Here is a 136,979-nt window from a genome sequence, read left to right as displayed (position 1 = left end):
GAAATCTTTGTTGGATGGTGACTAGCCTGATCTTCTAGAAATTGGGAGTCTACCAATTGTGTAAAATCTTCATTGTTGTGTTTATACACCCCGGCTTCCCTTCTCTCCCCGTGGAAGGTTGGGCCTTTAACCGCTTTACTAACCCATTATTGGCAGGTCAAGTTCATTCCTACAAATGACCAAATTGACTTAGCCATTGTCCTTTTTTTTATTTTTAATTTTTTTACTTTAAAGCTGGACTTTGGAGAAAAACTCCCTAATGCTTAAAAGTTGGGTTCTGGAAGAAATCAATCTCATGCTCAATAAAAATCAATAGAAAATAGTGAACTTTAGAATCAACAGAGTTTGCTCAATAATAGAAAATAGTGAACTTTAGAATCAACAGAGTTTGTGAAGATCTTATGCTTGTTAGAACGAAAAATAGTTTTCAATCATGGCAATAATTATCTCATAGGTCCATAAATCTTGCATCCTAACATGTGAACTTAACTCCTACTGCTGCTATCTCTTTAGGTGAACAAATATTTCTAGTATTGATTTACTCCAATATCTTTGTTCTATCATTTGAAGTTTCACCATCATAGTTATCTCTTCCTTGATGAGAAAAGAAACAGAGAGAACTAATATAATGTAGAAATTTAGGGCTACTGAGAATTAAAACAGATATTACGCCAATAACACATGATACTTTCAAGTAAGAATTTGTTCATAACAAATTCATTTCTTTAACAACTACCTACTAATATTTCACAAGCATAGCATTTTTAGGCAAAATTTCACATGGATCTTATGAAGTTAATGTAGTCATAATAAAATATCAAGCGATTGGATTGGTGCCTTCATGGCTTCATGGATTAGCACACCACCAAAACTTATGTATATCAATTTACGATTCTAACCCATCAAAAAATTAAAATATTTGATCGAATCCATCCAATTTTGAAACCTTGTAAAGGAAGACTGGCAAAATTAGACAAGAATTTTTGCTTATCTACTCAGATGGTCTAAAATTTTCTATGAGATATTCCTAAGCAAAGTTTAAAGAATAACTACTGAAATTTGTGAACTATCAATGTCGATTGGAATGGTAGCAGCATTTAGTATGGTATTAAATATATTTATCTCATATCATTATTGTATTGCATATCAAATGGTACATATATATCATACCATTGTCATATCATATTTATTTGATATAAAATAATTTTGATACTGGGTATAGTATGGTTCATTTATGTCATCTTGTCCATATCATATCCCAAAGGAAATAGGTATGGCATACCAACACTATACCATATTGTTTGGTGAGATATGATTTAGCATAAATGACATGATTTGGTGAATTTATTCCCTTAGTGATATCAATGTGCGGTTCTAACAAATTCTTGTTATAGCATCTGTTATGCTGTTGAAGACCATAAATAAATCTACCATGAAAGAAAGATTTGATTAGAACAGATACGGATGGAGGAAGAAAGATGCTTTGTGAAATCGTGCCTTTCTTTTTGCATTACCATTTGGTCCTTTCTGGTCCCATTATTGAGAGATATGATACATAACTATTGGGATCCAGAGGTTTGGTAGAAATGATTAATCTTGTATATTACATTTTTTGGCGTTTTATGTGGGCTTTGGGTTGTGGTGGGGGATCAAAGCCCTGCGTGGCATTATAATGTTTGGAAAAACAGAGGATCAGTTCAAACTAGTTACCAATGTTGTCTATTAGGTAGCACTTTAGGCCTTACCAAACAGGTCCATTTTTGTTTACCAAAAAAAAAACGGTCCATTTTGTTCCCTCCTTGTTTTGAGGGATGGGTCTTCTAATACAATTCTTAAAGAAATAATGCGATCATCATGTTTAGAAACAAGGATCATATTCTTTGTTTATCATATTGATCTGTGTTATATCAAATAATCCTTAAGACATTTGGTAAGATTATCCGCGGTGATTTGTTTGAATAACTTTTAAAGGTTACTCTGGACAATCGTAATTAATGCAACCCTAACTAACCAAGTTATGTGCGTCCTGGTTGTGGGATTTGTAACCAATGCGGAGGGCTGGTTGCATGGGCGGTTGGAGATTTGTGGCGATGGAGAGTCATAGATACATTTCTCCACTTTCATTTTCTTTCACTTTGAGTTTTATACAGCCAAGTGGTTTAAATTTGGCAGGCCATTAATTTCAATTATTCATACATATAGGGTTTCGGAGATTTACTTCATTGAAGTGATTTATGAATTTGATTCTTAATTATGTCAACTACAATTATCTAATATGGATGCATGGTGTCATCTTGACAATATCACGCCCCGTTCCAAGAGTACAATGAAATGAACTATATAAGTCTTCTTGCTCAAAGTCGAACTCCCTTTTTTTATAAATTGTCATCATGAGAGATCTAATTTGTGGCCTAAAAATGTTAGTAATTCCATTTGTATCACATAAGATGTGATATTACATGAATCCAACTTTGGAGGAATAAAAAAAAAAAAAGACAGAAAGTAACAACATCAAATTGTGTTCAGAAAATTAAGAGCAAATTGCACTTAAAATGGCCTTTCATGACATTTTGTTTAAAAAGCCCCACCCCAAAGTTGAATTTTCATTGGATATATTTGTTCAATTTATCATTGAAATCTTTCAGACACAGTTTATTATGGAGATATTTTTGAAAATAAACAGTAATTTAACTGTTTTCGGTGATAAATTTGACAAATGTATCAAATGAAAATCTAATTTTGGGGTCTCTGTGCTTTTTAAACATAACAAGTGGACTTGTTTGGTTACTTGATTGTTTTATTTCAACTTGTTTTTTTGCTAATCTTTGAAATGAAATCTATAAATTCATCCTAAAAAAAAAATCTTTGGAATCATTGTTCAAATATTTAACGCTTTTATAGTAAGAGTGAAATCTCTAGATTTTACCTCATATACCCATAAATCTACAGATTCACGTTTTTAGTGTAAAAAGGTGAATCTCTAGATTTCATGAATCCAAGGATTCACACAATCAAACAGGTATAAATCTCCCATTTGTGAATCCAGAGATTTCAAATCTCTAGATTCATGTAACCAAACAGGCCTAAGACTTTCATTTTGAAGTGCCAGTGTAATTTGTTCTAAAATTAATAATCTAAAAGGGCTTATCATAAATATATACTATATAAGTTTCTTGTCAGCCAAGCAGGAGTCGCTTTACCGGTAAGACCCACACCTCTTATTAAAGAGGTTGCGGGTTTAACTTTTGCCGAAGCATTTCCCTTAAAAATGTAGCAAGTTGGCTCGGATGAACCTCAACTCTCTAAAAAAAAAAAAAAAAATTCTTCTCAAAGGTACTCATTATACAAGGCTTAGCGTTTCTAGGTTTTGAGGAAAATTATATGTACACAACCTTATCATTGATTTATTTCAATTAAAAAAAAACAAAAAACAAAGTATAATGCTAATAATGCATGACAATTTCGAGTTTGAATTTGTAGAACAAATGGACTAATATTTTACATGCAACTTATCAAGGTAATAATATATGGCTAAAATGTAGCTGAACGGATATAGATATTCATCGTTAGATTTGTTAAATTAAATCTTAATTGTCCAATAAAATTCATATTTTACCTCCTTTTATTTATGGGTTAGTTAAGTCTAAGTTAATATCACCGGTTGTCAATTCTAGTTGGCGGTAACATCTCTTTCTTCTTCCTTTGTTCCTTCTTTGTTGACTTCACTAAAAACCCTTTCACCTGCGTTCATCAAACTAGGGGTTCGTTACTGAAAGCACGCCCTTTTCTCTCGTCTCACTCTCAAACCCTCTTGATGTTTCTCACAACAATGATCGCTGCTCTCCTTCTGGATTCTTAACTATTTTTGCTAAATTATCTTTCCATTGTTGCGCATCCATTTTTTCTCAAGAGAATTCCGTATGTATTTTTCTGTTTTTATTATTATTATTATTATTATTATTATTATTATTATTATTCCTTCTTATTATTATTATTATTATTATTATTTTTATGTTTTCCATAATGAGGGAATGTGTGGTTTTCTGGTTTTCTATTGAAAGAGTTTCAGTGAAATCGATAGAGAAGAAATAAAGGAAGAATTAGAAGAAGGAACAGAGGAAGAAGAATCGAGCATTGTTTTATTCTTTTCTTTTTGAAAATTTAACCGGTGATAGAAGGTTAACTTAACTAACCCATAAATAATGGGAGAAAAAAATAGAAATTTCATTGAATGATTCAGATTATTCATAAAATTTCTAGTGGTTTTACCCTCATCATCACCACAAAGGTTTCAGCTAACATATTCATAAATGGTGGATTTCTAATTGGTAGCATGGATTAAAATAAATCATCTTGACCAAAAAGGTTAAATATCATATACTAAAGGATGGCTGATGGATGAGTCGTATTTCTAATTGTAGCATGGATTAAAATAAATATTTTGAATAAAATATATATAAATATATATCTAAAGCAACTAAGACCGTCTCTTTCACCATTAAGTTTTTTTTTAAATTTTAAAAAAATAAAGGGACAAAAATGCCGTTTAGGTTGTTTAATGACCAAAATAGTCTTCTTACATATCATATTTTCATTCTTATGCCAACGAGGAGGGTTAAAGTTTGCATTACCTGGAAGAAAAATGATGATGAAGATGCAGAAGAGGAACTTTACTCACTCTTGATTGCTGCAGAAATTCCACTTGAAGGTCTAAATGGATTGGGTATAAAGGTTATTGATGAAGGGGGAATGAGTCAATGTTAGGAAGGATAGTGAATTGATAGAATTTCAATGAGACCGATTCAAGAAATTTTGTTTTCTTTAAGACTAAAATAAGATCTTTCCAGTTCAAAGCAACATTATTTATATTCATCCATTGTATTGACTGCTACATTTATGACTTAGGTATTAAGACTTTTGGCATAAGAATCCAAATAGGTTAAGGGGTATTTTTGGTCTCTCTAGGTTTGAAATTAATTTGGAAAATCTTAAGAGTGAAAGATGGTATTAGTTGCTTTGAGACCTTAACATAATTTATTCCACTATAGGGACCCAACATTAGCTTATGCATGCGTGAAAAAACTCTCAAAGAGATGAGCTTTTGAAAGGCACACAAGCTGAATAAATAACTACTCTAAAACTATAATTGAAGTGTTATTATCAAACATAGAGCACCTCAAGGCTAGATCCTCAAGGCTAGATGATGATTCTGACGGTAAATCATGTTGTTACTAATAAATTGATGAGAAAAACATAGATACTCTATACTATTCAAAATATAATTTCTCAATCATTCACTCTAAAGCCTTTAAGAACGCTAATGAAAACAAACAATATGTCAGTAACATAGTAAACAAACAACCTGATAAAATCTTTTCCAGTCCTACCCTCCAATGCATAATTTTTTATACAAACAACATACAACGAACGCAACCTTGAGGGGTGGTTTAGTTGGCAAAAGACCAATGCTTCCATATCGGAGGTCGGAATTCGAATCCCCTCGGGACCAGGGGCGAAGTCCCGCTTATATCATACTACTATATAAAAAAAAAACCTCAATTCTGTCATGGTATGTGTTGGTGCAACCTAGGGGTGTAAATTGATAATTTAAATGAAATAATTTTTAATAAGACAAACAATCACAACACAGAAATTTATAATAGTTGGACTTATTGAGTCTATCTTTTTTGTTTTCTATTTTCATTATTGTGTAGTGGTCTTCCTCTCACTATATTTTTATGTGTCATTGGTATTGATTGCAAACTCATTCTTTCATTTTACTTTTCTGGAACGGATTTGGGGTTCCTACTTCAAATCTCCTTTCATTATAAACTTAATGAATAATTCATATGCTGGTGAATGGATTAGTTCTGGATTGGATTGGATTGTCTTATAATTTCGTGCTTCTTTGTATCGTCGACTTAACTATTTTTCACCTGATTTTCGCTATTATCTTGTTAAATCAGTTTTTTTTTTTAACCTTTGAGCCTAAGTGTAGATTCATAGGAATTTGTTTCTTTTTGTCAGTTTTAGTCGAACACCTTAAGCAACAACAGACTCGAACCCCTAAAGCAACTCTAGGATGGTGGTGGATTTGTTTGAGGTTTTTCGGTGCATGAATGAGTTCTGAATGCTAATGAGGTCACGTCTCGCTTGTGTTTTGATTCCAGATGTAGATACCAAGATCCAGAATGGCATTCAGTCGCTTCAATTGGACTCTGCAGGTACTGACTTAATTGTGATTTTGGTATACTTCTCTGTGGCGTCAATGAATAAAAAATAAATGCTGCACTTCATGAAAATAATTAGCTTGAATAATGTTTGTTTTCCTGGGTTTGTTGGGTAGAACATGCTAAACCATTGAGAAGCACGATTTTAACTTCTAGGATGTCGCAAGGATTAGTTTTTAGAGATTTTCATAAAAATGAAGCTACAAAGGAAATAGGGAAATGTGGGCCTTTGAAAAATCAATTGAATTACTTATGGTGATGAGGTTCAGTGTGTCAACCCCTCTTCGTTACACTGCTTCTATGCAAGTCAACCACTAAGTTTTCATGCTTGATGCCTGCTGCAATGAAAGAGTTGGCACTATGATGACCAAAGTTCATTTTTGGGTTAATCATGGTTAATATCTTTCTCAATGAAGTACTGCTTTATGGGATGAAAGAAGCAAGGCAATTGTTTTAGAGCCGTTTTACACTTCCACAGTTAATGGTTGTAAAGAAGTTGAAATTCAGAGCTGGTTGAATGGGTTTTGTGGTATCATAGTTAAAGTAGTACCAGGCAGTAGAGTACCTGTTGAGTTGGAATCTATCTTCAATTTGAATGGATACAGTGATCCATCGGTGCTTCTTGTAGCCACAGAACGATTCTGTCCTACCTGTTTGTGGGTAATCTTATTTTGTTTTGTAAGTAGCAATTTCTCAGACTTGGAAGCAAGAGCATGCATCTCTGAATTTGGCCTGATGGTCCTTGTGACTGTGCTATCACCTCATACATTTTTCTTCTGGATCCACTTACAGATCATCCCATTGATGTGAGGGAGCTGAGATCTAAAGGTGTACTTCAAATATTATTTTGCACCCTCGAACAAGTGGTTGATCTTTTCAATCTGCATGGAAAGTAATTTGCTATGATCATTGTCCATTTGAAAGTGCAACAGATGGGGCAGGTGTGTGTGCAGGGTGGGGTTAGGAGTGCAGTAGGAGTTGGGGGTGATGCAGTATCACCTGATTAGTTGGACCAACATGCTAGACTTTGGAAGCCCAAACCCAACAAGAACCAGTCAAATGGTTTCTGGTCCAACAAGATGAAGTTAAAGCAAGAAGGTAGGTGCCAATAGTTACACAAGAGTAGGGAATGTTGGAATTTGTTTACCTATGGAGGAACTACTTACTAGATTTTGAAGCTCTGGTGTGACCATGGTTGATCTTATCAACTATTTCTGGCTTTTTTTAACTGATTTTGACAAAAAAATTTAACTAATTGACTATCTCTTTAAATTCTTCAATCTTGCTTCAAATCAATTAATCTTATATTGAAAGATCACAAAAATACGTGTATTTGTATGTATATTTTTACTAGTTAATTATATAAAAAGCACATTGAGAATTTAGTCGTGGTGCGCACAAACTGGCCCGGATGAACATCAAATCCAAAAAAAACATTACAACGAACACCAACTGAATTTCCACGAGTTAAAAAAAATAAAAAAAATGAAATCTACATTTGATGGTGACTCAAACCTGCCAATTGAGGGTACGCCATGGTTCATTGTTATGCTTACACACGACTGACTACCCTTCTCCGAAAGCTTTGCGGGTACATCTAGCACCAATGAATGTCGAATGTTTTAGTCAATTGTTATATTAGTTATATACATACTATGAACTATTAGAAGGAAAATGTGAGAATCTTAGGATAAGTGTCATCCTCAATTTGTATAGAATAATGGAAATCAAGTTCATCTCTACAAAAGACCAAATCGGAAACAAAATGACTAATGACTAAGCCATTATCCTGCAGTTGAGTTTTGAATTTTGAAAATTCAAAGGATTCATCTTCAATTTGAATTCTTTCCAAATCATTTGTTGCAACGATTTTTCAAATTTAAAAAAACAAACCTTCTCTACTCAGATAAGGCCCGTATAATTTGTTAAGATTAGTATTATTTATCTAATTGGGATTATAAATAGAACAAAGTTATAAATACTATATCCTTATATCCAAGAAATTCAATTGGAGAATTTTCTTAAAACAGAGTTCTATTTTGACACTTTAAAGCTGGACTTTGGAGGAAAACTCTCTAATGCTTAAAAATTGGGTTCTGGGAGAAAACTTTCTTATACTTAATTAAGATCATAACAAAGCAAATAAAATAGAAAATTGTGAGCTTTAGAATCAAAAGAGTTATTTGATAAAGAAAAGCACAAGAATCATATGACTAGTCTTGAATGATCAAACTATCTTACCTGAAGCGTAATCCACGTGATCTTTCGAACAAAAATTACACATGTGAGATTTGAGAGATGAGGATTTTTTAAAAATTAACCTAAACAATCCAATCTAATTCAAATATTACAATTGAAAAGTCCTAAATACAATTATATCTAAGAAATAAAAGATAACAACCTAAACTAATTATGGAATTGCTACTAACCTACAAAACAAAAGAATAATAGATTAGTTAAATAAACAAAGAAAAATTAAAAACACTAAAATTATTCTAAAATCTATGCTTATTAAAACAAAAAATATCTTTCAATCATGGCAACAATTATCTCATAGGTTCATAACTTAACTTGTATTGCTGCTATCTTTTTTGGTGAATTAATTTTTCTAGTATTGATTTACTCCAATATCTTTGTCTTATCATTTGAAGTTTCACCATCGTAGTTATTTCTTCCATGATGAAAAAGAAACAGAGAGAACTAATGTCATGTAGAAATTTAGGGCCACTAAAAATTAAAACGGGTATACACCAATAACGCATGACACTTTCTAAGTAAGAATTTCTTCATAACAAATGCATTTCTTTAATAACTACCTACAAATATTTTACAATCATTTTTAGGTAAAATGTAGCATGCATCTTATGAAGTTAATGAAATTATAATAAAATACTGAGTGATTGGATTGGTGCCCTCATGGATTACTTACACCATTAAAAAATTAAAATATTTGATCCAATCGGCTTTTGAAACCTTGTATAGAAAGATGGGTATAATTAGCCAAGAATTTTTTCTTATTTGCTCAAATGGTATCTAATTTTCTATGAGATATTTCTAAGTAAAGTTTAAAGAATGACTATTGAAATTTGTGAACTGTGAATGTTGACTGGGATGGAAGCAGCATTTAGTATGGTATTAAATATATATATCAAATGATACATATAAATCATACCATTGTCATATCATATTTATTTGGTACAAAAAAGTTTTGGTACTCCGTATAGTATGGTTCATTTATGTCATATTGTCCATATCATATACCAGAAGATATAGGTATGGCACTCCCAAGGTTCGACATGTTAACGACTTTTGGCAAGATGTCAATAAAAATTTGACCCCTAGTTTTGGGGGTATTTAAGATTGTTTTGGTTAGAATTTTGGTGTGTAGCCTAATTTGAGGCCAATAAACACACTAAGAGCATTATATTGGCCTAAAACATCATTTAATCTAAAGTTCTTGATTAGCACATGCTCGACTATACGCTGGTAAAACTAGAAGTCTGTAAAACTCATATAAACTAATATAAACATGCAAAGATAACACAACTACACAACTAGTGAAGAGAAGTACTAAAGTCTATAGTTCCTTATATAATTAAGTTGAATATGGTTCATGCTTCACATTCTGTTGCCGACAGTCGACGGACATGGGGGTTCAGGGAGGCCGCCCCAGTAGGGGTGTGAAGCAGCGCCCCTCGGAGACTATAGAGGTCCTACGTCATTTTGGCAAAACTCGAATGAAAAATCGGTGAAAAATCAAACGAATTTTGTTAAATATTGTGGATTTGGCAATATATCATCGAAAAATCAACTTTTCACGATATATGGCTAATTTGTTTGCGATACATGGACGACTTTTGGAAAAATCAATGTTGCTCATCGTTTCATGTTGCCTACCTTCGACACAATGATATATTGCTGACACCTTGTAGCGTGGACATACCAACACTATACCATATTGTTTGGTATGATATGATATGATTTAACATAAATGGCATGATTAGGTGAAATGATTCCCTTAATGATATCAATGCAGTTCCTAACAAATTCTTGTTATAGCATTATGATTATGCTATATGAACATAAAATAAAATTTAAATATCAAAGAAAGATTTGATAATAGAACAAAGATAAACGGATTGAGAGAAGAAAGATGCATGAGTGAAATCAAGAAGAAAGATGCATGAGTGAAATCAAGATGATTTGAACCTTTCTGCATCACCAAATTTGAATACCATGATTGAGAAAAGATGACACATAACTATTGGGATACCAAAGAGGTTTAGGAGTGAAAGAAAAATGATTAATCTTGTGAAAATATTAGCATTGAAATAAAATAAAATTTGGTAGTTCTAATGTGAGCTTTGGAGTTGATGTGAAAGGTAGAAATCAATTCCCTACAGAATGAAGACATTAATAATGTTTGGAAAAACAGAGGGATCAGTTCGAATCAGTTACAAATGTTGTCTATTAGGCAACACGTTAGTCCTTTCCAAGTAGTTCCACTTTGTTCTCTCCAAAGGTAGTCAGTTTGGAGGGATGAGCCTTCTAATACAATTCTTAAAGAAAATAATACAGGAACCATCATAGTTCAAGAAACAAATTGCAATTGTTTATCGAATTGATCTGTAAGTTATAATCAAATATTCCTCAAGACATTCTTTGAAGATTATACAAAGCTGTGAATAATTAGTTAGAAAATACCAAAAATTAATGCAACAAACTTTAAAAACTAAAACCAACGGCGGAGAGCTGCGGAGTAATTTGACAATGGAGCAAAGTTGGAGAGTTGTGGCGATTAGGGAGTCATAGATATCTTTCCCCACTTTTGTTTTTCTTCACTTTGAGTTTCATACAGCAAAGCGGTTTTAAATCTAGCAAACCATCAGTTCCAATTATTCATACATATATTGTTTCATAAGAGGTTTACGTCATTGAAGTGATTTACGAATTCGATGCTTATGTCAATTACAATTATCTAATAGGGATGCATGGTGTCATTTTGACAATATCAAGCACAAGAAGTATCTATGTTTATGCAGTAGAGGATTTGGATCCACCATGTGACTTCACATGGTCTCTCTAGCTCTTTGAAGAATATCAACTCTTGATGATTTAGCTAAGGCAAGCTTGGTAATATGCTAATTTATCTAGAAATTCTATCATTTTTATCTTGTTAACTTCTTTTTCCTCTTCTTTTTATGCAACAGCCTGAAATGCCTTGTGACACAAACACCACTTTGCTGAAGATGAAACTGCATTGAATGGTTGTAGAAAATAAATTATCTAAAAGTTAGTTACATATATACACTTCACAATTGATTTACTCCAATGCCTTAATCTTATTTTTTATCATTCTCATTATCATAATTGTTACTTGCTCCTATGAAGGAGGGGAAAATAAAAGAGAAAATGGATTCCAAATATCTAAGGTCAATGAGTAATAAAACAAAATATCATGCTCATAATGTATGATGATTCATATTTCAAAAGAATTTGTTCATATTAATCGTGTGTCTTTTAGTAACAACTTTTTAATATTTCACATTTATTTTACATGCATCTTGTCAATGTTGTATCTCTTTAAACACTTAACAAAGAAAAAAGACCATCTTTGCATACCTCTTGATGGCATGGTAGGGTCTAAAGTAAGTTGCTACATTCGGGTCTGATCCAATCATTTGAGATTGCCCATCATTGATCATATGATATCATGACAATTAGAATTGATTTGGATGGTTAAAATTGTAATTGTTTCTCATTTTAGCTTAACAACTTCTCAACTATAAAAGATAGGGTTGGTTTGGTCTATGGAAGATGCAATTATTTCTGATTTATTTTCCTCTATGAAGATATTCCAAGTACTCTGGGAGAGTTGAACTCAAGTATGATAGGCCAACGACATCCTCCAACTATGATGCAAGACATTTCATGAATGTTATCTATGCTAGCTTCATTAATGGCTTTCAACACTAATTTTCATGTTCTCAAAGATCCATTTGAAGACAACAAGGATGATTCAATGAGTTCTAATTCGATTCAATTGCAACATGTGGATCCACAAGTTGGTTGGGTAATTAAATAGTTGTCATGATTCTATGGCTCGATCTTGAACTCTATAATATTTCGATTGCCTCCATTGAATTTTTGTTTTTTTATGAAAAAAATCACTGCATAAAAGAAATGTCTTATGTTGTAATCAAAAAACTAAACGTCATATCTTGATTTAGTGGTGGTGAATTTGACTCTTAAAAGAGATATAGTTCTCCTCTGAGCAACCCTTATATTGGAGTGCACCAATTAAGAGTGTCACAATGGTAATCCAAAGGAGAAGAAAGAGAGGCCATTACATATTTTCATGGAGAAAGATAAAGATCCAATCATTAATCCCTAGTGAGAGTCATTTTTCAGACTAGAAAGGATATTAATTAACGAGATAGAAAATGTTTGAACTTTCTTTCATTGATGGAAATGTTTGAATTAGACATGGCATTTCAGGTCCACATTATTGGATGATTCATCGGGACTCTTGGTTCTTAGGTGTTAATACCTTTCATGATTTCAATATTTTCAAAGAAGAAAAAAAGGAAGAATAACTTTAATTATATTGTCCATGCTAAAATACAAAACTTCACTAAGAAATAAGCTTCTTAGAACAATCATGTAATTTCATACATATGTGTTCATCAACAGCTTGGTGAGGGGGCAGATTCAACCTTTGGCCTTCTCAAATTATGATCTTCGCTTATTCTCTTGTTTTATGCAAACAATTAGTCTCTACAGCCGTCTTTATTTCGTACATGCCTAACGACTGATGGCCATCTTTAGATCTGTAGAGAGCATGGGCACATTAGTTGCTGCACACATGATAACCCAATATACCAAAAAGGAAAAAAAAAAAAAAAAAAAACTATGAAAAGGAGTAGAGCAGGGGGCTCACCATCCATGATTTTCCAAAGGAACAAAGAAGCATCAAAGTCCATCTCCCTGCCATCTCCCTGCCATGGACAAGAACACCCCCCCCCCTCCTTGTACAAACAACTTGAAAAGAGATTTGTCTTTTGGCTCTAGGGCAGGCTTAACATTCACTCTCTTCAAGATGCTTCTAGTGATGTTGGGCCACTCAACAATGGCACACTCCTGAGGTGGGAGACAAACAATGTACCTGTCTCTCCACCTGTTATTGCTGATGGGTATGGTTTCATCTTTTAGGACATGAAACTTAGTACTAGAGGTCCCTCGCGTACTGAAGCTGAACCGCCCCTCTATTTCTATGGTTATTAGTGCAAAAATGCACTTAAAGACATTCAGATTACAATCGACGTCCATGCTGTGGCAAGAACCCGCCCCCCCTTTGGCCCCCCCCCGGGGGGGGGGCCCGAACACATTTATGTGTGAAATCTTAAGGCATAAAGCATGCATTTTATACACTTAGAATGTATTTTATACACAAATATTTAGAGTTTTGGGCTTGAATCTGCTATTTTACTCGTCAAGAGTCCATTCAAATTCTCAAATGCGAAAATGGGCCTATCTGGGCTGATGGGCTGGATGTGTATTACGGCCACTCCAAATATTGAGAGTAGGGCATTTGATCTCGGCTGAGTTTTAATCAAATCTCGAGATATTATTGAGGTCCAGTGGAGTCTTGCATACCTCATATCTTATTTTCTATTTAGGATTATTAAAGAAGAAAGAGGAAAAAGAATTATATTCAGATAAGGATGAGCAAAAATCCCGTTTTTGAATGCCTCAGTCCAGTTTCGATCAAACCCTTCATCGAACGGTCATCCGATGTCCGATCGTGCTGATTTTTGGAGGAGAGCTTCACGACTACTTAAACCTCAAATCCACGGTGGGATTATGCATCTGATCTCTCTAGTCGGCGCGATTAGTACGTCAAAACCCTAATTGGATGAGTCAATAGAACCCCGAGTTTTATTCAAATTCAGCCGTGCTTCATATCTCATGTAAACTCTATAAAAGGAGAGCCTACTCCATCAAAGGAGGCGTGTCTTAGAGCTTAGTAGAGCATTCTTTCTTCTCTCTTCAGTTTATTTATGTTTTCTCTAGTTTTCTTTGCTTGCATTAGTGAGATTTAAATTTCTAGATTCAATGTTTAGGTTTAATCTTTTTATGTAATGCAATTCAAGTTCAAGCTTCAAGTTCAAGATTCAATTTTTTAGATTCGTTTTTCTCTGGTCTAGCAATTGCAGATTTAGATCATTCTAGATCTAGATCTGGTTGTTGGGTTGGTTGAGATTCGAATCGTTTGTTCAATTCGCGTAGTAACCTTCTTTATTAATCTTCTCTCCTCCCTCCATTCCCCTTCTATCTACCCCTCTATATTCTTAATTTAGGATTTACTTTCAGCATTATCATTATTTATTGTTCTGCCTATTCATTCATAATCTCGGACCACATACCAGCAGCCTCGGTCGTGCCTCTGCTTCGGTGCGGTGGTGTTGCATCTGCATTTTAGTTATTTCCTTTTCCTTTTATTGCTTTGTTTATTGCTTTGTTATTTATTTTCTGTTATTTACTTTCTGCCTATTCATTCATAATCTCGACCACTACCGGAGCGCCTACGGTCGTGCCTCTCCTTCCGGTGCTGGTGTTGCATCTGCATTTTCCTTCTTTTATTTATGCATTGATTGTGTTTAATTTATTGTTCGTTTCAATTCGTTGCATTAGACGTATAGATTAGGATCGTTTAGTTTAGTTAATTAGTTAACAAACATTGAATCATTCCACTCTCGCATTACTATTAAGAGTTGAATTATAGTGGCATATCTCCCCGAGATCGCCCGTTGCTCCGATCCGTGCGCTTGCGTTACTTTTAAAATTCACAAACAAGTTTTTGGCGCCTTGTCGAGGTATTAGTCCACTTTGTTTTTCTAATTCTTAGGTAAATCAAGTGATTTAAAAATAAAAAAATAAAATTCAAAGATATTACTCTTAACTTGAGTAGAAACAAAACGTATAGTAGTCCCCACTCTCCGCGTAATCCCCGGATTCGATTGTAGGTGGCTCCGAAGACTATACGGATTCCCTTGTTGTCGAACCTATAGCGCTCAGCTATACGGCAACCTTACAGCTTTGGAATCATTGTTTCAATCTTTCGGTGGGAAATTCACTATTTTCCTTTTTGTTTTTGTTATTTTCTTTCTTTTATTCTTTAGTTAATTTATTTTTATAAAAATTAAAAAAAAAAAATCCTTTCTTAGGGAGCCATTAATTGCATTAGTGAGTTAGTACATGTGTGTCTGGACTCGTGATTCTACAAATAGAATTGTCCAGTGTCTAACTTGACCATGGAAGGTCTACCTCCACCACCTCCACCTAAGAGTCTTAGGGATAGATTTTATCCAACCCGATCTACACAACCTTCTTGTATACGTTTACCCAAGTGAGGGGTAATAATTTTGAGCTAAATCTCATTATCTATCTATGTTACCCCAATTTCATGGGCTACCCGATCAAGATGCATATTTGTTCCTTGGGAGTTTGAGGAGGTTTGTGTCCTTATGAAGGTACAACAACTCACCGATGATCCGTAAGACTACGGTTCATTACATTTCGTTAGATCAGCTAAAGTGCTTTATAGCTTACCTAGGGATAGCATTTTCACATGGGAACAATTTCTTCCTCTTCTTAAAAATTCTTTCCTTTCTCTAAGACAACAAATAGAAATGATATTCTTCAATTTCTCAACCCATGAGTCTTTTGCTAAGGTATGGATAGGTTTCAAGCCTTCTCCAAGAATGCCCTCACCATGGTATAGAATTATGGCATTTTGCCATATTTTGGGTATCATTACCAAACAGCAACTTTTGGAATCAATGTCCCCACGATTTACATCATTCACCTGATTCTCGCTTAATTTTCTTTTAGACCTAGCCATAGAACTAGAGAATGGGAGTCAACCAGAGTCCAAGGACTAGTAGGGATATTTTTGTAGCCGTTCATGGGTACAATATAACATTTTAAGTTAGAACTTTGTAGTTAAACTCACCACCAGTCAGCACATTTTATTACAAATCTATTGCTTGTTCTGTGTCATCTCTTACACATTATTGAGGATGCCCTAGCTATTCTGGCCACATGATGTCTCTGTTTCCAAACCCGTACAAGCCTACAATCTTGGAGAATCATCCTAACTTTTCATGGTCTCAAGGCAACCTGGTTAACATTATTCCACACATCATTTGTGCCCCTCAAGCTGCCCAATTTTCTCATTATCCAATGTCCATTCCCTCAGCCCCAAATTTCCTGCCATTTGCTGACCTATCATCCACCTATTGTGCCTTATTGCCTCCTTGCACAAATCATCTCACCATTTCCGGTAACAATCCAGTTTTCTCGTCTCTCTTCCTTAGAAGATATGAGTACTTTCCAACCTTCTGACTTCTATGCATATATGGAAAAACAAATTTCCACTCTTGCAAGTACTTTTCCCGGTTGCCTAGCCAACCCAGTTAATCCTAATTCGTTCTCGCCACCAAATCGTCACCGTTAATCCTCCCATTCTTCTTTAGCTTCTTTTCTTCTTGTGAGATTTTCTGGTCCTTTAATATTTTCCCCTTGGAATTTCTATCTCTTTGGTTTTCCAAACCCATGGTTGAAGATAGCCTTCTTTACATCCTGTTTGGTGAAACACTATCAAACTTTACTTCTTTCTTATTTCCTGGCTCCTTATCCTGTCTCTGTTGCCCACTTATTTTTATGTCTTCTGTGATATCCCTCTTTTGATGTCATTCTCTCCCCCTTGCGTGTTAGATTTTGCACTCTGATCCTGCATTCCAGGCATTCTTCATGTAACATTGTTCCATATTACTCACCTTTGCACCAGTTTCCGCCCCACCTCTTTTCTGGCTCCCTTGACTGCTTTCTTTCTTGGTCGTGTTCTGTTCCTTACCATGTTTATAGCAACTGGTTAGATTAGCAACTAACTACTCTTCTTCTAGTCTTATTCCTGGGATGTTAAGTTTTCTTTGGTTTTTTTTCCTTGTTTCTTTCTATACTCCTTTTTCATCGTAATCCCTATTTTGAGCCTTTTCTCTGTTGCTTTCTTTCTGGCCTCTTCGTTATCTTTTGGATCACTTAGTTTATATTTCTAACCCACTGTCTTCTTGGGTCTTTTTTTTCCTATGATTTTACCCTTTTTTTTTTTCTTTTCTTTTTGTTTGTTTGCTTTCTTTTCCGTTTTAATTTTCCACACCTTTGGAGCCTATTAATCCTCTATCCATCTCCATCTCCTTCCCGCCCTCTTTCCCCCGCTGTTTTCCTTCTTTTTTCTTTCGCTATCTCTTCCTTTTTTTCTCTTTCTCGCGTTGTCCCTTTGTGATTGCTTTTGGTTTTCCTCTTCGGTCTGCTCTTCCTTCTTCTTTCTCTTTGTGCAACCTTCTACCTCACTTTTTTTTTTAACTTTTTTTTTCTTATCTTTGTGTTTTTCTTCCTTTTTCTTTTTGGTCCTTCCCCATCTACATTGATATTAGTGACTAAGCTTCCCATGTAGCACATCTTACTGGGTTCCCTCTTTTCTTCTTTTTTTCTCTTGCTTCTTCTTTGTGGTTCTTCTTTGATTTTCTTTGACTTTTTTGTTCCTTTCTTTCTTCTTGTGTGTTTGATTTTTCCCATTTCCTCCCTTAGTCTTTTTTTTTACTTTCCTTTCCCTTACTTCTTCCTCTTTTTGTCCTTTTTCTTTCTTTTCTTTTTTATCTCTTTTGATTCCTTCTAGCCCTCCACTCACGTGCTCCCTTGGTTTTTTCTCCTCCTCTTTCTTCCCTCTCTTTTTCTTCCTCCCCTTCTTCCCCTTTTGTTTCCTCTCTCTTCTCTCCTTTTTTTTGTCTCTTCCCTTTCCTTTCCCTTACTTTTGTGTTTTCTTGGTTCTTTTGTTCCTTTGTTCTTCTCTCTGTTTTCTTGGGTCTTTCTTTTTCTCTTTTCTTTATTCTCCTTTTTTTTTCTTTTTTTTTCTTTTTTTTGTCTTCCCACTCCCCCTCTCCTCTGTCCTTGGTTTCCTTCCTCTTTCCTTTCCTCTTTGTTTTTTTTTCCTTTTCTTCCTTTTTTTTTCTTTTTTTCTTGACGCTTTCTTTGGATCTCCTTTTTTTCTTCTCTCTTTTTCCTTTTTCCTTTTTTTTTTTTCTTTTCTTTTCTTTCTTTGGTTTTGCTTGATCTCTTTTTACTCTCTCCTCTTCTCTCTGCCTCCTTCTGTGTTTTCCCCTCCTTTTCTTTTCCCTTTTTTCTCCTTTTTCCTCTCTCCTCTTCTTTTTTCTTTTTTTTAAAAGAGGAAAAAGAATTATATTCAGATAAGGATGAAGCAAAAATCCCGTTTTTGAATGCCTCAGTCCAGTTTCGATCAAACCCTTCATCGAACGGTCATCCGATGTCCGATCGTGCTGATTTTGGAGGAGAGCTTCACGACTACTTAAACCTCAAATCCAACGGTGGGATTATGCATCTGATCTCTCTAAGTCGGCGCGATTAGTACGTCAAAACCCTAATTGGATGAGTCAATAGAAACCCTGAGTTTTATTCAAATTCAGCCGTGCTTCATATCTCATGTAAACTCTATAAAAGGAGAGCCTACTCCATCAAAGGAGGACGTGTCTTAGAGCTTAGTAGAAGCATTCTTTCTTCTCTCTTCAGTTTATTTATGTTTTCTCTAGTTTTCTTTGCTTGCATTAGTGAGATTTAAATTTCTAGATTCAATGTTTAGGTTTAATCTTTTTATGTAATGCAATTCAAGTTCAAGCTTCAAGTTCAAGATTCAATTTTTTAGATTCGTTTTTCTCTGGGTCTAGCAATTGCAGATTTAGATCATTCTAGATCTAGATCTGGTTGTTAGGGTTGGTTGAGATTCGAATCGTTTGTTCAATTCGCAAGTAAGTAACCTTCTTTATTAATCTTCTCTCCTCCCTCCATTCCCGCTTCTATCTACCCCTCTATATTCTTAATTTAGGATTTACTTTCAGCATTATCATTATTTATTGTTCTGCCTATTCATTCATAATCTCGGACCACATAACCGGAGCAAGCCTACAGTCGTGCCTCGCTCGGTGCGGGTGGTGTTGCATCGCATTTTAGTTATTTCCTTTTCCTTTTATTGCTTTGTTTATTGCTTTGTTATTTATTTTCGTTATTTACTTTCCGCCTATTCATTCATAATCTCGGACCACATAACCGGAGCAAGCCTCATCGTGCCTCGCCTCGTGACGGGTGGTGTTGCATCCGCATTTTCTGTCTTTTATTTATGCATTGATTGTGTTTAATTTATTGTTCGTTTCAATTCGATTGCATTAGACGTATAGATTAGGATCGTTTAGTTTAGTTAATTAGTTAACAAACATTGAATCATTCCACTCTCGCATTACTATTAAGGTTGAATTATAAGTGGCATCCCCCCCGCCCCCGGCGGGGCCCCCCCGCCGCCGCGCCCGCGGGCGCGGGTTGGTTTGCCACACCCCCCCCCCCCCCCCCCCCCCCAACCGGGCGGGGGGGCCCCCCCCCCCCCCCCCCGGCGGCCCCCCCCCGCGCGGGGGGGCGGGGGGGGGGGGGGGGGGGGGGGGGGGGGGGGGGGGCCCCCCCCGGGGGGGGTGGGGGGGGGGGGGGGGGGGGGGGGGGGGAAGGGGGGGGGGTTTTGAAGAGAAGGAAGAATGCCTATTGTTTAAAGGTATTTCGAAATCTGCATCAGGGGCTACTTCCCCTTCAGTAGAATTCCCAAGAGTAGTGCCTTCACGCAAGGAAGACTTATGTCCACTACTGGAACCAAAAGCCATGGTAGGAGAAGGAGAAGGGGAAGGAGAAGGGAACCTATCTTCAAAAGGGTCTCCACTGATTCCTACATCCTTCCAAGGTTCTGGAGGAACTCCAAGGCTTGGTTTTCCATAGAAATCGTATTTCTTCACTAAGTTCCTACCCATGGTGACAGCTACTGAAGAAAACTTACAATGATCGGAATAGGAGAAAAGTAATGTAAGACACTTGGGTTGAACGAAGAGTTGCAGAGTTCACAATTGCAATAAGTAGAGAAAAGGAAGAAAGTACAAAGTTGTTCAATTTAGAGCCATTACAAATTTGAAATCAACGGCTAAAATTTCATCAAATCTACGGTCCATAAACTTCAACGTTTCCATTCCCATCATGGTACGTTGTTTAAGAAATGTGGCAGCATTGTGGGCTCTTTGAGCATCGTGGGCTCTTCGAGCATCGTGCATATCATTGTAGGGACATGATTAACTGATGCAACCATCAATTAATACTTTAAAATGCATGTTGATCAAAACTCCCTCACTTCTCGGAGGACTTTTCCACTTCTTAGCCAAACTTTTGAACTTCCTCAGAGTTAACTCTCACCAAGTTAGTCTTCATACCAAGATCTGCCATGAAAACTAGGGGGCTAATGTAATGAGTGTTATGGTTAGAACCATTGAACCGGAATAAATCGCAAAAATCAGAACATCCGGCTTAACCCAGTACAATAAGGTTTGTATGGCACTTCTCTATGGAGTACTTGCTGAGAAGAGCACCTTATATTGACGGCCAACTGTCGCAATGGACTTCTCAGATGACCCTTCATTAAGTGCCCAACAAGTGAGTTCCCGGCTAAAGTAACGTTGCGAGGAGATTCTGCGTATCTTCGGCCAAATGTCAATCTACGCATTAATTTCTACATTGAATGCACTAAGATCCATTAAATGCTATCCTCCTACAAGGAAGTTTTTCATTTGCTTTAGCCTCCCTCAAGTGCTACGCCCTCACGTTTTGTCCGCCAAAACTGGGGATTGTTGTCACATCAATGTCAACATGAGGTTGATCACTTGATCCGATGAGATCGTGTATAGATGTCTTGCATATTAGGCACTTGGATTGCTGATCAAGCTACCCTCCAAAGGTAATCTCCACCCTCCATTTTTGGAAGGAAAATTAGAAGGTTGTGGTATGTTCCTCCACCTCAGAGGTATGAACGTGATATATATACTAACACTCTTCACCAAAAGAAGTAAGTTTAGAACATTATCTCCAACCATTACTCTCCTTCAACTACCCCAAGAAGACATTCTTTTCTTCACATTCTTGGGCATTTACTTCTCTTTACGAGGATCGGTTTTCTTCTGATTTCTTACTTAATCATTGGAGGTGGCTTCCCGTCCTTGGAGGCGGCCCACTCTCACATTTCTTTGTTCTCAGGAACCAGGTCTGGTCTAGCCACGAACCAGTCGGCTCCGATTCAGATTTTGGAGCAACAATGTTGTTTTTGGATTTTTTTCTATCTACTGATTTTCTTCTCTGAAAGTTCTATTTGCCTCTTTTCAGGTACGTTATCAAGATGATATTTCTTTGTTTACTTAGCTTGAATTTCATCTTTTGTTTTTTTCTTTGCAGTTGATTTCACATATCACACTCCCTGTGTTATTCTTTTCATGTTTTTCCGTTTAATCCTACTTCCATTAATGGAAATATTTACTCCTATATCTTTGCTTACAATTTCCTCTTCTCTTTTTTTTTTTTTTTCAATTTAATTTTCAGTTTGTAATAATACATCTGCCTTGAAAGTCATTACATGGTTTCTTGTTCATGAGTTTGGTTGGCTGATTTGTAGTCCTGATGTCTCGTTTGATGCTTTCACTGAACGATTACTTGATTTAAACTTACAGGTCAACATGGGAACTAAATGGAAAATCTTCTCGGTTCCTCTATTGCTATCATTTGCTCCCTTTGGTCTTCTTTACTCCTTGTTCACGAGTTCCTTTTTCCTTTTCCTTGTATTCCTTTCAATTATGTTTTTGTTTTGTTTTGATTTGATTTTTCCCCCTTAGAAACAATAATATAATTCAACTGTTTTTACTCTTTGCATCACTCTTTGATTTCTGTTGTCTCTTTGCTTCATATTCTTTTATTCTGGTGTTTGGTTGTTTTTCTTAGGCAATGTGTTCATGGTAAGCTTTTTTTTTTTTTTTGGTTGCCAACCCCGGTTTCCAAGGCTTTGTCTTAACTAATCCGGTGTTTGACCCGGGTTGCACACCTGGCTGTGGTGGGTGAGCATGGTAAGCCTTTTACTTACATAAATTGCAAAGCAAACCTTATTGGTATAAGCCTTGGTTGGGGGTTGTGTATTTGGCTTTTGATCCCCAAGTGTTTTCTTTGTAATTAACCATTTTAGAGCCTAAAATATGGGTATAATGCAGGAGAACGGGATTGAGATTGAGTTCATTAGTTTAATAAGAGTCATGGATACTTTCTCTTTTCTTTTTTTCCTTTTTTCCTTTGGGGGGGGGGGTGTTTTTCTGGCTTACTGAAAGTCAAGTGCTGGTTTAATCTCTCTCCGACTGATCTTGCTGAGTTTAACTAATATTCTGATTGATCCAAAACAGTGTTTTTTTTTTGTAAGAAAAACAGTGTTGTTCACTATCTTTTTATTGAAACATATACCATGAAAAGGAAAAGTTTAGACAATAATCAACAGAGAATGCAAACTAAAACAAAAGAAAACATAGTAATCTATAGGATACAAAGTAAATAAATAAAAGGCAAAGTTTCGCTCACCGATCAGAAGATCAATTTCATAAAGCAGACAATGGAGGAAGCGAAGCAAGAGAACAGAACGAGAGATCCAAATAGAGTTGAGCGCTCATAAGAATTTTGCAAGAATAAGAGTCTCTGAAGGAGAAGGCAAGGCGAAGGGCTTCTACATTCGACTTATTTGCAGGAACGAACACACAGAGTGTTTCAAAGGGTTCTTCATTCATCCTACAGAAATATTGAAGATGAAATGGTTCGGCCGTCGAGTTAGCATTGGATTGGGTTCGAATCATTGAACTAAACGGTTTAACGGTTTGGATTTACTTAAGCAATCTAAAATGGCACATGCTGAATTGAACGGTCAGGATCTCAATTGGGGATGTAACCAGACCATACGCAGCTCAGTCCTACACATTTATTTCACAGCTCAGTACTACACATTTATTACATAGCACTGAGGCAAAACGCTCCGGAAAGAGTCCACCACAGTGTTCATCTATTGTATCATACAACATGCAGTATGTATCAACAGCTGCTTTCCTTCTCACCGTTTACTCAGACTACTTGCATAACTCAAATCAGAAGCTAAACTGTCAGAAAGGAGAAGTGGAGGCCCAAAAAATCATGGGCCTTGCAAAAGCCCAGATAGATTACATATTGGGCTCCAACCCATCAGGAATAAGCTACCTGGTGGGTTATGGATCTAAGTATCCAGAGAGAGTCCACCACAGGGGTTCGTCTATTGTATCATATAGAGAGTACAAAGGGTTCATAGGATGCACCCAAGGTTATGATAATTGGTATAGTCACTTAGAACCTAACCCTAATGTCCTAGTAGGTGCTTTAGTTGGTGGGCCCGACTGCCAAGATAATTTTTAAGGACCAAAGAGGCAATTATGTGCAAACTGAGGCTTGCACTTACAATACAGCTCCATTGGTTGGAGCATCAATTAGACACCCAAGGGATTTTCTGTTTTTCTACCCAATCTTCAGTTTCTTCTTCTTGTATAAAGTCGAACTCCCTTTTCTTATAAATTGTCATCATGAGATTGATCTAATTTGTGGCTAAAAATGTTGGTAATTCCATTTGTATCACTTAAGATGTGATCTTACGTGAATCCAACTTTGTAGGAGAAAAAAAAAAACATAGAAAGTAACAACATCAAATTGCGTTCATAAAATTAATAATATGAAACGACTTTTCATAAATATATATTATATAAGTTTCATTCAATCAACAGTTGCTCTAACAATAAGACCGACACCTCTTTATGAAGAGCTTACAAGTTCGACTCTCACCTAGAAACTTTACTCACTCTTGACCGTTACAGAAATTCCACTAGAAGGGCTGAAGGGATTGGGTATAAGTGCGGCTAACGACGAAGGGGAATGAATCAAATATTAGGACCGTTGCAGAAATTCCACTTGAAGGGCTGAAGGGATTGGGTATAAAGGTTAATGACGAAGGGGAATGAGTCAATATTAAGAAGGATAGGGAATTGATAGAATTTCAATGATCCAAGAATTTTTGTTTGTTTTAAAACTGAAATCAGATCTTTCTTGTTCAAAACAACATTATTTATAGGGATAATTATTGTTGTCCCCCTGTAGTTTGATTTTATTACTAATAAAATCATGTTCTTTGCGAAATTATTGTTGCCCCCTTCCTAATAACGGTTTAAGTAGTCGTTATGTTTGAATATGTAATGTCTAATTTGCCCTTCATTAAAATTAAGAAATCAAAAGACGATGTTACCCCATTTATAAAAACTAAATTAAATATCAATTTTACCTTAAACTTCATTTATTTTGAATTAATGAAATGGGCAAAATTCAAATTTGATTTGGTTTCCCACATTCACTAAACTTCATTTATTTTGAATTAAAGAAATGGACAAAATCCAAATCCGATTTGGTTTCCTGACTTCACTAATCATTTATTTTGAATTAAAAAAATGGGCAAAATCCAAATCCGATTTGGTTTTCCACCTTCACTAAGATTCATTTATTTTGAATTAAAGAAATGAGCAAAATCCAAATCCAATTTGGTTTCCCACCTTCAATAAACTTCATTTATTTTAAAAATATTTTAGGTGATATTCATTTTCCAATTTGAGTTATTCGGTTTTCCTTCCTCTTCAGTTTCTATTTGAGTTTTATTCAATCATTGTGTGTTTATTTGGTGGTTTTTTTTTTTTAAGAATAAAACGGATTATAGTTATTTTTTTGGCCACAGTTAATTAAGGGTACTACTATAACTTGACAAAAGGGTATATAAATAAAGAGATAAGTATAAGGGTGTTTTGGGGTTTTTGAAAAATATAAAGATGCCACATCATCAGTAAACTAATGGAACTTAGCGGCGGGGGGCAATAGTAATTGTAGACAAAGTTGAAGGTTGGATTAGCAATTTTGAAAAGTACAAGGGACATAGTAGTAATAAAATCAAAGTACAGGGGGCCAATAGTAATTATCCCATTTTGATATTCACCTTTTGTATTGACTGCAACATTTACGGCTTAGGCTGAATGGTATTTTGGTCTCTTTAAGTTTGAAATTTGGAAAACCTTAAACCGTGAAAGATGGTGTTAGTTGCTTTGAGACCCTAACATAATTTATTGCACTAAAGGGATCAACATTAGCTTATGCTCATCTAAAAAAGCCAAGGCTAGGTGATGATTGTGATTGTAAATCACAGTTGATTAAAATGGTGTTACTAATAAATTGATGAGGAAAACATTGATACTCTTTATTATTCAAAATATAGTTTCTCAATCATTCACTCAAAAGCCTTTAGGAAGGGTAATGAAACACAAGTAATACGTCAGTAACATAGTAAACAGCCTGATAAAATCTTTTCCAATCCTACCGGCTACTGTCCTTTCTCAATGCTCAGGCACGATCCCATAATTTTCGATACAAACAACAAACAATGAACACCAACTGGATCTCCATGAATAAAAGAAAATAAAAACAATTGCATCTATTTTGGATGGTGACTTGCAAGATCATCTAGAAATTGGGAATCTGCCTATTGAGGGTTCGGCCCATTGTTGTGTTTACACACCCGGCTACCCTTCTTCAAAAGTTTTGTGGGTACACCTAGCATCAATGAATGTCCGATGTTTTAATCAATTCTTATATACATACTTTGAACTATTAGAAGGAAAATGTGAGTATATTTATGTTGAGGATAAGAATCATCCTCAATTTGTAAGGAAGATTGGAGGTCAAGTTCATCTCTACAAAGGGCATTCATTTTGAATTATTATTCAAACGACTCATCTTCAATTTGAATTTTAAATTCTTTCAACTTTCAAATTTAAAAAACAAACCTTATCTACTCATATAAGGCACATATAATTTGTTAAGATTAACATTATTTATTTGATTGGAATTATAAGTGGAACAGAATTATAAATACTATATCCTTCTACCCCAGAAATTCAATTGAAGAAGTTTCTTAAATCAGAGTTTGTTTGGACACTTTAAAGTTGGACTTTGGAAGAAAATTCTCTAATGTTTAAAAGTTGGGTTCTGAAAGAAAACTCTCTTATGCTCAATTAAGATCATAGTAATGGAGCAAATAAAATAGAAAATCGTGAATTTTAGAATCAAGAGAGTTATTTGATTAGGAAAACACAAGAATTATAAGACTAGTCTTGAATGTTCAAACCATCTTACCTTCGACAGATCCTATGCTTGTTTGAACGAAAAATTGCTTTCAATCTTGGCAACAATTATCTCATAGGTCCATAAATCTTGCATCTTGACGTGTGAACTTAACTCCTATTGCTGCTATCTCTTTAGCTGAATTAATCTTTCTAGTATTGATTTATTCCGAATCAAGAGAGTTATTTGATTAGGAAAACACAAAAATTATAAGACTAGTCTTGAATGTTCAAACCATCTTACCTTCTACAGCATGATCCTATGCTTGTTTGAACGAAAAATAGCTTTCAATCATGGCAACAATTATCTCATAGGTCCATAAATCTTGCATCCTGACGTGTGAACTTAATTCCTATTGCTGCTATCTCTTTAGTTGAATTAATCTTTCTAGTATTGATTTACTCCAATATCTTTGTCCTATCATTTGAAGTTTTACTATCGTAGTTTTCTTCCTTGATGAGAAAAGAAACAAAGAGAACTAATGGCAAGTAGAAATTTAGGGCCACTAAGAATTAAAACAAGTATCACGCCAAAAATGCATGATACTTTCAAAGTAAGAATTTGTGCATAACAAATACATTTCCTTAATAACTACCTACAAATATTTCACTGGCATTTTTAAGTAAAATTTTGCATGCATCTTATGAAGTTAATGAAATCATAATAACATATTAAGTGATTGGATTGGTGCCTTCATGGATTAGCACACCATCAAAACCTTTGTACAAGAATGTACCACTCGAACTCATCAAAAAATTAAAATATTCAATCCAATCCAATCCTTTGAAACCTTGTATAGAAAGAAGGGTATAACTAGTCAAGAATTTTTGCTTATTTGCTCAGGTGGTCTCTAATTTGCTATGAGATATTCCTAAGCAAAGTTTAAAGAATGACTACTGAGATTTGCGAACTATCAATGTCGATTGGTATGGTAGCAGCATTTGGTATGGTACTAAATATATTTATCTCATATCATTATTGTATTACATATCAAATGATACATATAAACCATACCATCGTCATATCACATTTATTTGGTATAAAATAGTTTTGATACCAGGTATAGTATGGTTCATTTATGTCATCTTGTCCATATCATATCCCAGAGGAAATAGGTATGGCATACCAACACTATACCCTATTGTTTGGTAATAATATGGTATGGCATAATATTGTTTGGTATACCAACACATTTATTTAGCATAAATGGCATGATTTGGTGAATTGATTCCATTAGTGATATCAATGTGCAGTTTCTAACAAATTTTTGTTGTAGCATCATGATTATGCTATTTGAAGAACTATAAAATAAAATTTAAACATCGAAGAAAGATTTGATAATGGAACAAACTTAAACGGATAGAGAGAAGAAAGATGCTTTAGTGAAATCAAGATGACTTAAACCTTTCTGCATCACCAAATTTGGATACCCTTTCTAGTCCCATGATTCAGAACAAATGACACATAACTATTGGGATACCAAAGAGGTTTAGGAGTGAAAGAAAAATGATTAATCTTGTGAAAATATTAACATTGAAATAAAATTTGGCAGTTCTAATGTGGGCTTTGAAGTTGATCTGAAAGGCAAAATCAAGGCCCTGCAGAATGAGACATTAATAATGTTTGGAAAAATAGATGGATCAATTCGAACCAGTTACCAATGTTGTCTATTAGGTAACACGTTAGTTCTTACCAAGTAGTTCCATTTTGTTCCCTCTAAAGGTAGTCAATTTTAAGGGATGGTCTTCTAATACAATTCTTTAAAAAAAAAATAATACATGAACCATCATAGTTCAAGAAACAAATGAATTAGAATTGCAAAATTTCTTATCGTATCGAATAATTAGTTAGAAAATACTAAAAATTAATGCAACAAAATTAAAAAAATTAAAACCAAAGCTATGTAACATCCTCGAGTTGTAGGAAGGGGAAGAAAAACTTGTAAGCAATGACGAAAAGCTGCAAAGTAATTTGACATTGGAGCAAAATTGGAGAGTTGTGGCAATGGGGAGTCATCAATGCCTTTCCCCACTTCCGATTTCCTTTGAGTTTTATACAGCCAAGCGGTTTTAAATCTAGCAAACCATCAGTTCTAATTATTCATACATATATGGTTTCATATGAGGTTTACTTCAATATTGAAGTGATTCATGAATTTGATGCTTACGTCAACTACAATTATCTAATATGAATACATGGTGTCATCTTGACAACATCAAGCACAAGAAACACCATTGTTAATGTAGTAGAGGATTTGGATCCATCATGTGACTTCATATGGTTTCTCTAGCTCTTTGAAGAATATTAACTCTTGATGATTTAGCTAACGCAAGCTATGGTTATATGCTAACATTTCTAGACATTCTACCATTTTTATCGTTACCTTCTTCTTTTTCCTCTTCCTTTTATGCAACAGCCTAAAATGCCTTGAAACATAACCCCAACTCATTGTTGAAGATGAAAATGCATAGAACATTTGTAGTAACAAATTATCTAAAATCTTATTGCATATATACACTACCAATATAAATTCCTGCAATTGATTTACTCCAATGCCTTGATCTTATTATTTTATCATTACCATTATCACAATTTTTACTTGCACCTATGAAAAAAAGAAAATAAAAGAGAAAATGGATTGAAACTATTAAAGGTCAATGAGTAATAAAACAATATATCATGCTAATAATGTATGAAGATTCTTATTTTAAATTAATTTGTTCATATTAATTGTGTCTGTTTTAGTAACAACTTCCTTATGTTTCACATTTATTTTACTTTACATGCATCTCATGAGTGTACCTTCTATGTAAACACTTTACAGAGAAAAAAGAACATCTTTGCAAACCTCCTAATGGCATGGTGGGGTCTAAAGTAAGTTGCTACATACGGGTCTGATCCAATCATTTAACATTGGCCATCATTGACCATATGATATCATGACAACTAGAATTGGTTTGGATGGTTAAAGATGTAATTAATTCTCATTTTAGCTTAACAACTTCCTATGAAAGGTAGGGTTGCTTTGGACTATGAATGATGCAATTATTTCTCATTTATTTTGCTCTATGAAGATATTGCAAGTACTCTGGGAGAGTTGAACTCAAGTATGATAGGCCAACGACATCCTCCAACTATGATGCGAGACATTTCCTGAATGTTATCTATGTTAGCTTTAATAATGGCTTTCGACACTAATTTTCATGTTCTCAAAGATCCACTTGAAGAAAACAAATATGATTCTTTGAGTTCTAATTCGATCCAATCGCAACACGTGGATCCATGAAGTGTTTGGGTAATTAAATAGTTGACATGATTCTATAATAAGCTCAATTGTGAACTCTATATTATTGCTTCCATTGAAATTTTATATTTTTATGAAAAAAAAAATCACTGCATAAAATAAATGTCTTATGCTGTAATCACAAAACTAAACATCATATCTTGATTTGGTGGTGGCAATTTTGACTCCTCAAAGAGATAAACTTCTTCTCTGAGCAATCCTTATATTGTAGTGTACCAATGAAGAGTGTCACAAAGGTATTCCAAAGGAGAAGATTGAGAGGCCATTACATATTTTCATAGAGAAAGATAGAGATCCAATCCTTCATCCCCAGTAAGAGTCATTTTTCAGACTATAAAGGATAACTAATTAACAAAGACAAAAAATGTTTGAACTTTCTTTTGTTGATGGAAAATGTTTGAATTAGATATGGCATTTCAGGTCCACATCATTGGATGATTCATCGGGACTCTTGGTTCTTAGGTGTTAATAGCTTTCATTATTCCAATATATCCAAAGAAGAAAAAAAGGAAGTATAACATTAATTATACTGTCCATCCTAAAATACGAAACTTGACTGAGAAATAAGCTCCTAAGAAAAGTCATGTAATTTCATATATACGTGTTCATCAACGGCTTGATGAGGTGGGGGATTCAACCTTTGGCCTTCTCAAATTATGATCTTCGTTTATTTTCTTGTTTTACGTAAACAATTAGTCTCTACAGCCGTTTTTATTCCGTACATGCCTCTCTACTCTCCAATCCATACTAAAATTTTGAATTGGATAATCAAGACTGAATATTCTATTCAAATCCATAGATATTCGAGAAATTAGTATCCAAAAACCATTTTACTACCTGTAATGCCTTCTTCAATCATTCTACCCAAGAAATAAAAAATACTTTCTTTAATCCAAATTTTTAAGTTGGATTGTTTCATCCAATCGTTCATCACCAATTGGACTAGAATCATGAGGTCTACCTTTACTGGCTCTTTAGGTGAACCAAACAAAGACAGTAACGACAATGATGATAAGACTTTAAAGGTACTGTGGGACAAGGTAATCTCAAGGTCCAAATCACTGAGTTGTTCAAACAGGACCTGCAACCTGCAAGTTTGCTTTGTGTGTGGAAATCATTTTTTTGATGATCATCAAACGAGTCACAAGGACCATCCTTAGTTTCCCTTCCATCTCTCTCTCTCTCTCTGCTAGCTCCATCTTTAAAAGCTCCAGAGCCCAACAACAAACACTACTTCCTACTGTCTCGACCATCCTTAAGTCTCCTTTCCCCCTCTCTCTCTCTCTCTCTGCTCCATCTTTAACAGCCCCAGAGCCCAATAACAAACACTACTTCCTAGTCTCTTGACCATCCTTAGTTTCCTTTCCATCTCTCTCTCCCTGCTCCATCTTTAAAAGCTTCAGAGCCAACAACAAACACTACTTCCTACTCTCTCTCTCTGTGTTTGTGTGTTTGGTACTCAAAGCAATGGTAATTCACCTGTGAACACAATCTTGTATGTCTATTGTTACAGTAAGATATGAAAGCAGCTTAGTAATGGGATCTCTTTCTGCAATTTTCTTTTGATGTCAACAGGTTTCCACAATGAGTCATGTCAGTAAAAATGGTGAAAATGAAGAAACTGCTTTAGACTTTCGTGGAAATCCGGCTGACAAATCCAAAACTGGTGGATGGCTAGCTGCAGGCCTCATCTTAGGTGCTCCATGAACAAAGCCCTTACTGTGTTGTCTTCTTCTTCCTCATCTTTACCTGTTTGATGCTATTGTACTTATCATATAAACTGAATATTTTGAGTTACAGGAAGTGAACTCTCAGAGAGGATATGTGTAATGGGCATTTCCATGAATTTGGTAACATATTTAGTTGGAAATCTACATATTTCCACTTCCCAATCTGCAAATATAGTCACCAACTTTATGGGTACCCTCAATCTTCTTGCCCTTTTCGGCGGTTTTTTGGCGGATGCTAAGCTTGGTCGTTACTTGACTGTTGTAATCTTTGCTACCATTACAGCATTGGTGAGTGTTTCTGTTACTTGATTTTTTTTCTAGCTTAATTGTTTCTTTAATGGAGGTTACTCTGTTTCTTCTGGTTCAGGGGGTGACTTTGTTGACTTTATCTACAAGCATTCCCAGTATGAGACCACCATCATGCAGTAACTACAGATTGCAACACCATCAATGCATAGAAGCCAACGGCCGGCAATTAGCTTTCCTGTATACTGCACTTTACACTATAGCACTTGGTGCTGGCGGCATTAAAGCAAATGTTTCAGGGTTTGGTTCAGATCAATTCGACATCAAGGATTCTAAAGAAGCGAAGGCCATGATTTACTTCTTCAATCGCTTCTATTTCTGTATCAGCTTGGGTTCTCTGTTTGCTGTTACAGTTCTTGTTTACATACAAGATAACGTGGGCAGAGGCTGGGGTTATGGGATATCAGCAGCAACAATGGTGATTGCCGTCATTGTATTGCTTGGTGGAACGCCAGTTTACAGGTTCAAGAAGGCTCAAGGAAGCCCTTTAACTGCGATTTGGAGGGTCTTGTTCTTGGCTTGGCAGAAGAGGAAATTAGATAACCCTGCAAATCCTAGTTTCAGCTTGAATGGGTATCACAATGCAGAGGTTTCTCACACACAAGGCTTCAGGTAATTCCGTTTGGCAAACCATTTCTAGTCACACTTTTGTTGCCACCCATCAACTCCTTCAAGTCTCAAACACCAAACCATGAAGGCACAAATCTAGTAGACAGCACAAAACCCACCATGAAATTAGAAAATACAGCATAAAAAAAGGTGTATCGGTTAACGTGTACCGTCCGATAAACCTTTATAGCGTATCGGGTGATGGAGAGAGTAGCCTGAGGAGGAATGGGGTAATTTTTCTACGCAGTCTTACCCAACAATTTTTTGCTAATAAGGGAACATTTCAATATCTTGACCTCAGGCTATAACTGTGATTCACCTATCATTGCACCAAGGTGTCAGTTGATGATTCTTTGCTTCATGAAAACGGATGGATATTAGTGAAGTTGTTTAGTTTTGTATTTTATTTTCTTTCTGGAAAGCTCAACCCTATGGTAGACAACAATCAATGGGAGTTTTCCTTGTGGCTTGATGGTGACAAATCTGTCAAATGTTTGTGTTTGTCAGCTAGCCCTTTATAGCACCAACTCAGTAGGTGGTGAACTGAGCTTGAACAAAAGCTGGCACATAGGGGACCTTAAGTGCCAGCTTCCAGCTTCTTTAGCAAAGCCAACCATGTGGTTAGAAATCTGCTTGCCCATGTCGGCCAAGGTCACTAGATCCAGAAATTGGGCTTAGTAGGTCCAGTTAATAATTTAATACCAATTAAAGTTGATTACAACCTTTGGGCCCAGGGTTGGTGGCCCACCTCACATACAAGAGTTGCCCAAATATGGATTGCTCAATGGAGCTTGAATATCCAGTGCAAGATGATACAAATCACCAAACTGGTGGTCTGCCATAGGTGATGGTATTAGAGGGGCCCATTTTTGAAAACTGACAAGGTGGCGAAAGGTCAGGTAGTATTATCAAGGGTAGAGGAACCGATGTCATAATCGCGATGGAAGGTAGAAGATACAACTACCCTTTGAGGGAGTGTGACTGAAGGAATCCTGGTGGTTCAGAAACATGTGTCAAGCTGCTGATCAAGAGAGGGCCTTTTCACTCATATGATAAGAATGTGCTAAGAAAAAGTCATGATTCAACTTCTGAAACAAATTTTTACTAGAGATAAAGATTAAATACTTGGTGCCCTTCTGATGCTGTTCAGATTATGAGAGGATGAAATAACTACCCTGCCCCCATGAAAGATAAAAATGCACAATGTATGTTTCTATTGGTTTTGCATTTGTGCAAAGGCCATGCTCCATCCACAGAGAACCCTTACCAAATTTTAAAACCATAGCTTGATGTTTCCTATTGGTGGCCTCTAATTCAAGCTGATTCTCTTTGTGACATGTAGGTGGCTTGACAAGGCAGCAATTGCAGATAACAAAGATTTGAATGGAAATGCAAACTCTTGGATGGTCTCCACTGTGACCCAGGTTGAGGAAGTAAAGATGGTATTGAAGTTGATCCCAATTTGGTCTACTTGTATCCTCTTCTGGACAGTCTACTCTCAGATGACTACTTTCACAGTGGAGCAAGCTACATTCATGGATCGAAAAGTGGGCTCCTTCGAAATTCCCGCTGGCTCTTTCTCCTTCTTTCTCTTCATCACTATCCTTCTCTTCACTTCCTTGAATGAGAAGCTATTTGTCCCTCTAGCTAGGAAATTCACCCACAATGTCCAAGGTATCACTAGTCTACAAAGAGTTGGTATAGGGCTTACCTTCTCAGTAGCTGCAATGGTGGCTGCTGCAATTGTTGAGAAACAAAGGAGGGAAATTGCTGTCCACAAACAGACCATGCTAAGTGCTTTCTGGTTAGTTCCCCAGTATTTCCTCGTCGGGGCAGGTGAAGGTTTTGCTTATGTAGGGCAGCTAGAGTTTTTCATCAGAGAGGCCCCAGAAAGAATGAAATCCATGAGCACAGGTCTCTTCCTTACCACCCTTTCAATGGGGTTCTTTCGTTAGTAGCTTGTTAGTGTCCTTGGTGAACAAGGTGACTAAAAAGGCTTGGATTAGGAGCAATCTGAACAAAGGGAAGTTAGAAAACTTCTATTGGACACTTGCAGTATTGGGGGTTCTAAATTTCTTGATTTTCATTGTGTTTGCCATGAGACACAAATATAAGACTCAACATTTGGGTAGCTCTAATGGTGAGAAGGAGCTCGAGGGTTTTGAAGATACAGAGAAGATGAGTCTTGAAATGTAGCGGGCTTAGTTTAAACACATGAAGATCAATAGAGTGGAGCAAGGGTTCATTTACCCTGCTAATACAAGACTGCAATATCTACATTTACTGAAAGCAAGTCTTCCTAAACATACTGAAATAGCTGTGTTTCCATAAGACTGTAAGCAGATTGTAATCACATTAGAAGATGATTACATAACTTATGATTCAGACTTGACACTTTCTCCTGAATTGATTTATTTTGAAGGAGAAAACAGGAATCTTTAAGAGCTTGCAGCACCCTGATTTATGATTTACTGTGTAATGTTTATCTGGTTTGAAGCTATAAGTCATCAATTGTATTAGCTTAAGTTGAGTTTTCTTTAAGACATCACCTATCAGCTTCAGTCAATACATCTAGTACAGAAAGTATGGTTTTCTTAGTTGACAATTTCCTAATATAATTAAGTATTTTGTACATTTGTAAGGTGAAGTTTATTTTCTATGTAACCTATAGCATGTAAAACCATATAAAAATGCCCCTATGATATACATTTCCTTCAACAACAAAGATAACTAACAGTCAAAATGAAGGGTGTGAGCTGCAACTAGAGGATCTGAAAATTCGAGAATAAATCAATAATCACCACAAAAACAAAATGTATTTGAGAAATTAATATTAGTTCAAAGACAACCAATGTTGTATAATGTCTTTCTTTCGGAGGTATTTTTTTTTTTTTGTTCTGTGGATTGAGGGTGCAGCATGGAAGGTGGATTGCAGTATAATGGATTCTTTTAAATTCAAGTGCAGAGGAGAAATAGAAGAAAAAAAGCTGTAATATTGCAACTAACTAGCATTCCTTAAGCCACATATAGAACCTACAGAATATGAAGACCACGAATTTGAGCTTTATTACCAGGTTTGTTCTAACCACTAAGTTAATCTCTGGTGGATTAGTAGTTCTCAGTAGTTAGGAGATTTTAACCATGCTATAGAGAAAATTATGGAGAGGAAACCAAGATTATATTGATCAAAGCATTTCTTTTCCTGATGACAGAAATGAGATTAGTTTTTCCTAACCTCATAAGTTTTGCAGCAACTCAGGTGTTTCCAATTTACAAATCAAAGTACAATCTAAGTCAAGAGGCATAAGAAACCTATAGCTACGTTTGTTTGCTGGAATAAAGGTGGGGTGGGAAAAAAGGGGTGGGAAAATTCTTGAAAAAAGTGTAAATTTCTTACTTTTTCTTTAAATTCCAAAATGGTATATTGTTTGGTTGCTTGGGGTGGAAAAGTGGGAGACAAGTTTCCTTGATTCAAGGGAACTTGTCTGCTGATGTGGCAGCCCAACTTTCCCACCCCATGCTATTTTAAAACCCTACATATTTTGTGGGACTTTGTGGGAAAGTTGGGAAAAGTAAAAGTGGGACCCACCCCTATCAATTTTTCATAAAACCCTTTTCTTTCATTTCCTTCTCCCTCACTCCACTACACATGGGACCCACATTTTTTTTTTCCCCACCCCACCTTTGCAAACAAACGCAGCCTATAGGAAATTTTCAGATGCCTGTGGAATACATATTGGGTAGAATTTGTAATTGCATGAATCCCAACGAGCAGATTCTTTACAATGGAGAAGATCATTTGCAGAGCGATAAAAATGAAGCAGCATCCCCATGCAAGTAAAAGACAATTAAAGACAATTAAACTTAGGGTTGACGACTGGCAGATTTATATATAAAGAAATTAATTGAAAATTTTAAAATTATCAATCAAGGTGTCGTGGTGTAGTTGGTTATCACGTCAGTCTAACACACTGAAGGTCTCCGGTTCAAGTCCGGGCGACGCCAAATTATTTTTAATAATTACCCGATTTTTCTTTTTTATTAAGTTGAGAATTTTCTTTTCTTCCTTGGGAGGAGGTAAGGGGTAAGAACTTGAAGAAACAAATCATAATCAAATCAATTATTTTTTTTGGTAGACAATTACCTTGAAGAATCAAACTATTATCAAATCAATTTTGTCAAGGACTTTAATAGATGAAAGATTTAAGTCATTTCACATAGTTGGACTAGAGTTAGCTCAACATGCTATTTTGCTCTAGTGGTTCTTTCGACTTTTTAGTTGTGGTTTTACTATGAAGAAGATAGGGATAGTAGGTATTTTGCATCCATGCAAATGATTAATGGGTAATTTTCATCTGGACCCCTGAGGTTTGGTCTATGTCATTTTTAGTCCAAAAAAACTGAAACTTTGCATCTGCCTGTACTATAGAAAAAATCAATTTAAGGACAAATTATCACTTCTATGATGAATTTGCCCTTATTTTCTTTTTTAATTTATTTTTATTTTATTTTTACATTTAAAGGAGTTAAGTTTATAAATTTACAAAATCAAACCCTCCTTCATGCCGATTCCCAAATCCCTATTGAAGATTAAGAAATGAAAAAAATTAGGGTTGCAGACCACGTGGGTTTCAGATCTGAACAAGGAACCTTCATTTCTTCTTCACCAAAGAGCAGATCGATTGAAATTTGATCGGAATTGAGATATTACTGAGAAACCGAATTCGTATTCACATTCGATTGAGATGAAGATTGGGAGCATCAGAAACAGATACATCCTGGAGAAACGAATACAAACTACAGACACAGAAATCGAGATGGAATCCAATCTAAGTGGATTAAAGAGATGAGGTTTTGTGACAGCAAAACTGAGAAAGTGCAGAGCAGAAGAAGAAAAATAAGCATAAGCAATTGGAATTCTGCTGTTTTCTTGCTACCGTTTTTTCTTTTTGCTGCTCGGTTTGAGCGATCGGAGGAGTCTCTACGGGCTCTGGCAGAGGAGGTGAAATGACTTTCTCACTTTTATACTTCCTCTGTTCCTTGCTGTCCCTGAAGGCTAAAAACTTCAGATTCTCTCATTCTGGCAGAGATCGTTCCTCTTCTTCTTCAATATTAAAAGTGAAGAGCAAGCAAAGAGAAAATGATTCCATCTTTTAAATCTGAAACCATAAAGAACAGAGAAGAAAAAAGCAAAAACGAGAGGAAAAAAAAAAAAAAGGAAGATCCATGGAGAGAGTTTATGACTTATTCGGCCAGTGGAATTCTCGTTAACGAATAGGGTTTTCTGAAAATTAGAACCAACAAAGTTCAAGATGATCTTTAATCCCTTAAATGTAAAAATATAAAAAATTTAAATTAAAAAAGGGCAAAATTGTCATAGAAGTGATAATTTGTCCTTAAATTGATTTTTTCTATAGTATAGAAGAGGCAGATGCAAAGTCTCAATTTTTTTGGATTAAAAATGACAAAGACCAAACCTCAGGGGGTCTAGATGAAAATTACCCATGATTAATTATGATAAAAGTCTTTTGACTACCTCATGCTTGTAATGGTAAATTCTGAGGATGTTCCTTCAGTGTAATGGAAAAGCAAAATTAGAGGGCAGGTTTCAATATAGAGGACAAACAAGTATAAAAATACAGAGGGGCCAAAGGGGCTACGCCAAAGGATATATATGTCATTCTTATTTTTTAATCTAACCATTATAATTAAAATCCAATTTTTAAGGAAAAAACCAATTAACTCTTAATTAAAAACTAATTCAAAATCCCTAAAATTTCTTCTTATTTATTTTCTCATTTTCTTTTTCTTGTTCTCACTAGGGGTGTCAAAACATAACCCGAACCGTTAAAACCGGACCGAACCGACCCAAACCAAAGCTTAATGGGCTGTGTTTGGGCTGAACAACCTCAGCCCGCAATGGTTTGGGCTGGGCTGGGCCGGGCCAGCCCGTGTGTGGCCCGCTAGCCCGAACCGTTTGGCCCGAAACCAGCCCGAACCCGAACCAGCCCATTGAACCCGTTATAAAGAAATAAAATAAAATAAATTTAAATGTAAAAGACAAGAAAACCCCCAAATATCCATTTGTTTTCCTTTATTGTTTTGATTTGGAATATGCAAACAACAAGCTTGTTAAAGCCTTCGCCATTTGGAAGATGGGCTTAGTAAATATTTAGCAAATGTATTATCATTTGAAAATCTTTTAATGCTTTATTTTGATTCATTTTTACAAGTGTCAAGAAGGAGGAATAAAATAAGCAGAGACAACCCACTAAAATTCATCATGATGCCAGTTTTCTTTTGTATATTAGTTTTATAAATTTTATAAATCTTTGTAGAAAAAAAGTTTTTGATTGTAAACATCCAACTCAAAAGACTTGGAGATAACTTAATGCTTATATATGTTCACATACTCTTGATAAATTTCACATATTAACAAGGTACTCAAAAAATACCGCTAGTAAACCCGAACCCAAACCGTTAGTAAACCCAATTCTAAACCGTTAGCCAAAACCGTTAATCAGCCCGAACCCAAACTGCACCAGCCCGAAACCGGCCCAAAACTGTTATTTTCTTAATGGGCCGTGTTTGGGCTGAGTGTTTTTCAGCCCGAAACCGCCCCAACCTGAACCATTGACATCCCTAGTTCTCACACACGACTAAAAGTTGGATTTGAAAACACTAAATTTTAAGAATTCATTTCTAAATCTTCTCTAGGGACCATAATCAAACATTATTATTTCTCTCTTTCTCTTTTTGTTTATTTTCTCCCTTCTTCTCTTGATTTTTTTTTCTTTGACTCTCTTTTATTTTTATTTTTTATGCTCAATACGTATGATTAAGGCGCTTTTTTTTACATCAATTCTCATTCTCTATAAGAAGAGATATGCTTTGACTCTCTTTTATTTTTTTTATATCAATGCTCAAATGCAAGATCATACTATAAGAAAATAAGAAAATAAGAAAATATGTTACAATCTTATTTTTCTAAGAATTTGATATAGATTTTGAGTTATTATTAGAACTAAAAATTTGTAATTATTATCCCCCCTCCCCGATGTTGAACCTAGGTCCACCCCTAAGAACAAGCAAGAAATTGAGTTTGAGTCTACACAAAGCATAACCTATTGGATTGAAGTGGAAATTTACGTGCTCACTTCTTTTGATCATAAGTTATTTTGATACTTACCTTTGATGCATCATTGTAATTTAGGAAAGTGCCTTAAGCCTAGGTAATATCTTGTATACAAAGTGACAAGAAATAGAAGAGCCTTTAGTTTCTAGATGTTAAATAACCAAAGGCCCAATTTAGACAAAGTTATGGAAAGAAAATGAAGACCACCAAAAATACTATGGTAAAAAAGCCTTGTCTAAAAGAAGAGTGTCAATGTCTATTTTTCATCTATCCATTGACTATTTGAAAACCATTACACAACTACCAAACTTGTTTGCCTTTCGAAACTTAATCGATATGGTTTTCTTCACCTATCTTCCCATGTCTCTGGGCCTTTCAAAACTATGCTCCTTCCTCCCTCTGGAGAGCTCAGCTCTTTCTCTTTGCTAGACTTCTTCTGGGGGATATTGGTAAGTGTGAAACCACCACGATGATGGGACAACGGGGGAAGAGCTGAGCTTGACGAATGAGAAGTTAACGAGCTTCTATGCAAGGGGTGTCTTAGCAACTAAAACCTCAGCTATAGTGACTTACAACTACTGCTTTAATGTGCACCTAACAACATTTATTCCTTTCTAAATTATATTCAATAGATGAGGTACAACCTGCATCTCTTTTCCTCCCAAAGATTGAGACCCCAAGGCTTTGTTTAAAACCATCATTTCTTCAAAGCGTCCTCTTCTCCTTGTCTCTTTCTCATTTCTTTTGTTTTGTCTTGTAGGTGAATGTACATTCGCAAGTGGTGAAGATGCCTCTATCCTCTTCACTTTCTTTTTCTTGTTTTGTCTACAATTGGTGTTGTATTGTCTCGAGAAAACGACGTTGTGCGGCGGTGCAATTGGGGAGACAGCTGAGTGGAGGAAGCTCTCGACACACCACTTCAAGGACATCTGCTTCTGGTAACCATTCAAATAATATGGATTCTTACAAGGTTCAGGTCTTGGTCAAGGGAAAATTACAAGGAAAATTTGAATTCAATGCGATGGAAAGAATGAGATCATCAAACTTCTCTGCTCGATGTTTAGCATCCAAAACCTTGTATGGGCTAGTAATTGGGGATCTTGTTGAACATATATCTGAAATATGTCGCAGGCTGGTGGAACTCTGGGTCCCGTTGGGAGCTATTGACATTTCCATTATTGGTAGGGAGGGCATTCGTGCGATCTTTTCTTTGGAGAACAACATAAATGAAGTGTTGTCAATGGCACCATGGGGGGTGGATAAGTTGTTGCTGCATTTGACGATGGATCCCATTCTTGAGTACAGAAGCAATGTTGTTTTCCTCCTATACCTATTTGGGTACAAATGCATGGTATTCAGTTCGATTATTTTGAATATGGGCTGATAATGAAGGCAACCAATGAGTTAGAGAAGGTGGTGGAAATCCAGAAGGATGTTGCAGAGATGAGGCTTCTAGAAGGGTCAGCTCGTATTAAGGTGATGCCCATCCTTAATCACTCCCGTAAGAATGTATGCTCAGTTAAAGAGTTGTGGGGAAGAATGGGTTCATGTAAAACTCCAATATGAACTCCATTTCATCAATGAGATATGTGGAACGATCACTCATACTACCACTCGATGTCCACTCGTTGAAGATGAAGGGAAATCTCTGTCGAAAAGTAGTGTGAAGATATATCAAAACCTCATCACTAATCCTATCAAGTTTGGGAATATCCATACGTTGTCAACAAGAAGCTTGGAGAACCTCTTTTTACTAGTGGTAGACTACTGGTGGCCGAGCAACTAATCGTGAGGACTCTTGTAGTAGCAGGCATCACTCTAAAAGTGCAATTGAAAAAAGCACACCAAATAAAAACTAAAAGAATGTTTTAGTGGAACAAGATTCTGAATCTATGGAGGGGTTTGTTCTTTGGGTGGTATTGAAAAGGTGAAAGGGCAAGCACTTGGTAGTGCTCAGGTTGAGGAGGTGTCAAGGGGTGATCAAGTGAGCTTATTGAATGTGCAAGAATAGAAAACATAAGCTCAAGGGTTGGTAAATCAGGAAGTAGAGGGTTTCAAAGGCAGAGAGGGTCTTAACTCTATGCCACAACTAATTTTCAATATGTAAAAAAAGGGCCATAACATGGGCATACAACTAGGTTCAACCGAAGAGCTGGATCGGGCAAAAGGAAAAGGAAAGGAAAAATGGAAATGATAGATGAGAAGCAAATGGGACAAGAAGCTATAATGGAATCTGACTCTGAGGTGATGAAGAAAGTCTTATTGGCCATGGATCGATTGGAACAACTAGAGAGAGTGATGATCCAGTCGCTCAACACACAGTTTGTCACATTTGTGTCAAAATGTAATTGTTCTAAAATGAAGAAGAATAGCAATGGGAATAAGGATGAACAAAAGTTGACAATTGTTGATGCCCAAACTCAAATTGATGAAGTGATGTATCAGGAAGGGGGGTAGATGAACAACCTGCACTCACTGTCCCAACCATTCGTAAGCATCGCAGGACATCTCTTTGACTTCATGCAACTTCTTCCCCTTGATCGCTTTAATCTATTTCTAGACTCACTATTGAGGGAATCTTCGGATCCGAACACCCTGTTTTGGGTGGGGTGGGTTAGGCTCCTCTATTTTTATGATTCGATGTTGGAAGAATGATTTTTCATACATTGTTGTGTCCATTTATGCCCCCCTAATTACTCGGATCAAAAGATTTTTTGGTCACACGTGGCTTCCTTACTGCATAAGCTTACGGAACCATATGTGATTATGGGGGACTTTAATGAACTGTTAGAAGCCAAAGATAAAATTGGAGGGGTGTTTAGACCATCATTGGGTGTGCAACCCATGCTAAGAGCAATCATTAATGAGGAAAACCTTTTTGAAATTTTTGCGCTGAGTTATTCATATGCTTAGACTAACAGACAAAAAAACCCTAATATGGTCAAGGAAAAGTTGGACCGGGTCTTTTCTTCACCTAGGTGGATTAGCTGTTTTCCGAACCAGCAGATCGAAAAATTACCTGCCACTGGTTCAAACCACAACTCCCTGATACTTGAACAATATGTTGTACCGCTTTTACTCTTCCATTTTCAAAATGCTTGGGTATCTCATCCTAAGTTCTCTATAGATCTTTAATCCACTTGGTTAAAGAATTTGTGTACACCTCTCAATGAAAAATTGACCAATATGTCTTGTTTTTTGTAATATTGGAACAATTCGATGTTTGGCTTTGTGGATAGTATTTTCCACAGAACTATACTTGAAATTGATGTTCTAGAAAATTGTGCCAATCCGAATTGGAATCTCATCCACCAAAAGAAATAGTTGTTGGCGTGGGCTCTTGAAGCTAAAGGGGTGTTTTGGTTTCAGAAGTCATGAGGTATGTACATTTTTATGAAGATCGAAATACTAGATTCTATCATCTCTCTAGTAAAATTAATCTCCATAGGAGAGGAATATTTTTTGTTGAGGCAAATGACCGGCGATTCTTCAATCCAAGATAGATAGTTGGGGTATTTGCTTGATTATATGAAACAACTTTATTAAGCTACATGTACTCTGGATCCCGAGTGTTGAAAGCCCTCGTGGGCCTGCTTGAGAAGTCCTCTTTGAAGGAACAATCCACCAATTGATCTGAGGGGTGGTTCTCTTTCGGATGTCTTGAATCTGATAAAGATCAAGAATACTATGTTTTCCCTTGGACTTTATAAAGCCCCAGGGTTTCAATGGGTTCAACACATTTTTCTATCAAAAGTTTTGGGATTTAATTAATGAGGATGTGATCAAATTTGTGACCTCCTTCTTCTTGGAAGCCTTTTTCCTTGATGGAGTGAATCACACACTCCTGTGTAATGTGTCTAAAGGATGAAACCCCAAAAGGATGACACAAAAATTGTCTCTAATTTTTTACCTATTAGCTTGTGTAATGTGTCTTGCAAAATTATTGCAAAATTTTTAGCTAAAAGGTGAAACCACTTCTTCCTGGTATCATTTCCCCTAATCAGGGGGTGTTTGTGGCTTATAGACATATCAGCGATAATATTATTGTGGCCCATGAAATCTTTCATTACATGCAAAAGACCCGTAGTAAGAGAGGTTATATTGCGTTGAAACTGGATATATTTAAAGCTTAAGATAGGGCGAATAAGGATATCATACTCAAACTCTTTCAATTCCTAGGGTTTGATGATAAGTGGTGCAAGCTCATTAAAGCATTAATTTCCTCCCCCACTTTCTTTGCAAAGCTCAATGGGTCCCCCCTACATGTGGTTTTCAATATCACGTGGTTTGAGACAAGGATGCCCCCTCAGTCCCTACCTCTTCCTGTTAATTATGAAAGTTTTGTCTCGCCTCCTTGACGAGTACAAATCTCTTAATCTTCTAAATGGCATTAAAGTGGGACGGGGGCACCATAAATTACCCATCTCTTTTTTTTTTTTTTCTTTTTCTTTTTCTTTTCTTTCTTTCTTTCTTTTTTTTTTTTTTTTTTTTTTTTTTTTTTTTTTTTGGCAAATGATACATTTTATAACATTAAATGCGGTAATGGAACTCTTCTCAGACTTGATAGGGCAGGAAATCAACTTCAAGAAAAGCGGAGTTTATTTCATTCGTAATGTACCAAGAGATGAGAAGAAACTAATATTCTCAATTTTGAGGGTATCAGAGATCAAAGGAGAAACTACCTATCCGGGAACTAAATTGATGGTTGGAAGGGGGAAAGAAAAAATCCTACAAATAATTTTGGATTGAATGACCAAGAAGATGGCATGCTGGAAGACAATAAATTTATTATATGTTGGAAGGGGGAGTATTGATGTAGGCGGCACTTTAATCAATGGCACTCTATCAAATGCAATGTCTTAGATTCCCAAAGACAATATAAACGAAAATAGATGCAGGATACCAAAGATTTTGGAATGAACAACCTAGTAAGAACATATAATTGAACCTCATAACCAAGAGCTTCAGGGGGAATGGACTTCAAGAAGATGGAGGATTACAACTTTGCCTTGTTATTGAAGCAATGATGGAGAATAATCTCTCAACCTGAAGCAATGTAGGTACGAGTTCTCAGAGTTAGATATTTCAAGGATCGCTCTATTTTTTTATCCCAGAGTATATGCTAAGAAGGGTTCGTGGATATGGAATAGCATCATTAGTATCCTCCCTCAATTAAGGACAATGATGATTCGCAAAATTGGGAGTGGTACATATACTTCATTTTGGTTTGATCCTTGGATACATTCCCGAATGCATAGTCCGACATCTCTACAAGATTTCTCTATGGCATGGACGGATAACGGTGGCTGAAGTGTTCAATAACCTACAAACTCTCAACAAGGAGATCTCTTCACCTTCCTCTAATCCCATCCCCCTTATAACATTGCCAATTTCTCTTTCGGACCAATGTGATTCGTGGTCCTCCTTATTGTCCCTAAATGGGCAATTCTTGGTCAAAATGGCTTTTCGTGAAATAGTAAAACAACGCTTCTCACCCCCATGAATACCAATTTACGAAATGGTGAAAGCACATGTGGAAGTTACCAATTCAACCAAAATTTAAAGTTTTTTTCTAGCGTGTCTTGAATGCAGGGTTATCTGTCCAGGCAAAATTAGCTCAATGGATAGATGTCCAGCTGTAATGTGTTTTCTATAGGAAGGAGAATGAAACAATTTGGCATATATTTATCTCATGTGATTAGGTGAAAAGAATTAATGCTACGGGGTCATTGGGACTACGCACGAAAAATTGGAGTGATGCATCTCTTCTGAGTTTATGCCATAATATCAGTTCTCAAATGGATAAGTCAAACTTCAAATGGTTTCTCTCTGTTTTTATAATTATTTGCTACTGCATTTGGCAAGAAATAAACTATAGGGTATTCACACAAAAAACACCCAGTCCTTTGAAGGTGTTGTCTAGTTTAAATCAATGGATTGTAGCTTTAAAGCTATAAAAGAATGATGACAATTGTCTCCATATATAGTTAATATTAACACAAAATAAATATGTATTACCCCGACAATTTGAAGGCAATTGTTCAATCAAAATACCACAAACTAATAATACTGTATTAATATGTGCTGGGATACTTAACCAATGGATAGGAAATGCAGGATGGAGCATGGGGGTATATGCGGATGGACATCTACAGTTCATCAATTTTGGCAAATTAGATACAATGGACGTTTTGGAGGCGATACTTTTTGGTTTACAAGCTAGAATTGATAAGGCAACAAAACAAGGACTAGAAATAAGAGATATGGAGCAACTACCAAGAATTACCAACTCTCTTACCAAAGCCAACAACAGGAATATAGCCAGGGGCGGAACCAGGATTCAATATGGGGGGGGACCGAAGATTGGATGTCCAGATTGGGAAAGCACCAATGGTTTTTCGCTACACATATTATATGGGTCCTTAAGACCCATTGAGGGTCCCACGTATGAATTATTTTATTATATTAAGGAATAAACTCACATATATTTTGTGGGACCCACGCATATTTGATAGAAATAGGTAAATTATTATGATTTTTTTTCAACAAGATGTAGATAAATTAAACCATCAGTACCCAAAAAAAAAAAACATGGCTTCAACCCTAAAAATGTCAGATGCAAACCAAAAAAATTTTTAGGGTAAGAAATGCAACCAATGGTACTTAGTTACTTTACTAACTATAGACATTTTATTTATAATATAAAATCAAATAGCAAAAATTGTAGACAAAATAAAGAAACAAAGAATATAAAATTAAATAAATAAATAAATATATATATATATATATATTATATATATATATATATATATATATATATATATATATATATATATAAAAGAAACAATAAATAAATTGAGAAATAAAAAGAGTACTTAATTGTGGGGAAGATTTTTTCTCAAATTTTCTTTAACCACGCTTATAAAAGGGAAGAATAAATAGGAAGAAAGAAACATAAGAGAATAAATAGGAAAAAAAGAGGAGAGAGGAGAGAGGAGATATGAGAGAATATAAGAATTGAAGAGTTAGTTTCTAATTATAAATGATATTTTGAATATCTAATAAGATTTTTTTTTTCAAAAATTTCCTTTAATCCACGTTTATAGAAAGAGATGAGAATAAATAAGAAGAAAAGATGTGAGAGAGAAGTGGGGAGAATAATTAGGAATTGAGGAATTAGTTTTTAACTAGAAATGACTTTTATACCCATTATTTTACATTTAAAGTTATTCTCAATATTTTGGGGGGGGCCAAATAGTGACATTTCACATGTAACAAGAGAAAAAAGTGGAAAAATGAAGAAGATTAATATAAAAAATCCAAAATTTAAGGAAATTAATCAAAATTTTGAAAAATCCGGGGGGGGGGGGCCATGGCCCCCTCCGGCCCCTTAGTAGGTCCGCCCCTGAATATAGCCTCTAAATTTAATACTTAGGTTAATGCATGTTGTTAAGACAACACAAACAATTAAGTATGACAAATTTCCATTCCCAATGGTTCAAGTTTGTTTTGTGAATTTAGCTAAAGCAACATCTAATCATATGACTGATAGTAGTGGGACTTTAGCTTCACTTTGGGAGTTGAAACTAGTTAGCATAACACATGGGAACTCGCCTAAGAAGATCAAAAGCATACTTGCATGAATTGAAAAGTGAAACAACCCATAGGAAGTAAAAGTCATCCCAACACCAAAATCAAATAAAGCACGGGACCCAAGTCCTTCATTGTAAAATGAGTACAAATTAATAGGTCAAGAAGAAAAACATCAACAAACTCAAAATCGTTATCTACAAGAACTATATCATCCACATACAAAAGAAGATTAACAATCCCACCATGATGATGATAGGCAAATTTTGAAGAGTTGTAAGGACTACCTAGGTGTAAAAAATTATTATTCTGAGGTAAGTTTCAATACTTTTGTTAAAGATTTATATTTGTCCATCAGTTTGAGGGTAGTCCTGAAAGTTAACATTGGCCCTAGGGGTGTCAACGGTTCGGGTTGGATCGGTTTCGGGCTGAAAAACACTCAGCCCAAACAAGGCTCATTAAGAAAATAACGGTTTCGGGTCGGTGCGGTTTGCGTTCGGGTTGACTAACGATTTGGGCTAACGGTTTAGAATTGAGTTTACTAACGGTTTGGGTTCGGGTTTACTAGCGGTATGTTTTAAGTACCTTGTTGATATGTGAAATTTATCAAGAGTACGTGAACATATAAGCATTAAGTTATCTCCAAGTCTTTTGTGTTGGGTGTTAAAACAAAAAACTTTTTTTCACAAAAAAATAAAACTTATAGAACTAATATACAAGAAACCGGTATTGATGAATTTAGTGGGTTGTCTCTGCTTATTTTTCTCCCCCTTCTTGACACTTATAAAAATGGATCAAAATAAAGCATTAAAATATTTTCAAATGATAATACACTTGCTGAATATTTATTAAGCCCATCTTCCAAATGGCAAAGGCTTTGAAAAGCTTGTTGTTTGTATATTCCAAATCAAACCAATTAAGGAAAACAAATGGATACTTCAGGGTTTTTTTGGTCTTTTACATTTAAATTTTATTTATTTATTACGGGCTTACGGGCTGGTTCGGGTTGGGGCTGGTTTCTGGCCAAACGGTTCGGCTAGCGGGCCACACACCGGTTGGCCTGGCCCAGCCCAAACCATTGCGGGCTGAGGTTGTTCCCCGCTCATTAAGCTTCGTTTGGGAGAGTGGGTCGGTCCGATTTTAACGGTTCGGGTTAAGTTTTGACACCCCTAGCTAGCCCGAATAACTTAAAAAATTTGAGGTGACCTGCGGTGTAATAAATAATTTTTCTGGGGGTCCCGGACAATTTAAAAGATATGAGGTAACACGTGGTGTAAAAAATTATTATTCTGGGGAGAGGCGAGTATCCGTCACGCGCTCACCAAACACCTCTTACAGGCAAAACTTTGCCACCTACCGTAACCGATGGTCGGGTAAGGGTAAGCAATCTGCTTGGGAAGTGGGACCCGAAAGCGAAACACTTGCAATCCGACGGATCTGGTTTCTCCGTCAAATAGATCCATTATCTACGTTTGAGATTGGCGATAGATCGATTAACATTTGATAAAGATCTCAGAGAAACCAGGACTGTGAGTGTCAAGTGTGATCAAGACAACACCTAATGACGTTTTTACCCCTCTCAGCCCCTGCGTGACCAAAGTCACCAAACCACCCTCACGGTCTCACTCACTCACTCACCCAACTTAAAAAAGAGAGTGAACTTGAAGAAACGAGCGTTTCCAAGGGACAAGCTTCGATATCGATTCACGGTTCCCTTCTCTGATCTCTCTTCTGCTTCGTCTTCGTGATTTCCGTCTCTTCATCTCTGTAGCAACGACAGCAATGTCTCCTTCCATCCAGGAATCTGGTCCCGTTCGTTATGCTTCAGTGTACAGCGAAGTCCAGACGAGCCGTCTCAACCACACTCTTCCGCTTCCTTCTGTTCTTAAGAACTCCTTCAAGATCGTCGAAGGACCTCGTAGTTCTGCTGCAGGAAATCCAGGTCATACTTTTATTGAGATCTATTGTTGATTCGTTACAAATTCCTCAATCCATTTGTGTTTTGAAAATAGATCTCTCAACTTCGGAAGTGTGTGTTTGATGCTTGCAGATGAAATCGCGAAATTGTTTCCAAATCTCTTTGGGCAGCCTTCTTCAATGTTGGTTCCTAGTGATTCAGCGGATCAGCAATCGAATCGAACTCTGAAAGTCGGTGTCGTGCTTTCTGGTGGCCAAGCTCCTGGAGGCCACAATGTCATCTGCGGAATATACGGTGGGTCTCATTTCTGTTTTCCGTTTGTTGATGCTTGATGAGAAACTATAATGTTTTCTTCTGGAGTGTTTGCAGATTATTTGCAGGAACGCGCCAAAGGAAGCACAGTGTATGGGTTCAGGGGTGGTCCTGCTGGGATCATGAAGTGCAAATATGTTGAGCTGACATCGGAGTTCATCTATCCTTACAGAAATCAGGTGATAATCAATGTTTTTAATGGTTGGAGTGTGTTTCTTTCGTTGACCAATTACCATTTGTATGTAAGATCTACGTGCCCCCAACTAGATGACAGGATGCATGTTGATCTATGCTGCATGTTCGACATTTATTTGCGAAAATGAGACATAGTATTGTTTAAAATGAGTACTTGCTTTGGTGTTCGTTTTGAACTGATGTGATTCAATTTGATATTGTATACAGGGTGGTTTTGATATGATCTGTAGTGGAAGGGACAAGATTGAAACTCCTGAGCAGGTACTTACTTTTCAACTGTGAAATTTAAATAAATTGACTCTGATTTGCACTTGGTTATTGGAGACTAGCTTTCCAAGAGCTGTAGTAATTGAATTAAAATGATCCCGTGTCTAGTTTAAGCAAGCTGAAGAAACAGCAAAAAAACTTGATCTGGATGGGCTTGTCGTCATTGGTGGGGATGATTCAAATACAAACGCGTGCCTTCTTGCTGAAAACTTTAGGTATGTTATAAAACTGAGTTATTGCTAGAATGTTTCAGTTGTTAAGACAACAGGATTCTTTTTTAGTTTTTTTTTCTTAATGACTAGTTGTTATTAGTTCATTTGTCTGTTTTTGCTGGATTAATGTGTTGACGTCCTTACTATTAAACTTTAATGGTCAGGGTATGAAGTCTATTTGTTATGCAATTTTGATAAAGTCCTTGATGCTACATTTGCTATCCAATATTTACGGGGTTTCTATTTAGTTATGCAATTTCTATGAAGTTCTATTCAGTTTGGTTTTAATCGGCAATCAGGTCTAAAAATATGAAGACACTTGTCCTTGGATGTCCGAAGACCATCGATGGTGACTTAAAGTGCAAAGAAGTCCCAGTTAGTTTTGGATTCGACACTGCATGCAAGGTAGTTGTTGCTAAATTTTCATGAATTTTCTAACTTTTTCTAACTGCATGGTCTTAAACTCCTAAGTAATCAATAAAACAGATTTTATGGGAAAATTATTCCCATGCAAGGAGCCCATGGTTTCATTCTTAAACTAGAAAGCCAAATAACCATAAAATAGGGGCTTCTGTAGTCACTGAAACTTAAAATGTATTTTTTACCAAAAAAAAAAAACTTAAAATGTATTCTTATGCACTGTATGTTAGGCACTTGTAACCATGTATGCGTTTTGAGAAGCCCTTCTGTCTTAGCTCACTAAAGTTTTTTCCAGCTCCTGCATTAGTGGAGCAAATAGTTCCCATTTTCAAGTCTAGCCGTTCTGGTTGAGCCTCAACTGTATGCAGCTTTACATGTTTTTGAAATGTATACTGCATAATTGCCAAAATTTTATCCAAAATCTAAGGCATATTGCCAAGCAACTAGTGCAAAGCGGTCAGTAATGTGTTGATTTTCTGTGACGCAGATATATGCAGAAATGATAGGAAATGTGATGATAGATGCCCGTTCAACTGGAAAATACTACCACTGTAAGTTAACAGCTTTTGGAATGTAATTGTGTGCTCTTATTTTTCCTTTTCCAGTTTTCAGCTGCCGAGATCTTATAGTTTTGAAGTATTGCCACTATTGATTGGTGGTTGGTATTCCTTGTAATTGGCAGTTCTAAGTAAATAGATGAGCAGCCTGTGATCCCCATGGGCACTTACATTTCATACCTCTACACCTCTACTGAATCAGGTGTAATAGTGGAACAAATTTTTCTGTTATTTTCTGGTGATGTTTTGACACACACTTCCTGAAGTATATAATAGTTGGACAAGATCTCAAGTTTGGGTCAATCTTGGTTGAACCTGATTTCTCTAACCAAGATCTTGACAAGTTTTCAGACCATCACACTGGTGCTTGATAAACTGATCAAGTTTCAGTAAACTATTTTACAAATTTGTCTGCCCGCATCCAGCAATTCAACTATCATGGACCCTGGTGGCCTTAAATGGTTTAAAATGTCTTACTTCCTAAGTTCCTATTGACTTTGTTCCTTTTCACCAGTGAATACATTTATTGGTTTTTCAATTATGCCCTTCTGTGTAAAGTTCAATAGGATGTACTTAGTGAAATACATTTATAATATGCTCTGTTGTGGAAAATGATATTATTGGACTAAAGGTAGAAACTTATTTCGTATTTAAAACTGTTTTATGTTCATTTAGCATGAATTTGTCTTAATTGCAGTCATTTCTACAACTTCCATATACAGTGTCTGTATTAGTCTTTTGATATGCTTGTTTATGCTGATATTTTATCTGATAATAAACCTTGGATCGATTGTTTAATCTTGTTTTAGTAGTCCTTTTTTATTTTTTTAAAAAAAAATTTTTCCCTAACAGCATGCTTCAGAGGATTCTAGTCCTTCAGGAAAGTAGTCTTTTTTTCTTAATAAATTCCCCAGCCACTTTCATATGGAACTGTATAGTAAATTTAATCTTCATATGCTCTCTTATCTCATCCTTCTGTCTGTTGAGTATTATTTCTAACTTTCTCTATATCTGCAGTTGTGAGACTTATGGGCCGTGCAGCTTCTCACATTACATTGGAGTGTGCTCTGCAGACACACCCTAATGTTGCTATCATAGGAGAAGAGGTCTTTCCCAACTCTCCTGATATATCTTCCTCTTTCAAAAGTTTATCTATGAATTTAAAAAAAAAAGAAAAGGGAAAATCTGCTTTGATCTTGTACTCATGTATTTATTACTTGCAAAAGGAAAATCTGGTTTGATCTCCTACTCATGTATTTATTACTTGCAAAAGTAAAACATACTATCATAACAGACAGTGCTAGGGAAATAAAGGTGGTTGTTTTGTCTGGTAGGCATATAAATAATGGGAAGATCCAAACAGTACTCTTCTATCACCATCTTATATTTTCTCAGCTTATTGTCATTGCGGATATACAAATCCTATTTGCTCCAATTTCACAGATGATTAGTCAAGGAGCAATATAAACACTTATATGACATTAAATATGCATCTATCTGACTGCATAAATATTACAAGGGTATTGAATTTCTTGCCCCTAATTCAAAGATTGACCCACTCCACATTTTGGTCTTGACCTGCATGAGATCCAAACACCCCCCCCTCTAAAAAAGAAGAGGGGTCGGGAGGTCTGGGTTTCGGCCCCCTGTGGCGCCGTCCGCGACTTGCTTCTATATGTTTTTTTGTGTCTTGTTGTGAGCAGTGCGGTGGACTTGGGATCAGCTCGGGTTTGTGGGTTCGCTCCTGTTTGGGTGGCGAGAGAAATCCACACTGCATCTGCTTTCATTACATAGTGAATCCGCTTAAGCTTCACCATGGATGTGGAACTCTGTATTGGCAACCACGTTAATTCTGTATCATCTTTGTTTGCTCTCTTTGGATTCTCTGTTTATGTATCTTAATGCTTGTTTTACAATAAACACTTGAACCCTGGGGTAGTAAGTGATAAATTTGACAACATACACTATTCTCTGCACTTCTTCCAACTAAGTATACTAGGCTGAAGAGATTATACCAAGAATCCTCATTAATGAAGAGCCGTAAAATGCAATTGAAGGTATTTATCCCTTCCCATGGCAATGGCATGCATGCATCCATGCTTTTGACAGAATGATTGAATATATTCTCATTTTCTGATGGATATTTGAACCCATGTTTGTGTATAATCTGGTGGCAATCAACTAAAACTTTTCTTGCACCACTAAATGCCATTTCCTTTTCAGGGTAATTATTTCCTTTGCAACCACTTTCCTGTTTTCTTTTTCTTGCTTTTGATAATTAATCCTTGAAACTGAATCCACTGGATAAACTTGAAAGTTGGAAAGTTGCTTTTGAATGCGCACCTTTAACCTTTTTACTTCTTTGGTTGTGCTTATCTTGCTGCAGGTTGCTGCCAAGAAACAGACACTGAAAAATGTTACAGACTACATTACAGATGTGATCTGCAAACGTGCAGAACTTGGCTGTAACTATGGTGTTATACTTATCCCAGAAGGTTTAATTGATTTCATTCCTGAGGTATGATTTAAATCATAAATCCTGTCCTCAATTTAGTGTAAATGAATCTAAGACATTGAATCAACTCCCCCTCCCTTTGGGGCGGGCGGGGAGGGGGGTTGTTGGGTATCTTGTTATGTTGATGGTATCTATCTTTGTCATTACGAGTTTGTTGATGGTTATGTGCCCCTTTGAAGGTACAACAACTCATTTCAGAGCTGAATGAAATCCTAGCTCATGATGTTGTTGATGAGGATGGTCAATGGAAAAAGAAACTTAAGGATCAATCTCGGGTGCTTTTTGAATTTTTACCACAAGCAATTCAGGAGCAATTGATGCTTGAAAGGGATCCACATGGAAATGTTCAGGTATCTTTCTATGGTTTTGCAGGTTTTGATCGTCTATTCTATTTCTGGTTGAATTTTTTTTGGGCATCATATTTTGAATGTGTTTGGTTCTAACTTTTTCCCATCTGTTATGTGCTCAGGTTGCTAAAATAGAGACTGAAAAAATGCTTATTCAAATGGTTGAAACCGAGTTGGAGAAAAAGAAGCAAGAGGGAGTATACAAGGGCCACCAGTTCAAGGGGCAGTCTCACTTTTTTGGGTTGGTCTAATTTACAGTTGGAAGTGATCTTTTTCGAACCCCATCCCTCCATTCAAATGTGTAATTTGTGATACCTTAGGGATTTAATGGATATATCCTTATATTTTGGTCATGCATATTACTCAATTGGTACAGATATTTAATGGTGGTCTATGGTAACATTCACTACTTGTGTTAATGCTTGTACATTTAATTTTGTAGTTATGAGGGCAGATGTGGTTTACCTACAAACTTTGACGCTTCCTACTGCTATGCACTGGGTTATGGTGCTGCAGTTCTCCTTCAATCTGGAAAGACAGGACTCATCTCCTCGGTGAGTGTTTCAGTTCTGTCATTTCCCATTTCATCTTTGCTCGCCCTCGGTTTGTCATTGTTTCAGTCACTGCCAGTTCTCTGTTTTGTTACTTTCTAGACGTTCTATTTTATTCAGTGATTATGCAAACGAAGACTTTATAATGCTGCATTTGCGATATCTATTCTTTTTAATTTTTTTTTCTCAAATTAAATATTCAGGTGGCAAATTTGAGTGCTCCTGTTGAAGAATGGACTGTTGGAGGGACTGCTTTGACATCATTAATGGATGTAGAGAGGAGACATGGTATGTACTTCCTATTTGCTTCACCAAAGCATATGCTTTGGGGCCGTCGAATTATTGAACATGCAATTGTTTATCCTATGGTTTCATCCACCTTATAACCTTTTGAATTTCCATGCTTTCAGATTTAAAATTTATTGTGGTTTTGAGCGTATATAAAGTGTATTTAGTAGTGAGTGAGTTATTGAGTATTAGGGTTGTCATGTACTCATGTATGAAATTGTGCATGGACGGAGTTATTCAGGAATATTATGTGATAAAATACACCTTGATGTATCTCATCTTGCTATTCTAAGAGATTTGTTTCTTTGTAGGCAAGTTCAAGCCTGTGATCAAGAAGGCTATGGTGGAGCTTGATGGTAATTTTCATTGTGCTGTCATTTTCTCTTGTGTTGTTTGGTTGGCTTGAGTAACATGCTTCGTCACTGAATCCCATCTGTTTCTTTTCTTAATTGAGCACATGTATGGTTCTATTTCTCACAAAAATTGAGTTTAGCTAACAACGATGAAATTCCAGGAGCACCCTTCAAAAAGTTTTCATCCATGCGGGATGAGTGGGCTCTCAAGAACCGGTATATCTGTCCAGGTATGTTGTCACCATTCAGTTCTAAGACTTCTCATTGGTGTACGTTGCACCGGGGCTTGCAACTCGGGTGAGCTGACTTTGTTTGGGTTGGGTCCAAATGTCCAATATTATAACCCTCTGTCATCTATATATTGTTTATCTGTCATTTTGCTTTGATGGGTTGAGTAGAGATTGAAAAAAGGCTGGTTTAGTATCAGATTGTAGAACTTGATACATGACTAATTGAGGTCATGTCCTCTCTACCCTCTGCCGGTTGAATGGATGCATCATTCATGTTGCATTTGAGGTTCACAAAGATAGAAAACCTTTGTGGCATACTGGCATTAAATTGAGTTTTTTTTCTTGTTTGTTTTAAATTATCCCCGAGTACTCTCTTTGTTTGCACTAATTCACAATATTTTGCTAATGATTTCTATAGGCCCCATTCAGTTTAATGGCCCTGCATCAAATGACGCCAACCACACTCTACTGTTGGAGCTTGGAGCCCTAGCATAGGAACTCTTCATGAAAGCTTAAAACCAACAGGAGACCCTTTCTCTGGTATAGTTGTGGCAGCATATTTAAGTTCCCATGTTGCAAGCCAATGCAAAATTGCTCAAGAGCCCTGGGGTTGGAGTGGCTTTTCCTTCTTCCTTTCTGTTCAAAGCTCAGACGACGTCTGTTAGATTAAAATTTATTGAGAGGATTGTCTGTTAAAGTTGGATATTATGCTTCCTTTTGTTGAAGTAATTTAAGAGTGAAAGCCATTTTATGTCCAAAATTTGCGATTTTATACTTCAATATTATTCTCTTTAGAAGAGGGGGAGGGAGAAGTACTGTAGCCTGCTTCCTTCACAGTTGAAGTTGCTCGTACTACACGAGCATGCAGTCCATGCACAGGCTCGAAGCTTGGCAGTGATAGTCGTGTCCTGCATAGGGGAGCTAGTGAGTTTAGGTCCTCTCAGCAAGGCAGTAACTTCTGGGTATCTCAAGTCGAAGTGAATTTAATTTTTTTTTCCCGGCATACATATACATATTTTTATCATATTTAGGTGTGGACTTACACATATTGTGTAATGACAATTTTACCCTTACAAAATATTGGTAATTAAAGCACTAAGATCGTTAAAATATATAATATACTTGTTAGAAAATGCACGTATAGATAGCATGTTGATTTTTATGTTCTTTTAAGGCATGTTTGGTTATTTGAGTCTAAAGATTTCAAAAATCTAGAGATTTCAAGTCTATGGAGTCATGGTTCATATAATTAATTGTTTGGTTAGTCTGAATCTTTGGAATGAAATCTCCACCGAGCCGTGTCCATTCTTAAAAAACTATTTACCTCATGGGCCTTGATCACATCAAGTACATAAATCGGCGAATGAGATTTCAAATCTTTAGACTCATGCAATCATTCAGATTTCCATGGGTCATTCATGTGGTGAAATTAAGAGTATTTCAAAATCTAATTTTCATACTAATTTGCAACTAGTTCACAAAAATCATGTCCGATCAAATAGTTTTTTAAGATGAATCCACAAATTTCATTCCACAACCAAACATTTAATTTTATAAATTATGACTATAGATTTGAAATCTCCATACTCATGTAACCAAACAGGCCCTTGTAAAGTTATAGTTTAAATATTTTAACACTTTTATTTATGTAGAGATGAAAGTCTCAAATTTGAATTTAACAACTTTAAACCCATTTAGTAGAAAATCTACAAAAATAATCACATTTCTAGAAAATTGTAAAAAGTATGATGAATCTCTAGATTTCATGAATCTAGAGATTCACACTACCAAACATGTATAAATCTTTCATTTGTGAATCTAGAGATTTGAAATCTCTAGATTCATGTACCCTATTACACAAACATAATTCCTATAAGAAATCTTCTAGTATTAAATGTTTTTTATGCTCATTTGTGCTCCAAATTCACGTGCCAATATATTATCACATCAAAAGTCTAAGCTTTAAATTGTAAGTTTAAGTTTTAAATTGTTTTAACAGTGATCTAGCAAGATCTTTTCCAATTATTGACATCTTTAAATATGAGATTTTTTATTATTTTTTAGTTTCAACTGGTGAAGTATTTTTTTCACTCTCTGATCGTAAACATTTTGAAAACCTCTGCTCTTTAATTTTGAAGTTATTAGGTTTTGGACAGAACCCTTAAAATTAGGAGGATATATGGTCAGAAGGAGAGGCGAGGGCCATCATGTGGAATGGAGGTCATTTCATAATTGTTTGTTACTTAACCAGTAATGGTAAAATTGTAGTTACATTTTAATAGCCCTTGGATGGTGTTAAGGTTAGAAGGAGAAATTTGTAAGGGGTCAAAGTTTGGGCTTGACCCACGCTGAGTGCCAACAAGGCCTAAGCTCAAGATTTTGGCTCCAATGCAGTTTAGGGGCAAAATCTTCTTGTCCTAAATTAGGGTTGGGGGAAGGATTGAAATTAGTGTTTCTTTGTTCGAATTGTGCATTTATTTTTCAAAAGTGATCAGATAAATTTTTATATCATATTTGTTGGGACCATAGTTAGAATTACAGGTAGGATAGCCAACCAGTCCTAACCTGATCCAATCAAGCAATCAGGGTATAAATGTGTTTAACATGTTCAGGGAAGAATTTTAAGGACAAGAATTTTAGGCTATAAGCTAGGGTTAGGACATAAATGAAATTAGCTGTTGGGATTGGTTTTTGAACAACTGGTCCAGCCAGTCCCTGTTACTACTGTATCCGTAAGGTTTGCTTTTTGGAGGGAGTGCATAGAGATTAGGTTGGATTCAAAGGGGGTGTATATTAGAAAACTCACTGCCTTTTCATTTCCTTAATATTATTTTATGATCAAGGTACCAGGTGCACTTAAAATTTAAAATTTGCATTTCACATCATATGCTTAAAAACATTTTGTTCATCTCCTTGACATTACTTAAGCCTAACTTATTCAAAGTTGATAAATCATGAAGGACAAACTTTTGGTCCACTTCCTATTTTTTTAATAAAAGCTACCAAAGGATAGACAAAAACCTTGGTACTTTGAGAATTACTAGATTCGAAGGTTTTGTGCATCCGAATGCACATGTTGCTAAATTACAATGAAGAACTAAACTGAAATTAAGTATAAAGTATTGAATATAATGAAAAATCAAGTAAAAGAAGATTGAAGAGGGTAGCATTTTGATTTGCGTTTGGCTGCTTTCTTCTTGTATGTTGTAATCTTGTCTAAACTAAATGTGGTCCGCTACATGGATTATTGTGTTCCAATCAACTATGTTTGAGGTCATGTTAGATACAAAGCCTAAGCTATATGTATCATTTATCATCACTTCTCTTAAAATTATCTTAGGTCTATCCCTAGTTTTTTTAGTTCATTTAATCTAGATTATATCATTTTTTCGTACATGGGCATTTATAGGTCTCCATTGAATATGACCGTACCACTTCAAATGATTTTCCTAAAGCTTATCACTTATGAGAGCAATTCCTAGAAGAACTCTAATATGATCATTCATTATCTTATTCTTCTTAGTTTTGCCACTCATTCATCTTAGCATCTTCATTTCTACTATACCGAGTTTACCTATCTAATTTTTTTCAACCGTCTAGCACTCTACACTATACATCATAGCTAGTAAAACAACGGTTCTATAGAATTTTCTTTTAATCTTTAATGGAATATCATCTATCAACACAAAGTTGAACCTCTTTGCTTCATCTACCCTATTTTAATTCTTTAATAAACATCATCTTCTGTATCATCTCTTTCATTTATGATTGGACCTAAGTATTTAAAAAAATCATTCTAATGAATCTCTTTATTGTCAAGTTTGACCACCTCATCGTCTGCTGGCCCAATCATGACTATAGTTACAAACTATATATTTTGTTCCTGTTCTACTTAATTTAAAGTCTTTTGATTCCAAAGTTGTTTTTCACGATTCTTACTTAGTATTAATTCTCACTGGAGTCTCATCTATCAACACAATATCATTAACAAAATGTATATATTTAAATAAAAAGAATATAAAAGTGAGGAAAATTTTATTTTAAAAAATAATAATAATAATTGTAAAGAAGAGAAATGAAGTCCTAGAACTTTTCCTACATTTAAAATTGATACAGTTTTGCTATTCAATTCAAACTCTAAAATTGCTTTTCTACATACAAAAATATATAATTATAAAAAAATTCGTCGTCCAAAATGAAATTGTGTTTTCATCAATTTTCGCAGAGTACCATTGCATAGACTCAAAATCGAAGAAGCAGGTTGGCGCAAGTCCCTGCCGTTTCAGCGTGACAGTTACGAAAATGGCAACGCTTGCCCGGAGGCTAATTTCCGGAAACCTCACACCGCTCCGGTCTTACTGTTCTTCACCGTCCTCCACTTCTCCAGCCAATAACAAGCTATTCGTTGGAGGTTTCTCTCTTTCCTCCTCACTTCACCCCTTCCCCAACCCTTTTCTCTCTCGCCATGTATTAATCTGAAACTTGGTTCTGGTGCTAAAGGTCTCTCATGGGCAGCAGACGAGAAATCTTTGAAGGACGCTTTCTCTTTTTTCGGAGACATAACGGAAGGTAAAAATGCGAACCTTTTCTGGGTTTCCTGTCTCTTGTTTTGTGGAGAAACCTTGCATCTTTGAACGATTCCTTGGATGCGTCACACATGTTCGATGAAAGGTTTGATTGATGACAATTCCTTTTTACATCTTCTTTTGTTAAGCTACTTTTACAGCCTATCCTTTTACATTAGGCATGTGATACCCGGCCAGAAATGTACTGTCTTTCGTCTTCTTCCATGCATTCTCTTATCCATAATCTTTGACTTCCGACTTTATGCATACGCTTTGGTAGAATCTCAGTAACTTTTATGGACACTCACTATTTATAACTATGTGAAGTTTATCATGTTACTGTTCGTCTGGTTGCAACTAAAGTAGGGACTAGAATTAAATGGAGACTTTTGTTTTGTAGTTCGTACTTTATACTCAAGTGTTATCAACTCTAATCATTGAAAATCTTAGTTACTGTGTTTTTCCCTGCAATCAGATACATTTTTAATGAAAATTCAATAAATAAGTAAATAAAGATTTCATGAAAAGTATACGATAAGAGTTCCCAATGCTACCTATTGGCGCAATGAGACTTTAGCTAACTACTACTAGAGAACTAACATTATCTGGGAGGGAAGATCTAAAATTACTCGGGAGAACTTGATCCCTTGATCTTTGGCTTGCCATTGATTCACGGAGCTAACCAGTGGTTGGGGTTAGAATCAAGGAAACAACCTCTTTGTAAAGCAGGGTTAAGGTTGAATACATCTGCCCTATCTGGGCCCATTGGTGGAAGCCTCGCTCACTACAAGGCCCCCCATTTTTAGCATTTTACATGTTGGGGTGTGGGTGATGGTCTATGGTACATCTTTAGAATACAGATCAGGATTAGTTTTGCTTCTCTTGTTACCTTAATGAAGTAAAAGGTTACTAATATGAGGATTAGTTTGAAGTTCCTTATATTACAGCACATTTCTATCTTGTCTCATCATATTCTGTTATTACAATAAGACATTGAAGCTAGAATTCATGTTGTTCTCTGATGCACTGGCATCAAATTAGTAGTTTTATGACAAGTTTGGCAAAGGAAGTGTTTAATTCAATAGGGTGTTCCTTTTTCTGTTCTCTCTTCCTTATATTTGAGCTTGTGATGAAGAATTCATATTAAGAATGAAAAGACAGAGGTAAGAGAGCTTCCATGGGTTAGATGCTTACTTATAAAGTTAGTCTTTAATGATCTCAAGAATAAGTGATCAAACTTTGGGGAGAAAAAAAAAATTCATTGCAATTAGAAGAATGAGAAACTAGAAGTCTGGTATTCACTTTCTCTCCCCATCTTATGTTACTTTTTCCCTTATATTTTCATTTTAAAATTTTCCCAATTTACATTCTACGTTCTTTACTATTAAGTACAGTTTTCACATTTTTACCCTGTTTGTTTCCATATAAGAAGGCAAGGAAGGAACTTCTTTTTCTTTGTTAAGTCTATTCCTTTTTCAATAACTTTGTATGCATTTACAGTGAAACAAACAGTAGTATAGATTCTTTTTGCAATAGAAACAAAAGGTACCCTTTGGCATTGCAGATCCTATTTGTTTCTTTCCAGCTTAATGAGTTCACAACCAACTGAAATGTCCATGTGGCCATGACATGCCAAACATTTCCAACAAATGAGATCAACACTAGTGGGCCAGTGTAATTCACAATCATCATCTTTATCTGTTAAATTCCCACCTTTAACTGTTGAGAGCACTTAAATTTGGAAATGTGATGTCTCCTCAAGATAAAATGGTCTACTATGAGAATTGTACTTGGAGGCTGTCTACATTAGGAGAAAGAGAAGAATGAGATAAAAGGACAAATAGAATTGGCTATCAATTCAATGGGCTGTCATATTGGAATGAAAGCCCCTTATTGATAAAGTATGTGAGGGTCAGATAAGGGTTCCAAGTCAGAAGGCTACAAACTGGTGGCATAAAACACATCAATACATCCAAAGAACTGAGGAGATTGACAACCAGGCAAATTTTTGTTACTGCTGTTTCTGAGTTCAGATGTTTTCAGAGAGGAGAAAGATAAGAAAAGATCAATAATGAAACATCATTTGACAGGACTGTGGAGGACTTATCTGAAGATTGATTTGATATTTGATTAGCATGATCCCTAATTTAATATAATAGTAAAGGCTACTAGGCTTCAGAAAGCTAATTCTTTTATGCCACCCTGTGTTTGTAAGTGAGAAGATAATTTACAAGAACCAAAAAACAAAAAAGTAAATAAAGTAATTAATTAAAAAAAAAAGGAAAAGAAGAAGAAAACATACAAAGTCGTCTGCAACAGATTCATCACAATCGTCCACTACAGGGCTTCTACTGTCACCATGTGTAACTATTTCTAACCTAGCAATCTCAAAACCATAAGTTGTACCCCAATCCTTCATCTTCATTCTTAATTTCTTGGTTAGATGGTAAAATCAATAGTTCTCTTGTTTCATGTTTGATACCCTTAGACTGAGTAAGAAGCATTCTTTATTTTCAACTTTAGAGTAACTTTCCACAGAAACAGATATGATTGCTGCTTTTCCATTTCCATTTGACTATATTCTATTAGGGTAGTGCAGGGCTTTAAAGCCAATAAGCCATTGATAGAATTAATTCAGTTGAAGATTGGTGTAGCTAAGATGGTTGGGAAATATGATTTTCAGCCAATCAGAGTTGACTGGATCTGTTTTACACTTGGGATCAAAGGAATGTTTCATTCATGAGCATGTGTCTCTGGCATGCTATGGGAGAACATAAACTAACAGTTATAACTTTGCAATTCTATTTGTTGGTCAGTTTGCAGTTCATATTTGTGAAACTGGTATTAGTAGGGATGCTGAAGCATGAGATTGGTTCTGAGCTAAGAATTTTTGTTTAGCACATACAGCTCTATATTGTAAGACTAGTCTTTAGATGAGTAATAACATTGCATAATTATCTCATTATATATGTAAGCAAGCATCATCATGCTATTGATATATTTGTATAGTAGACTTATGGATTTTAATACTTAATGATATCTAAAGCCAAAATGTTGACATGATGATTTTGGTTGTTTGGTCTTACATTTGTTGGGTAAGAAACAAAAGGGTTTCTTTTTTTGTTATCAATATTTTCAAGGTGTCCCAAGCGTATACCATCTTTATGATTATTTCACAGAGATCTATGTTTTACTTAGCTTTTTACTATTTTCGTTCACGTGAAATTATTGGTTTCTGTGCTTTTTATCTATTTTTGTTCATGTGAAATTATTGGTTTCTGAGCTCCAGTGAGGATCATGTATGACAAAGACACTGGGAGATCAAGAGGTTTTGGTTTTGTTTATTTCTCAAAGGATAATGATGCACAGTGCGCCAAAGATGCCATGGATGGAAAGGTAAGCACATGATTACCATAGCCATTTGTTTCAATGCAGAGACATTCTTCCAATGATATGGTGCCAAAGAAAATAAATAAAATATCTAATTCTGTAAATCCACTGAGATGATCCCTATTGCAGGCATTTTTAGGTCGGCCATTGAGGATTAGCTATGCTCTTGAAAAGGTTCGTGGTGGACCTGTTGTAGTCCCTCGCATATCAAATATTGGTCCAAATAATTGAATGATATTCAGATAATGTGTCTATAGCATTTGTTTCTTAGTTAGATCTCATGGTGAAGGGTTCTGAACTACTTATTTATGTAATAGTAACTAGAAAATAAGAGGTGAATTTTGTTTGAGTCCACTGTCCATTTATAAGAATGAGCAAAATCCTATCGCCTTGTTACACAAGAAATAAAAATCTATACTTGAATTGTGGGGCAGGGCTGTGTCTTTGGAGGGTTTGGCAAAACAACTTTGTAGTTGATCCCAGTTAGTTATTATTGTCCCTGTTTTGTGTGTTTATGTATCTCTGTTCTGTGAGGACTAAGAAATAAAAGGCAAGGTTTAAAGTTCTCTGAGCTGACTGCAAGGGATATTTAGCACTTTCCCCTATGCTTCTTGCTCCAGAACCCACTCCCAAATGATAATTACAAATTTGTGTTCTGGTATGCAATGGCCAATTTGATGAGTAACTACTAAATCGGGGGTCTGTCTTGGAGAGGAAAGGAAGAGGAGGGTTCTGGATTACTGAACAGGATATACAGAGTTCTATGGATATTATGCTAATAATGTTTGGTTGTCAATGTTCATTACTTGTTCATGTACTCTCAAATGCTGAATTGCTTGAAATGCTAATGCAAACGGAGTAAAGGCAATCTGAAAACCAGAAATAGAATGAGGTTTACCTATGTGCATACACATGAATATTTTATTATTGTTGTTTTTTATTCTGAATTCTAGTGGGTTTGGCTGCGTTTCTTGTGCATTATGCTGGATATATTCGTTGTTTAATCTTCTGGATTCTAGTGGGGTTTGGCTGCATTTCTTGGTGGATTATCCTGTTTTGAACACTGGCCTTTAGCATTCAAGGACACATATATCTGATGGGTAGGCCCTAAGGGGTTAGGTACATTATTATGTGCTTTATGTGGTGGCTGCTTTTTTGTTTAACTTTAATAAAATTGATTTCTATCCTACCTTTTGCTGTTCACAGCTTGTGTTCTTTGTTCTATAGCTAGATTGGTGAGATGTGGATTTAGATATAGATTTGATATTACTGTTGCAGCCGAATGGAGATTCCTTTGAACCATACATTCTTTATTTCCTCTCTGCATTTGATTTGGAAAATCTTCTTTTCTTCATCCACCAACTAAAGTCTCCTGCACGTGAAGCTGTGAATGCTCTCAGAACCCAGAAAATAAACGCTTGAAACTTTAGAGATATCACAACCAAGGTCACTTCTTTTTTTGTTTCATTCATGTATTTGGAACTGAAACTGTGATGTTTTCTTTTAATTAAATGGTAGCTGGAGACACAATGACTCTTGAAATTGGAAAAACCTGTGACTTCGAAGCAGGCAGAGAGGAATCACATCTTTTTGAATTTGATTTGTGAGACCAGCTGTGAAAAGCAAGGAGAAAAGTAGTAAATTATTGTTCAGAAACCTAACCTAGATTGGCCAGATGAAGGGAAGGTACGAATTGAATAAATAAAAAAAAGCCAACTTGGAAGCATGGAATGAAGAACTTCAAAACCAGCTCCAAGTGTCGCGGTGTCAAGCATTGAAGCTACCCATTAATGAAATATAACCTCCAAAACTTATAAAAATCAAAAGTAATTATTGAGAAATGAGCTTCAAGACTTTTGAGGCGTAGAAGAAGTCAAAGGCAGCAGGTCTAGAAGGAGTACAACCACCAAAGGCTCCTCTCTAGTGCTTTGCGCCACTGTCCATGGTGGCGCCACCCATTCGCCACCGCCGGAGTAGGGATGGGCATGTTCGCTCATGTTAAATAACTAAGAGGAACAAACAAAACCTAATTAATGTGAGGGCCTGAGGGGTGTGAGTCACTAGTGTTTGTTTGTTTTGTTTGTTTTTCAACCAAAAAAAAAAGGTGTCTGCTTGTTTCAACACCTCACTCGAATCTCGATCAAGAAAAGAGAGAGATGTTCTTCCACTTGGCATCGCTTCAAAAGCCATCTTTGGCTCCCCGTGACCTTAGAAACCCATATCATCCTTGTGGCATCAAAAGATTAGGGATTAATCTAAGAGGTCATCAGATTTAGTTGGTGCTCAGAGAACATTATGTGGACGTCTTGTCTATTCCATCATATTTTTAAGAGCAGGATCTTCTATTAGTCATAGAGGATAGTGTATCATTTTTTTGTTATATTTTTCTATCATATATTTAAGAGGAAGATTTAGCTTGAATCATAGTGATATCCTATCCTCTTAAATATATGAATAAGAAATGTAAGGGGAGCATAATCTTCCACATGATGCATTCATCTATTGAATATGGCAAAAGAGAAGTTGTGTGTGATTTAGTTCGAAATTAAATCCCCTCCAGAAAAATGTTGGTTTGTATCCATCCTAAGCTAATAAGTGGAAGGCACGCATCCAATAAAATCCCGTAAATCCATCTAGGTCTTTTCAACTTTGTATTATGAACTCTTGCAAACGACAAAATACGAAAATGAGTCGGAACTCTTTTTTTTCATCTTCATTTCTTGTACAAGGGCGCTTTTTATATATTGGGGATGAGGATATGACATATGCCATTGGTAAGAGTCAGAACCACGATTTCTTCACTAAGAGGTGTTAGTCTTGCCAATCAAGCAACTCTATGTTGGGAAATGACTTTTATCATATCCATTTCTCACAAAGACATAGATCATCAATTTCCCTTTGAATAATGACACATTATCCATTAATCACATCCAAAAGTTGAGGTAAGATTTAGAAGATAAAAAGAAAATTATATTAATTTAATCTTAACCTTTGGATGTGACTGATTGACAAATGTTCTTCATCTAAAGGAAAATGAATGGTCAATTTCCTTATCAAAAATGGACCTGATGATAAAATTCCGTTAGCAAATGAGTAGGAACTAGGTACGGAAAACTAAGTACATTTTTTTTTCCAGGAGATTTTATATTGGAGATGGGGGTATTACATAATATAACCTATAAGGTGTGGCATTGCCCTGACTTCAACGAGATTCAAACTCTAACTCGTACTTGAAGATATTAGTTTTTTTTAACCAATTAAGCTACTCCTGGGGGGTTAAAAATACATTATTTCAAACACAAATGACAAATTTTATTTTTTTTTCCCAAGAACACAAATGATAATAACTATTACAAGAAACCAATATCCCCACTACCAGGGGTTGGTACCGAGATCAATAATCCAAATATTCATGCACCGGATGATCCACACTAGGTCAGGAGACTTCCTGTCAAATTCAATACTCCTATGCATGATCCAGATAAAATAACAAATAATCATTAGAATTGACAATATCCACCCAAGAGAAGCTTCATAGAAAAGGATCTACATTGTTTGCTGCCATAAAAGTGTGTAAGTAAACAAAGATTTTAGATTCAAATTTTAAATCTAAATGCCATTCTTACTTGATGAAGAATGACCCAAACATTTATAGTGGCAGAAGATTTGAATATCCCTGTAGAAAAACTTTATTTGGAGAGAGAAGATTGACAGAAACATGCACTAATCTATGAAGTAGTTCTCAGTTCTCACAAGTGGTATTTGATTGTTATATTTCTGTTCCATGAAAAACCATCTCAGAATGAAGAGAAGCGACAGTTCAGCAACTGCTATCATGAAAGAAGGAAAGGAAAAGGAGAATGGAAGCTAGAAGAAATTGTGTTCTTGGGTGGGTGTAGGACCCGCTGCCATTAATTTGGTAACAACACTGTTTATGTTTGCACATGCCTATCATCATCTCGCCTCCAAACAAACGCCATTAACATCTATTGTTTTCAAACACAGCCAGCCCAGAAAGAGCCATCTCATTCACTTACCCTAGCCAACTAATTAATAAAGGAATATTGTTGTGTTCTAACTTCTATATTTGCTGTTCATCTCTGTTCACCACTGTCATGAAGGTGCGTGTCATAAGCTTCAGACCCTACTAGTTCCTTTAACAGATGATTCTTTTTATTCTTACTCTTCTGTGAATTCAAATTCTCAGTATGATTCATGGTTGTTGCAATACCATTATTATTACGAGTGTAAATAGATTGGATTCGGATAATATTGCTGTCATATTCGAACAGATTTGGATAACATCATATCAGTTATCAGACGGATTTAAGTCGGAGTCGAATGATGTTTAAATATTGACTCTCATTCTTATTTTGAGATTTGGTGATAATTTCACTTATCTATTTAGAGCACTAATTATTAGTGTTGTAAGCATGGTATCATTAAACAAGTGAAGTCAAAAGCTGTGGTGGGGTTGTGGTGGAGGCAGCTTTTCTAAGCTAAGTTCTGATTAGTGAAACTTAAGCTTTGAGTTTCTTAATTTAATAGTCTACCCAAAACCCCTATTTGCAATTAGTACAAATCTATAGTCAAGTTTTGGGTTTCTTATAAGAAAGGATGTTTCTTATGGACAAGGCAGCTCTTATAATTTAATTTTCTAATTAATATGTAGGGTTATCTTAAACTCATTTTAAAACCTTTTTTTCTTTGTTGGGTTGGTTTAAGATTCAAATGATTGCTTACAAGGGAAAAGGGAAGGAGATCTCGAATTGACTTCATTTGTTTTCATAGCCAAACCAAGAATACAAACATTCTTGTTGCCTATAAGCTTGGACTTTTTTGATAAAAATGGCAACACCTATGTTGAGTGCAAGGGAAGTTGTTTGATCAATGAGAAAGGGAAAAAAATAACGGATATTTCATGGTAACGTGAATGACAATAACTAAGGATGCAAGTTTGACTCTAATGGTTTCGAACCTATGTCTTAATCCGCTATGCGTCCAAAGAAGATAGGGATTTTATATTCTAATCGATAAGATAGATCAGAATGATTTGACACAATCCTATCATTCTATCTGATATTTTTGATAAATGTAAATAAACATAACAATATGGGATTATGAATAGTTTTATCATACAGTAATAACTCATGTCTTCAATGCTTGTGGTTATTCAGATCTGTGAATTTTAATAGCATATGAATAGGATATAAAGAGTCAACTTAAATGTCTGAATCAACTTTTAGTTGTGCATTCATGGTCTACTTGTCTTCTTTGGAATCTGATTTTGGTTGTGGGATTTGGACGAGCGGAAATGTTTAATGCGTTTTAGTTTTCATCTGGGCGAAAGTCGAATTGTTCTCATTTTGACATTGAACTGATTCATGCAATTGTAGTGACAATAGAGAATCTAGACGTGTTACCCTTGATGGTGGAGTGAGGACCACTACGTTGCAGTCCTCGATAATATGCATAGCATAAACCCTATAATTCATGACCGCTGAGAAATAGGTATATAGATTCGACATATTCACTATTAATATCAAATGAATATGTCAATTTATATTGTATGTCGTTTATTGAAATCAAAATCATGTACTTATGTTAAATCATATCATACCGAATAAATATGATACGGCATCAGTAGGTAGGGTAATGATAGGGATAAAATGACTGCTACCCAAAAAAAAGAAAGGGATAAAATGACACTAATAAACCATATCACATCAATATCATACGGAAAATTAAAACAATTTTGTACTGAATAAATATGGTATGATAATGATATGACATTTACCACTTTTTCCTAATAGATGTTGAGAAGTGGGACTGAAGCAAAGCTCATGAACCCCATGGACTCCACCATGAACATGATCTCATTGATAATATGATATGACATTGATCCCTTGCATGGTAGATTCATCTAACCACTTGTTTTCCTCATTATTATACAATTTTCTTTCTCTTTTTTATTGGAGGTTCATTTGAGCCATGTTATACATACGTTAATTACATTTTCAGGAGAAATTAATATGGACGAAGCTTCACCCATAACTCTAAGGGAATTAAAACTCTGATCTCCTACGTGAAAACACATTTGAAGATTATATTACTATTATTATACAACTGTTTTTCATATCATTTCATGTCAACTCATCACCACCGTCTGTTCTGGCAACTTCTACTGGACCCACGGCATTGCTTTATTACAACCATCGATCTTACTATACAGCTTTTGTTTTACAACCAGTTAGCATTTCTTGGAGAAGAGAGAGCTTAAAGTTTTTTTCTCTTTAGGGTGAAAGAGGGCCCAAAGTTGACTAAGTAAGATTCGGAAACATGTGGACTTCCACCTCACATGTAAGTCTCATAATTGATGAATTCATGTTCAGCTGGTGACATTTGTCAACATATCCCTCCCCTAATCTACTACCAGATTGAGGTGGTGGGACCCACACTAAGGACCTAGCCCTATCCAAACTGTGCATGGATAGGTTTGGCGTAATGGTTGGTGAATTACAGTTAAGATGCAAAGAAAATCATTGGATCGGACACATTGCGATTTTAGATTCTAGACAAATTCATGTAATTGTGTTAGGGCTGTTTGGTTACATGAATCTAGAGATTTCAAACTCCCTAGATTCATGAATTCGAGATTTATGCCCGTTTGGTTGTGAAAATCTTTAGATTCATAAAATCTAGAGATTCATCTTTTTACATTCAAAACATAAATATGTAGATTTATAAGTATTCACCCTTACTATAAAAGGGACTAAACATTTGCGCATTCACAAAAATCACGTCGATCAAATAGTTTTTCAGAATGAATCTTACATCTTTATAAAATGGGCTAAACACACACATAGAGTTCGCTTAATCAAGCCTAATCTTTGTAGTTCAATATTGAGTTCAAATGCACTACCAAGGGTCTCAAAAATTACAAAAATGCTAATACCAACTTGTGTACAAGCATAATCTCTCAATCGAGATCCAAAACCCAATAAAAAACCCCCAAGATTACAACCTAAATCATGATAAAATACATCATACATTGACACTAAAAGAGAAGAGAAAAAACCCTATCACACAAGATGAGGAACCCTAACAAATCTCTCCCAAAGCCCTAAAACGAGATTAAATACCTAGGTTTCAAATTGGTTGATTCATTGGCACCTATTCAAGTCAGATGGAACTAAGAGTTCAACCTCAAACCATTCAAACCAATATAGAAAATAACTAAATAAAGGAATTTCTTTCCTCTTTGTAAAATTTTTCCTTCGAACTATATTTTTATACTCTGAAAACATTTAAATTCTAACCTTCTACGTGAAAGCGTTGGTCAAAAACCGACTAAACCACCATTCGAGATTACCTTTTTACACCCTTCATATTTTGTAACTCTTTGTGAAAAATTTGAACAAACAGCTCACATGGAAAGATTCTTAGAAAACTGAAAAGTCAACAATCTTCAAAGTGGGAATGATCATGACCGTTGACATTGGTGACCGAGGAATTGAGTAATGAGTAATTATAGACGGTGATAGACAACCAAATCTTCCAACGGTTTTGGAAGTCAAATCAATTCTTCCCTACAGATTTCTTAGGTTTTTTTCCTTCTGATAAATCACTAAAAAACTGCTCAGCCGTCCAAAAAGAGCTAATTTATAGTAGGGTCCACAAAAGAAACGGTTGGGATCAGGCACACATTTGTATAGTGTACGACCAGTTACACAAAAATGGGATCTTTCTCTATCTCCTCTCCATTCCATAAAATTGTTGAGTAATGGCAAAGAAATTTATAAACCAGAGAGAAAAGAAAGGCAAGAAATTTACCTAATCAGAATCAAATTGAAGTTCCTGAGTTACAGAGATCCATTAATTCTTCATCACTCTTTCTCTCTCTGTTCCTTGGCTCTTTTTTTCTTCTCTCTGTTTTTGGTTTTAAGTAATCTTTCTCCTTTCTTTAATGGCTCTATGGTGACCTGATAAGAATCAAACTTCAACCCTTTAGGATTCAAATCTCTTCTTTCTCAACGTTGTTCTTTCCTTCCTATTCAATGGAGAAACCAGAACCAGATTCCCTTTCTTCTTCTTCAACCCTTCAAGCCCTCCCTGCAAGTAGCAGTGGAAGGAGGAGTAGTGCTTCAAACTCACCTGAATTCGAGTTTTGGATGGTCAGAAACCCTTCATTCCCACAACCCCAACTACTTACAGCTGATGAATTGTTCGTCGATGGTGTTCTTCTCCCTCTGCAACTCCTCCCACAACATTCTGAAACACCAAAACCAGAAGAACACAAAGCTGAATCAAAAACCCCCAAGCCTGAAGCTTTGCCTGAGCCTGAGCCTGAACCTGGACCTGAGCCGGAATCATTAGCAGCTTTACCAGGGTCATCGCCGGTTTTGTCTACTTCAAAGAGATGGAGAGACATTTTCAGGTTAGGAGAGAAGAAAACAAGTGCTACAGGCGAAGAGACAGAGAAGGACAAAGAGAAGGAGAAGAAGAAAGAGAGAAAGAGTGGTAATGGTGGCAATGTTACAGGGACGGAGTTGAACATCAACATATGGCCATTCTCTCGGAGTCACTCTGCTGGTAATGGCGGAAATCGGCCTAAATTGGGCGCCGCCGCCGCGGCTGCAACCAGGAAGGTGAGTAGCGCACCCTGTTCACGCAGCAACTCGACCGGCGAATCCAAATCCAGAAAATGGCCGAGTAGTCCTGGTAGAGGTGGTGGGGTTCATTTGGGGAGGAGCAGCCCAGTTTGGCAAGTCCGCCGCGGCGGCTCCGCCTTAAAAAACTCCGATCGAAACCCAACTCCGGTGGCCCGAAACGCCGATAAGAGTGGAAAGAAAGAAGCCGTCGAGCCTCGCCGGACCAAAAACAATGGCAGTGGAAACGGGACGACCAGGGTTTTGAATTTGAATGTTCCGATTTGCATTGGGTATCGCCACCATTTGAGCTGTAGAAGCGACGTGAGTAACAACTCTGCGGCCGCCGCTGGTGGCGGTGTTAGTAGTAATAGTAGTAGCCGCGGTCAGAGCACCGGTGGTGGAAGTAATAGCAGCGGGGGCGCCGCCGGAGGCGGTGGAAATACTGGTAGCCTCTTGAACCTGCGGACCATTTTCTCGAAGAAAGTGTATTAAGTAAGCTTTTGAGGTTTAATTAATTACTTAATTTCAATTTGAAGCTTCTGTTTTCTCTGGAATTGCTGATGAATGCTCTGTAATTGTGTCTATGTACTTAAAACTATTGTTCTTAACTAACTTAAAAAGGTTGGTGTAAAGGTAGTTATGTTGTTTAATCTCTTCATCTCCCAAACTAACAACCTAGGAGAAAAAAATCTGGGTTCCTTGACGTTCATGAAAGGGACTTGTTTCAGCATTCTGCAACTGTTGATACAGAGTTACCATTTATAGGATATTTTGGACTGAAACAGTGGGCTGTGGTGGTCAGCAATGAAGATTGGAGACTGAAATGGAAATATAGGATCATGGGATTAATAATGCAATGGTTGACGAGTTGAAATTTAACAACATCACCATTGTTGAAGCAGAGGAAGAGCCAAGAGAGAGAGAGAGAGAGAGGAAGGGTGGTAGTCTAATCACAAGTGGGTGGACATAATTGTGAATGGCGACTAATACGGAGTCATATGCTCTCAATCTGTTTGTGGATATTCCTCACCTATTATCACATTCCCATGTTCTGAGAATGATGAAGAGGAATTAGAGGAAGAGGGCACTTGCTCTTACGGGGTGTAAATGGATAATCAAAATCCATTTATATCACATTCCTCCCATGTTCTGAGAATGATGGGGAGGAATTAGAGGAAGAGGGCAATTGCACTTAGGGGTGTAAATGGATAATCGAAATCCATTTTTGAATTCGCATACGTTTAGTGATATTCGAATCCGTTCGATTGCATACGTTTAGTGATATTCGAATCATTATTAGTAGGATGTAAATATGGTATACCCATTTCTTACCAATAATTATCCATTGGATTAAGTCTCTTATTTGGATTTTTTTTATTTGAAATATGTGACTGTTTTTCTAGATTTTCTACTAAAATAACTATCCAAGTTGTTAAATTCTTAAATTTCAAATCTAGCTTCACAAATAAAATGGTAAAGATGTCAACAAGTAGTCGAAAACTTGTATTCATACCCATTTAGAAGAATCTACTTAAGAAAATAATTATCCGATTATCATTCGAATCCGTCCAAAAACCGATAGAATATTATCCGAATCCGTCCGAATATAATAGGATGTGAATATGGTATTAGCACTATCCGATCCGAATCCAATCCGTTTACACCCCTACTTGCACTTGCACTTGCACTTACACAGTTAGGGTCAAAATAGGGTCAAGTTGGACCTGGGCTTTTTAAAACCCTGCCCTTGAGCTTAAATAACCTAGCCTTGTCTTGACTTTGATTCTAACCCTGACCATATAGTGTTGGATCATGTTAGATACTTTACTTTAGCCCTAGCCCTGGCCATAACCCTAACCACAAAACAATAAAACAATGTATAATTGTCCTATTTTCACCAAGAGTAACCTACAAGATGGTAAAGTTAGGTCAATCTTAGTCAAAACCTCAACCCTTAACCTAATCAAAGCCACCATGGTCTTGCCCCAACCCACCCCGGACTTGTTCAGGCTCAAGCGGCCGGGGTGGATTTTGGTCATCAGGGCCTAATTTGCTCCCCTTCTGCTGTTGTTGATATTTTTTGAAAATTATCAATATTTAATTGTTATCATATACATACGCTAATATCGGATTGGAAGTGTTTGATATTAAATCTAATACTGTATATTAAAGCCACAACAAGAAGCCAATTCACCAGACCCATGTGATTGGATCATATTGAAGATCATCAATCAATTTAAAGTATCTCACAATATGATACTTGTGTATACATATCCACATTGGATACAACCGATACGAGACATATCGATACATGTTTCTCTTTTTTTCCCCTTCTAAAAGACATATATTGAATTGCAATAAAATACATTGGTCAATATGATACATTACTCAATACAAAACGACATCTCTCAATATCACTTAAATGATATAGTATTCAATATTGATACTTTAACCTTTCTTACCCAAAAAGTAAAAAGTTTAACCTTGATTAAAACCTGTGTTTCTTAAGATGGGAGTTCCCTAAATATGAGGTAAAGAATCAAGTAAATTACTTTACTGAAGCAGGCAATTAGGCCTCCCTTTCATATATATAACACTTCCTAATTGTCTTCATGGGTGAAGACTGAAGAAAAGAGGGTGTTGAGGTGGGGGTTCCTAGGACCACTAAACAATGGACGAAACATGGCTACCCACAAAGAAGAGGCATTGTGTTGGTCCCTTCACCACCGCCACCATAGCCATGGGCCACCACATTTATGTTTGCTTGGAAGAAACTCTCTGGACACTTAAGGACAGCTTCAGGAATTTGTACAATTTGGGTAGAGACTAGAGACTCTGACCTTCGATTGACAGTGAAGTTGTCTTCTTCCTCTTTCTTTCCCCATCAGAAGCTGAAGCTGTGGCAGTGAATTGGCCTCAGAGCACCAAAAACACAAAACCCCCAGATGGATAGAAAGGGCTTTGCCTTAATATATAGCAGATCAAAACAAATGCAAAACCTGACCAGAAACTGAACCCAAACTGGATTGATTGAGCCCGATATCAAACAGATAAAACCCAGGAAACTGAAACTGAAATATTTGGTCAGCTTCAAAAATCAAATATTATCAGCCTGAGACCGGTTCGGCCTAATTGACCGGATCATCAACCAGCTCACACCCCTATTGCAATGTGAAAAAGTGTCAAGATCCTCTCCACTCGGATGCACGGTACACCCAACTTTTCCTTCTCACAACACGTTTTTGTGTCAGGTGTGCTATGAAAGGGAAAAGTTGGGTGCATCATGCACCTGGGTGGAGGAAATCCAAATCCTGTGAAAAAACAATATATCTAGAGGAGAGGGAGTAATGAATAATGACCATGGCTACGGGAGGCCGGTTTTCATGTGATATGTCTTTTACTCTTTTTATCTATCTTTTAAAGCCTAGGAAACAAAATAATAATGATAATTACTATTGTCCCCCCTGTGCTTTGATTTTATTATTAATCAAACATCATTCTTTATGAAATTATTATTGTCCCCCTCACTTTTAATGGTGTTATGTGGTTGTTAACATTGAATATGTAATGTCTATTTTGCCCTATATTAAAATTAAGAAGTCAAAAAGATGATATTACATTATTTATAGAAACCATATTGAATGCCAATTATATCCTTAAAATCTAATATTTTAGAATCAATTTTGGATTTGAAAGGGTACGAGTGTTTCCATTTAAAATATGATCAATCAAGAAAGTTTGTGAGTTAATTACTTATTGAGATCTTGCTTCTTTATCCCTAATTTCATCAAAATGTGCATTGTAGTGAAGGTGAATTGTTTCACAATACAAATGTAAAACAAGTGATCTGGGAGAAAAGAAATGAATCTATCTCTGTGTGTGTGTGTGTTGTAATTTTGGAATGTACAAAAAGAATAAAATAATAATGATCCCTGCTACATTGTGATACTTGTTAATGAAGATCTTACTATTATACTAAAAAATATATATCACATGAATTTTCAGGTAAGGTTCATCTTCAATAGAAGTGTTGTTCTGAAATTATTTTTCTTTTTGTTTTCTTCTAAGAATTTAATCCAGAGATTAGTGGAACCACACGCTTATAGTTGTTGAAACTCTCAAACTTAAATTAAATTTTCCTCAATCACAATAATGGAAGTTTTGCAAACAAATTAATGCATATAAGATGTTTATTGATAAGAAATTTGGTAACATGAACAATAGTTAGCATATATTATGTGATTTTTAATTTCCAACTTTAAATTAAATTTTATCTTCCCTCATCTTTAGTTTCTATTTTGAGTTTTATCTCAATCACATCTTTTCTTTATTTAGTGGTTTCTTTTTAGAAAAAATAATGGATTTAAGATTATTTTTTTCATAGTTAATTAAATGTATTATTATAACTTGACAAATGTGTAAATAAGTAAAGAGATAATCTCAGGGTTATTTGTGAAATTTTGAGAAAATATATGGATGCCACATCATTAGTAAACTAACAGAGCTTAATGGTAGGAGGCATTAGTAACTATAGACAAAGTTAAAGATTGGATTAGTAATTTTAAAAATAAAGGGTTATAGTAGTAATAAAATCGAAGTACATGAAGGCAACAGTAATTATCCCTATATAATAATAGAATTTTGGATTTAAGAGATACAAAGTACAACACGATAACCATTAATTGTGTGATTATGTTTTACGTCTTCTTATACTTGTTCTTCCATACGTAGCGTAATTAAGGAAGAAAAGTTTGCATATGGAACATTCAAAGAGAAAGAGAGAAAGAGAGAAAGTTTAGAGAACCCGCATGATCCCTCACTAAGAATGGAGATGGAGATCTTTCTTAGGACCCTTTATTTGTATTTGTAACACAATAAGTAGATGGGTGTTTAAAGTCATCATTCATCATCTTTGATGAGAAATAATGGGATCACTGGACATTTGGAATGTCATTTATTTTTATGTTTCCTCTAAGCTGTAATTACTCCCCATCTCCCGGTTGCAAATGCCTCAAAAAAAAGACTCATAATTGTTAGTTGGGATCTAGGTTCTACTTTTGTGTCCCCCCCCCCCCCCCCCCCCCCCCCCCCAATTCCCAGGTCTCTCTCTTTCCTTCTCCCTTGTATATTCCCTCTCCTTCTCCTTCCCTTTTATAGGCATCCTTCATTTGCTGAATCTCAAGCAGGGTGGGAAAAAGGGGGTAAAAAAAGTCAATTTTTTCGTGAAATACCGAAGTATAGTTTATTTGGTTCAATGAGGTAGAAAGTTGGCAAAAATTAGCAACTTGTTTCCTGATGTAGCATGCTTCTTTTCTCACTGTATCATTTTTCAAAATCTCACATATTTATTGGGAGTTTGTGGAAAAGTGAGGGGAAAAACAAAAGTGAGACCCACATTAAAAAGTTTTTTACACAATACTGTCATTTCCTTTTCTTTCATATTCTTCCACCCCACTATATATAGATTCTACATGTTTATTTTTTCACCTTTTTTTCCCACCCCACTTGCAAAACAAACGGTGCCTTTGGCTGCGTAAGGCACCGTTTGTTGCTGGAATAAAGGTGGGGTGGGAAGTAAGGGGTGGAAAAATTTTGAAACAAGCAAAAAAAAAATTTACTTTTCCTTTAAATCCTAAAAATGTATATTGTTTGATTGCTTGGGGTGAGAAAGTTAGAGACAAGTTTACTTAAATTAAGAAAACTTGTCTGATGAGGTAGCAACTCAACTTTTCCACCCCAAGCTTTTTCAAAACCCCATAAAATGTGTGCGATTTTGTAAAAATGTGTGAAAATGTAAAATGTGAGACCCACAATCAACACTTTTCCACACTTTCTTTTCCTTTCCTTCTCCTTCACCCCACTACACATAGAGCCCACATGTTTTTTTCCCCCACCCCACATTTGCAAACAAACTCAGCCTTAAGGTTTTTGGTAATGAAATTACTAATTCATCAATATTAAGGTTTATATATATATATAAACCTAAATGTAGATTTATTTATTTTTTAATTCTTAAAATTTCCTAATTCTTAGTTTAAAAATTATTTAGTTCAAATTTGACATATCTCTAATTTTCAATATGATAGGCTCCTTAAATCTTGAGTGTATTCTCACAAGCACAGAGAGGCTATTGGCTTGGTGCATTAAGGAAACCGTTTGAACCTAAGATGGAGTCTTTGATAAGATGTTTTGGGATATTTGCTACTATATAAGAATGATGGGGAATATTTTGTTAAGAGGTTAATTTAGGGAATTTTGGGTGAGAGTTGTTGCTCTCTAGTAGCTGTAGGTATGCCTACTGTTGGCTTGTTTTGAGTTCTTGAGTTTATCAATTAATAAAGCATATTTGCTCCATTATCTCTATTATCGTTGCATTATTATTTTGTTGAATCTAGGATCCTAATAACTTGGTATCAAAGCAATACAATTCTAGGACCATGGCAAAGCGGTAGGGTAGGATGGGGATGATTAATGTAGAGATGAAGAAGATTGGGTGATTGCTTTGCAGTGGGGGGGCTAATGAAGTGTTTAGGTAGGAATTGAGAACCTTGCTTCAAAAGGGGAAGTCCATAGAGGTGACTTCTCATTCGTCGGAAGTAACACAGGTAGATCAAACTCCAGCAGAGGGTGAAACGGCGGTTCCTTCCCGATAACTTGATGCCAACATTCATGGAGGGATCCGTGGGGTGGATTGCTAAAGCAAATCGATTCTTTGACCTGTATGAACTGGAAGAATGGGAGAAACTTATATCTGCAACAATATGCTTCGAAGTGCTGCTTAGGGTGGATGTGGTTTAGGGAGTTGCAGCAGCCTTTGAGATCATAGAAAGAGTTAAAAGAAGCCTTAATCCAATGTTTTTGTTCAGCGCAGATGCAAACTCCCTATGAAGCATTGACTATCAAATAGGGACCATGGCAAAGTCCAGGGAAGGATTCAAAGCTCTCATAGTGGCGGCTGAAATCACGGAGGAAGGTTGGCTTCAAGGGGTTTACCTTGCTGGCTCAAATGAAAAGATTAGGGTAGAAGTTAAGCTCTTTGGGCCCACATCATTAGGCCAAATTATGAACCTAGCCCAAGCTATACAAGCACGTAATTGGGCTTATAAATATCCCAAGAAGCCAATTAGAGCCAATCAAACTAATCAACCCAAAGCCCATCCCAACGATACTTTACTTTAAGCCCAACTAACTCTACTGGACCACGTACCACCCCTGGAAACAATTCGAACCAGGCTGTAGCAATTTTATTGATCCAAAAGGGAGGTGAACCATCGTCTCACTCTTCTCAAACATGATCTACAATTTATGCCGTGACAAGAAGCCCTAGTAGGTCGCAATGGCTTTCCCAGGAAGAGATCAAAGACAAAATGGACAAGGGGCTTTTGTTTTAGAGATGGACCATATACCAAGGGCTACCAATGCCCCCAACAAGCAACTCGGAATGCTTATGCTTCAAGAGGAAGATGAGGCGGAACTGGTGATGGCTATTGCTAAGACTGATAGTGGCAATGGAGTGATCAAAATGGAGCCAATGATGGAGTCGGAACTTTCGAGCCCATCTTTGGTAGGAATTAACTAACCAAAGACTATGCAACTGAGGGTTGGCTGGCAATAATGGAGTTCTAATTTTGGTGGATTACAATGCCACTCATAACTTTGTGTCAAAACAACTAGTGGAACCATTAGGATTGAATGTGCAAGAGAAAACTTTTCAAGTGACATTGGGCAATGGTATGCGGAAAAAAGCGATGTGAATAGGCTGGAAAGTTGCGACAATCATTAGGGGAGAAATTTTTGTATTAGACCTACTTCCGTTCGATCTGGGCAATGTAGACATTATTTTGGGAGTAGAGTGGCTAGTAGCACTCAACAAAATCAGAAGCAATTGGCACCACCAAACCATGAGTTTTGAGTGGCAAGGAAAGAGTATAACGCTCTATGGAGATCCCACCCTATTGTGCAAGGAGACGATGATTAAGAAAATTTGTGGAGAGACATACAAGTAGGGGGAGAAGCTTACTGGCTGGAACCACAACTCACTAGTATGGAGGTTAGGGAGCACTAGGAATACACTAGTTTATTGGATTATTGAGTGAGTTCACACATTTTTGCGGAACCTACTGAATTGCCACCTCATAGAACCCATGATCATACCATTAGGTTGTTGGGGGTAGTATGTCCCCTAATGTCCGACCTTACCGGTACCCACACACCTAGAAGGACGAGATTGAAAGATCAGTACAAGAGATGTTGACTGCAGGACTGATATGACCAAGTCTAAGCCCCTAATCTAGCTCGGTCTTGCTAATTTGGAAGAAGGATGGCAGTTGGAGATTTTGTGTGGACTATCGGTTCTTGAACAAACTCACCATCCCTGACAAGTTTCCTATTTCGACGATAGTGAATTATTCGATGAGTTGGGATCCATTTGCGATCCACTTTTGTTTTTCTTACACAACACCACTTGGTGGTAAACCGGAAGAAGTGCTCTTTTGGTGTTTCAGTCTTGGAGTATTTGAGGCATACTACTATGGTGTGGCAGCGGAACCAAGGAAAATTAAATGCATGGTGGAGTGGCCCCAACCTAGAAATCTTAAGGCCTTACATGGATTTATGGGTTTGACGGGATATTATCGACGAATTGTTAAAAACTATGGGAAGATAGTTGCCACCCCCCCCCCTCTCCCCACTAATTTGTTGAAGAAAGATGCATTCAAGTGGGATGAGAAGGCAAAAAAGGCTTTTAAAGCACTAAAAGAAGCCATGATTGCAATTCCAGTGCTAGTTTTACCTGACTTTACGAAGGAGTTTGTGCTAGAGATTGATGCTTCGGGATTTGGATTTGGTGTTGTCCTTATGCAAGAAGGGCATCCAATCGCTTACTGGAGTCAAGTGTTGTCACAACAGGTTCAAGCGAAGTCTATCTATGAGGAAGAGCTAATGGTAATTGTGATGGTCATTCAGAGTGGCACCATTATTTGATAGGACAACATTTCAAGGTATGCATTGATAAAACTAAAGGTTAAAATATTTATTGGATCTATGTATCATTGCAAAGGATCAATAGAATTGGGTGATGAAGTTGTTGGGGCTGGATTTTGAAATTATCTATCGGCGAGGCAGTAAAAATAGAGTTGCAGATGCACTCTCTAGAGAGTTGGATAGTGAAGCCTACCTCTTCTCGATGACAACAACATTCTGGTTGGGCGGCGAAGGGTTAGAAGTGGAAGTGCAAGCTTTCGAATGATACAAAAAGATAGTTCAAGCACTGCTTCAGGGATCACACGAGTACCCAGATAACTAGCTCAAAAATGGGACCCTTTTGTACAAAACAGGTTAGTGATACTAGAAGAATCACAATTGATTCCGAATTACTTGCTGAAAATCATTCTAATCCATTTGGTGGTCATTCTAGATTCCTACGCACATGTAAGAGGCTAGCTAGGGTTGTGTATTGGGTTGGAATGAAGACTATTATTTGAGATTTTGTTGCTAGTTGTGATACGTGCTAGCGTAGAAAATACCAAGCTATGAAGCCAGTTGGCCTCCTACAACCCCTACCCATACCATAGAGGGTTTGGGAGGATATTAGTATGGATTTTATCAGAGGGTTGTCAAAGACCAACGGTGGAGATACAATATTAGTAGTGGTTGATTGACTGTCCAAGTATGGACACCTCATAGCTTTAACCCATCCTTACAGTACCAAGGATGTAGCTGTTGTGCTTAGTAGGGAGGTCATTCGACTACATGGATTCCCTAGGACCATTGTTTCAGATACGGGTCGTGTGTGTGTTAGTAATTTTTGGTTGGAGCCCTTCAAATTTGCATTTGCTCACTTGAAATTCAACAGTGAATACCACCCATAGACTGTGGCCGGACGGAGTTTGTTTGTTACAACATGGAAATATATCTTCATTGTTTCTGTGCACACCGACCACGGGACTAGGTAACTTGGCTACCTTGGGCTGAATATGGGAACAATACAACTTTCCACTCAGCCACTAAGATGACTCCATTCCAGATTGTGTACAGACCAATAGTGTTGTTACGTTGGGAAGATGGATGGTTCAAAGCAGATGAAGTTGACTTGTTCCTACGGAAGCGAAATCTAGTGTTGGATGATCTCAAAGCTAACATTCAAGTTACACAGAACCTAATGCATGCTTTAGTTGATCCTCATCGTAGGGATGTCAGCCACCAAGTGAGCAAGAAGGTCTTTCTCAAACTCCAGCCTTGTTGCTTCCAAAAGCTCACCAATCGCCCCCAACAAAAAGCCTAGCCGTCGTTACTATGGAGCTTTTCCAATTGAGCAAGTGGGGTCAGTAGCATATCGCTTACTTGTACCCATTGATTCGAAGGTCCACCCTATATTTCACGTCTCCTAGTTGGAGAAAGTTATCGGACAATGTATTACCCCCAACCACTTCCTTCTTGTTTCGCAGAGGATGGAGAACTACAAATTACTCCGGAGGGTCTGTTGGCTATTTGTTTCTCTCCTCAAGGGGTGCTGGGAGTGTTGCTCAAGTGGAAAGGACGCAGTGTGAGGATACTTGGAAGGACTACGACGGGGCAAATGACCAATTCCTAATTTTCAGCTTGAGGCCAAGGTGAAACTGTTGGAGGGAAATGTTGATAGACCCTCTATATCCCGAGTGTATTCTCGCAAGCACAAGAAGGCGGCTACGGGATTTTGTGAGCAGCAGTTAAGGAAAGAAAACACATCTACCCTAAGACGAAGGCTACTGAATAAAGAATGATTTGGGGAATATTTTGTTAAGGGGTTACTTTAGGGAATTATCTACCATAAATATTGGGGAGGGTAGTACGTTAGGATCACCATTTGTCATAAGGGAATTTTGGGTGAGAGCTGTTGCTCTCAGGTAGCTGTAGGTATACCTACTACTAGGTTGTTTTGTGTTTTTGAGTTTGTCAATTAATAAAGCATATTTTCCCTACTATCTCTATCATCAATGCATTGCTGTTTTGCTGAATCCAGGATCCCAACACAAATACAGCAGAAAACAGCAAAATTTTATGCTTAAGAGCAGGGTAAAATGACCAGGTGCTGATTCCGCCTTAAGTATACTTTCAGAAATATTAATAAAATCAACATTCAAGTCTTTGCCTATTTATCTCTCAGGAATCCTTCCCTTCACAAAAAACTTTGAATGGTAAAGCTGAGACTTGCATCAAGGTTTTGCCCTCGGATGGTCATCCAAAATAAGCTAGAAAAGGGCTACTAGTTTAAAATTCCTTGCCTGCCTTAAGTTTTCCAGGTTATATTTGACCTTCTACAAATTCTTACAATTTCATCAAATCTGATTTCACATTGTTCATCAAGTAACTCACTACACAGATGACTAGCCTTGGCAGCCATATCTAATAGTTACTGTGAATGAGGACTTTACCTGATTATTTATCCAAGAACTTCTTAAAGTGAGACGAGGCAAACCACCTCAACATCTCCCTGTTCTCTCTTATCTTCTTGTTGACCAAAATAGAAGAAACTTAACCACAGGTAGTACATACCGGAAAGAGTAACCACGAGATCAGATCACTTGGCGGTAAACAGAACCCCTTACCTATCCATAAACATTATACTAACAGCAAATCCAAATTGTAGGATGCATGCTGCCCTTATCCCAAGATCGTGTCCCCTTCAAAAGCTCCAATCACATTGAAGCAACCCAAGCAGCAGAAGAGCCTCCCTGCATCAAGAGGAATCCACATATCAGACCCAAGCGGGATAAGGGCAATCATAACAGTAGTTTCAAACTATTAAGAGAACTCCAGATCAGTTGAAATTTTCCATAAAATTCCAAGAAAGTTTCCCACATTGGTATAAGGCATTGACTGAAATCACATTTAGTTGCTGGGAAAGAGATAAGACCAAGACTTAATGGGCTCTAGGATCCATTGCAGATATGCTGACAATTTTTATCTGCACGTCTATGCAACAGATTATTGGATAGTGATACATATTAAACAATTAGATACACAGATGAAAGTGACAAAGCTTAGCCATGACCAAGTAAATTCATCCATTGAAGAGTATACGATTCATATTGAACTCAAACAGAGTGCATCTCTTATAACTTTCCACCAGAATTAATGAGCACGTACAGATGATAGGGCAATAAAATTGCAGCTTTTTATGAGTAATCAAAAGCCAAGATATAAGAACAGGTTCTGGTGGTGTCTCACAATGATAGTATTGCTGTGAACATTTCCTTTATCTATGGAGCCAACTTTGGGCATGAAAGAGAGGTGTTGTGGAGTGATATTCGCAATCTTAGCTCCCAAATATCCTCTCCTTGGTGCCTACTTGGAGACTTCAATGCCTTCAAGGATCTGGAAGATAAACTTGGTGGTAGTGTCCCAACGAGTAGAAAGTATCAACCTAATGAACCTATGCGTAGGTGCATGCATGATTCTAATTTCACAGAGCTCAGATACATTGGTCACCATCTACTCATTCCCCCCCCTTTTAAATCTTACACAAAAATAGATCCCACTAAAAATCATTCATATTAAGTAACTTGAACCAATGAGGAAACTAGAATAGACTAAAAACCGAGTCAATTATAACTTAAAAGGGAATATTCCCTTCACAAAAAAAAAAAAAAAAAAAACTAAAATAACCAAAATTGAATCTCTGGTTCAAACCAGCCAAACCAGTTCAATTTCCAAAAATAAGATAAAAACTAAGCATGGAAATATAAGTACTTAAGTACTTATATTTCCATGCAACTTAATTATCAGTGTTTAATTCCCTATGCAACTTAGAGTTTAGGTCAATAAAAGCATATTACACAGAAAAAGGCCCAACATGTGTAGAAGCTAACCCTAAAAAGGAAGCCCAATTTGGTGATAAATCTAATAATCATCACTACAGTTATTGTTTATGCGGATAACATAGCAATCAGTAATGATGCTGAAGAAGAAATCTCCTTTCTAAAAATTCAATAGGTTACCAGGTGTGAAACTGAAGAACGGCACCTCAACTGCTTCTCAGGAATTCAAGTACCCATATCCAACAAACCATATTGCAAAGAAAGTATGTTCTAGACCTGTCAGAAGAAACTAATTTCTTTTTGGGGTAAGAGATCATTCATTCAAAAGAAGAGCACCACACAGGTCATGAAGCCAAGAAGTAGACTGCGGCCAAATTGTCCTTCCTGCTAAGGACAAGGCCTTCTCGCCAAGGAGTGAGCAAACAACATTTGCTCCCCTCAGAATAAGGCAAAACGAAAAAAGAGTGAAGGAAAAACTCAGATTGTATCATCGACAATTAATTCATCCAAAAAAAATCATCGACTATTGGCCTAATGGTAAGTGAAGCACCTCTTCCATCGGAATGAATTGCTGAGATAACCAAACTGCAATCTGATTCCACCAGAATCTATGGTATTTCTTCCTCTACAGCAATTCTCAGTGCTACCTGATTGCAAGCATGTGGATTCTCCTACTGAAGTTAACCATCAACTAAGTAGCACCTCTAGAAAAGGGAACAATATCAACGTCTCATTGTTGGCAAACTCATATATTTATCTCAAACCATACAAGTTGTCAAATGCTTCCTACATGAGTTAAAGATTATACATCATGAAGCAATTTGCAGAATTCTTCACATTTAAAACCAGCTCCTAGAAAGGTATTCTATTTTCAAATAATAGGAATCTGAAATGAGAAGCCTTTAGTGACGCTGATTGGGTTGGTTCTACTGATAATCAAAGCTCCACTTCAAGTTAAGCACTTCCCTTGGAGAGGATTCCGTAACTTAGAGCAGCAGGAACAATTTGTGGTTTCTAGATCTAATGCTAAGGCAAAAATAGTGCAATGCTTTCTTGGGAATGCTAGTGCTGTGGTTTTTTGGGGGCAATGGCACAAGGATCACAAACTCATTTGGTTGAAGAAATTTTTCTCCAAGATTTGAGAATCACCAAGTGGACCTATGAGACATTTTTTAAATTATAAAGGTCCAATCAGTACAGCTCATAAACCTAAACAGCATGATAGAACAGAACATGTTGAGATTGACGAACATTTCATCAAGGAGAAGATTGAGACTGCCTGATTGCTACTCCATGTTTCACAACTAAAAACTGCCTAGCTAATGTTTTAGCCAAGTTTTAAGACTGCCTGATTGGTACTCCACTTTTCACAACTAAGAACTGCCCAGCTAATGTTTTAGCCAAGTTTTAACAATTAAATCCTTATCCTAATGTTTTTAAATTGACCACGCGATATATTTATGCACCAACTCGAGCAGAAGTGTTGAAGGATAACTAACGAAATAGGAATTGAAGTGTTTTATTCTTGTGTGTATTATTCAGAACTTTACAATCAATATATACACAGCTGCTATCTATGAAATAGGAAAGAATGTCCTACCTAGAAGATTATAATAAATGAGAAATCTACCTAGAATAGAAGATTACAATAAATGAGAAACCTACCTAGAATAGAAGATTACAATAAATGAGAAATCTACCTAGAATAGAAGATTGCAATAAATGAATAATCTACCTAGAATAGAAAAATACCTGCAATAGAATATTACAATCTGATCTACTTAGATTAAAGATACTAAAAAAATATTATGATATGATTCTAAGATTTTCCACACTCCCCCTCAAGCTGGTGAATAGGCATTCTCCATTCCCAGCTTGGATATGCATTTTTGAAAGGCTGAGCTGCTCAACCCTTTAGTAAGTACATCAGCAAGTTGACTATGTGTAGACACATACGGCGTACAAATCAGTCCGCTATCCAGCTTCTCTTTGATGAAGTGTCTGTCAATCTCAATGTGCTTGGTTCGGTCATGTTGAACAGGGTTATGTGCTATTCTGATTGCTGATTTGTTGTCAAAGTAGAGTCTCATTGGTCCACCCCATTCAACCTTTAGGTTTTCTAAGATAATCTTCAACCAAAGTAATTCACATATTTCTTGAGCCATTGCACGAAATTCGGCTTCTGCACTTGACCGGGCCAAAACATTTTGCTTCTTGCTCCTCCATGTCACAAGATTGCCACCAAGAAAGGTGCAATATCCTGTGGTTGACCTTCTATCTAATGCTGACCCTGCATAATCAGCATCAGTGTATGCTTCTAGTATCATTCCTTTATTCCTTCTAAATAAAGGCCTCTCCCGCGTCCCTTTTAAATATTGTAGCACACGGTGAGCTGCATGCAAGTGAATTTCCTTTGGACTGTGCATGAATTGGCTGATTACACTAACTGCATATGCTATGTTGGGCCTTGTGTGAGACAAGTAGATTAGTCTTCCTACTAGTCTTTGATACATCTCTCGGTCCACAACAACATCTTCTTCTGCATTCCCAAGTTCACTGTTGGGATCTATTGGAGTGCTTGATGGTTTACACGCGGCCATTCCTATTTCTTTAAGGAGATCAGTGATATACTTTTGTTGAGAGATGAAAATGCCTTGTTGAGAGTGAGCAACTTCAATGCCAAGGAAGTATTTTAATCTTCCTAAAGCCTTGATCTCAAATTCCTTAGCCAAGCATTGAGTCAAATTTTGTTTCTCTTTTTCTTCATTTCCTGTCACTATTAAGTCATCAACATATACAAGTAGTGCCGTGACTCCCCCTGATGATGAGTGATTGATGAACAATGTATGGTCTCCTTGACTTTGCTTGTAACCCATACTAATCATGACTTTAGTAAATCTGCCAAAACATGCCGCGGTGACTGTTTGAGTCCATATAAGGCATTTTTTAACTTGCATCGATTTAGCGGTAAATCATTCTCATAACCCGATGGAACCTCAATGTAAATTTCTTCCTTTAGTTCAACATGCAAGAATGCATTTTTAACATCAAACTGTTGTAAGTCCCAACCATAATTTGCCACCAAGGATAGTAAGATTCTGACAGTATTCATTTATGCAACTAGAGCAAATGTTTCAAGGTAGTCAATCCCGTAAGTTTGGGTGTAGCCCTTGGCTACCAACCTTGCTTTGTACCTTTCTAAAGATCCATCTACTCGATACTTCAATGTATAGACCCATTTGCACCCCACGGTTTCTTCCCTTTCGGTAACCTTACAAGTTCCCGTGTTCCATTGCTTTCTAATGCTTCCATCTCCACATTCATAGCTTGCTTCCACTCCTTATTGGATAAAGCCTCGGATAAGTTGTTAGGAATGGCAATGGTGTTTAAACTTACTGAGGCTCTATGAGATGGGGAAATGTTTAAAGGACAAGAATTGGGCAAGAGGGTACATGGGTTTTGTTGTGCATTCTCTAGTGCCTTTCCTAATGGCAATAGGAAGGTCTAGTTCATTACTATCTGTGGGCACATCAGATTCAGTTTGTAGTGAAGGATTAGTCATTTGTACCTCATTTCCGATTTGGATTGGAGTCTTGAACTCGCACCGATTCGGAACAAAATTCTTCTTCCTTGAGAACACCTTTCCTTTGCCAAATCTCACATGCTCAATATCAGAAATAGACTCTTTCATTTCATGTTGTTCACAGTTTGACACAGGTGAGTCCGACACAAGTTTAGGTTGTTCACAGTTTGACTCAGGTGACATAGTGAAGTATTTGGGAGTGAACTCTAAGTCAAGTAAGGAATTCCCATTCTTATCTTCCAATATTGAATGCTCCCCCTGAAGATGAGATGTGGAAAAGTAAGACTTATGTTCATGAAAAGTGACATCAATGGAAACATAGAACCTTTTTGAAGGAGGGTGATAGCATTTATAGCCCTTTTGAGTGGAGGAATATCCTATAAATAAACATTTGAGTGCTCTAGGATCTAATTTACCCCAATGTGGTCCATGAATATGAACAAATGAGACACACCCAAAAATTCGAGGAACAAGGTTATTTGTCGTTTGTAGGTTTGGGTAGAACTAGGAAAGGACATCCATTGGACTCTTGAATCCTAAGACTCTCGAAGGCAGCCGATTTATAAGATGAGTTGTTGTGAGGACCGCTTCCCCCCAAAATGACTTAGGCACATTGTATTGGAATAGGGAGGCTCTAGTTACATCAAGAAGGTGGCCATTTTTCCATTCAGCTACTCCGTTTTGTTGTGGGGTATCGACGCACGATGACTCATGTATAATCCCCTCCCTTTGAAAGAATGGAGTTAGAATTTAATTGAAATAGTCTCTGGCATTACAGATCTAAATCTTTTTATACTAACTCCAAATTGGTTTTTAACCATGGAATGGAAGTTGGGAAGAAGACAACTAACGTCGGATTTGTTTTTGAGTAGAAAAATCCATGAGACACGAGTGCAATCATCAATGAATGACACGAACCACCTAGCCCCAGACACATTAAGAACTCTAGAAGGACCCCAAATATCACTATGAATAAGATAAAAGGGGATGGAACTTCTTTTCTTGCTTAAAGGAAGTGGTACACGCTTGTGTTTAGCAAGCTCACACACATCACAATGAAACTCATCAACATGTATGCCTTGAAACAAAGAAGGAAACAAAAGACTGATTACCCTAAAGGAAGGATGTCCAAGTCTGTGATGGTAAAGCCAGATTTTTTTCTTTATTGGTTTGAGAAGGACTACCATTAGTAGCATGTGATTGGCTTGGTGCCTCAAGGTAGTAGAGTCCATCCCTTTCTCTAGCATGTACAATCGTCCTCCCCGAATCCTTGTCCTGAAATACACAATGACTATGGTGAAAGACTACATTACAATGTAAATCTTGCGTGAGTTTCTTCACAGAAACGAGATTTATAGATAGTCTAGGAACATGTAGGACATTTTTCAAGATGAGGGATGAGTTGAGCTCAATATTTCCAGTTCCAGCCATAGTAGTTAACGAGCCATCAGCAGTAGCTATCTTCCTACTACTTGGACAGGGAGAATATGTGGTCAAAAGATTTGGTGAGTGTGTCATGTGGTCAGTTGCACCTGAATCTATGATCCAGGGGCTTGAAAGAGAATTACTAAAGACATCTAATCCAATAGAAAGTGGAAACTCACCTGAATATGCCAAAGAACATGTACCTGGTTTTTTGTTAAGGTTGCTCAAAAGAGTTTTTATACATTCTATGTCCTCCTGATTAAGGCTAGCAACCTCTTTATTAGTGGCTTCGGGTTGTCTGGTGATGTAACATGCACCGACCATTATTTCCCGTTTGCTCTCCTTTGTGCCCCCCTCTCGGCTAGGAGGTTTACCATGAAGTTTCCAGCATCTTTCCCGTGTGTGACAGGCTTTCTTGCAATAGTTACACCATAGATTGTCTCTGTTTTGCTGTTTGGATTGCCCAATTTTTTCCACTTTCAGCCGCAAATGCCTTGTCGGTTGTGGGAGTTGAATGCTCTCCTCCTTGAGATACCATTGCTGAACTATCAACACTTGTAGGCTATAACATCAGTCCTCTTCTGCTCTATTCCCCTCGAACCAATGCTACAACTTCATTGAAACACGGCATATCTGGTTTTCCAAGAATCTGAACCCTTATTTTGGTCAAACTCAAGATTTAACCCAACCAAAAAATCATAGACTCTATCTTGCTCAATATACTGCTTTACTACTTCAGCATCCTCAGAGCACTTCGTCTTGATGACTCGGTAATGATCCAACTCTTGCCACAAAGCTTTCAGCTGGTTGGCATATTCTCGAATCGTTTTATTTCCTTGTTTGCCTGCTACTGTTTTAACCTTGACCTCATAGACTTGGGCCGCATCTCTCGCCTTAGAATACGTCTGTTGGATAGCCTCCCAAATGTCTTTGGCAGTTGCCAAGAACATGCATGTATCACTGATTTCTGGAATCATAGAATTCCACATCCATGCCATAACCATAGAATCTTCTTCGTCCCATGCTTCATATTTTGAATCTCCTGGTTTCGGTCCATCTCCAATCAGGTGGCTCATCTTTCCTTTGCCCTTCAAAATGGTCCAAATGAGTTGAGACCATTTAAATAATTTCTTCCATCGAGCCTGTAGGCAGATTGAATATTCTGCAATTCTCCATTCTGCAGATTTTTTATTGTCTAATCAAATGCAATCCCGGAAGTAACCTCTCTTGGTTCTGACATACTCTTTGTAGGTGCTTAAAAATAGTATGTGAAACAATAATCAAAGATGCAGTAGAACGACAGACAAGACGGAGAAAGAAAAAATCTGTTTTTCAGGTAAGGAAAAAAAAAAACAGAACAGAGCTGAATAAAGAATGGCAATAAAGGCCAAAGGAAGAATAATCTATGTATGGCGGAAACACCAGAGATTAAAGGCAATGAAAGCCTGAAAGCTTAACAGCAATCCCAAGATTGGTTGGCTCTGATGCCATAACGAAATAGGAATTGAAGTGTTTTATTCTTGTGTGTATTATTCAAAACTTTACAATCAATATATACACAGCTGCTATCTATGAAATAGGAAAGAATATCCTACCTAGAAGATTAGAATAAATGAGAAATCTACCTACAATAGAAGATTAAAATAAATGAGAAATCTACCTAGAATAGAAGATTACAATAAATGAGAAATCTACCTAGAATAGAAGATTGCAATAAATGAGTAATCTACCTAGAATAGAAAAATACAATAAGAAAAATACCTGTAATAGAATATTACAATTTGATCTACTTAGATTAAAGATACTAATAAAATATTATGATATGATTCTCAGATTTTCCACAACCTCTGACCTAAACATGGGTACACTAACATGTCTATGTTCAGGATTTTATTTCCACATTGTAATGACCCATGATCATATATAGTGTGGTGGCCTCTGTTTTGTTGACAAGCCAATTTATCCATTCTCCCTTCTCAACTAAACATACCAATTTCGAGCAGTTTCAACCAAGTACTATTGAAAGTCGCAGCTTTTAACATGGGTGCTGATGAGAACATTTATGTGTAAAATCTTAGGGCATAAAGCATGCATTTTACATACTTAGAGTGGAGCTACCTTGGGTTTTATGTTGTTTTTGCAGATTTTATGAATTTTTAGGACTTAAACGAATATTCGGAGTTTTGGGTATTAAACATGCGATTTTACACTTCAAGAGGTCCGTTCAAATTCTCAAGTGTGAAAATGGGCCTGATGTGGAGCATGATGGGCTAGAGATGCAATTATGGGCCAACTCCAAAATATCTTGTAAAATTAGATTAGGAATTTTATTTTATTTTTCTTTATTGTAATTGAAAGAATGTAATGGGGCCCACAAGTAGTCAAAGACTAGGATTTTCTATTTTTTTTAGAAGATTTTATTTTGTTAGATTTTATTTATTTCTCTAATTAGTTTTTTCTCTCTCTCCCCCACTTTCTATTTTATTTACTTTCTTATTTCCTTAATAACCAATCCACTTATATTTTTGTTAACAATATATATATATATATATTTTCTTCTTTTTCTTTTCTTTCTCTTTCTTCTTCCACTTTTTCTCCACGTTAAAATCAAGTTTAATTTTTTTTATTTATTTAATTCTCCACTTATTCTCTCTCTCTCTCTCTCTCTCTCTCTCTCTCTCTCTCTCTCTCTTTATTTCTAACAAATTTTGCTCTTTCTTTATTTGTTTTTCTTTTTCTATTTTACTCTTATTATTATTAATAGTATTATTATTATGTATTATTATTATGTATTATTATTTTATTTCTTTATTTGTAAATTATTCTCCTTCTCCTATAAATATTACCTCCCCTCTTAGGTCTAGTTGACACTTAATTTTCTCTTTAGTTTATTTTAGTCTTGCACTTTCTATTCTCTTTAGCTTGCTCTAGGTTTTCTCTAGTTCTTTGATTACTTTGTGGGTTTTAGTTTTTAGATTGAATGTTTAGGAATATTGAAGTTGTGTAATTTATTTTATACAAGTGTAATTCCTGTAGTTTTATCAATGCAATTTCAATTTCAAGTTCAAGTTTCAAGTTTGAGGATTCGCTTTCTCTCTGGGTCTAGCAATTGCAGATCTAGATTATTCTAGATCTAGTTGTTAGGATTGGTTGAGATTCGAATCGTTTATTCAAGTTTTTTTTTTTGGAGATTCAAAGATGCAAGTAAGTAACATTCTTCAATAATCTTCTCTCCCCCCTCCATTCCCGCTTCTATCTACCCTTCCATATTCTTAATTTAGGATTTAAATTTCAGCATTTATTTATTGTTCTCCCTTCCCCCTGGGTCCTAGATCAAAGATGCCTACAGTCGTGCCTCTCTTTGGTTAAGGTTTCCCTTTTGCTTTTATTGCTTCATTTATTGCTTTGTTATTTACTTTCTATTATTTCCTTTCTGCAATTTTTTTTTCTCTAATATCCTTCCCCTATCAGTGGACTGTAAGCTACGACAAAGGGTCCATTTTGTTCGTGAACAGGTTGCGGCCAAAAACCTATCAATCAAATTCATTCCTATGGGAGATTAGATTGCGGGCATTCTCACCGCTAGGTTACCAACTCCAAAAATTAAATTGTTGCACTTCAAGCTTATGATCTGTTTCCAACCCATGAGCTTGCGGGGGGATTTTGAAGATAAGATAACGAGAAATTCAAATTTCGAATTGCTCAACCGTACTTCTGAAATAATAGGAAGTGGTTATCTCAGCCACCGTTCCAAGATAAAAGGAATCGGTTGTGTTCAACTGAAACTCTAAGACTTCATTATCACATATTTGTTAGACCCTTTTAAGTTGCGAAATACTGTTGTAACCATCAACAATAAATAAACAAACCTAGCGTTTGAAACAATGTGGTAGATTATTCTCTCTCGAATGAATTCCAACTCTTGCAAACTTGTTGTAAAGTGATGCGTATTACCTCAAGGTCATTTATGTCTTTTTGCATCTAGTTAGGACTTTTGAGTCTTACGTAATTGCTAATGGGCGCAAAGTCGTCATTTTATTGAGTTGTATAAATATCTCTTTTGAGGTTTAGGGTTTCATTATCATCATCTCTTGTTCCAAAGTGTTTCTCTGAGGTAGTCGAGGGGTTCTTGTTGCTTCTCCGGTATTCTCTCATGCGCATGGTGCTTTGATGGGGGTTTTTTAGCTTCGTCTTGCGTGGAAGGATGTTGGCTCGTGGTATTCTTCATTCACAGTGAAGAGTGTAGGAGATCTAGGTGTTTAAGGTGTATTCTTACCTTGTCTTTTGTTGTGCTCTTGGGGTGTATGTGTTGAGAGTTAGACAGGGTAGATTCTAGTGCTATAACCTTGCTTCTTGATGATGGATAGTGCAGATCTGATGAGTCTTCAAAGTCATCCTTGAATGTAGGTCTCAAGTCCAACCAAGTAAATCCTGGTGTTCTTTGTGTTGTTTGTTTCTTATTTATGTCATATTCCGCTGCTAGAATAGGTACAGGTTCTTAACATATTGGCATCAAAGCCATGTTATCTTTCATATACCTCGTCTGATATGTATCTATATGCTTCCGATCCTCCTAATCAAACCTTCCTCTATGTATTCCTTGTTTATTATTGCATTCTATTACTTGAAATTTCTTGATTTGGTCATTGTACCTTGAAACCCGAATTTTTCCTAAACCCTAACTTCAGGTTTGATCAAGTTTGTTTAGGGATTTTGTTCCTAGCACGGAGTAAAGGGGCTTGCAAGCAAAACCCCCAATTTTTACTTAGGTATTGTGACCAATTGACCCGAATTGGACATTCTAGGGTTTTGGTTGATTGAAACCCTAAGTTGTGGTGTGTCTAGACCTTTCAGCCATTGATTGTGGTTCTGTAATTTGGGGCTTTTGTACCTAACTTGTTCTATTTAAGAAATTGATGTTTCAGATGAACACGTAATCTGAAATTGATGGTGCATTTGCTTCTGTTCTTGTGAATCCTAGATTTCTGTGGTTAGTAATTGCTCTCTTCTTGTTAATCAGTGATCTATATTGTTAAATATAATTAGTCTATGGAGTTAGTAGTTCATTCTAATTGAAATATACTCTCTTTTTGTAATCTATTACTTAAATCAGTTTTGAAATAGATCTCTATTATTGCTTTAGAGTTAATTCCAGAACTACTTTGTAGTCTGTTGTGGTTTAAATTAGTTTCATATATTCTGATTAATTTCCTTGTCCCTTGCCATGGCTCCTATTCGATATGAGTTGGAGAAGTTTAATGGAAAGGGCAACTTTGTGGTGTGGAAAAACAGGATACATGCCATCCTAGTCTAAAACCATTGTCACAAAGCCCTCAAGGGGGATAAGAACCTTCCATCAACCATAACTGAGGATGAAAAGCAGGATTTCATGAACTTGTGCTACAATACATTGATCCTACACCTGAGCAACAATGTCATAAGGAGGATTAGAGACAGCACCACCGCAGCCAAGGTTTGGCTGAAACTTGAACAACTCTATATGTCTAGTTATGTTCCTAATATTACTTTATTAAAAGAACAACTGTTTGGTTATACACTATCTTATGATCTTGCTGACTTAGATGAAGAATAATCAGATAATACCCTTGTTGTTTTAATTTTGAATTATTTACCTGATTTGCATGCTGGTGTGAAAAATGCTAACAAAGTATGGTAGAAAGACTATAACCCTAGATGATGTCATGAAGGCTATAAAAGATCAAAGACATAGATTTAAAATCTGAAAAGAAGGGTAAATAAGTGGGTGAAGGGCTGTTTTGTAATTCTGATAATAAGAACAACTTTGAGAATAAAAAGAAATTCAATAACAATAAGAAGAAGAAATTTGTAGGAAAGAAAAATAATAACAACAATAACCAGAATAATAATAAAAATAAAAATAATGGTAAAACAATCTATTATTATTGTAAGAAAGAGGGGCACTTTAGGAAGTATTGTAGAGAGAGACTTCAAAAGAAACATAATGAAAATGGGACTGAGAGGATGGAGACCACAAATTTGGCTGATGTCACAAGTGATGCACTTGTCATATCCCCTAGTAGTGACCTAGATCATTGGATCTTGGATTCTAGTTGTACCTTTCACATGCCCCTATAAAAGAATGGTTTGTCACTTTTAAGCCTTTGGTAAAGTGCTAATGGGGAATGACAACGCATATGAGGTAGTGGGGATAGGATAAGATTTGGGTTGGACGATGGGAAGGTTAGAGACCTTAAGCAAGTTAGGCATGTGTCTGGACTTAGAAGAAACTTGTTGTCATTGAGTCAATTGGACTCTAGAGGTTTACATTGCTCCTCTAAAGAGGGTTAAAGTTATGAAGTGCAGCAGTGTCATTTTGACTGCTGACTTGAGAAATGGATTGTATTTCTTAAATGGGAGTGTGGTTTTAGCGACTACTTCACCAGTCTCTCGTAAAGTATCAAGTAAGGCGGAGTTATGGCACAAAAGATTAGGCCATGTTAGTAGTAAAGGCTTAGGGCACTTGTGTAAAAGTGGCTAGATTGGTCTAAAGAAGTTTAGTCCCCAAAATTTCTATGATGTGTGTGCCATGGGCAAACTCCACAAGACTAAGTTCCCCCACTCCACTTATAAGACTTCCCAAACCTTAGAATATATACATTTAGACATTTGGGAAAGCCCAAATGTGTCTCCATCCCACTCGGGTGCCCAATACTTTCCATCCTTAATTGATGATTACTCTAGGAAAACCTGGTTATATTTTCTTAGAGGTAAATCGGGTGTTTTTTATAAGTTTCTAGAGTGGAAGACCATACTTGAGAACCAAACTAAAAAGAAAGTCAAGAAATTAAGGACTGATAATGGACTTGAATTTTGAAATGATACATTTCCGAATTTTTGCAAAGAACATGGCATCACTAGGCATAGGACATACACCTATGCCCCCTCCAACAAAATGGAGTGGCTAAGAGGATGAATAGGACCATAATGGATAGGGTTAGATGCATGTTAATAAAATCTGATTTAGGGAAGAAATTATGGGCTGAGGCTGCAAGTACAGCTTGTTTTGTCATAAATAGGTCCCCTAGTTCATCCATTAACTTTGATACACCTGAATTTTGGTGGAGCAAGACTAAGTGTGATTATAACACTTTGAGACCTTTCGGGTGTGTGGCTTTCGTCCACCAAAACAAGGGGAAGTTGGAGCCTAGAGGTAGGAAATGCAATTTCCTAGGTTATTCTTTAGGTGCGAAGGTGTATAGACCTTTGGTGTTTAAAGGATATGAAGGTGATCATAAGTAGGGGAGGGGGGGGGGGGGGGGGGAGGGGGGGGGGGGAAAGGGGGGGGGGGGGGGGGGGGGGGGGGGGGGGGGGGGGGGGGGGGGGGGGGGGGGGGGGGGGTCGACGTTAAGTTCAATGAGCTGGAATTTGTGAATTCTAGATCTTTTAGTGGTATTCCCAACTCCCAAGACCTAGATAAGAGCTTTCTTGAGGTGGAGTTTGAGGAGAGACTAGTAGTGACCTTGATACCCTTGATCCCTTAGATTTAAATGAGGATTTAGGTGTTGTTGGTGACCCTTTTGAGTGTCAAAGAAAAAGATGAGGAAGTGGGTCCCCTAAATAATGATGTCTTGGCTAGAGATAGGACTAGAAGGGAGACTAGGAGACCTTCTAGGTATGCTAATGCGGGTGAAAACCCTGTGGTGAAGCATACTTCTATTAGAGTGTTGCTGGCCTTTGCTGCCCATTCATGATTTGGACCTTAAACAGCTTGATGTAAAAACTGTTTTTTTAAATGGTAGGCTAGATGAACATATTTATATGACCCAACCTGAAGGCTTTGTCAAAAAGGGGTGTGAGGACAAAGTTTGTTTATTATTGAGGTCATAGTATGGTTTAAAACAGTCCCCTAGGCAATGGTATAAAAGTTTTGATGAATTCATGCTAAATTGATAATGAATAAGTTTAAAAGGAGTTATTATGACAATTGTTTATTATTGTGAATTTAGACCAAAATCTTTCATTTATCTTTTACTTTATGTAGACATGCACATTGCATCTAGAGATAGAGTTCAGATTTGTGAATTAAAGTCTATGTTGAAATCTGAATTTAAAATGAAAGATTTAGAGACTGCTAAAAGGATTCTTGGCATTGATATTCATAGGGATAGACCTAAGGGTGCTTTAATCTCATCTCAAGTTGGTTATGTTCATAAACTTGTTGAGAAGTTTGACAATACTAATTGTAGGATTGTGGATACTCTTCTTGGTGCTCATTTTAAGCATAAACTCTCACTGATATTGTTGTAATTGATAAACCATATCAAGAATTTGTTGGCAGTCTTATATACTCTATGGTATGTTCTAGACCTGATATTGCATATTCAGTTGGGCTTGTATGTAGATTCATGAGCAAGGCCTGCTACTTGCATTATAGGCTGTTGTGGTATGACTCCTTAGAAACTCAAAGGATTTTGCATCTTATAGAATTGTATATGATAATTCTTGTGCTAGGTAATATGAGCATCACTGATTTTTATGACTCTAATTTTTCTGTTGACTTAAACAAGAGAAGGTTATTAACTGGGTACTTGTTCACAATTGGTGGTAATTTGGTGAGTTGGAAGTGCACACTTTAACATACGGTGGCACATTCAACCGTTGAGCTGTATATATAGCTCTTGTTAAAGCTATCAAGAAGTGCCTATGGCTAAAAGGCATTCTTGGTGAGCTTAGATTTGGTGATTTGCATTCTACTGTTCATTGTGATTCAGAGAGTGCGTATGTCTTTCTATAAACAATGTTTATCATGAATGAACTAAGCGTCTAGATGTTAAATTGCATTTTACTCGGAATGTGATTACCAAAGGGTTGGTTGATGTTTGCAAGATTAATACCTCTATCAATGCAACAGATATCATAACCAAGGTGCTCCCTGTTAGCAAGTTCAAATATGCTTTAAACATACTAAAAGTGTTCTCTATATGATTTGTTATTGGTTATTTAATGAGTTCTTTGTTTACCAATAGGTTTTGCACTACCAAAATCAGATTCAAGGTGGAGAATGTAAAGTGGTGCGTATTACCTCAGGGTCATTTTTGTCTTTTTGCAACTATTTAAGACTTTTTAAGTCTTATGTAATTGTTAAAGGGGCAGTGTGGTCATTTCATTGAGTTGTATAAATACCTCTTTGAGGTTTAGAGTTTCATTATCATCATCTTTTGTTTCTGCGTGTTTCTCTAAGATAGCCAAAGGTTTCTTATTGCTTCTCTGATATTCTCTCATGTGCATAGTTCTTTGATGGGGTTTTTTAGCTTCATCTTGCATGGAAGGATGCTGGTTCGTGGTGCTCTTCATTCACAGTGAAGAGTGCAGCAGATCTAGGTGTTTAAGGGGTATTCTTACCTTGTCTTTTGTTGTGTTCTTGGTGTGTATGTGTTGAGAGTTAGAAAGGGTAGACACTAGTGCGGTAACCTAGCTACTAGATGATGGAGAGTGCAAACCTAATGAGTATTTGAACTCATCCTTAGATGTAGGTCTTAAGACCGAATCAAGTAAATCCTGGTGTTCTTTGTTATTGAGGACATGTACCTAATTTTGCAGCGGATTACAGAGAGAAACAGGAAACAACACACAAGAGAACACCAGATTTTACTTGGTTCGGACTATAAGACCTACATCCAAGGACGAGCACTACGACTCATCAGGTATTGCACTAAAAAATCAAATAGGAGGTACAGCCCTAGAGTCTTACCTCTCCAACTCTCAATACAGGTAAATAAATAACATAGCAGAACAAGGAAAGAAAACACCTCCCAATCACCCAACTGCTGCTCTCTTTACCACAACCGAAGAACACCATGAACTACGTTCTTCCTCACACAATGAAGCCTAGAAAATTTCATCAAATCACCATGCGAATGAAAGCAAAACCAGAGAACCTTCAAGAACTCTATTGCAGCCACCAAGAGAAACACAGAGAATACTTAAAGCAACAAATGAAGAGAATGAATCCCTAATATGTTTAAGAGATACTTATACAAGCCAGCAAAGGACCAAAAGACCCCTAATAACAAATACACAAGACACTTAAGTCCTAACTAAATGCAAAAAGACAAAAAAAAAGCCCTTGGACTGATGCAACACTCTACAACATTCTCCACCTTGAATCTGATTTTGTCAGTGCAAAAAACCTAGAAGTAAACATAGAGCCAAGGTTCGAAAAGTCGGTTTAAAGTCGGGTGTCGGTGGTGGGCGAAACCACCGAAATCCGAAAGTGCGGCAGATCCCGCTTTAAAAGGGTTAAAAGTTAAAACTTAAATGGGTTCGTTCTTCGTTGTTTGCTGGAGAGCAGAGAGAGAGAAGACAGGGAGAGAGATCTGGAGATGATTTTTGAAGCAAGTTTTGTTTTTGCAGCGAGAGAGAGAAAGAGAGATGGCCGGAGATGAGTCGCATATTTCTGCAGATTTTTGCAGCAAGAGAAAGAGATCGTTGGAGATGACCTGCAGATTTTTGCAGAGAGAGAGATCGCTGGAGATGATTTTTGCAGCTGGCGGCGAACATACCTGAGAGGCTGAGACTCTTCCCCGCCTGGAGCTAGGGCTTCCCGCAGAGAGATGGCGGTGAGCATACCTGAGATTCTTCCCTGACGACAACGAATACGTCCTCAAAGGAACTGAAATCATCTCTCGTATTTCTTCAACTGGTAATTAATGGAATCCCGAGCGAAATCATCTCTTTTGCCTTTCATGCATCCAAACATTTCTTTTAGCTGCGGGGTGGTAACAAAATGCCGAATCCATAAAATTAACAGCTATTGAATTGAATTGAGTTGAATTCCTACTGTTGGGTTTCTTAGATGTGGAAAGAAAACTTCACCACCAGAGAATTCAGGATTCGGAAACACTGTAAAACCACAAAAGCAAATGCAGGCGATGGAAAAAGTTTTCCACATGGAGATCGAAGATGCGTTCGAATGGGAGATGTCAAAAAAGACGACATGGGTAGAAGAATATTACTCATCAACGAAACTGAAACCAGCGAAGAGCGAAAATAAAAACAAGAAGAAGACGGTGAACCTGATTTTTGGGGTTTCTCTTCCCGCCGATGTGCTTCTTGGGGTTTTCACGGCCAAAAGAGAACCAGTGCTCTGCGAAAATAAAAACAAGAAGAAGACGGTGAACCTGATTTTTGGGGTTTCTCTTCCCGCCGATGTGCTTCTTGGGGTTTTCACAGCCAATAGAGAACCAGTGCTCTGGTCATGTTCCTGGAGCATGGAACTACTCGCCGGAAAATGCAGGGTAACCGCGATTATTGTCGACATTTCGCTGAGTCGGCGATATTAGCTGATTTCGCACCGAATTTTGCGACTTTTGGTTATGTCGTTTCGTCATGGGTTTCGTGTCGCCCTCTAGCGACTCAGCGAATTTTCGCCGACAAATCGCGAAATGTCGGCGACATTTTGTTCCATGCATAGAGCTCATCAAAAAATAATCAATAATAAATCAAACAAATAACACCTTTAGTATGTTCAAGGCAAACTTGAACTTGCTAATAGGTACAACCTTAGTCATGATATCAGTTGAATTGATAGAGGTGCTTGTAAACATCAACCAAGCCTTCGGCAATAACATCTCTAATAAAATGAAACTTAACATCCACATGCTTAGTTCTTTCACGATAAACACTATTATTGGAAAGACACAAAGCACTTTGAGAATCACGATGAATAAGAGAATGTAAATTACCAAAACCTCAGCTCACTAAGAAGGCCTTTCAGCCCTAGGCACTCCTTAATGGCTTCAGCCAAGGCTATGTACTCAGCCTCTGTGGTTGGAAGTGCCACCACATGTTGAAGTGTGGACTTCCAACTCACCAAATTACCACCAACTATGAACAAGTACCCAATCAATGCCCTTCTCTTGTCCAAGTCAACAAGAAAATCAGAGTCACAGGACCCAGTGATGCTCACATTATCAACAAAATAATTATCATATACAATTCTATAAGATGCAAAATTTTAGAGATATTTAAGTAAAACCTCACAACAGCATCCCAATGTGAATCACAAGATCTTATCATAAATCTACAAACAAGTCCAACTGAATATGCAATGTCAAGTTTAGAACATACCATGGAATATATAAGACTACTAACACGTTCTTGATATGATTTTTCAGTTACAGCAACATCAGTAACAGTTTTAAGTTTAAAATGAGCACCAAGAGATGTATCCATAGTCCTACAATTAGTACTACCAAACTTCTCAACAAGTTTATGAATGTATCCCATTTGAGACAAAGTCAAAACTCCCTTAGCTCTATCTCTATGAATATGAATGCCAAGAATCCTTTTAGCAGCCCCTAAACTCTTTCATTTCAAATTCAGATTTCAACATAGACTTCAACTTACAAATCTGAACCCTATCCATAAATGCATAAGCATGTCATCCACATAAAGTAAGAGATAAATGAAAGAATTGGGTCTAAACTCACAATAATAAATACAGTTATGACAATAAATTCTTTTAAACTTATTCTTGAGCATGAATTCATCAAACATTTTATATCATTGCCTAAGGGATTGTTTCAAGCCATACAAAGACCTCAATAATAGGCAAACATTGCTCTCACTACCCTTTCTAACAAAACATTCAGGTTGGGACATATATATATATTCATGTAGCCTACTATTCAAGAAAGCAGTCTTTACATCTAGCTGTTTAAGATCCAAATCATGAATGCCAGCCAAGGCCAGCAATATTCTAATAGTTGTATGCTTCACTACTAATGAGAAAACCTCATTATAATCCATTCCCTCAATTTGAGAATATCCCTACTCCCTTGGAGACTAACCTAGCCTTAAATCTAGGGTTTTCTACACCAAGAATCCCAGCCTTAAACTTGTAAACCCACTTATAACCTATAACCTTCTTGACCTTGGGTCTATCTACAAGTGTCCAAGTATGGTTGTTAGTTAAAGAATCCATTTCACTCATGGCAGCAAGCCAATGCTTATTGTCCACTCTCTAAAGCCTCTCTATAGGGTCCGAAGTTCACTCCCCTCAAGTTGGTTAGCCACAATAAAAGCATAAAAATAAGATCAAGTGCTAAACTAGACTTTTCACTCTCATTGTCATATGTAAAGGGACTCCTAACCTCCCTCCTAGTCCTGTCTCTAGCCCAAACATAATTGTCTAAGGGACCCATTTCCTCAATTTCTTCTTTGACATTCACAGGGTCACCACCAGCACCTAAGTCCTCATCTAAATCAAGCTCACTATCAGGTATTTCTTCAAACTTCACCTCAAAAAAGTTCTTATCTAAGTCTTAAGAGTTAAAAACACCACTAAAGTATCTAGGTTTCACAAATTTTCACTCATTGAATTTCACTTCCCTACTAATAATCACCTTCTTATTTTCTAAACACCAAAGTCTTAAACCCTTTCACCCCTAAGGGATAACCTAGAATAATGCATTTCCTACCTCTAAGCTCCAATTTTCCCTTATTTTGGTGGACAAAAGCCACACACCCAAAAGGTTTTAAAGTGTTATAATCACATTTAGTCTTGCTCCACCTAAATTCAGGTGTTTCAAAGTTAATAAATGAATTAGGGGACCTATTTATGACAAAATGTACTTACAGCTTCAGCCCATAATTTCTTCCCTAGACCAGATTCTATCAACATGTATCTAACCCTATCCATGATTGCTCTATTCATTCTTTTAACTACTTCATTTTGTTAGAGGGTTTAGGTGCATGTTCTATGCCTAGTGATGCCATGCTCTTTGCAAAAATCCAGAAATTTATCATTGCAAAACTCAAGTCCATTATCAGTCCTCAATTTCTTAATTTTCTTTTCAGTTTGGTTCTCAATTAAGGTCTTCCATTTTAGGAACTTATCAGACACACCTAATTTGTCTCTAAGAAAGTATAACCAATTTTCCTAAAATAATCATCAATTATGGACAAGAAGTATTTGGCACCCGAGAGGGATAGGGGCACATTAGGGCTTCCCAAAATGTCAGAATGTATATATTCTAGGGTTTGGGAAATCTTATAAGTGAAGTGGGGGAACTTGGTCTTGTAAAGTTTACCCATGGCACACACATCACATAAATTTAGGGGACTAAACTTCTTAAGGTCAATCTGGCCACTTTTACATAAGTGCCCTAGGCCTTTATTACTTATATGGCCTAATCTTTTATGTCATAACTCCACCTAACTTGATACTTCACTAGAGACTGAGACAGCCCCTAAAACCACACTTTCATTCAAGAAATACAACCCATTTCTCAATTCAACAATCAAAATGGCATTGCTACCCTTCATAACCATAAGGTAGCCCTCTTTAGTGGAGTAATGGAAACCCTTAGAGCCTAATTGACTCAAGGACAACAAGTTTCTTCTAAGTCTAGGCACATGTCTATCTTGCTTAAGATCTTTAACATTCCCATCATTCAATTTAAGTCTTATAAACCCTATCCCCACAACATCACATGCATTATCATTCTCCATTAGCACTTTACCACCTTCAATAGGCTTAAAAGTGACAAATCATTCTCTCCTAGGGGTCATATGAAAGGTGCAACCTGAGTCTAAGATCCAATGATCAATGTCACCACTAGGGGATACTACAAGTGCATCACTTGTAACATTAGCCGCATTTGTGGCCTCTATCCTCTCAGTACCATTCTCATTTTGTTTCTTTTGGAGTATCTCTCTACAATATTTCTTAATGAGTCCCTCTTTCTTACAATAATAACAAACCCTTTCATTATTATTTTTATTATTATTATTCTGGTTATTATTGGCATTATTGTTCTTTCCCACAAACTTCTTCTTATTATTGTTGTTGTTGAACTTCCTTTTATTTTCATAATTATTCTTGTTATCAGAATTATCAAACAACCCCTCACCATTACTTCTATTACCATTATTCTTTTCAGATTGGCATTATTGTTCTTTCCCACAGGAAGTTATTCCCACTCGTTGAACTTCCTTTTCATTTTCATAATTATTCTTGTTATCCCGAATTACCAAACAGGACCCCTGGGCACCTACTTCTTTACCTTTTTGATTGAAAAGGAAAAGGATGCAATGATGAATACACATGAGGATCAGACGAAGGAATGCTTCCATAACATCATTTAGGGTTATAGTCTTCCTACCATATTTTATAGCATATGTCACTACAAAATGTGAATCGGGTAAAGAATTTAAAAGTAGGTCAGCAAGGGTGTTATCAATTAATTCCTCATCTAAGTCAGCAAGATCACAAGAAAATTTACAAAACTCTTCTACATTATCAGTAAGAGACTAAGATGCATCCATTTTGAAGCTAAACAGCTATTTTTTCATTAAAGTAATATTAGGAATATAAGCAGTCATATATAGTTGTTCAAGTTTTTGCCAAACCTCAGTTGCAGTGGTGCAGTCTCTTACCCTCTTCATTACATTGTTGCTAAAGTGCAGGATTAGTGTGCTATAGCACAGGTCCAACATGTCCTGCTTTTCATCCTCAGTCATAGTTGATGTAAGGTCCTTATCCCCCTTAAGGGCTTTATGACAGTGGTTTTGAACAAGGATGGCATGCATCCTGTTCTTCCAAACCACAAAATCACGTTTGCCATCCAATTTCTCCTACTCATATCGAGTAGAAGCCATGACAGGGACAAAAGAAACCAAATCATAATTTATATCACTAATTAAACATCAACATAATACAGAATAATTCTAAAATTAACTCTAAAGTAACAACAGAAATATGTTTCAGAACTAATTCAAGTTGCAGATTATCCTGAGAGAGTAAATTACAATTTGAGTGAACAACTAACTTCTTAGACTAATTATTTTCAACAACGCATATCACAAATTAACAAGAAAAGAGCAACTTCTAACCACAGAATATAGAAAAGACCTGAACAAAAGCCATTTCACAATCAATTCCAGATTATAAGTTTATATTGAACGTCAATTTCTTAACTACAACATGTAAAATGCAAAAGCCCCAAATTAGAGAACTACTATTAATGTCTGAAAGGCTCAAAGACAATACAGCTTAGGTTTCAAACAGCCAAAACCCTAGGTTAAACAAACTGGGTCAATAGGTCACAAATCTTCACCAAAAAATTGGGAGTTTTGGGTGCAAATCCCCTCAATTAGGGCTAGGAAGTAAAGCCCTAAAACAATTTGATCAAACCCGAAATTAGGGTTTAGGCAAAAATTAGGGTTTCAGCGTGCAGTGACTGAATCAAGAAATTACATGTAATAGAATACAAGAAGCAACCAGAAATACAAAGAAAGAGATTCAATTAGGATATTCGGATACATAAAAGAACAAATCAAACAAGGTATATGCAAGATAACAAGGCTCTGATGCCAATCTGTTGAGAACATGTACCTATTTTCGCAACGGAATACAAAGAATAAACAAGAAACAACACATAAGAGAACACCAGATTTTACTTGGCTCGGCCTATAGACCTACATCCAAGGACGAGCACTATGACTCATCAAGTATTGCACTAACAGATCAAATAGAAGGTACAGCCCTAGAGTCTTACCTCTCTAGCTCTCAATACAAGTAAAGAAATAACACAGCAGAACAAGGAATGAAAACACCTCCCAATCACCCAACTGCTGCTCTCTTTACTACAACTAAAAAACACCAAAAACAGCCTTCTTCCTTGCATAATGAAGCCCAGAAACTTCATCAAATCAACCATGCAAATGAGAGGAAAACAAGAGAAGCTTTGATAGGGCCCTAGGATCACGGTATTATGTTACATTGAGGAGAGAGAGAGAGAGAGAGAGAAGATTAGGGTGTTGATTAGGGATATAAATAGGGGTAAGATGTGAGGAATGGTTAGGGATCATTTATGTGAGTGTTTTGGCAGCCATAGGCTGAGGGGCAGTGGCGTGCTATGGGCTGACTGGCACCATCGTAACTAGTTCATCATTGTTCTTCACATTCTATCAATCAAATATTATTCTTTTTCGTGTTCGATTTGTGGCTTCCTAAGTATCAAAGCACGTTTCGATCCGTAGGAAGCGATGGAAACCGGATTATCCATGTTTTCTAGCGAAGGCAATGTGCAAGAATGGCTTCTTAAAGTTTCATTGTTCTGTTGGGGACACCAAATTGAGGAGGAGCGAAGGGCGAGCATGGGTCTCCCAACACCTGGAAGGAGAAGCCCTTGAGTGGGTCTACCAAAGGGAGTGGTTAGTACTTGATTAGGTGAGTTTCAAAGAAGCTTCGAAACTCAGTTTTAGTGAAGACAAGAACATTGGAAGGGGTTCTGAATTCATGCAATCAGAGGAGATTAATGTGTGAGAATCTCTCAGAACACCTGTGGCTGAATCTCTAGAGTCTAACATGAAGACTGAAAATGTGAAATCTTCTTTTAATGAATTCAATATTTGGCTTCCATGTAGAGTTGCAGACCAGAGGAAAATTTGCTGCGAAATTTTTAATGAGTTGTCCACAGACGAAAAAGAGAAGGACGAGAGGAATGCTGAGTCATAGAGGTATTGTCCTAAGGGAAAGAGTTGTTGGATTACACGAGTTCCGGCGAAGCCTCCATTGTTAAGGGTAAAGGCAGTGGTGGAAGTAGCACTCTTGCTGTAGATCCGACAATGGATGAAGTCGTGGGCAACATGGGTGCGGTCACAGGGTACATTCCTAATTCAATTTCCCTCAGGAAAAGATGTTCATGATTTGGTTACCCAATTGAATTTGACAACAAAATCTTTTGAGTATTTTTTTGGGATTGTTCACAACTCAAAAAAGGAAGGGACAAACACAATCCGCGGAAAAAGAAGAAAGAAATTGTGGGGTTTTGATCGCAGCAAAAGTGAGGAAGAAGAAAGGGGTTGAACTGGCAGTTCAGGTTCAACACCTCCAGCAGCTCCACACGACCGCAAGGAAAGTAGCAGCGGCTTCTGCAGCAGTGGGGCTGCCATCCGTGGTCGACGGTGACCCTGGAAAGCCTGTGGGCATCGTCTATTTCACCAAGGAATCCATTTCCAGTTGAACATGTGTGATGGAGACAACCAGCAAGCCTTCTACAGCAGGAGAAAAGTTTAAAGTTGAGGGTGTTCTCAGTGCAAGCAAGCATGGGTATGACGACACTTTATTGCATATGCTAACAGAGACGCTTCCATTCGAACACCAGAAAGAAATTGTTAAGTGCCTCTTTCCTTTTGTAATGGATGCTTTTGGAACTTCGAATCTGTGCATGCATTTTCCTCCTTTTTGCTTGAACAGTATGCAGAAAGCAATTGCTACATGCTTGAGGAATTGTTTGCTGGTGTGGTAGGTTACCTTTCAGCATCTATGAAGTCGGTAGCAGATGCGAGGGCTGATGACACCTTGCCTGCTGCTGCAAATCAAGATGCAACATTCATCTTTTTGATTTCTACAAAAGCGGGAGGAATCGACCAGAATCTTCTTGTTGCTGATGTTGAAATACCTTATGAACAAGGCTGACCTATAAAGATTAGAAATATTCACAGCTTCAAGAATAATTGCTGGGTGGCTATCACAGTAGGACGATCAAGGCAGTTTGTTTTGGTCGACACTGAACTAAAATAGTTGTGTAACATGTGAAGACTAAGATTTCAATTTTCCATCACCTTGAGGACAAGGTGATTTTCGAGGGGTCGGTAGTGATAGGGCCTTGGGATCAAGGTATTATGTTACACTGAAGAGAGAGAGAATTAGGGTTGATTAGGGATATAAATAGGGGTAAGATGTGAGGAATGGTTAGGGATTATTTACGTGATGTTTGGGCAACCATAGGTTGAGGGGCAGCAGTGTGCTGCGGGGGTGACTGCACCATTGTAACTAGTTTATCATTGTTCTTCATTATTCTATTAATCAAATATTATTCTTTTTCATGTTCGATTTGCAAGTTCCTAACAAGCTTCAAGAACTCTATCGCAGCCACCAAGAAAAACTCACAGAATACTCGAAACAACAAATGAAAAGAATGAATCCCTAATTTGTTTAAGAAATACTTATACAAGCCAGCAAAAGGACCAAAAGACCCCTAATAACAAATACATAAGACACTTAAGTACTAACTAAATGCAAAAAGATAGAAAGAGCCCTTGGACCAATGCAATGCTCTACTAAAACATTTGTGTTGTTTGTTTCTTGTTTATTTTGTATTCCGCTTCTAAAATAGGTACTAACTGATGCTAAATAAGTGATGCAGTACCTCCAAATATTAACAACTGGAACAAGTAACCAACTACTGTATTCTTTTTCATGTGAAACATGATTTATAGATGTAGTAAAGTTTGCACATTTAGTCCACCAAACAGTTCTCTCCTTTGTCAATTGAACTTTTTTCCTATGGACAATTTAACTTGAGTGAGTTCATACTAGGCGCCTCGTTTCTAATTCTGAGGATAGAAGACAAGGAGATGAGTGTATACTTACAGAACTCATGGTTATCTTAAAGTTAAGCTTGAAGATAATAACCAATTCCAGCAAAACTCTTTAAACTCGGCCAATTCATGACACAGGGACTCACTTTCTCTTACCTTTTCCATTCCATTAATTGATTGATTATGCAACACAAGAGCGGAAAGGCACCGGTAAGCTTTGGCTATGCTATTGTTGTTAGAAAATGAGCATAAGTGAATGAAAATTGCTCATTACAAAGAGTTAGGTGGAAATGAGCGTATAATGTGTTTATGTACATTTGGGCTTTTCATTTCCCAAGGATGGTTCATTATGGGATTGTCATTTCCCAAGAGGCATCTCATTTCCCTAGCTTGGTTCATAAATGGCCGAAGTATTTCGTTTCCCAATCTTGATACATAAATCACCAGAGCTCTTTGTTTCTCAAGTTTGGCTCATAAAATGACATAAGCTCTTCATTTTTCTCAAGCTTATTAATGAGGCATTTATGGTTATATGGTATGTACATTGTACCTACCTAAGATCTCCACTATAAATTGAAGATCCCCCCTGGATGAGGTTAGGGCCTGTTTGGTTACATGAATCCAGGGATTTGAGATTAAATGGGATTTCAAATCTATGGATTCATGGTTCAAAAAATTAATTGTTTGGTTAGCCTCAAATCTATCGAAGTTCGTAGAGTTCTGTTGGGTTACTCCGTGTGAATCCACAAATTTCATACCATTTTATACTTAGGGTGGAATCCATGGATTTCACCCAATACCCAAGAATGGCTTAATTCATGCTTTTAGGCAAAAAAGTGAAATCCTTGGATTTCATGAATCCAAGGTTGTTTTACAACCAAATAAGTATAAATCTTTGATTCATGAATCCAGGGATTTGAAATCCCTAGATTCAGATAACCAAACAGACCTTTAAGCTTTTGGGACTTTTCTCTCCTTCAATTTAAGAGTCATGCTAAAGTTCTTGTTGAAAGTTATGTTAGTATTTTGAGAGTCTTGTTATTTTGTGGTATTCCAGTGATAGAATGAAGGCACAATTTAACTTTGCCATAGCAATTTACATGGTGCTCGTAAACCGTTGTTCTTCATTGTATCTTGGGAGACAGACGTCCATTGAATCCTCAAGCACACACTGGAGGGGAAGAATCTGTTTAAGGAAAACGTCTGACGCGCCCCAATGGTTTTCGTTTATTCTTCTCCTATCAGTTCAGGTTCCATTTATATGTCTTTCCAATTTGCTATTAATTCTTTATTCCCCTAATTATATCTACAAATTTGGCTAACAATCTTAAAACAAATTATTTAAGGTATAAGATATGGATTCTTGTTCTAACCATAAAGAATAGAATAGATCCAACCTCTGCCTGAGAAGATGGAAACTTCTGAGGGACCTATTCTTGATACTCTTTTAAATTTCTAGAAAGATAAGCTACTTATTGCAGATGGAGCTAGTCTCGACAATCTCAACCCTTTACATGGTGTAAATGAGTGGATGTTAGCATTGGATGAAATACTTACTGATTGGTGCAAGCAGAGTGAAAGCCTGCTTAATTTCATTGATGATAGGGTATCCTCATCCATTGAGCTATCAGACATCATGGTGAGGGCTGAGAGTTTCTTGAACACTTTAGTTGTTAAGAAACTCCATGAACTACTATCGAAATTGTTGATGCTCCCATTCTCGATTATGAACTCTTATTGAATGTTTGATACGTAAATGAAGAATTGTGGGGGCACCCTCGGGATTTAGTGAAGATGGACTATATGATATTTCCAACAATCTTAAGATGTTTGAAACAGTATAAGACTGCCATATAATTGCATCTATAGTTATATGTAATTTTTAATTCAATATGGTAATCCTCATTGAGATATTAAAGCTGATGCTATAGATATAGTCCTGTTATATATACTTAATTGGTTAGTAGTTCTTTGCTTTGGCATAAAAACCTTGCTTAGATTCTGAGAATGGGTATATAAGGTTGACTACCATGAGCTTTTCATCTCACTATTTGGTTGTTTGAAGTGTTAACCTGTCATTATAGGTTATAGTTTTACTTAATTTACTTTCTCAATATATTTAACGTAAGGAGAAAGAAAATTGAAAGGAAGAGAAGATGATGTTGAGTACTGTTTATATAGTTTTTTATCTTCCTATGCTCAAAGTGGGTAAGTTGAGGGTTTCAAAGAATTGTTTACTCAAGCTCAAGGCACCATTACATTGATTTAACTATTATGTTAGTTCTTATCAGTTTGGTATACTAGGTGCTTTGAATTTACTTGTTCAACTAGTTCAGCTAGTGGGCTTTGATTTGTGATGGCCTAAATCAGTTAAGGATTCTGAGCACAAGGAAATTTTAAAGTTCATCTTCTGCATATTCTCTTCTAGGAGATACTTTGTTCAAGCTTGCGACAAGTTTACTACAACTTTGTTTTCCCACATGAATGCTACTATGATGTTGGAGCTCATGACACTCGAAATAAACAAGTTGGGAGGTTATGAATTCTAGACAATTGTGTCATTTGCGTTTGTTCTTAAATGGTTGGCCTGGATGTGGAAACTCAAAATGGTCTAAGAAAGTAGCCTTTGAGCACATTGTTTCATAACAAGTATCAAGTGGGTGGTTCTTTTGAACTACAGCAGTTCATCTTCAAGACAATTACATATATATAACGTAGGAACATGTTTTGAAGGTAATGAATCCATAATTGCATTATGGATCAAATCAATTGCATAAACCTATGGGCTAGACAATATTCTACCATAATCCATATGACTAACATAATGCTCATAGAGTATCTTGGCAGAAATAATATGTTCTTGAGATTGGATATTGACCACAATCAGAATTGTTGTCTATTGTTATCTAGCTTATGTAGTCTTTCTATTGAGTGTAAGTAGATGAAAAGATTACATGGGTAGCTGGAATTATTAAGGCATGCTCATGGCATGTTTGGCATTTCTGAAATTATAAGGTTAAAATATGGGTGACAACATGAGTGTAGTTAAGGCACCCATAGCCTCAACTCAATCACCATAAGAGACCTGGATAGTTTGGAGGGTTGAACTTCAAACTTGGAAACGAAAGATGTTGTTTTGTTTTAACAACATTGAACCTTACATGATTCTTAAAAGACGATCCTCCTACTATTGGAGAGGATGAGTCAAATGCACTAGTGGTGCAAATTGTTGACTCATGTAAACAATCTGATTTCCTATGCCAAAACTATATTTTAGACGGCTTGATTGATGCACTCTATAGTAAGTATAGCTCAAGGGTTCGGCTAAAGGAACTGTTGGAGTCCTTGGACCGCAAAGTAAAGATATGAGGATGTTGATAAGAAAAAGTTCTTGGTGGGTCAGTTGTTGAATTTCAAAATGGTGGAATCAAAAAATAGTGATGAGTCAAGTTCTAGATTTCCAAATGATATCTGTGAAATTCATACTAAAGGAATAACCATGAGTGAGTCTTTCCAAGTAGTTGCAAAAATTGAGAAGCTACCCTCTTCATGGAAAGACTTCAAAAACTATTTGGAGCACAAAAGGAAAGAGATGACTATTTTATTTATTGAAAGATAAGATATATAGTGGAAGCACATTCACTTGTATATAATACCATGCATGTCTAACAAACTCAGGTTGTGTTGGAATTTTTCGAAATTGATCACATCTTTGTTGTAGTCTATGAGAGTATGTGTCATAAATTTATCAAGTGTATCTAGACTATGCAGATTATGTCAAATCAATGTTGGCCATGCTAAGGAGCCGTAAAAGATAAATGATGCAGCATAATTCATGCAATCTAATTCATTAGTGTTGTGTGCATGGTATTATGACCTACATATGGAGGACATAACAAAAGTATAAGATGATTGAGCTCTATACATAATAAACCCGAATTGTGGGGGTTCATGTAAATTTACAAGTAACAAGGAAAAGACTCAAGATCATGGCAGTTATATGATAGAAGACCGTAGATGGTCGATCTCATGTTTAAAACATGGAAATCCTTCAAAACAGACGGTGATAATCAGATCCACGATGGAATCTAAGTTTGTAGCCTAAGATAAATGTAGCAAGAGGCCGAATGGCATGGAACTTCTAGAAGGATATTCCAAATGGATTATTATGTTACTTGCCACATTTATATTGGGTACATATGACGGTATTTTATGACATTTATTATTTCTAGTGGTTGATTTGAATATTTGGTCCATTGGATTGTTATATACCGGTTTTGTGGATGATCATCCGGTTTGAACCACTAGGTAATCCTCGACTTGATCGCACCCATCATAATGTATGAGTAGCTTAAACATACATTATTGGACTATGATGGGTTTGAGGGGTGCAAGTTAATATTACTCAGACTATAATGGGAGATATGAGGACCAATCTCTCGATGGTTAGTGCACTTTGAATCTGTGGAGTCCATAAATGTACAAATTATGTTGATGCTCCATTGCTAGTAACTTAACAATTATGAAAGTGTATGCGTACGACTTGCCTTTTAAAGGATTTATCAGTAAAGTGGTTTTGCAAATTGTTTTTATATATAAGTGAAAACTTATCTATTATCTTCTTGGTTTTTGCAAAACCAATCCTGTTTTGTTTTGTTATGGCCGTTCTATAATTTTTGTTCCCTAATTAGTTTAGGACAATTTAGTAATTGTCAAAGTAAGCTAGGTGGCTAGCATCTTACTAAGGGATGGACTTTATGGTTGGTTATCTCTACCATATTAATTTAAATATCTCAAAGTCATATGGGCAAAAGGAATTTTGTTTTGGTGGCTAGCATCACTTGTACTTGCTATATGTATAGCCAAGCAACTATTGAGAAACCACAGAATGTGATGCACAACAGTAAGTCAAGACTCATACGCGATTGACATGATACTGTTAGATAATTGATCTCGACTAAAGTCATGATACTTGATTATATAAGGTCAAAAGAAAAGGATTGTGGGTCCACTAACCAAAGGTTGAGTCAAGATCAAGTTAAACAAATATCAAAAGGAATGGGATTTAAGCTCATAAGTGAATAGGTTGATTACAGTGGAAACCTAACCTAGTTGACTGGAGATACCAAGATCTAGGTTCAATAGAACAACTAAATAGTAAACATCGAGCAAAATCACTATGGAAGTCATCCTCTATCCATTCCTAAGATGAAAACAATAATGCCCATAAGGAATAGATTAAGTTTATGCTATTAATGACTCTTACGCATTGAACAAAAGTTGGATCCAATCAGAATAATGCAGGTTACTTTTTAGTAAGAAATCACCTATGTGAGAGAGAAGAGGGGCCACTTCGAAGGAGAATTGTGAGGGGTTCAATTCTCTAAAAACTCTAGTAGAACCAGGAAGATGTCTCCGGGCAAAATGGACATGACCATGAAAACTAAAATTGTGTCAGAGGGAGTGTCTATGTAAAGTATATCATTGTTTACACAAACGGCAAAATAGTTTAAGGACATTGCATCTACTAACTAACCAATAAAGTAAATATACTTTTACAAGGGAAGGTTTAAAGGCAAAACCTACCTATCCTAAGCAAGCATTAGCCATAGAACTCTATCACCATGTCGGGTCTTTGTTTTGTTTTATTCATTTTGTCAATTTTCCTTTACATGGGGAATTGTTGGAAAATGAGTATAAGTGAATGAGATTTGTTCATTATGGTGGAAATGAGTGCATAATGTGTTTGAATCGTTTGGGCTTTTCATTTCCCAATGATGGTTCATTATAGGATTGTCATTTCCCAAGAGGCATCTCATTTCCCTAGCTTGGTCCATAAATGGCTGAAGCTTTTCGTTTCCCAATCTTGATTCATAAATCACCGAAACTCTTCGTTCCTCAAGCTTGGCTCGTAAAATGAAAAAAAAAGCCTTTTGTTTTTCCCAAACTTATTGATGACCCATTTATGGTTATATGGTATGTACATTTTTTTTTTGGTTGCCAACCCCGGTTTCCAAGGCGTTGCCCTGACTAATCATATGGTATGTACATTTTACCTACCTAAGTTCTCCACTATAAATTTAAGATCCTCCCTTGATGAGGTTAAGCTTTTCAGACGTTTCTCTCTTTTAGTTTAAGAGTCATGCTAAATTTCTTGTTAAAAGTCATCTTAGTATTTTGAGTGTCTTGTTATTTTGTGGTATTCCGGTCATAGAAGGAAGGCAACATTCAAGTTTGTCTAGCAGTTTACATTGTACTGATAAACCACCATTGTTAGTTGACAGACGTCCGTTGAATCCCCAAGCACACACCTGAGGGGAGGAATCTGTTTTAAAGAATGCATTTAGACGGTTTTACTTTATTCTTGTCCTATCGGCTCAGGTTCCATGTCTTTCCAATTTGCTGTTAATTATTTATTTCCCTAATTATAAAATCAAACGCAACATGAACAGATTAAGCTTCGAAAACTTACCGTTCCCAGGTCGAATAATCGTCTTCCTCTCGAACGCGCTTCCTCTTCCGTTTCCGATTCTTTTGAGAAACAAATGAAGCGATCTGAATTTGTATATTCAACAACATCTGGGTCACCTCAGACTCTAATTCCATGCTACGCCTCTCAGCTTCCATCCTCGCAGCCTCCCAAGCCTTGATCATCTCCATCTCTTCCATCTTCATCCGCAGCATAGTTCCAGCTAAGATCTGGACGCTGGCAGCCACATCACTCCAACGATTTGAATCGCCGATAGAATCGTCAGTTGCAGAGTTTACTGGAGATGATTCAAGGAAGGGTTGCTCCTCGTCGTCATCGGCGTCGGCGTCGCGTCGGCGGTGACTGACGTGTCGGCCTGAAGCGAACCGGATAATAGTCCGGCATCAAAAGCGTGTGTAAGACGGTCTCGGTCCGTTTCGGTGCGACCGGCCAAGCCAGCCATTACTCTTTGGACCTTACGATGAAGCAGTCAGAGAGTATAATTGAAATGGTCTTATAATTGTCCCTAATGATTCGTCGTACGTTAAAGAGAACCGTTCGTTTGTAATCTTTTTTACGCTAAATGACCAAATTTAATGTTAATAAATTTCTGCTTAATCATTATTTTATTCCAGCATACTTTATGAAATTATTAATCCAATCTTAGATTTTTTTTTATGGTAATTTCCATTTGGGCCGCCTGAGGTTTGGTCCATGTCATTTTTAGTCAAATAAATAGACACTTTGCATCTGCCTCCCCTGAGGTATCCAATAAGATCAATTAAGGACAAATTGTGATTTTTATGACCAAAATACCATCACATCTATTTTGACTGTAAGATTTGCATCATGTCTTCACAATTAAATCCAATGGTGAAAATCAATATACATCATCTTTGGCATAAAGCATTTGAGGGAAATGAATGTTGCTGGTCTAATGAGACACCAATGGAAGCTTGCCCGTGGGGAACCTTCATGTTAGGAGAATTTTATTTGGATTCGGTGGTTGGGAAATAACTCGGTTTGGTCTCTACCAAAACCTAACCGGTGTTCATTATCTCTCAGTCATATTCTAGACACCAAGAAATCAGCAGCTAGTCTCATTCGATGCCTCATCAAGGATGGGAAGACCACAAACTTATGGAACGATCACTGGTTAGAAGGAGGGGTTTTGCAAAAGGAGGGCATCATGATTGCTCAAGCACTTGGTAGACATACATTTTGACAAGGTGCACAAGCTTTTATTTAATTCAACTTAATGGCAATTAACAACGTTTGACCCATATATCTTGGAGCGGTGGGATGAAATAAACAATACCCACATTTATTCTCGCATTCCTTGTGATTCAGTAGTATGGATGCCTAGCACAAATGGTATTTTTTCACTTCGCACTACATGGGATAGCCTGCGTAAGAGGTCTGATAAAGTTGCTTGGTCGGTAGTGGTCTGGGCAAAGCGAAATCACCCTTGTTTTGCATTTATCACTTGGCTTGCATGTCTAGAACGCCTCTCAACAATATGCCAGTTGCGTAATTGGGGTGTAGCGACAAAGAAAACTAATGTGCTTTGTAATAGATGCGAAAAGAACTTAGATCATATCTTCTTCTATTGTACCTACTCTAGTGAAATATGGTGTCATATCTTAAAGCTAAACGGGTATATCAGGCTGCCATTGGCTTATTAGAAGGATGAACTCATATGGATCACCACACATTTTGCAAGTTCAATAGCAAGAGATGCAATCTGTTGTTTCTCTATGACAACAACTATATATAGAATTTGGGAGGAAATGAACAGTTTAATATTTAGTGATACTACTACAGAAGCTTAGGCGGTATTGGGAAAAATTAAGAAGGATACCCGATTGTGATTCGCACACCTTCCACACAAACTTACTGACACTCAAGAATATAAGAATTTTTTTGCTCGATGGCACATTGGGGTGATTTTTCAACTTCCAAATGCAGTTTGTCATAGATGGCCCAAGCCATAAGGTAATTGGATGGCTATGAATTGTGATGGTTCTAGTCGAGAAGACATTAGTGGGTACATAGATATTGCCCGAAATCGTCATTGGTAATGTTATTTTTGCTTTGGCAAGTGGTAGTAATGAGAAAAATATTACTCGGTTGGAATTATATGCAATCAAGCGTGGCATGGAGACTGCTTATGAAATGGGTTTGATGATGATAGAAATTCGATCCGATTCAATGGTGGCCATCTAATCTATTAAGGGATATTTTTCTACATCTTGGAGGGTTGTTGATTTGATCATGGAGATTAGGGAGCTAAGGTGGTTTTTTTATATGTAATTTTGTTCATCATGTTCGGGAGATTAACGTTTGTGCGGGCTTCTTGACAAGTTTCCTTAATACCTCCCCATAAATCCATCTAGCTGTAGATGCTCTTCCATTAGCTCTTTCTGCTTTTGTTCGGGATGATGCTAATGGTAAGAAATTATTCAGAATGTAATTTATTTCTTTTTTTCTCCCTTTATTTAATCAAAGCTCCCTTTATCCCAAAAAAAAAAAAAATCCCCAACGCCTCAATATTCACAAGAAATCATTTGTCTTTAATATTTCAATTGTTAATTCCTACTGTCAGTTTCTTGTTTCTTTCTTAGCTCTCAAGAACCAAGACCCATTTTTAAATTTTAAGGAGCCGGTGGGTTTTAGTTCTCAATTTTAACCTATAAGCAATTCAGCATAATAGATAACAAGATAAACATTCAACCCTGTGCAAATTGCAGTGTGCACTTTTCTATGCAGTTTTTATATAGAAAATCTTGATATACATATAGAAACCGCTACATTTCATTTTAAACGTGAATAAAATCCACTCATCGTCTTCATCTACCCAGAAAACCTAAACCCCCAATTTCCACTATTTTCCCATCAACTCTCAAATTTGATTCTTAAGAACACAATGGTATCGTTGATTAACATGGTGGGAGCTAGTTTCTCCTACCGTTCATCATCTATGGTTCATGATTGCAGTGGAGCAATTGGGTTTAAAACTCTTTCTCCTTCTTCAATGAGGCAAAATCAGAAGCAGAGGCGTTGCGCAGTGGTCAAGGCCAAAACCATGAACCCAGAGTTCAGGAAAACCGAAGAGAAAGTGGTCGATTCAGTCATTCATTTAACCTTATTATTTTTATGGTAAAGGTACAGGTGATGTATAGTTTGAACACATAAATTATGTAAATGTAATATAAAAATATACTAGATATAAACATAATTGTTTGTAAATTCAGTGGACGTGTATGAAATTTACATGAAAGATATTCCATAATCCAAAATTAAGCCGTACATTTATCAAAAATATCTGAAAGGATGATAACCCTGAGCTAATCAGGTTAAGTATTTAATCCTTTCCAACAAACTTAAGATAATTCAGTAAATCAAGACCATATATACTTGTACCATCCCAATATTATTTAGTGGAATTTTGTCACACTATCTTCAGGAGGGGGGGGTAAATTCATAATATCTAAGACCATATATACTTGGTTCCACTCCCAATATTATCCCTTCGCCAAAAGAATAATAAATTTTGTTTACCATTCCCCACTTGCGTGGCATGGAAGTGTGATGTAGATGTTATAAAATCCACAATCATATTGTGAATAAGATGATTTTTATTTTTGGGTAGAAAGTGAATAAGATGATTACTTCCCATGAAAGTAAACAATTGAATTAAATATCATAACCTTAAGAGATTTTCTCAAGTTCTCCCCCTTCTATTTGTTGCATGGAAGTCGTGATCCTCACCTGTTCGGGGTGCGACAATCAGATTGTGAATCCCGATGATTACTTCCCAGAACCTAAACAATTGAATTAAATATCATAACCAGGTTGAAAAACACTTTTTGAAAAATATTAAAAAACTTCAAATTTTGACCTGTGGGCCCCCGTGTGGTGGTGGGGGCCGTCGGAGCAATCTGTGCTCCCCCAACGGGATGAGGATCCGGACTCGTATTTGCTGGCCAATGCTGATTGATAACCCTGTTGTAATTTTCCTTTGGTTTCAAGTTTAAATAAGAAGGAAAAAGAGTTTGATCCCTCTGTATAAAGCTACCAGCTTCAGAAAAATTGAATCAAAGATCATACGGTTGAGACCACTCACCCGTCTAAACCGAGGGCCGTTATCCGTTAGATTCACCGATGCTCGGCAAAGCATGAAAAAAGTAACAAAAGCGCAAGCAACGCTGACACGCAAAGTATCCAGTGGGATTACTTTTTCAGAAAACGAGTTTGGCGGCAAAGCCACAGTACAACCCCGAAGCACCGTAATTCCAACGACAGCCATACAACATGATCATCACAACATAATCCAAATTAACCTCTCACCGTTGATTGAAGTCTATCTGTCTTCGAAAACCGATCTCTGACCGTTGATTAAGTTCAGCTCTTATTCAATCATAACCCATCAAAAAGGTATCAAACCTTCATGTCAAACGACACACATCGTTCAATTAGGATCAATAGCATCTCCGTCATCGTGCATTGCCCCCAGTCGAAGTATATATAAGTTCTAATATTATTTTTTTTGGAGGTAAACGTTAGCTCTACAAGTTGAGAAGCTTTAGGAAGGAGTGTAAGCTGTGAAGGACTCAAATTGGTGAGTGTTGAAAACTTGAAATATGGAGGAAGGTAGAGATGGATCAAATAACAAAGAGTTAGTGGATAGGTTTTGCGAGTTCACAGCGGCTTCGATACCAGAAGCTAATTTCTTCTTGGAGAGCCATAACTGGAATCTTGATTCTGCTCTCTCGACCTACCTTGAACATAACAGTTCCAATCTCAACGGAGAAGACGAAGACGGAAGCAATATCATCAGCGATATAGCTTCTCATCCTCCTCGTCCGCTTCAATCTCCTTCTCCGTCTCCGTTGATCCCACCTCCCAATTATCAACCAATCACCGCCCCCATGTCTTCGCGAGACAAGAAGCCGGCGAAGCCCTCTGGCAGTCGTGCGGGAGGAATTCGGACGCTTTCTGATCTGAACCGTGCTTCTGGTCCTGGCTCTGATGATGATGATGCCCCTCAGGAGTATTACACTGGTGGCGAGAAGAGGTACTAGTACCCTAATTTTCATATTTTCGAAAGGAAGTATCTTTTAGTGATTTTTTTGGGGTTGTTATTCTTCATATTCGGATGCTTATTTGTTGTTACACGCAATTATTATGATATGCATTTATGTTTGATGTTTCGTTTTGAACTCGCATTCAATTTGTGAGTCTCTTTTCTGGGTTTTATGGTTTGTTTTAAGGTTCAAGACACTCGGATTTCGTTAATTCCCTACCTCATTCACAAGTTTCTGACATGTTTGACCCATATGGAACGGCTGTTCTTTCGTAATTTGATTTGTAGAAATAATATTTGATGAACCTGTTGAAAACTCGTTGCTGCGACGGTGCGACCCCTCCTCTCAAGATTTGTTTGAGAGTCAAGTAACTTATTGTTCGTGGTTTATCTGTTGCGGAAACTTTATGCAAGTGGGAAGTCCCTACGACTTGGGAATACCCTAACTTTGGGTCCGTTTTGCACCACCGGTTTACCTAATTGGAATTTACCAAAGAGGCTTACTATGAAACCTAGCAATTGAAATCTAGAAAAGATCAAGGGTTTATGAGATGGAGGAAAGTAATAAGGGCTGCTGCTTAAAGGGACCGAGGCATATGGTGCAATCCCCTGCTGCATGTTTTATTTGCTTTAGCTTGCTAAACGATAGTGGACAGGGGGATGTAAACTTTCTCTAATTAACTTCAAAATAATTGAAACAGCCATAGACGAAATCAGCCAACCAACTTTCTTTTAGGTTGCTTCCATATTTTATGAACAAATAGTATCTTTATCTATGTGGATTCCTGTATTGACAGATATTTTGATTGTAAACCTGAAATTGTTTTGATTCCTAAACACTGGAGTGATTGTTGTTTGCATGTCAGATTACAATTTTGTCAACATTATTTTATGAGAGAAGGGGCATCATCCCTAACAACTTTTGCCTGTTGTGATGTTTATTTTTTTGTGCTTGCAGGCTAAGCTTCCTTGTATTTAAATATTTTGAGTTTTCCTCACAATGATCATTCTTAGAGACAATTATTGTTGGTGCACATTTGACACTAAACCTCACAACAGTGGATTAATTCTGCCATCTGTATATAGTTATGCAGGCACCTTATCAGCTTTATTTCTCGATCGTCTTCTATTTAATATCCAGGTGTTTGTTTGGCTAAAGACAAGTTTATTCATTTCATAATCCATCACCTAACATCTTCGAAGCTCAATCGGTTGGTGTCCTTGAATTCTGAGGATGCACCTATCGCCATCAATATCTCCAAAATTCTTTGCAGTTGCATCAACTTTCATTAGATATGTGATGCAGATTCACTGCCTTGGACTGACCCAAGCCCAGCTACTTTTTAGATGGAGATGAACCAGGTTCAGTTTGACGTGTCTACTCGAATTTTAGGAATTAATGCTATCTGTGGGAAATAATGTCTTTGTTTATTTCATTGTTTCTTTTAAAAATGAATTGGATAGGACATTTGTTTTCTTATTCTTTAGTTTCCTTATTTGAATTGGTGCCCTAGTTAGAGAGCTAAATCTTATTATAGGTCTTTAAATTTCTTTATGTATGACATTATCCCCATCGCTGAGTACAAATTGAATAGAATGAACTGAGTTTGTAGTTTGAGAGCCTGTGTGGTGTTTGTGCATCAGGGTGTGCAGTCTCTTTCACCTCTTCTCAATTATGCAGTCCCTTTTTCCTTCCTTTGCGATTCCTCCCCTCCCTTCTGGCCTACAAGTAAGTCGTGCTGATATCAGAGGTGAAGGATCCCATTTTGTTCCCTTTTATGTCTTGCTAAAACCAGAACTTGTCCTTTCCCAAGTCTTCCTAAAAACTTCCTCTGTTTGTCTGTTGTGACCCTAGAAAAAAGGATCGTTTTGCTCATCCATGTTCTGCAACATCCTACAACCACAAATTTTCAGTCAGAGTTCCTAGTCACACAGAATCACCCTCACTGGTTTCCTCTTTTAATTGTGAGGATCCAGTCATTGAGAATAGAAGAAGTGCAGAGTGTGAGATATGGAATTTTTTTTTGGGGGGGGGGGGGGTTGAAGAAGGCTGAAGAAGAGAAAGCAGAGCTACCTGGTTCTTTTCCTTCAGATCATATTCTCTTGGGTGAGAAGTGGGCCAAATCCCAAACAAGCTCCATAATCGCTGATTGCTGCTGGTTTCCTGGTCTAACTCCAAGTTCCTCATCTGCTGTTCCTGTATTGGAGTATAACTCAATATAGGCCTTTTGGTAGCATTGTTAACCCAAGTTTCCTTATTCTCTGTTTATTAGTTCTTTTATTTCCAAAATACCTTTATATCTTTTTCTGCTTTATTTTTATTATTCCAAGTTTGTCCCTCTTAACTTCATCCTGAAGTTGGGCCAACTGAGTGATTTCACTCTATCATCCTCTTCTTCCCCTCTCCCCTTCACTTTTTCAGAATTCTCCTCTTATCTTTTGTTCTATTTTATTTTCTTCCAAATTTACCCATCCTCATCAATTTCAGCATTCATTTACAAATTTTCCATTGTTATCGTTAAACATTGCACGGAGATTAATTATCATGATTTACTCATTTCAATTAGCAATGGATTCTTTTGATTGCAAATCAAACTTTCTAAACTGACTACAAGTCCTTGGGAGCTTTCAAATATTAGCAACTGTTTCTATGATGTCAATCATGATATATTTGTTAGAAAAGCGAATCAGATGTCGATGTACAATAAAAGCCACCATCAAATTGATGTGCACTGTTTGATCGAAATTTAGATTGAAGAATGGATTGACAATTTGATCTTGATTTTGAAACCCCATGATCAAATTTCCATTGAAGAGACAAGAGTTCGCTAACAACTATTAGTGACCATGAGGTGCATTTGATCATCACCAAATCAAAGTTAATATTTTTGGATGTCAATCCTCCTGTGGTGATACTTTCAATTCACCAAACCTTGTGGATAAATTCCTCTCTATGCTGGGACAGTTGATGTAGATAGCCTCCATGGACCAATTCAAACCCAGCTGGTATGAACCAGGTCCGGTTTGAAGGGTCTGGTAGAATTTTTGGAATTTCTATGCTATTTGGGGTATAACGTCTTTATTTAATTTGTTCTCCTTCTTGAAGAAATTAGTTGCACAATAAATTCGGTTTCTAATTCTTTTAGTAGACTAAATTGAATTTATGTCTTAGTTAGAGAGTTCCTCATTGTTAAGGACATATTGAATAGAATGGATTCAGTCAATGGTTTGAGAGCCTATGTATTGAGTGTGCACTCTTCTTCCCACTTTTTCTTGTGTGATATTTTCCTTCCCTTTCAATTTTCCCCATCCTACAGCCATTATAATGTGCTCTTTTGTTCTCACGTAACCGTAGGACGTTATCGTAAGAATGACTTTATAATATCATACTGAGCATAAAAGTCTCCCCAAGGCTAGGTGATCTACACTAACCATAAGTAGGATCTTGAAATAACCCATGATAGGCACACTGATTTCAGAACTGTAACAGTAGAATAAACTCAGTTCAAGTCAAATAATGAGTAAACAAGGTAATAATAGACCTTTAATCTCATTTTACACGCCCATACATATAGAATAACCCCACAAAAGACGCTTGACAGAAGTCGAATACTCCTTTCACAGGATCAAAATCGAGCCTTTGTGATGCATATGCCGCAGCTAATTGGGTTAATTTTTATAAGATTAGGCCTAGGGTTGGGTCATCCATGTACTAGGCCTTCAATGGATGGTTTCCCTTGTAATTGGTCAACTTATTGTGCCGCAATAATGGCTACATGAGATGAGTACAAAATTCCCATTATGGACTCCTTTTCTACAAAATTCCCATGATGGACTCCTTTTTTTAATAGTTTATTTTTCAATTAATGGTGGCAATTATATTACTTCTGCCGACTAAGTCAAGGGCAGAACATATTTGTTATTTTAAGTGTCCAAGTCATGTCCTTAATAGTAGTCTTAGGTCTAATAGGTTTTTAAGTTCTATTTCTGTTATGAGTTTGTTTTGATAAAGATCCTGGGAGACTGGCTCCTAGTTGATCATCTGTAATCAAGCACTACATGTGCCTTCTTAAAGTTGCAATTGAACCCATTTGAGTTTGTTTTGATAAAGATCCTGGGAGAACTGGCTCCTAGTTGATCATCTATAATCAAGGACTACATGTGCCTTCTTAACATTGCAACTTCTCAGCAAGTAGCTCTTAGGAGGAATTTGGGCCCAATCTACTATGGTCTATTCCAGATTATTATCCTACAAATAAGCAAGTGGCATATCATTTAGGGTTACCTAACGGTTTAATGTTCATCCCACATTCCATGCCTCTCTATTGAAAAAGGCAGTTAACCAGCAGAAGTTGAATCAAGGAAATTTTCCTAATGTCCATGGTGGAGAAGAGACACTACATCCTCAGTTCCAATCAATCTTAGATCAGTGTGGGCAGAGAAGTAGCGGTCAATTACTTGTCCATTTGCATGGTTCAGCCCTGTCACAGGCCATGGGACTCTAGGAGACATTGAATGGCAACTCCTGAAACTGGTCTTGAGGACAACACTTCTTTGAGGGAGAGGGAGGTTATGTGCAAGCAGGGCGTCCCATGCATGGTTGTGTGGAACCAACCACCTACCGTGGGGGACTCCAGAAGGTGATGGGTGGATTACATTTGGATCTCACGGTTATATTTTTACAAGGTAGGGATATTTTGATCATTTTCAACATTTATCAGCAGTTATTATGGGAAGTAGTGGGAAAGTTAGCCAATTGTTAGGCTGTATTTTAAAGGTGTTTTACATGTAGGGAGGTGGTATCCCATTCAAATGTAAATTTTCTAGGCTGGTAGAAGAGGCAGAGTTGCTTCAGTATAACTCACCTATCTTCTCTTCAAGTCAATTCACTCTTTGTTATTCCCATTCAGCCAGGTAATCCTATATTCTCACACCGTAGGTAAGAGAGGTGGGCCCAAGTATATACCTACTGCCCCACACAACATATTTTGAACAAAATAAGTCCATAATCCATATAAGTGATTTAACTGCATCATGCAGAAGTCACTTGGATTCCCTGTTTGATATATTGAAGAGCTAACTTATGTGACCTATCATTTGGACAGCCATTTAAGTTTGGTTGCCTCCATTTTGAAATTAATGTTTGAAATGTGATTTATGTTTTACTTGCAGTCTGAAGTTCTGGGGATTTTCAGGGATTGTATTTTTGTTGAATTATTCTATGTGGGTTTCCTTTAAGTCATTCTCTTTTACTTCTGTAATTTTGTACTTCACTAGTAATTGCATGTAAAGGTGGAGTGACTTGGAATTATGCTTCTGATTTATTTTTGCGCAACATTGGGTCCCCCTGTACCATTGATTGCTGCTCCTTTTTATCACACCTCGTTCAAGTACTTTTATCATGAACAGATATCTAGAATAACGTCATGGGATTGCACCCTGTCAGATTTTAAAATCAGCCTAGTTCCTCTTGGAATATATTCAAATGAAAAATATTTTCTTTTACTGTGAATATCTGATGGTTGGTTATATTGGTATTTTTCAGTGGAATGCTGGTTCAAGATCCTACCAAAGGGGATGATGTTGATGCAATATTTAATCAAGCTAGACAGTTGGGAGCTGTAGAAGGACCTATTGAAAGTATTCATCCGTCCTCAGGCTCCAGAAGCTTCACTGGAACGGGACGGCTACTTTCCGGGGAGACAAGGGAAACTGCTCCTCCGCCACCTGAGGCCATTGTTAACAACATAGTTTTTTGGACCAATGGTTTCACTGTGAATGATGGCCCTTTGAGGAGGTTCGATGATCCAGAAAATGCATCTTTCTTGAAGGTAGTATCTAATGAATAGGTTCTGTGCTCTGGAGGTGTAAAATTTTCATCACGTGCTCCCACCAAAAAAAATATATATAAAATAAAATTCAAACACACCCCTTTCTCTCCTCAAATCACTCACTTTGTGAGTACTGGAAATTGTAGGCTTTTTTTTTCTTTCTTCTGGGTTGGGGGGGGGGGTTTACAAAACTCATATTTTTTAACCCTTCGTTGTTTTGATGGGATGTTTATGAATTTGATGTATACTTGTGCTTTGTTGCATTTCACCATGCAGAGTATCAGGAACTCAGAGTGTCCGGAAGAGCTTGAGCCAGCAGATAGGTCTACTGCAGTTCATGTTAATCTCATACGGAGGGAGCAAGAGTGCCCCGTGAGTCCTCGTATATTAATTTTGTCAACTGCTTCTTGTGAATGGCTGTCTTTTTCCTTCTAACAAACTTTGTTCTTATTCTCATACAGGAACCAGAGAAGCGCCGCCACACCCCATTCCAGGGTGTGGGGAGAACATTAGGCAGTAGCACATCTGATGCAGCACCAGTGCCATCTCCTCTACTCTCCGCTCCACCCCCAACCATGGGCCTGGTTGTAGATGAAAATTTGCCATCAACCTCAATTCAGCTCAGGTTGGCCGATGGCACACGTATGGTTACTCGATTCAACTATCACCATACCATCAATGATATCCGGGCCTTCATTGATGCATCAAGACCAGGAGGTGCAGGAACTTATCGCCTACAGACAATGGACTTCCCTCCTAAGCAACTTACTGATTTGACCCAGACGATAGAGCAGGCAGGTCTTGCTAATTCAGTGGTCATCCAAAGAGTCTAAGCTAGCTGTTGGAAAGGTTTGCCCACTCTGTTTAGAACCATGACTTTCTAAAACCGAATCATTATTGTTTTCATTTGGTAAGAGAAGATTTAATGTTTAGGTGGACTATGATTACTCAAAACCATTTCAGTGGTGTATCTTTTAAGAAGCAACAGTAATCACATATTTAATACTTCAAATTCAACTATTTTTCTTTGGTGGATGATTGGATTCTGAGAACACTGCATGGACCAATAAATATAGTTCATCTACAGTCGCTCAGTACCTAATCAGAAAGGGAAAAACTCTTTGCTGAGGAATATTCATATACCATGCTTCACATGAATTGTAGGATGTTTCTGGCGCATTTTGTCATGGTACCTTGGTGCTAGGCCTAGTTCCAGGAATGTGCAGAGCCTGTCTTATTGGTTAGCCTTGGGTGATACTGTATAGATTTAAGACTTCTATTTGTGTTTCTTTTTTGGTAACTTTGGCATCTCTCTCGATTTAAGATTTCCTATACCTCAGGTGTTGTAGCAAAGGAGGTTGGTTCATCATAATCTATAAATCTTGGGGACTTTTTAAAATTGGGATAGGAAGTCTGGTTGAAATTGGAATCCCATTCTTACCTATTTTGTGAATCTTATTAGGGATCACTCTGGTTTCATTTTTGGTCTCAGATATTTGTCAATAACTCAAGAAATACTTGAACTAAGGTAGAAAATAATTATAATTTTTGTAGGAATAGCCTGTATCACCTTGGCTTTGTTTGGAACCAACTCAAGGAGGTTGATTCATCATATTCTCTGTAACAATGTAGATGATGAGTTGAGTTTAGTGTTGCAGGGTTAGAAAAACCATTGCAATTGACCAAGAAACACCTGGCCAACGCTCAATTTGTCCCTCTGTGGTGAGAAAGATGTTCATTCATAACCTACAGAATGTCATTTTTCAGGTCTCCCACTTGAAAAAATCGTGTACGTAACAATTCTGGCCCATGAAATTGTTCTCGTCCTTTGTGAGTTGACAACCCATTGACAGGTTAACCCATCTCTACCCGCGAGAATATATTCGCTACTGATTTTTGACCTCTCAAGCTGTGTATCTAACATGCATGTGTACATCAGACAGTCATTTGGGCCTTGCATGCACAACCTACCCAATGTGGATTAAATATCTTCTAGCTCCAATGAGGATCCAAACCTGAGAGTAACTATGTATTTGAGAATGTTTTCATTTTGGGAGATTAGTTATTGTGTAAAATTATTTTATATGTTTTTGTACTGAGAGTTCGTACTTGTTTGGAGATTGGTTTTTAATAAACATGTTCTGCAAATATTTCAAATACAAGCTGTGATACGAAAATTCTAGTTTGCAACCAGCAGAAGAGCAAAGAGGTGGGTGGGGGGGGGGGGGTGGTCTTGAGAGAGTTTCACTGTCAAGAACATTTTATGAAGTTAGTTTTTTCATTTCATTAATTCATTAAAATGAGCTCTTGGAAATTCAAAATGATAAGAATACATTGGCAAGAAATTGGTATTCTATATGGTTTTTTTTTAAATGCTTGGTTTCAATTCTAACAAAGAGCAAAATGGATACTACACATCTTATCTTAATGGCTTCTTAACACCCTTCAAAGTGAAGGACCAACATTCAATTTGAAATTAAGGAAGGACCAACATTCGGTTTGAAATTAAGTATACACTAGAGAGGGATGGTAAAAGAGGCTGTAAAAGATTGGCAAGGACTTTGGCGATTATTTTGTATGCCACATTACACAAACTAATGGGTCGCTAGTCTGACACGGTGCATGGGGCAGGGGCCACAATAATCATCCCAAAAAAAAATTATATATGGGTGTGAGTGATGTTAGAGAGCTGGGTTGAGGATACATGTCACCTATCATGGCTTAAACCTAATTGTTTTGCAAACCCTAAGGACTAGCTAGTCACGCTAAAGTCATCAGGGTTGTCTAGGAGCTCTTTATGATTTGTTTCTTTTTCAAGTTGCTGGAATGCTTTTTATTCAACTCACTTTTGAAGTTCTGGACATGTTCTATTGTATATGGTAACTTCATGGTTATTTGGTTTTTTCCTAGCTCGGAAGGCTACATCGATTACGGGCTCGACGGTTTGGCCACTCTCCATTCCTTGGTTGTATTCCTCAACCTTGGCTCCTGGGCGAACTGTTGGGTTAAATGAAACTTTGGTGACACCCGAAAAAACGTGAGAAAAGATACTTTGGAAAATTACATTTCGTTCACAAAACGTGGGGGAACCAACACTACAAAAAGAGGTATTTCTGGGTTTCACCAATGGTTCTGGGAGAACTGTTGGGTTAAATGGATATTTGGTGACACCTCTGAAAAAACGTGGTTATTATTAATTCAAATACACAAGGACTGTAAACGACAATGAATGAATTCAAAAATGTGGGGGAAAAGGTATTTTTTGCAACGCTTAAATATATTTGCTGACTGTCTCTGACAAGTTGGCAAGGTCATGGATCATTGGTACCTTGTCTGGAGCCATGCTTAGGTTCACTTTTGGAACAACGACGACGATGACGATGACGATAATTATGAGTTTTAGGAGCAGACCATCAAATTGGTGAGGTCGTGACTAATCAACACCTTGTCTACAGTGATAGCTTAGGTTCACGTTTGGAACAAATGCTTCTGCATAGCTGTGGAAAGTGCGTACAATTTATTTCTCTTGAACTTCAGAAGCTCAAAAGGTTGGACTTCAATCGAGCCTGCATTACTTGAAAAAGAAGTTGAAAACCTCTCTTAATGAGTTTGTGGTGAAGTTTGATGCCATTTGTCAAGGACTGACCTCCATTGGCAAACCTATTGATGATGAATGCATTGCTTATTTATTCCTTACAAGTCTTAGACTGGAATATGAAAGTTTTGCTAGGACTATGCTGAAACCTCTGGTTCTTGCATACTCAGACTTGGTGCCTCTCCTAGAGAGCTATGAAATACTTGACCAAGGTAATCTTGATTCTCCAGTTGTCCAAAATAGGAGGAAATATTTTCATGGGGGACCTTCTCGTGGTGGTGGTTGGTTTGGGTTTTACTTTTAGAACCGGGGAAGCAACAAACTGTGTGACCAAGGTAATTTCGATTCTCTTGGTGGTTTGTCTTATGGTGGTGGTCGGTCTAGGTTCTCCTCTCAAATTCAAGGAAGCAATGACGGCAATGTTATGATTCTCATCGTTATAACCATTTTTCTTGTAGTTCTGTAGATGTAGTACGCGATCCTTAGCTATCTCAAATGAAGCTAAAAGACATCAAAGGCTAAGAACTTTTCTTTTGGGTAGGGAATTCACTAGAACCATGTGAAGGAATTCCTTATAAAAAAGAGCGAAGAATTTTCTCATGTTAAACCTGAACTTTTTTTTTTTTTTTGGTAAGGAATGCATTTATTTAAAGGAAAATCCCCAAGGGAACTTACAACTTGTAGCATCAAAATATACGGACCAAAGGATAAAGGGGTGAGGTGAGGGGAGAAGGAAAACAAGGAAGATTGATATGTAGTTGCGTGAGAGGCGAGAATATCAACCACACAGTTGCTTTCTCTAAGAGTGTGAAGGAAAACAATGGATTCGAATTCAAGTGTCAGATCTTGAATATCTTCCATTACATACCTAATCTCCCAAGGCTTGATTTTCTCTTTGTTGTTGATGAGATGAATGATGGTTGTATTGTCTCCCGCAATAATCACCTGCTTGATGTTGTTTAAGAGTGCCAGTTCTAGGGCTTTTCTAATTGCTTCTACCTTTGCTTATAATGCCGTGATATTTCCACCTGGATAGGCGAAATGGAAGATGGTATGTCCATGATGATCATGAGCTATACCTCCAAAACCAGATTGATAGTCGTTATACCCTCTCTTTATAGCAAATCCGTCCACATCGATTTTAAAAGTTGAAACCGGGGGGGGGGGGGGGTTAGCTGTCCAGTGTATATCATCATAAGTTTTTGTGCTTCTCTGTGTTGAGGATGATTTGAAAAGCTCAACGCCTCAACATTTAGAGATTGAGCAAGCCACCAGACTTGTGATGGTTTTTTGAGTGCTTTTTTTTATGATGCATTGTTAAAAGAAGACCAAATGATCCATAAAGTGTATAAATGTGACTTCTCTTGGATTGTTTTTTGGCAAATGAGATCCATTTAGAGATTTGTTCAATCAAATCTGATGAGTGATTCCACCAGCAAATGTTGAAGCACCTGATCTAGACCTGTTTTGCATAAGCATAGTTCAGAAAAAATATGATTAATAGATGTTACCTCTGTTAACTAAAGTGAGCATGGCCATTGATTCTATATCCTCTTTCCTTGAGCAACTTGGGAGTAAGGAATTTGTTGTGTAGAATCTTCCATATGAAGTAAATAACTCTTGGAGGGAAGGATAGATGCCATAGCTTTAATCACGGGTGGTGAGAATTTGAATTCTCATTCTTAACAGAGAGCCTAAATGCTGAAGCAATAGAGAAATCCCCCACAGTTGTTTGATCCCAAATAATTTTTTTAGGTTTGCTTGTCATAGATAATGGGATGCTCAATATATTCTGAGCAAGATCTGATTGCCACTCATGATGAATTCGATCTTCGTTCGAAGTTCAGGTCTTCTGATCAATAAAATATGCCACATGTTTTGGAACATTCATATGGAGGGGAAAGGTAGCCTAAATAGGCTGAAATTGAAAAATCCATTTATCCTCCAGGAGTTTGAACCTGAACTTGGAACTTGGAAGGTTAAAATTGATAATGATTCTACGGATTGAAGCTTTGAATATCATCAAAGGATTTGATCCCATCAAAATGATAGAAAGACTTAAAGTGGGCTCCACAAGAGAGATATGAATGGGAAAATCTAGTGAGAGGGAGACCTGAGGTGGGGCCCACAGGAGAGAAAGGGATGGAGAGCGAAGTGACTCAAGGGTAAAGAGAAATATTAGAGAATCAATATCGACAGAGGGTATCCTCTATTGTTAACCAATACATTTATAATGTAATCATGGATCACATGGGGACAATAATGTCATATATAACTTAGCTCTTCAAGCGTGAAAAAGTAATCTTTGCTTAACTTAAATTCATTCTAAACTTATATTAAAAGATTTTTGTAACAGATTTTTGCAGCAAGAGGGTTAGCGCAAGTAGCGTTTAGGAGTGACAACACATGTAAACGAATCTCATGTCTACTTTAGTGTTGTAGAAGATGTTGCAAGGCCACTTGTAAGACTGTTGTATTCACAAACTTGATGGAGTTTTTTTTTTTTTAGTAAAATAAAAGGTTTCATTAGAAAAGAAATTAGTGCTGGAAGCACTTATATATAGTGTCTATACTTAGACTAGAGGTTTTAGATATTTTTCAAAATAATTGGAGCCGGGTTGGGATGCGCTATTTCATAGTTTGGTAGCGACTCCATTAGTGTCGTTCATTGTCAAGGGGCCCCCTTTGCTTTAGTGCCCATGGCAAGAGCTTTGTGATTAGGTGGTGATTAGTCTATATTTTATCAACTTTTGTCCCCCTCTCTGCAGCTCTTATCATTCTCATTTGTATTGCATAAAGTGTGGTGTCCAAAATCCCTTTAGTCTCCTTTCCAATGCGGCGTGATGTATGCATACCCCGCCCCCCTCGTTCTCCTGTTGTTGGTGAGGCCTTGCCGCTTGTGGGGGACGTTCTAATGGTACCTTCTTCAAGGTATTTAGATATCTTGAATTGTGCAGGATTCCAAATATGTCTTCATCTCCAAGATTAGAAATGTTACTTTAGGTGCCTTCAAGTTGTGTTCAGTGCTAGACAGAATGACAATAGGGAGGGAGAAATAGAAAAAATTATTGTACACAAAGGAGCTTGATTCTGGTTTATATAGAGCTCCAAAAACCACGGGCAAAAAGGTAAAGTACTTCTCTTTGAGAGGGTACCTCTTCAAGTCACCTCCATATGTGAAGGCACCTCTTCAGGGTTGAAGTTAGATTCACATTGCTCATGGGTATGGTACTTAACCGCAAAGGTAAATAATATCCAAATAATCAGCTCATTATTGTCCGATGTGGGACTAACTTAAGGGGAGAAAAGAATAAATTAATAAATATATGATTGTAATAAAACACTATTACACACTAAGTTTTAAATGTTTTTCCAACACTTTTTTTTAATTATTTTTTACGAAAAGAAAATGGTTAATATTATTTAGGATGACAAATACAAAGAGTAAGTATCTAGTACAATTAATTCCTTCTTGTATTCTACACTTAGTCTATAAACTTGTAATACACTTAGTCTATAAACTTGTGTAGAGCGCTAGAGACTTTCTAACTCTTGCTGTAAGGGAACAGACCAGGTTCTTCAAATAAGGAACTCCGTTTATGTCTGTTGGCTTCTTTTTCTTCTCACTCTTATAAATGTATTGAAACTCACTTGAGTGGACCCGTAACTGCATTAAATTTGCCGCAATAATACGAGGACAGGGGTGAAGACTTCAGAACCTTTAAGCTTGTAGATGGATATCTGATAAAAAGAGAAGCAAAGAGTCAACCATGGAGTTCCCTTTTTTTTTGGTAACCAACAATGATGGATTCAATATATAGCTTTCCATCTAGTTGTATTTAATGTATGTTGGCACAGGGAAAATACCAAACAGGCAAATTCCATCCTCCTAAGACTCTCTGGGAGATCTTATCCTTCATGTCTGGTGCTACAAACTGTCGATGAATTCTGAACCTGACAGAGTTTGGAATCACTTCTTAAGTCTCATAGTAAGAAGGGAGCAAAAGAGCAAAGATATAGGGTTCATGCTTATCTCTTCTATCCCTCTCTGGCTTCATGGGTGTGATTTTCAGAACCACATTCAGTCACAAGTCCTCTCTCTCTCTCTCTCTCCCACCCCCCGTTTCTCAGTTGAGAGGTAAAGGACCTTTAGGTCAAGTCAAAACCTGAAAGCTTTGTTGGTTTTCACGCAAGGTCTTTTCTCTGTTCCCCACTCATGGCTAGAAAGAACCCCCACCAAAAATGGCGTCTCTTTCTTTCTCTTTATCAATGTATGAAGGGTTCTTCTTGAATTCAAATCCTATATAGATTTGGTAGGGGAACTGGAAAGATCAACTTACCTTTCTTTCCATGATAAACGAACAATGCTTAGTGTCTTACCAATATAGGTAGGACAAGACGATGTGGGTCTTGTCTTCCCCAATTTGTATCTCACATCTGAAAGAGATGTATGTGGTGACCTCCTCTGATGTGAATGTGGTGGTGCTTCACCAAACTCATCTTGCTTCTGTGTCCAGAATTTCGTATTGAAATTGAATTGATGCAAGAATTATAAATTATAACCCTTCGGTTATTGTTTTTTTTTTATTCACCTAAATTTGAACTTTAAACATTAAACTTAAGTGAATGAATGTTGAATGGCCCAGATGTGGACGGCTTGAAGCAGCGGTGCTCTCAAGCAAATCCTACATATCCACATTGTTAACACCTTTTTAGGTTAAAGTAATTATATTAACAAAATTGAAAAACTACAATACCCCAAGATTACACCATTACATCAGTTGAGAGAGAAAGAGAGCTACATACTCCCTCACTTAGAATTGATTCATGTGTGATCCGAATTCTTGCATTTGACTTTGAAGATGAATTGTGCCTACGTATTTTAGTTGACAATCCGAATGATTTAACTTGTGAAATCTATGATGGAAGCAAAGGGCTTTGGGCTGATAATTAAATGAAATTCCTCACAGTGCGAATAAGTTGTACTTTTTTTCAAAAGAATCTAAAGGTGCATAAACATGTCCCAAATAATCTTATTTAAACGTTGATTAAAGGTTAGAAACAATCCTAAAAGTCCTACGCCAAAAATAGAAGCAAAAACCAAAACTTGCAGGTAGGGGTCTCATGAATAGTAATGAGTAGGGGTTGCCTAGGGAGATCCTGAGCAATCAACCCAACGGGGTATGGGTTGCATGAACAATATTCATATGGATTGGTTGGGGAGAGCCTTGGTCAATTAACCCATAGAGGGTATGGATTGCATGAATAGTATCTGTGTGGGTTGGTTGGGGAGAGCCTTGGTCAATCAACCCATGGGGGATATGGTTGCATGAACAGTAACCATATGGGTTGATTGGGGAGACCCATGTTTAATCAACCTAAAGGGGTATGGGTTGCTCAGGGAGACCCATAGTCAATCAACCCAAGGGATATGGGTTGCATGAATAGTGTCTGATAGGAGTTGATTGGGGAGATCCATAGGGGGTATGGGTCGTCCAAATAATACCCATATGGGTCGTCTAGGAAGACCTAGGTCCGAGTACCAACAGAAATTACCCAGTACACTGTAGGCTTTGGGATTTGACTTTAAAACTTAACCAAAGCAAGTAGACTCTAGAAACGTCTAAAAACAAGTTTTAACAATAATAGGCATTAAAAAAATTTGAATTGTAATAAAAAAACTATCGAATTTTAATTTAGATCTTTGTTGAAATCTATTCAAAAGAAAACAGATGAAAAAGAGTGATTAAGGAATCATTCCACAACAAGATAGGGATCGGGTTTGGGTCTCTTCAAATCAAAGATCTTCCCACAAGGATCTTTTAACGGCGAAGGGGAAAAAAAGAAAAGAAAAGAAAAAAAAGATAACTAGAAGAAGAAAGAATTTACTAACCTTGGAAAACTTAGTAGGTGAATAGGCGGCTCTCTAAATAGTTTTCACAATGTCCTCCCTTTTTGTGACGAGCTCTCTGACGGCTTAGAAGTGACATAACACGTTTTATGTCGAAGAAACCATTAAGTAAGGGTTTAAAACACCGAAATTCCCAAATTGCTGTTTTTACTCGTGGGTAGTGGGTAGGGGTCACTCGGGTGGGTCGCCTCGGGAAACCCGTACTCCAATCGACCCATACCCTTGGAATCAATCCATGATCAGTTTTGAGCGTGGTTATTTCTTTGGCTTTTCTCCAACACTTATTCCACACTTAAAGGAGGTCTTATCTACTCTCTAGGACCTTCCAAACACGCCGTCACAAACTCTTAATCCATTTTCCCAATCCATCAGTGTTCAAGTCAGTTTTTTTTTTTTTAACTTAGCAAAGTTTCAGATTCATCATTTACACCATCCACTTCCATTGGTTCATATTCTAATCCAATGGTCTCTATTTGGATGTCCCATAGTTGCTTTCTACTTGTACTTCGGGTTCTCGAACCTAAAATATAAGTTTTTGGGTTAGGGTCATGGGGTATTTTATAAGTTAGGCTTACTAGGCATGCGACAATAGCATTGGGCTCAAAATAAGGTTTCCAAAAGAGAATTGGACACAAATCAAGCTGAAATAAGATTTTCAATAGAGACTTGGAAGCTCAATCAAATTTCACTAAAGTTTACAAGAGAAAGTTGGACTCCCACACCAAGCCAACTACTTGTAAGTTGTAACTACTCTACACAAGAATGCTATTAAAACTCATGTAGCTGCGATATAGGTCACCTTTTTGTGAGGATCATGTACACCACAATCGAAGTAGTTAATGAACCCTACACTAAAATAGATGTAGATATCATTAATCATTGAAGCACTCTCAAACCCTAGTCTTTCTCCTTCTTCTTCACTTGTCCTCTTATCTCTCTAAGGGGTTGTATGGCAAACCTTTTTATTTCTTGCGTGTGTTTTTTTTTTCATTTTGAAAACAGTAAGAACCAAAAACATGTATGTTAATCCTATTTGTTTC

General features: G+C 36.9%; 6 protein-coding genes and 1 non-coding gene across 8 annotated transcripts; 6 read left to right on the top strand and 1 right to left on the bottom strand.

Moving 5' to 3' along the window:
* Positions 1-30,790: 30,790 nt before the first annotated feature.
* Positions 30,791-35,078, top strand: LOC149002804 (Major facilitator superfamily protein). The gene is given in 6 exon segments (XM_089138063.1): positions 30,791-31,197; positions 31,303-31,423; positions 31,528-31,745; positions 31,825-32,375; positions 33,715-34,318; positions 34,320-35,078. Coding segments are annotated over 6 exon segments (1,746 nt in total). The 5' UTR covers positions 30,791-31,194; the 3' UTR covers positions 34,569-35,078.
* Positions 35,079-36,303: 1,225 nt separating this feature from the next.
* On the top strand, positions 36,304-36,377 carry TRNAV-AAC (transfer RNA valine (anticodon AAC)). The gene has a single exon. It is a non-coding gene; the product is annotated as a tRNA-Val (tRNA).
* A 12,339-nt stretch (positions 36,378-48,716) lies between these two features.
* On the top strand, positions 48,717-56,326 carry LOC149002802 (pyrophosphate--fructose 6-phosphate 1-phosphotransferase subunit beta-like). 2 transcript variants are annotated; one of them, XM_089136247.1, is made up of 16 exons: positions 48,717-49,039; positions 49,148-49,309; positions 49,385-49,506; positions 49,730-49,783; positions 49,898-50,004; positions 50,301-50,406; positions 50,909-50,972; positions 51,996-52,084; positions 53,365-53,496; positions 53,673-53,843; positions 53,963-54,063; positions 54,283-54,394; positions 54,595-54,679; positions 54,991-55,035; positions 55,194-55,262; positions 55,681-56,326. In XM_089136247.1, the coding sequence occupies exons 1-16, from the start codon at positions 48,880-48,882 to the stop codon at positions 55,755-55,757; spliced, it is 1,656 nt and encodes a 551-aa protein (XP_088992373.1). In that variant the 5' UTR covers positions 48,717-48,879; the 3' UTR covers positions 55,758-56,326. The 2 variants fall into 2 exon arrangements, with proteins under 2 accessions (XP_088992373.1, XP_088992372.1); XM_089136246.1 differs by having other exon boundaries at positions 48,718-49,039; positions 53,963-54,081; positions 55,681-56,320.
* A 3,073-nt stretch (positions 56,327-59,399) lies between these two features.
* Positions 59,400-65,211, top strand: LOC149002801 (RNA-binding (RRM/RBD/RNP motifs) family protein). Its single transcript, XM_089136245.1, has 4 exons — positions 59,400-59,673; positions 59,763-59,831; positions 63,117-63,223; positions 63,347-65,211. Exons 1-4 carry the CDS (start codon positions 59,565-59,567, stop codon positions 63,446-63,448), a joined length of 387 nt encoding a protein of 128 aa, XP_088992371.1. The 5' UTR covers positions 59,400-59,564; the 3' UTR covers positions 63,449-65,211.
* A 5,787-nt stretch (positions 65,212-70,998) lies between these two features.
* Positions 70,999-72,964, top strand: LOC149002800 (serine/arginine repetitive matrix-like protein). Its single transcript, XM_089136244.1, has one exon. It carries the CDS (start codon positions 71,275-71,277, stop codon positions 72,358-72,360), a length of 1,086 nt encoding a protein of 361 aa, XP_088992370.1. The 5' UTR covers positions 70,999-71,274; the 3' UTR covers positions 72,361-72,964.
* A 9,617-nt stretch (positions 72,965-82,581) lies between these two features.
* LOC149002799 (uncharacterized protein At4g22160) lies at positions 82,582-116,028 on the bottom strand. Its single transcript, XM_089136580.1, is given in 3 exon segments — positions 82,582-83,579; positions 115,520-115,868; positions 115,871-116,028. Coding segments are annotated over 3 exon segments (507 nt in total). The 5' UTR covers positions 115,980-116,028; the 3' UTR covers positions 82,582-83,530.
* A 4,057-nt stretch (positions 116,029-120,085) lies between these two features.
* On the top strand, positions 120,086-127,597 carry LOC149002798 (plant UBX domain-containing protein 4-like). The gene is made up of 4 exons (XM_089137434.1): positions 120,086-120,593; positions 126,148-126,433; positions 126,710-126,805; positions 126,895-127,597. The coding sequence occupies exons 1-4, from the start codon at positions 120,160-120,162 to the stop codon at positions 127,264-127,266; spliced, it is 1,188 nt and encodes a 395-aa protein (XP_088993560.1). The 5' UTR covers positions 120,086-120,159; the 3' UTR covers positions 127,267-127,597.
* Positions 127,598-136,979: the final 9,382 nt, after the last annotated feature.

Source organism: Hakea prostrata, chromosome 10 (assembly GCF_041222555.1).
Source record: "Hakea prostrata isolate BN-2017 chromosome 10, UWA_Hpros_2, whole genome shotgun sequence".
Taxonomy (NCBI): Eukaryota; Viridiplantae; Streptophyta; class Magnoliopsida; order Proteales; family Proteaceae; genus Hakea; species Hakea prostrata.
The sequence above is the reverse complement of the archived record's forward strand: the minus strand, read 5'-3'. Positions and strand labels throughout refer to the sequence as shown.

What these genes read in the sequence shown, in the direction of transcription:
- LOC149002802 (XM_089136246.1), top strand. Translation starts at nt 48,880, where the DNA reads ATGTCTCCTTCCATCCAGGAATCTGGTCCCGTTCGTTATGCTTCAGTG. An exon ending in TGTCATCTGCGGAATATACG is followed by an intron (nt 49,310 to 49,384) that starts GTGGGTCTCATT and finishes GAGTGTTTGCAG; the next exon opens with ATTATTTGCAGGAACGCGCC. An exon ending in GAACCGGTATATCTGTCCAG is followed by an intron (nt 55,263 to 55,680) that starts GTATGTTGTCAC and finishes TGATTTCTATAG; the next exon opens with GCCCCATTCAGTTTAATGGC.
- LOC149002801 (XM_089136245.1), top strand. Translation starts at nt 59,565, where the DNA reads ATGGCAACGCTTGCCCGGAGGCTAATTTCCGGAAACCTCACACCGCTC. An exon ending in TAACAAGCTATTCGTTGGAG is followed by an intron (nt 59,674 to 59,762) that starts GTTTCTCTCTTT and finishes CTGGTGCTAAAG; the next exon opens with GTCTCTCATGGGCAGCAGAC. An exon ending in TTTCGGAGACATAACGGAAG is followed by an intron (nt 59,832 to 63,116) that starts GTAAAAATGCGA and finishes TCTGAGCTCCAG; the next exon opens with TGAGGATCATGTATGACAAA.
- LOC149002800 (XM_089136244.1), top strand. Translation starts at nt 71,275, where the DNA reads ATGGAGAAACCAGAACCAGATTCCCTTTCTTCTTCTTCAACCCTTCAA.
- LOC149002798 (XM_089137434.1), top strand. Translation starts at nt 120,160, where the DNA reads ATGGAGGAAGGTAGAGATGGATCAAATAACAAAGAGTTAGTGGATAGG. An exon ending in TACACTGGTGGCGAGAAGAG is followed by an intron (nt 120,594 to 126,147) that starts GTACTAGTACCC and finishes GGTATTTTTCAG; the next exon opens with TGGAATGCTGGTTCAAGATC. An exon ending in GGAGGGAGCAAGAGTGCCCC is followed by an intron (nt 126,806 to 126,894) that starts GTGAGTCCTCGT and finishes ATTCTCATACAG; the next exon opens with GAACCAGAGAAGCGCCGCCA.